The sequence below is a fragment of the Podarcis raffonei genome, chromosome 11 (assembly GCF_027172205.1).
Source record: "Podarcis raffonei isolate rPodRaf1 chromosome 11, rPodRaf1.pri, whole genome shotgun sequence".
In the NCBI taxonomy this organism is placed as follows: domain Eukaryota; kingdom Metazoa; phylum Chordata; class Lepidosauria; order Squamata; family Lacertidae; genus Podarcis; species Podarcis raffonei.
Genome location: NC_070612.1, coordinates 3178480 through 3289237, shown reverse-complemented (window position 1 = coordinate 3289237; position 110758 = coordinate 3178480). Strand labels below are relative to the sequence as shown.

At 45.9% G+C, this 110758-nt stretch overlaps 4 protein-coding genes across 9 annotated transcripts; 2 read left to right on the top strand and 2 right to left on the bottom strand.

Moving 5' to 3' along the window:
• Nucleotides 1-5586: 5586 nt before the first annotated feature.
• UBAP1 (ubiquitin associated protein 1) lies at nt 5587-43154 on the top strand. 2 transcript variants are annotated; one of them, XM_053408986.1, is made up of 7 exons: nt 5587-5766; nt 21022-21062; nt 24298-24422; nt 27458-28378; nt 39459-39659; nt 40403-40504; nt 41967-43154. In XM_053408986.1, exons 2-7 carry the CDS (start codon nt 21029-21031, stop codon nt 42105-42107), a joined length of 1524 nt encoding a protein of 507 aa, XP_053264961.1. In that variant the 5' UTR covers nt 5587-5766; nt 21022-21028; the 3' UTR covers nt 42108-43154. The 2 variants fall into 2 exon arrangements, with proteins under 2 accessions (XP_053264961.1, XP_053264962.1); XM_053408987.1 differs by lacking the exon at nt 40403-40504.
• A 3316-nt stretch (nt 43155-46470) lies between these two features.
• Nucleotides 46471-84038, bottom strand: KIF24 (kinesin family member 24). 3 transcript variants are annotated; one of them, XM_053408958.1, is made up of 14 exons: nt 83434-84038; nt 83138-83328; nt 69313-69934; nt 68893-69082; nt 66313-66410; nt 62847-63062; nt 59996-60083; nt 57432-57553; nt 55870-55975; nt 54486-54557; nt 53622-53731; nt 47492-49798; nt 46872-46965; nt 46471-46616 (listed from the first exon to the last, which is right to left on the bottom strand). In XM_053408958.1, exons 3-14 carry the CDS (start codon nt 69918-69920, stop codon nt 46476-46478), a joined length of 4152 nt encoding a protein of 1383 aa, XP_053264933.1. In that variant the 5' UTR covers nt 69921-69934; nt 83138-83328; nt 83434-84038; the 3' UTR covers nt 46471-46475. The 3 variants fall into 3 exon arrangements, with proteins under 3 accessions (XP_053264933.1, XP_053264934.1, XP_053264935.1); XM_053408959.1 differs by lacking the exon at nt 83138-83328 and having other exon boundaries at nt 69313-69937; XM_053408960.1 differs by lacking the exons at nt 83138-83328; nt 83434-84038 and adding an exon at nt 71555-71696 and having other exon boundaries at nt 69313-69937.
• Nucleotides 84039-84473: 435 nt separating this feature from the next.
• On the top strand, nt 84474-91807 carry NUDT2 (nudix hydrolase 2). 2 transcript variants are annotated; one of them, XM_053408966.1, is made up of 3 exons: nt 84474-84620; nt 88683-88825; nt 90806-91807. In XM_053408966.1, exons 2-3 carry the CDS (start codon nt 88690-88692, stop codon nt 91117-91119), a joined length of 450 nt encoding a protein of 149 aa, XP_053264941.1. In that variant the 5' UTR covers nt 84474-84620; nt 88683-88689; the 3' UTR covers nt 91120-91807. The 2 variants fall into 2 exon arrangements, with proteins under 2 accessions (XP_053264941.1, XP_053264942.1); XM_053408967.1 differs by lacking the exon at nt 84474-84620 and adding an exon at nt 84653-84894.
• A 741-nt stretch (nt 91808-92548) lies between these two features.
• On the bottom strand, nt 92549-107014 carry LOC128423610 (uncharacterized). 2 transcript variants are annotated; one of them, XM_053408964.1, is made up of 6 exons: nt 106155-107014; nt 101096-101569; nt 98451-98585; nt 96245-96301; nt 95471-95561; nt 92549-94161 (listed from the first exon to the last, which is right to left on the bottom strand). In XM_053408964.1, the coding sequence occupies exons 1-6, from the start codon at nt 106207-106209 to the stop codon at nt 93948-93950; spliced, it is 1026 nt and encodes a 341-aa protein (XP_053264939.1). In that variant the 5' UTR covers nt 106210-107014; the 3' UTR covers nt 92549-93947. The 2 variants fall into 2 exon arrangements, with proteins under 2 accessions (XP_053264939.1, XP_053264940.1); XM_053408965.1 differs by lacking the exon at nt 96245-96301 and having other exon boundaries at nt 106155-107005.
• Between the last annotated feature and the right edge of the window lie 3744 nt (nt 107015-110758).

Sequence of the window (110758 nt, the reverse complement as noted above, 5' to 3'; positions counted from 1 at the left end):
CCCCGCGGGAGCTCTTCCGAGGGGCGGTCCCTTCGGGGTGTTGCCGGGCAACTGGAGGGAGGCAGGCAGGCGGGCCAATGTCCTGCGCCGGGGACTCGCGTTGGATCCCACCCCCAGGGGCTCATTGGCCAAAGCGCGCGCTGAGGGTTGCTTATGGAGCCGCCTGGAGGGCAGCAGAGGAACGCGCGCCTGCTGCGTCCTTCCCCAACAATGTCCTTATTTAGTTTAAATTAAATAATAGGTTTAGTCACCTTTTGTTATTTGTGGTTTTATATTTTGATTTTATTCTGTGAACCGTCCTGAGACCTCTGGGTATAGAGCGGAATATAAATAATAATAATAATAATAATAATAATATATACAGTAGCTAGGTATAAGCACAGGCTGGGGTGTTGTTTAGGGGGGAGTTGTTGGGGTGGGTTGTTGATGTTAATTTTTTGTATTGTTATAGGAATTCTAAGGTCATATATATATATATATATATATATATATATATATAAAATAAATGTTCATAAATGTACAAGGCAAACACATACATAAGTATATAAACCACGTGTTTGAAATAGTACAGGAGAACAATCCTGAAGCCATTTTGACTTTCCCAAATTGACCTCAAATATTTCTCTGCAAGGAGGAAGGAAATGGGAAAAGCTTTCCAATGGTCTTTGGACTGTAGGGGCTTACACCTCCTTTTTCAAATACATTCTGGCAATTATCTGTTAAGCTGATCACGCTATCAATATGCATAAGAGATTCAAGAACCAAGTATTTAGCATCTCAAAGGAATGGCCAGAAAAGGCAATCATTATCAGGTATCCTGGCAGACAGGAGAGAAGCTACTCTATAAGGGCTCTTGGATACCCTTGAGGGATAAAGCAGCAGTTTTTTCTTATAACAGTATCTTTATTTTTTATCTTAAGAATGATGTGGAATTTATTCAATTTGTTTGTGTATGTTGTGATACCTTGTTTATTTATTACTACTTTTGATATGTTTGTTATAATCTATACATTGTAAGCCGCCCTATGCATAGTTTTAACTTTGGAAATGTGGCATATAAATAAAATAATTAAGACCATCATGTTGCAGGCCACCCCAATAGCTGCTGAGCTGTGCATGACATTCCAGGGGTCTTGGCCTTCAACCAGGGTCTGTGCTCCATTGGAGAACTGAAGACAAGGCAAAAGCTTTAAAAATATTTATTCACACGTTTAAACCTGAAATTAGATGGAGAGAGTCAGATCCTGCAGTACGGTCATCGCAAGAGGGGCTTGTTCCCCACAGAAGAGTGCAGTACTGGAGTCCAAGGTATCTCTCTCCACCTGCCGCCAGCCAAGATCCTTCTGCCCCTTTCCCAAACTATTCCTCTGACATCACACCCCGTTACCCTGGCAACCTTTCAAATCCCTTGTCTCCATTCATACCTCAGGGCAGGGGCAGAAGCACAGTTCTCTTGTACTGCTAATGTATGTCCCTCAATGGCCCTGTATTGTTTCTTAATGGCCCTTGTTTGGCCAGGTCATTTTGCATAGGCTAGCCCAGGAATTCCTCTGCAGGTGGTATTTTCACTTCCTATCACAAATAATGAAAATCCTACCATTTATTCATTTATAGGGTTTAGGGGGGGACGCGGGTGGCACTGTGGGTTAAACCACAGAGGCTAGGACTTGCCGATCAGAAGGTCGGCGGTTCCCCACCGGCGAATCCCCATGATGGGGCGAGCTCCCGTTGCTCGGTCCCTGCTCCTGCCAACCTAGCAGTTCGAAAGCACATCAAAAGTGCAAGTAGATAAACAGGTACCGCTCCGAAAAGGCCTCCTGAAAATTCACCATTGTTTTTGTGCAAGATCACTCGCCGCCTAGGTGTGGTCATATTGTGGGATGGCGAAGGCTTCCTAGGGACCTGGCAAGGGAGTTTGAGGGATTGGAGTCCTACCTGAGCAGGCAGAGTGGGCATAATGCCCCCTCTATCTATTAGATAGGGATGCGGGTGGTGCTGTGGGTTAAACCACAGAGCCTAGGACTTGCTGGTCAGAAGGTCAGCAGTTCGAATACCTGCGACGGGGTGAGCTCCTGTTGCTCGGTCCCTGCTCCTGCCAACCTAGCAGTTTGAAAGCAAATCAAGTTGCAAGTAGATTAATAGGTACCACTTTAGAAGGAAGGTAAACGGCGTTTCCGTGCACTGCTCTGGTTCGCCAGAAGCGGCTAAGTCATGCTGGCCACATGACCCGGAAGCTGTACACCGGCTCCCTCGGCCAGTAAAGCGAGATGAGTCCTGCAACCCCAGAGTCAGTCATGACTGGACCTAATGGTAAGTGGTCCCTTTACCTTTACCTAGGGTTTAGGGAGATCCCTTCCCCAACCTATAGCAGTAATAAAAACCCTGCTAGATCAAGGTGGTCTAGTCCAGCATCCTGTTTTTGCAGTGGCTGACCAGATGCCCAAAGAGAAGGCCGCAGGCAAGACCAGCATCCTTCATTATATCTTTTATTAACAATGTGCCCTAACCCTGAAGCTATCTTCCCATCCTCCACCCCATCCTTCTAATCCATGACACATGCATTTCCCTTCACATTATTCAGTGACCTACTCCATCAAAGTTTGTTTTCCTGGAACATAAGCCTTAAAAAAAGCTACCACTCTTTTCTTTGTCTTTCTATTCTGTATTTCAAGGAAGCACCAAGCACACTTCAGGCTTTCCCCAAAGGGTGCTGAGAGCAGTTAGGAGACCCCTATTCCACTTCCAGAGCTACAATATTCCCAGGAGTGGGCTTGATCCTTAAACCACCTTGGGAATTGTAGCTTTCTGAGGTAAAGAACTCTCGGCACTTATAAACTACAGTTCCCAGGATTCTTAGGGAGAAGCCATGACTGTTTAAAGTGGTATGATAGAAAGCACTGCTAATAACAAGGCCAGTGGAAGTGATGATATTCCAGCTGAACTATTTAAAATTTTAAAAGATGATGCTGTTAAGGTGCTACACTCAATATGCCAGCAAGTTTGGAAAACTCAGTGGCCAGAGGATTGGAGAAGATCAGTCTACTTCCCAATCCCAAAGAAGCGCAGTACCAAAGAATGCTCCAACTACCACACAATTGCACTCATTTCACACACTAGCAAGGTTATGCTTAAAATTCTACAAGGCAGGCTTAAGCAGTATGCGGACCAAAAACTCCCAGAAGTGCAAGATCGATTTGAAAGGGGCAGAGGAACCAGAGACCAAATTGCAAATGTGTGCTGGATTATGGAGAAAGCTAGAGAGTTCCAGAAAAACATCTACTTCTCCTTCATTGACTACACAAAAGCATTTGACTGTGTCAACCACAGCAAACTATGGCAAGTTCTTAAAGAAATGGGAGTGTCGGATCACCTCATCTGTCTCCTGAGAAATCTCTATGTGGGATAAGAAGCTGCAGCTAGTTCAAAATTGGGAAAGGAGTATGACAAAGCTTTATGTTGTCTCCCTGCTTATTTAACTTATATGCAGAATTCATCACGCAAAAGGCTGGACTGGATGAATTCCAAGCCAGAATTAAGATTGCCGGAAGAAATATCAACAACCTCAGATATGCAGATGGCCACAGAAAGTGAGGAGGAATTAAAGAACCTTTTAATGAGGGTGAAAGAGGAGAGTGCAAAATATGGTCTGAAGCTCAACATCAAAAAAACTAAGATCATGGCCACTGGTCCCATCACCTCCTGTCAAATAGAAGGGGAAGAAATGGAGGCAGTGAGAGATTTTACTTTTTTGGGTTCCAGAATCACTGCAGATGGGGACAGCAGTCATGAAATTAAAAGACGCCTGCATCTTGGGAGAAAAGCAATGACAAACCTAGACAGCATCTTAAAAAGCAGAGACATCACGTTGCCGACAAACGTCCGTATAGTTAAAGCTATGGTTTTCCCAGTAGTGATGTATGGAAGTGAGAGTATGGACCATAAAGAAGGCTGAATGCCAAAGAATTGATGCTTTTGAATTATGGTGCTGGAGGAGACTATTGAGAGTCCCATGGACTGCAAGAAGATCAAACCTCTCCATTCTTAAGGATATCAGCCCTGAGTGCTCACTGGAAGGACAGATCCTGAAGCTGAGGCTCCAAGACTTTGGCCACCTCATGAGAAAAGAAGACTCCCTGGAAAAGACCCTGATGTTGGGAAAGATGGAGGGCACAAGGAGAAGGGGATGACCGAGGACGAGATGGTTGGACAGTGTTCTCGAAGCTACGAACATGAGTTTGACCAAACTGCGGGAGGCAGTGGAAGACAGGAGAGCCTGGCGTGCTCTGGTCCAGGGGGCCTTGAAGAGTCGGACAGGACTAAACAACTAAACAACAACAACCACTTTACGTGTAACATTATTATCATCAGCAATTATATCCCTTCACTCTTAGGTCCCAGGCTGGTTACAAGAATGAAAACACAACTTTAAAAACAACTTAAAATCATGCACAGTCTGGAGCTGGACTAATTCCTCTGAGCCAAACCTCCTACAGACTTCTTCCTCTTTGGCAGTCTTTGCCAGGATCTGATTACCTTACATTATCTTAATATATTGTCACTTGAGACAGTTGGATGCCAACAACTACTGGACATTAGGGACGCCCCCAAGTTGGGTGGGGGGAGGAGTGTACTTTAATAAAAAGACTTGAGATCTCTGTATTGCAGGGGGTTGATGCTCAGGATCAGTTCCAAGTCTACAATTCTATGATTCTAGAACAGAAAAATGGTGGTGGGACGAGTGTGCAGTGGAGTGTAAGGAAGTCTAACAAAGTTCTGTTCCCCGCCCCTTCCATGAGAAGTAGAGTACTTCACAAATATCAAATTATTGCTATTGTTATTTAAAATAAATTAATAAATGGATGCCTGTGCTTTGCTGGTGCTTGATTGGGTAATTATTAATGAATAATAATGATACATAATAATGTATTCATTTCAAAAGAAACATCAAGGAGGTGACACAAGACAATAACCAGAACATAACAATCATAATCCAGCACACACACAACACCCACACCACTGGCAGGGTTGACAACAACTAATGCATATGTATTATGCATATGTTAATATTTAACCTCTTGTTAATTGTGTTGCCTTACATGTCCATTCTATATTGGACTCCATGTAGCCATGTTTTATTTTCAAATCTCTCATTTCCTGTTAATCACATTGCTGTGAACGTGCACTTTATATTTGACTTTCTTTAGGAACATTTTGTTCTGGATTGTTTTATTTGAAGTTTTAATGTGTTGTAAACCGCTCTGAGATTTTTCTCCCTTTACAAATATAAAGCGGCATATCTTGTATTTGTTTAAAAAGCAATAAAAGTGTGTATTTAAAAAGCAGTATAGAAATGAAATAATATTATTATTATTATTATTATTATTATTATTATTATTATTATTATTATTATTATTATTATTTCCTCCCTCCCCGTTTATGGCAACGACAAGCGGCCTCAGCCAGCAAACCGGAAACGCCTCTCCAGCCCCTCGGCTCTCGCTCTCTTCCGCGTCGCGTCATCGGCGCCGTGACGCCACGCGTCGCTGCCGGCCGGAGAGGAGGGGGGGCGCGTGCGTGCGAGCTTGCGCGCGTGCGCGTTGGGCGGGGAGACAAGATGGCGTCGCGCTGTTGCCGAGGCGGGTACGGAGAGGGGAGGCGGCTCGTCGTCGTGGTGGTGGTGGCCGCGGCCGGCGGGGACTTGTAGCTGGCAGAGCCGCGGGCGAGCGTGACGAGTACGAGTAGCAGCCGCAGCAGCCGTCATCCGGGGTGAGTAGGCCGGAGGCGGCGGCGGAGGTCGCCCCTCAGGTAGGGGGCGAGTGTCGGTGGGGCGACGCGCCTCTCTCCCCGCCGCTGAGGGGTGTGCGCGCGCGCGTCCTTCTGCGCAGGCGCGCTTGGGCGGGCGGGGTTGGGGAAGGGGAAGACCCCCGCAGGTGGGGATGAGCCCAGGCTGCCTTGGCTGCGCCCCTCGGGCGAACCTCCATCCCTGACAGGGACTCGGGGGCTTCGCTTCTCCGTCCCCCTGGGAGGGAGGGAGGGATCGGTGGTCGCGGGAGCCCTCCTGGCCTGGAAGGTCCCGAGTTCGAGTTCTGGCCGAAATCAAGATCGCTGCCCCCTCCCCGCCCCTGGGGTCTGAAGGCCTGTGGCCCCAATCCACCCTCGCGGCCCGGTTTGTCATCCTCAGGTGGCCCTCACTGACGCTCAGTGCCTCTAACTAACTAACTAACTATAAAGGTATAGATTTAGAGAATATATATATCTATATATATATATAGATATGCGCATACACACACACACATTATATATATGTATCACACATACACATACACACACACACACACACAGAGTTCTTCCCTGTACTGTGTGTGTGTGTGTATGTATATGGGGTACTCTCATTTTGACTCAAGGAAATCACCATTTTCTAGTTCAGATTGCTAAAAATAAATACAGTACAGTGGTCCCTCGGATTACATACGCTTCAGGTTACACACTCCACTAACCCAGAAGTAGTGCTTCAGGTTAACTTTGCTTCAGGATGAGAACAGAAATCGTGCTCCGGCGGCGCGGTGGTAGTGGGAGGCCGCATTAGCTAAAATGGTACCTTAGGTTAAGAACAGTTTCAGGTTAAGAACGGACCTCCGGAACGAATTAAGTACTTAACCCGAGGTACCACTGTAAATTGAGAAAAGTACAAAGATTCACACAATGTTTAGGGTTATGCGTACCTCTGCGGCCTCCCAGAAAAAAGCACTGTGTGTGTCTGTGTATATGTGTATGTGTATATATATATAGTGTGTGTGTGTTCATGTCCCGCCTTTCTGGCCGTTGTTGCCTCCCGTTGGCTAAAGAGGGAGAGACTGGGTCCTCTCCTGGCAACAGTGGTCGCAGAATTTGGTTTGTTTATTATTGTACTTGTATACTGCTCTTCATTTGTAGGTTTCAGGGCGGTTCACAGCATAGAAATACAAAATGAGGACACAAAAGACATAATAGAAAGAACAACATAACAAACCAACAATTCCCCCCACCCATTCAATAGGAATAGGAAAGAGGCCAGTTAAGGAGTGTGTGGGGAGGGTGGGGTGAAAAGTTGATCACTGGGGAGATTAGTTTTTCAAGGCCAAAGCCAAATGGAGAGTTGTATGCATTTGTGTTCCATTCCGTCCAGGCTGGCATTCCTTCTTGAATAGCAATAGGTGACTCATGCTCCTTTGGCTGGCAAATGGGAATTGTAGGATTCAATCTACTTCACAGGGCTGTTGTAAGGGATGAAATGCTCCTGATTAGTCAGAGGCCTTTATGTTGCACTATCCTGCTGTGATTAGAGCAGTCCTTAAGGTAAGCAGGACCTACCAGCTCTTGGTTGTGTGAGTTGGAACAACTTGAGTGACAGTTGCTTCCCTAAGGTGCCCTTGTGTGTTTGTGGCAGAGGGATAGAAGCAAACTGGTGATTTCCTGATTTGTAGCTCAGACTCATCTTGGTGACTAGCATATTCCAGTTCTGGAAAAGATAGTGTGTTTTGAGTGCTTTGAACAGTGTAAGCTCTGTTTAAATGTGAGTCGTTGGCTGTTGCAATGCAAATAGCAACAGAAGTTCCCTGTTCTGAAATCTCACCCTTGTTGGTTCTTGATAAGTAGTTTAAAGGAAAGAACTCATTGGCCTCTGACTTGCATTTTGAGGGAGATAATGAGGGTGTACTTTGTAAGGATATTGTAGAGATTACTGTTCTCAGAGCAGACCGTAGAACAGGTGACTAAGGCTGCCCAACAGAGGAGATGTTTATTTTATGGAAATATATTTGTCATATATATTCTGCCTTCTTCCAAATAGCTTAGAGCCTTAGACCAGTGTTTTAGCCCAACTACATTTACTTGAGGTAGAGAGTTCAGGTCTCGCTCCTTCCCTTTGTTGAGCTTAATATCTGAATTGACTTGACTGTGTGGAACACAGCACTGTCACTGTTTAATGCAGAGTACCAGTATTTCAAAATATACATTTCTCTTGAAGTGAGGAACTGCATAATTTGACAGGTAATAATTTTTTGGCTGGTTTGTTCAAAGCAAACGTGTGTATTTATTTAGCAGTATATGCTTCTGGCTGCTTGAAAGGGTAGAGGGATATCACTACCTAACTTGATTGGTGTTGGACTTACAGAGCTTGTGTGTCTTGAGAAAAAAATCTCATTTTTGACTGGTAAGATCCCAAAGTATATATAAGCATTCTGTCATTTTAATGTGGAGTCCTCTTCTCAAACATCCCATGTGGAATAGCTTCCCATGTGAAAAATCTCTTGGGTCACATTATTTATTGGAAACCTTTATGAAAGGTTTGAAGAATAGGAGACTTTGTTTTGTATGTGATATTCCCCAACTTTGATCCTCCAATGATCCCCTTATATCTTGAGTAGAGCCTAGCAGCGCAGTTTTATTACGTGCGTGGGAATAAGCCCAGTTTAACATGAGGTCTCCGTGTAAAACATGCATGGGATTGTGCTGTAACTAATACTACTATTTTCCACTCGCTTCAGAATTGGGAACATAGGTCACCACCCTTCTCAATACACTGTTGCAGGCTTTCATCCCGAAAGCCTTCCGTCTTGTCTTTGGAATAGAATAATGCTTTCACTGTTCTCTGTAGGTAGTTTAGTCAGTTGTGTTTACTAGGTATTCTAACTGGGAAGGGCAGCACAGAAAGGCCTTTTTCTGGCCTGGGGTGGATTCCAGTCAACTCAAAACACACACATACTGTGAGGGACATGGATCCCAGCGGAAGTAAATAACTTTTCTAATCAATGTCCATTATCAGTGAAACAGTGTAGTGGTTAAAGTGTTGGGCTAGAACTGGGGAAGGTAAAGGTAAAGGTACCCCTGCCCGTACGGGCCAGTCTTGCCAGACTCTAGGGTTGTGCGCTCATCTCACTCTATAGGCTGGGAGCCAGCGCTGTCCGCAGACACTTCCGGGTCACGTGGCCAGCGTGACGAAGCTGCTCTGGCGAGCCAGTGCAGCACATGGAACGCCGTTTACCTTCCCGCTGGTAAGCGGCCCCTATTTATCTACTTGCACCCGGAGGTGCTTTCGAACTGCTAGGTTGGCAGGCGCTGGGACCGAACGGCTGGAACGCACCCCGCTGCGGGGATTCGAACCGCCAACCATGCGATCGGCAAGTCCTAGGCGCTGAGGTTTTACCCACAGCGCCACCCGCGTCCCATTAGAACTGGGGAAACCCAGTTTCAAATACTTGTTCTGGCCCTGAGCTCATCGAGAGGACCTGAGCAAGTCATACACTCTCAGCCATACCTACCACACACAGTTGTTGTGAGCATAACCTTGGGGGGGGGGCATGTGTGCTATTCTGAGCTCCCTCAAAGAAGAGCAAGATTTAAAATTAAAAGACAAGAGAATTCAGGTGAGGAATGCTGTGTTCTGATTGGCTATAATAGGCTTTGTTCTTTTATTTCAATTTTTGAGTTTGCCTGAGGTGGGGAACTCTGTAGGTGATGACACCGTTAATTAGTGTGCAGTGCAACTTCCTTTTACTGAGTCACAGTTACTTCATTTGGCGTGTTGTCTACTCATGGGTTCCTTGCCAGTCCTCCAGACATAACCTTTTAAAAAATTAGCAGAGGTGATGATGAATGAGACTTTGTTTGGCACAATTAACATACAATCTTAACAGGCTATATATCTACAGTATATTTAATTGATAGATTATTGCTGTTATATTCCATCTCTTACCAGAGGACCTTATGCTGACTTACATGGTACTTGCTCTCTCCATTTTATCCTCCCAACAACTCTGAGGTAGATTAGGCAAAAAGTGACTTGCTTAAGGTCCCACAGTGAGCTGCAAGGCTGAATAGTGTTTTCAACCTTGTGCTCTGAATCCTAGGCCAACACTGTAAACACTAGAACACACTAGCTTTCCAAACTGTGGTTATTTGGAGCATGGTAAAGTCAGTGTTAGAAACTGGAATAGAAAAGGTAGGAGCTAAATGGCTTCTGGGACCTGGGTTGTGGGTACCAAAACAGGATATCTAGTCTCCACTGTGGGGGTCCGCAACACTTTTTATTTATTATTTTGATAAGCATGAGTTAATATGCAATTCACTTTTGCATTGACACAAAAGTGTCACATTGGTAACATACTTCAGTTTTCAAAACACTCTACTCTTTATTGTTAAACCCCTTAACATATTGTCGATCCTTAACATATACTTTGAGGCTTCAAATCTCATACATTTCAGTAATCCTTGAGTCTCAGCTAGGTTCCAAAAATGGCACCCAGACTTTTTGAAGTGTTCACAAATGGAGAATCTTTTGGCGCAAAATGTGCCTGGCTCCCTCCTAATTTCAAGCCCTGAGTAAAGTTGGAGAAATGAATCTTCTCTTAAAACTAAGGTAGCACTTAGACTTGATGATAATGTGTGCAGCAAGAATTAATTCATGGCCTGAATAACTTCTCACTTTACATTTATAGAAGTTAGCCATGCAGCTAAAGGGGGATGAAACACACTTGGTGATTCCAGCTAAGTCACACCTAGAGTAGACAAGTCCGTCGATTTCACTGGGTCTGCTCTGAGTATGACAGAGTTGAACATCACTCAATTTTATGCAAACATAAGATTCTTGCAAACTAAGCAATGTACACTGTTTGCAATGCTGTTGCAATTTGATCTTCTGTAGAAAGTTAGGGGAATGCCGAGTATTTTGGCTTCCATCCTAAGGCTGGCATAATAAATAGCAAGCAAAAAGTAATCTGAATCATGAGTGTTCTTTAACTTCAGATGTTAACATGTGTGCTGTCTTGTGACAGCTTTTAAAAGAAACATTTCGACTGAGGTTTTCAGATAGGGAAAATGCTCTCAGTGTTCTTCTGTGGGATGATACTTTTAAAGACGTTGAGGAGCTTCAAGAATTAAAAGGGCTCTGAACATTTTCAATCTTAACATTGTTTACCTGAAAGTCAGGTCTATTGGTGTTCAGTACAGCTCACTTAATTCAAATGTGTTGAGAGATGGAGGTGTAAATCTCCATGATACCCTGGCAGCTAAGGCCTTTCCAGTTGTCCAGTGGGCAGTATTAAGTTGCATAGACATACAACAGGACATTAGAAGCAGAGATGTAAAAATGTCTTCATGTTGATGTTAAATCCTTGACCTGGTACAGAAAAAAACACATTGATTAAATGATTATTAAATGGCACAAGTCTCGCTCTGAAGTCAGCCGAACACTGGTAAGTACACATAATAGTGCCTGCTATGTGGCAGTGTGGGCCGCAAAAAGGTTCATTTTGCAGCTTGCATTATCTTCTCTAGTAGCAGGCCAGTGATCTTGGATAGTCTGGAGGTTACTGACTCCCTGTGTGGGGGAGGGATCTCTGAAGACCCAGCAAAACCCACCAAGACCAACTAGCTACACGTATTGAGGATGACTTCGGAGGGGCCTTGATTCTTTGCTTGTTGCAGGTCCCGTTGAAGTACCCAGTGCCACTATTGAGAACAGTTTGTGGAATCATTTTCATCTTAGGCCAGGGGTCGGCAAGGCTTACCAGGCATGGACCGGATCACTCCCGCGGAGATCCTCCGTGGGCCAGACCAGTGCAGTGTGGCGCCAGAAATCGGGTCTGCGCATGTCCGCAGTGCTGGAAATTGCTTTTGCGCATGTCTGCAGTGCTGGAAATTGCTTTTGTGCATGCCCAGACGCCCAAAATTGCACCTGCGCAGAAGCAATTTTCAGCATCTGGGCATGTGCAGAAGCGATTTCTGGAGCCGCGGAAGAGAGTCCCTGTGCTGCGCCGCGCCGTGCTAGTTTAGTGCAGCGCGCGGGGATTCGCCAAGCGGGCGGCTTGGGTCAGGGGCAGCTCGTGGGCCGGTTAAACAGCCTCCGTGGGCCTCTTCCCGCGTCACATAAGAGACCCATAAATTTTATTCTTTCTTGAGAAAGAGCATGTCTTTGCAATAATTTTCACCATCAGAAACTTTTGATTCCATCGTGCCCTCACACTGAAAATTTAGGTTTTCTAAACCTCATTTTTCCACCAAAAAACTACATTTATACATTTAATTAGGCATTTATATAATCTTTTGAGTGCTGGTGTATTTTTTCCTGAAATCCTCATCATGTTATTGAGCGCTGTGTAAAATTTCAAAGAGATCTGATCATTGGTTATAGAGAAAAAATATAAAATGCACACCAGGCCAAGGATCTCAAGAGGAACAGAAACACAGATTTCACAAAACTTTGAAGTGCTATAAAATTAAAACGGTTTGAGATAGAGGGGGGAAATTAAAGGGGGTTTCTTTCAACCATAAGGGAAGGGTGTACACCAAGTTTCATCAAAATCCGAGACGGTGGGTGACAAAACCCTTGTTTTTTGCATTGATTTGATGTGGAATGACCCCAGATGTTTAACTGATAATTGATCACAGTCAGTCCTAGTGATGTTAAATTCTCAAGAATAATCTTTTGGAGAATATTAATGAGAATATTAGAGATTTTCATTTAAAATAGGAGAATATTCATTTTAATGCATTGAAAATGATACCATTTTAATGCATTGAAAATGATATAATTAGTTAATATACATGTTTATTCATGGGTAAACTTGTTCAGATGGCAACAAAAAACTGTACAGATACTTTTATTCAAAGGGGCAATGCTGCGAAGGTTTGATACAAGTAAATTCAGTAATAGGCTATCTTGTGCTTCTAATAGCTCTAACACTTAATAACTGTTTTGGTGACTAAAACACAGCTTGATAAACAAAACTATATGCATACATATAAAAAAGAAGCCATTAACATTAAATATATGATCATTATATGATCATATATTTCAGTATGTCAATTTCTGGTAAATGGCACCTTTTACCATTGAATGGCACTGCAAAAACCAGTTACTGGCATTAAATAAAAGTATAGAAACATCAACTGTTTAAATCAAGGCCACCTCACATGCTGCTACACATAATTGTATAGGCCTAGGTAATTTAAGTGTATAAAGCATTAAAGCGACTTTCTGTAAAAAAAAATCACACTGTATGTCCAAGGGTATAGAATTGTTTAGAATAAAATCACACCAAAATAGAAAAAAGGCTGTTACATATAGTTGAAATACATATAAATCCAAATGTTCATCAAATTAAATGAATAGCATTTTTTAAACTAAAAAAAGAAATATGTTTTCTGTAGTTCACATTTCAGAACTGCCACTAGTGAATGAGACAATGCTCAGTAATGTAACTGGATCAAAAAAAAATCATTACTCATTACTTACACTGGCAGTATCACAGCTTGACTTATTATTTACTAGATTTTTTAAATGTGGGTTGTAAAACTGGTTCTTACATTAGAATTTACAGTTTGTGGAGAACATTCTCCGGAGAATTTTCTAGCAGAGAATATTCTCACCTCACATCACTAGTCAGTCCATCAAAATGCCAACTAGACATTCCATTTTGGCGACTGCAACCTTGGTTCAAGGAGCCATAGGGTGCCTAGCTTATATATTTGAGTTTTCAACATTGGTTGTGGGATCAGTTTCAGCTTATGTTGCCAGCTGAGCTTGATTCTTTCCTACATGGATTATTGTTTTGTGGCATTTAGGTCATGACCCTTCGGGTGTAGCCCGTGTGTGGTTGTGTGTGTGTGTTTTCTCAAGGTAATAATCTTGCACATACTTTGAGAATGAGTTACTGAACCCAATGACAGACAGCAGTTACTTATTATGGTAGAAGACTGTTCTACCCTGTAGCTGTGCTGTGCTAAAAATTGGACTTGCTTCAGCTGCCAGAAAATTAGCCTGGATGAAGGCTGCATGGTCTTCTGACCCTTGTCCTCAACAGTGGGGGGGTTTTCGGGGGGGGGGGGAGAGAGAGAAAGGCACAAGTGTTCTTTGTGTACAGAGAGAAGGCAGTGCATTGATATGCGAACATCCTGTCTGTTCAACACCATCCTATGAGTAATTTGTATGAATGGGCAAAACTACCTTTTAATGATCTGGAAAATCTTTGGATGAATGAGAAGACGGATATTATTGCAGACTATCTTGGACGCGGGTGGCGCAGTGGGTTAAACCACAGAGCCTAGGACTTGTCGATCAGAAGGTCGGCAGTTCGAATCCCTGCAATGGAGTGAGCTCCCGTTGCTCGATCCCTGCTCCTGCCAATCTAGCAGTTCGAAAGCATGTCAGAGTGCAAGTAGATAAATAGGTACTGCTCCAGTGGGAAGGTAAATGGTGTTTCCGTGCACTGCTCTGGTTCGCCAGAAGCGGCTTAGTCCTGCTGGCCACATGACCCGGAAGCTGAACGCCGGCTCCCTCGGCTAATGAAGTGAGATGAGCGCCGCAACCCCAGAGTCGTCCATGACTGGACCTAATGGTCAGGGGTCCCTTTACCTTTACTATCTTGGAATAGTCTTAAGTGTGAAGTACCTTTTAATGTAACTTTTTGTTACAAGGGCAACACAAGAAGACTGCGGAAGGGTTCATTATGCCTTTATTCCAGCTGCCTTTAAAAAAACCCCAACCCTTTGCTGTTCTTGCGTGGCCACTTCTCATCCTAAATTTTCTGTTCCACATTTTAGTTGATCTTGATTGGGTATGCTTGCAGTCACTAGTAGACAGCAACAACTTTGACCTGAACTACCTCAAAAAGGTCAATATACCTCCCTAACCTAAGTAAAGCTGACAAACTTTGACCAGAACCCCAAAAAAGGTCAACAACTTCCACCTGAACCCCCCCCGGGGGGTAGATCACTGCCAGTTTTTTATTCTGTGAGTAGATCACAATCTCTTGGGACGTCCCTGTATTGACCATTCCAGTAACCTGTGGATATATCATATTTGTCCAACAGGAGAGCTATTTTTTATTTAACAGATTTATAAACTGCTTCACAGCCAAAGCTATTGAAACAGTGCACAATAAATTAAACTACAAATAATAAATATTTTTAAAACAAAAAAAAAACCATTGTTACAGTTATAGAATTACTGTTTCATTAAATGACTGGGTCACATTTCTGGGAAGGGCTTCTTAAACCAAAATGTCTTCAGTAGCTGCCTAAACATCAAGATGCTAGGTGCTGGTCTAATTTTGGCTGGTAACTGATTCCAGAGGCCTGGAGCTGCAACAATAAAATCCCAGCTTATAGTGCACCCCTGAGGCGTGGTATTCTCAGCAGTGCCCCATCTGACAATATAGGGGCCGAAGTCATTTAGGTAACCTGATGCCAAATTGTTTGCCTTGCACCCTTCATTTATTTAGGAGTAGAAATCCACTTAGCCAAATGTCGTGCTTGGTTACTCAGCCTTAAGGGAAATACTGTTATTATATCACTACTGAGAACTTTGGGGGCTTGCCTACTATGTGAGAGGCAGCTGTGCCGCAGTGTTTTTTCTTATTCTGGTCACAAATTTCCTGTGGAGCAAACTTAAGAGTGGCTGGAACAGCACACCCTTTGGTTCTCCAAGAACTCCAGTTGTCTGCACGTGGCCATGAAGCATGGGATTTATTTTATGAAGTGAGCAGCCTTGGCTATGGCACACTGGGCAATTCAGTCAGATTGGAAATGTTCAGTGGACGGGGATGGGAAGGAGGTGGCATGCAAAAACGGGGAAAGTATTGGCATGCACTCATTGGCATCATTTTGGCTGTCAAAATGACCTTCCGCATGATGCCCACATCTTTTGTTGGGCCCTTTTGAAAAAAAGCTTATGCAAATTACTTTGTATAGCAATAATAAAAGAGCCCTATGTGTTGAGACCCAATGTTTATCTGCTCCTGCATTTATTTATTTTTACAACATGAGTTACCCAGCTGTCATGCCTCTACGAAGCTTACAATTTGGGCATGAAAGCCACAGATCTCCCATAGCATTTGTGTCTCCTGATATCTCCCTCTGGGTGGGTTACTGTTGCTTATTGGTGGATGAAATGTGCCTAGGCCCACTATCGATAGTGTGATATCCAGGATCCTAGCCCTACTCAGCTCCATTTTGTAAATTGTTTGCACCTGATTTGTGTTTCCATTGAAATACTGAGGGAAAGAAGGCTGGTTAATTTAAGGGAACCGTGCATTAGCTTGTGATGATGTGTGTTGTCTGCTTAATTCTTACTGATTTGCAAAAGCTGCTATAGTAGGAAAGATAAAGACTGGCTTATTATATACACCTCATTGAGGCTGAAGGTGAAAGATGGTAATTAGTATGGAATTGCATAGTTGCATGAAGACAATAAAAATGTATGACTTAATGTTCCCTGAACAAAATCCAATTACAGGTTAAACGTATAACAGAGAAGCTGAAAATTAAATGCTCTATTTAATGTGCGAGAGAAATATGAGGCAAACCTATTTGGGCCTGCATGTGAACAGGGAGAGATATAGAGGTGGTACTTAAGGGCAAAATGAGAACTTCAACAACTGCAGGATTCCTCTCCCTGAATTTGCTTCCAGCATACAAAGCGGGGAGGGGGAAAGAGAAGTTGCAGACACATTACAGGTTAAAAGCCACACTCTATCTGCCGTATTTCTCCCAAAGATCTCTTTCAGCCATTTAGGTCCACTTTGACCAGGAAACCAAGTACACTGGTACCCCGGGTTACAGATGCTTCGGGTTACAGACTCCGCTAACCCAGAAATAGTATCTCGGGTTAAGAACTTTGCTTCAGGATGAGAACAGAAATCTTGCTCTGGCGGTGCGGCGGCAGTGGGAGGCCCCATTAGCTAAAGTGGTACCTCAGGTTGAGAACATTTTCAGGTTAAGAACGGACCTCTAGAATGAATTAAGTTCTTAACCCGAGGTAACACTGTATTGGAGCTATGCTAGAAGAATGCAACTGGGAGAAGAGTTACAGAAGGATAGTGACAAGTGAGAAAAGGCTTCTCTCCAAGGACCCCGGGCCTTCTCCTTATTAGGTTTAAATATGCTCTTTTTCATACAATAAAGCTACTTTTGATTTATCTTTGTTGACCCAAGTCTTCAGTAGAAGTACCACCAGGTTGGCCACCCCGATCTATTCATTAAAATTATATGGTTCATTTTCATTAGGTTTATCTTTATGAGATGAAGCCAGTTTACTCCCATGTACAGAACTGGGCTTTCCCATGGTCACGCAATGAGCTCATGGCAGAGGAAGGGCTTTTAAATCAGGGCTTGACCTGCTTTTAAGTCCTAACAAATCTACTTCAGGCATGCTGAAGTCACATTGTAGTCTAAAACGTCTGGAGCAGGGGTAGGCAACCTAAGGCCCGGGGGCCAGATGTGGCCCAATCGCCTTCTCAATCCGGCTTGCAGACAGTCCAGGAATCAGCGTGTTTTTACATGAGTAGAATGTGTGCTTTTATTTAAAATGCATCTCTGGGTTATTTGTGGGGCATAGGAATCCATTCATATTTTTTTCCAAAATATAGTCTGGTCCCCCACAAGGTCTGAGGTTGCTGACCCCTGATCTGGAGAGCTGCAGATTGAGGAAGGCTGCTGTTCTTTCTAGACCATGCTGGCTGTCAAAAAATACTGTTTTGAATCAGGGTCCTAAGAGTAATGGTGAGGGATTTTGCATCATTAGGAAATGCTTCACAAAAGTTGCTTCTCTCCAACAGCATTATGTTCCATGTGACAGAGATAGAAAGATTTGCAAGCACTCCATTTTTATATACATGGATAGTTGCACCACTTGTCACAACAGATATATCAGTGTGTCTCTTCCAAGCTGCTTTTAAGAAACATTTCTCCCCCTCAACCTTCAGGTCAGTGGTCTATGAAGTACAGCAGTTGTGACAATAGTGTGGAATAACAGGTACAGTCAATGAAAGATCAGATCAGAAGAATCTTTATTCGCATCAGCTACTAGCCATAGCAGTAAAATTAAAAAAAATATGTACTGAAATAGTACAGAATATGTATACAAAATACATTTTGGAGGTTTACATCAATAATCAAATAATAGATCTTACTCTAATTGCCCCTGCTAATTTTTTTGCAGTTTTTGCTCTCACTTGAATGACAATCAATGAAAGGTATTCTATAGTCCAAGTCCATGCTAAATTGGATCCAGTTTATAAGCAGTGCAGTTTGGGGAAAATGGGGAAACTTGCTCCCCACCCTGTCCTGATTCATTCAGAACTGCCCAATTTCAGAGGAGTCTCCTGTTGAATCACTGTATAAGAATAGGTGTGGACATACCTCTGTTTCAAACTTGAATCTGTTGAGTCCTTTATACCAGAGAGAGTACTGTGTGTAGATATGTTTGGGATTTATCGGGTTTTTTTTTTTTTGAATAAATATTTATTAAGATTTTACAAAACAAAAGATTCATCATTTCAACATATATCGTTTCCATACATAAAGCTCATATAGAAAACACATACAACAGAAAAACAAAGATATATAGCAAAAAGAAAAAGAAAAATAAGAAAAAAGAAAAAAAGAAACCCACTTTCTTAAGTTTATGAAGTTCCATGCCCCTCTGTCTTGACCTCCTCACATCCCCCTTTTTTGTGTTCCTCTTTATTCCAATCAAATTCAGCAAATTCAAAACCTTATTTTAACCATACTTAATTTTATATTCTTCTAGTTATTATGTCCCAATTTTTCATTATTTTAATCCATACCTCATCTTATATACTATGACATAATAATGTTCTGTTCATAGCCCCCTATCCTTTTTAACATTCTTCTTTTCATTCACATTTGACCGAGTCACGCAAACCCTGTTACCTTCACTTCCCACATCATATTAACACTCAAGAATTTTACAATATTTTTGTAAATAGTCTTTAAACTTTTTCCAATCCTGTTGAATCAAGTCTTCTCCCTGATCACGGATTCTGCCAGTCATTTCAGCCATCTCCATGTAGTCGATCACTTGCATCTGCCATTCCTCCACGGTGGGTAGATCTTGTGTCTTCCAGTACTTAGCTAAAAGTATTCTTGCTGCTGTTGTTGCATACATAAAAAATGTTCTATCTTTCTTTGGCACCCATTGGCCACCTATGCCCAAAAGAAAGGCCTCTGGTTTCTTAGGAAAGGTAAGTTTAAATACCTTCTTCAGTTCATTATATATCATTTCCCAGTAAGCCTTAACCCTTGGGCATGTCCACCAAAGGTGAAAGAATGTTCCCTCAGCTTCTTTACATTTCCAACACTTGTTGTCAGGCAGGTGATAAATTTTTGCAAGCTTAACTGGGGTCATGTACCACCTGTAAATCATTTTCATAATATTCTCCTTTAAGACAATGCATGCCGTGAACTTCATGCCGGTGGTCCACAACTGCTCCCAGTCAGCAAACATAATGTTATGACCTATATCCTGCGCCCATTTAATCATTGCTGATTTAACCGTTTCATCCTGCGTATTCCATTTCAACAGCAAGTTATACATCTTTGACAAAATCTTAGTTTTTGGTTCTAACAGTTCTATTTCCAATTTTGATTTCTCCACCTGGAAGCCAATTTTTTTGTCCAAATTGTAGGCCTCTCTTATTTGATAATAATGAAGCCAATCTCGCACTTTGTCTTTTAATTTCTCAAAACTCTGCAGTTTCAATCTGTCACGGGATTTATCGGGTTTTTAAATCTTCATGTCCACTGTGGATTTATTTTAATTTATATTTATTAAATTTATATACCACCCTTCATCCAAAGATCAGAGGGCAGCTTACAGCATTAAAATTTCTTTGCATAAAAGTGAATGTCTTTTGAGTTTACATTTTTGTCACTCGGGATACCGCAGGATAAAAACTAAAGAGTATATTCTTCTTTGCGATAATACACAGAAAACAAAATGCCCAAAGGAATGCTGTGTCATTGTTCTGACACAGATTTCAATACAGTGATAATTTCACATGACTTCACGTTTTTCTCTTGGCTGAAGCCAAGTGGTTTTGCTTTGTTCAATATCCCCCAAACCTTCATTTTTTTGAGGGAGAGACTCCTTTTTCATAATCCCTGTTCAGTTCTAGCCTGTGTCATGCCCCAGTAATGTCAGGGACTTAACTCATCCTTTGATTTATTTATGCCTCAAGTAATTAGGGCGTGTGTGTTGCCGTGTCCATGTCAAAAAATACTCTTCAGAATACGGTACCTTGGATTGCCTTTAAGTGAAAGTGCCACCACCTCAGGTTTTCTGTTGCTGGTAAAGAATAGAAGCAGTTTTGTTGCAACAGGATCTCCTCCAGGTGAGGCCAGGCCTTGAGTTACACAGATGTGCATGTGTGGAAACACTTTTGGAATACCCAGCACATCTGTAAGATTAGATCAGCAGCATCCAGACTTGCAGATTTTGATCATACTGAAAGCGAAGCCTTTAGGCTTGAAGTTTCCTCCTGTCTGCCTGGTGTAAGCTGTGTTGTGGAACTAGTACGTTTGTATACCCTTGGACGTTAGATTGTTGAAGGGGCAACAGACAGACCCTTGCTTTGCTGATAATTGATACTGACATTTGACAGTTTATGGCATAGAGGCTGTGCAGGGGAAAGGGCTGTTGGGTATAGATGGGGGGGTCTTGATAAACTGACACTTCATGGTTTCTTGCAGTCATTTCTGCTGGAGAAGCTGTGGATTTCCTGATGGCATACTAAGAGTTGTGCTAACATGCATGCACAAATAGCATAATTGGGATCGCAATATTTTTGATGCAGAGTTTGGAGAGGACTGTAGTAAGGAATGGAGTAATAGCAATCTGAGCAGTCACAGTGGCAAGTTGTTTCACAAAACTTAGTGGCCAAAGGAGGCACATTCCCCGCTCCCCGCCCACATAAGGCCCTCTCCTCAGTTTTGTTTCTGATTCTCATAACCCTTCTGCACATTTTTTTAAAAAACAAAAACTATGATAAGTAGGATCTAAATTTTTGTGCCGGATCTCAGGTGTGTAGAACACAGGGAACTCTGTTGATAAAGAAGGTTGTGTTACCTGTCACATTAAAAAAAGCTGCACTAATATTTATGGGATGACTCCACTGGATGGAGAGTATGTGTTGGAGGTGTGATGATGCAAGGTCACTAATGCTGTTTCAAAATGTCTTTCAGATTCTAAATGGCTGCTCCGAAGTCAAGGTCCGACTTTCATGGTAAGTGAAATGTGTGTCTTTTGTTTCAGGTGTGGCAAGGGGAGACTGTCTTTCTAAACATAGGTTAGGGTGTTCCTAAGCAATTGGATAGGGACACGGGTGGCACTGTGGGTTAAACCACAGAGCCTAGGACTTGCTGATCAGAAGGTTGGCGGTTCAAATCCCCGTGACGGGTTGAGCTCCCGTTGCTCGGTCCCTGCTCCTGCCAACCTAGCAGTTTGAAAGCACGAAGTGCAAGTAGATAAATAGGTACCGCTCCGGCGGGGAAGGTAAACAGCGTTTCCATGCTCTGCTCTAGTTCGCCAGAAGCGGCTTAGTCATGCTGGCCACATGACCTGGAAGCTGTATGCCGGCTCCCTTGGCCAATAAAGCGAGATGAGCGCCGCAACCCCAGAGTTGTTAGCGACTGGACCTAATGGTCAGGGGTCCCTTTACCTTTACCTAAGCAGTTGGATAAGAAATATTGTGAAGGTATTCATGGAAGAGCTGGCTTCATTGTTGTTTTTAAGCATTTACACACAACTTTTCAGGTACACGGTGCCCTAAAGTGGTGTACACAAAGTTGAAAATGAAACTGTGCCAACAAATAGATTTATACAGCATTAAACAGAAAAGCAGTGTAAAGCTAAGTAAAGCCATCAGTCAGAATGAAGCATCTTGAAAAGTAAAGTTTAACAGGGCACTGTAATGATAACTGATGGTGACAATGCAGCTTCACAGGCGGTGAGTTCCAGAGGTTTGGCACCACAGCAAACAAGGCCCTTTCCTGGGTCACCCCTACTTATAACAGAGTTGGGATCTGTAACCTGAGATGTGGTGAGGATCTCTGGTCCCAAAATAGTAGTATTGAATGGAAGGTGTTATGTATTGAAGTTCTCACCCTGGGCCAGCAGGGGGATACTGTAGATAGTTTTCACTCAGGTCCACGTCAGTTATTTTAGGCGGGAAACCCTGGGTTGTTGTTGCTACAATATTGACAGCCGGCTGCCTGTAAAAGCAGGCCGGCTGAGCTGTTTGCTGTTCAGTTCTGTCCAGCTTACAAGTAAAGAGCTGCTCTGGAGAAATCGCTGTGTCGTCTGCTATGTTCACCCACAACCTAACAGAAGGCATTCCCTTTTGACTAGTGAGATGACAATAGTAGGTTCCATCTAGTCAGGGATCAACCTAAAAATAAGCCATCTTCAGATAAGCAATTAGGCTAGCCTTTAACGGGCAGCCTTAACCTGGAAGAAGAAAATGCAGTAGGTTGGAAGACAGAGGAGAAAAACATGCCGTGCTCCACTTGGTTGTGCGTAGACACATAGCCCTTGTTGTGGTTTTCTATCCTGTGGCTCTTGCTGCACAGTGCCCTTTCCCCCCGATGTGATTTCAAGTTGACAATACAAAATTTCCACCTAAAGGAAGCTAATTATGACATAAGAGAGCACAGCTCTGGAGAGTTCAAGCTGTGTCTCTGCATACAAAAGGTAGAAGAGACTGCAAGCTGAACAGCACAGATATCTTCTTTCTTTTGTCCTATTTGTACAACGTACTAAGCATTCGCTGACATAAATATTTTCCCCTTCAGTCAAAACACACACCTCTTAACCTCCCTGTCTAATGTCTGTCTAATACCAGGTTTGAGTGGTCGAATCCGCTAGCATTTTAGAACCGCAAACCCATTCACTCTTCTTCCACAATTTGTTTACTGCTTGATTTTAATCTGTTCAGTTACTTGAGACCCTTTTAAATTTCTGAGATTGACCATGGGGTCTTCTTCTGCAAGCAAAGCACATGTTCTACCACTAATCTGTGCAGAAACTGGACTTAGGAGCTGTAGGACTCTTGTGATTGCCATCCCGTATCAGCTCTGCCAAGGGAAAATTCATTGGTGGGGGACGACTGTAACTGGAAACACCCTGGGAAGAAGAAATATGGTGCATGTGCCTTTTATTTCAGGACTTCCTCACCAGTTGTGCATTGTCACCTAGATGCGCAATATTTGTTCAGGACTGTCTCAGGTGGCCTCTTTTGCACATAAAAAGAATCTGTACTAAGGTGATCACTATGTATAAAAGGGGTGTGATGTAATTGACCAAGAAGAAGTAGAAAGGAGGAACTATTATTGTTCGTTGTAGTGAAGTGCCTATAGTGCCAGATAGGTGCTTTGGGAAGTCTTTACGCAAATGTTGCTCCTTTGTCCAAGAAGGTATTTCATTTCTGAAGCGGGTTTTTTCTTCTTTTTCCAGCAATAAGTATTATTAGTTTGCGCCTTTGAGACCTAGCTTTCTCCCTTTTTTGCATTCTCTTTGTTTTCTGAGCCTCCTCTGTTTTCCATAACTGACCAAGGCATACATTGTAAGTGAAGAGTACTGAGCAGTGCACACTGGAGAGACTGAATGGCTGCATGGCTATGGGGAAGGTGACTCTTGTGTTGGTTCTCCAGCATGTGAGTTTATGCAAGGTTACACTGGCCATTTAGATAGCAGCCGGTATGGGAGATTCCAAGATGCTCAGAGCAGTGCCCTCCTTGTTTTTCTTATTTCAGACCTGGACTTTGAATTGGGAAGCAGGTGCTCTCAGAGAGTAGACAGGATGGGGGCCCGGTGGACCAATGGTCTGGCTTGGTGCAAAGCAGCTTATTATATCCAACATGCATGCACCTCACAAGCTGCATAATAAGGCCTGCTGATTCCCTGAATCTTGCTCTCCCCTTTGGTTCCTGTTGGCTCCTCTTACTTGCATAATACTATGAACTGTCCCTCCCCTGCCTGATAATATTGGACAGTGCAGCAATATGAAAAATAGACTTGGGATGCCAGCAGCTTGTTGGAAGCAGGTGTGTGAGCTCAAGGTGCATTAAGCCCATCTCCCATCTATGGAGTCTGTTTAACTGAAGGCATTTGCTGCTGACTATTATATAGGTGCTGCTGACTATTATATAAGTTCATGTTTATATAAAACATGAACTTTCAAGCATAAAAATAGAAGGCGATTTCTAACTAAAACTGCTAGTGTGGTTATTTTTATCAGTGTTCAGGGAAATTGGGATGAAGCAGTTTTTGGAAGGCTTTTGCAGAGCCAGACACCATGTCACATTTGAATTGAATATAAACCCCAACATTCATTTGCTTTTCTGTTGGTTTCAGACTTTTAAAGCCTTGCTGTTACTGGGGATTTGGCCTAGATGGGCGAAATTGGGTTGTATTGACTGACAAATGCAAAGTCACTGACGTGTTTCATTCCCTCTCTTTAGGGACCTTCAGTTACCTCGATGACGTCCCGTTCAAGATAGGAGACAAGTTCAGAGCACCAGCCAAAGTTGGCTTGCCCATTGGCTTTTGTTTGCCTGACTCTCCACAGCTTGTAAGGGAAGCCCAGGTGAGACTTGCTTGTTTTGTACAGGGTTGCAATAGAAAGTCGTCTAACAATTTGTGGAGGCTTCCTTCTGCATAAGCATACTCAGGACTGTGCTTTTAGGTAACAGATTATTCTGCATTAACCTACTGCGCAAGATTAAAAGTGTTTCACTCTGAACAACTAAAGCCAGGCCCCTCTTTTGTTAACTGCACTGGAACGGCTGCTTCTGGTTCCCTTAAAATAGATTTGGGTAGTTTGTCAACACCTGCCTTGTGCGTGCTTTAATCCATCTCAAAGCCACATAAGGAGAAGTAGCTTCTGAAGCAAGCTCAAGTCTTCAATGCAACATCCACCTTTGTTAACCAACAGCAGAAAATTCTTATTGAAGATAAGGAAGAAGAACCTCTTCCCTTTCTTGATTTAGGGGTGTTCTAAAAGTTGCTGGATAAAGGCTTTGCGTGGCGAGTTCCCGCCCCCCCACCAAGGATAAATGAAGACACCAGACACCAGAATTTAAGGTTATATGGGCGAATTAGGCCACAACTTTATTGAATTCAGGAATGAGAGGCATTGGCTTAGGCATTGGTCCTATCGACTATCCGGCTCCAGCCCATTTGCTGGAGACACGGGAAGGGTTAACACCATAGAGGGGGAGTCTCCTGCTGAGGCACGTCAAGTAGGAGCTCCCCCGGGTCACCGCTCGGGGGCGTGCCTTAGGCCCACACCTCCATAGGCTTCGGACAGGGCCACGCCCCCCGGAGTCCTTTACCGGACCACCCTTCGTTCACTGGGGGGAGGTGATGGCGCTCCTCCTCCCCCCCACAACCTCTAAACCCATTCTTACCAATGCCTAACCGCCAATGCCGAGGAGTTGTGACGAGTTGCTACGAGGTAGGCGAAAAACCAAAAGGCTGCAAATTGCCAATTGGGAAAAATTCCTACCATGCCCCTTGCGGCGACAGACCAAAGTCCATAGCAAAGTCAGAAACCTGCTTACCTAAGCCTACCTAAAGGGAGGGAGGGTGGGAAAACGTGGGGGCTAGCCGGCAAAAGAGGGCGAGCCCCGTCCTCGCTGGCCCTAAATAGGGCAGGCCCCGCCCCCCCAGCCACCCGATTGGCTGGCTGGGGGGAACGACGCAGCCGGGATTCCCCTGCTCTCGCGGGGGCTGAAAATCAGCCCCCGCTCACGTGGGGTGGGCGTGAAGCCCGCAACCCCACCTCCTGCTCAGGTTCGGAAGTGGATTTGTCTTCACAGCTGGTTGATATTGGCCTCACTTAACCTTTGCAAACTTTAAGATAATACATTTAAGGGTTTAATCCTGTTCCAGGTGAATGTTATCCACTAACACAGGGGGAGTCTGCCTTATTATTTCTGTATAGTTTTTAAAAATAAATCCTTGCGTGCTCTCAAGAAGCAAACAGCAGTTTCAGGTCATTTGGAACTGACAACTCTGAAAGACCCTCTAGGTTTTAAAAATAAATAAATCATGGAGTAGAAAAAGGTTTTTAAAAAAGGGAATTATTCCTATTTAATAACTTAAATATTCGGTTAATATTTCATAAAAGAGAAGTATACAATATTGAGTATAATTCATGATGATTATAATCAATAAATCATTGCATTTACTGGCAACCAGACTACTGCAAAATGGTCCTGCTTCATCTGGGCCTCACCTTTATCATGTAAATGCACAAAGAAGAAAATCTGTGCTGATATCAGCAGCTCTTATTTTTTCCTTAATATATTTGACCACAAGGTTCCAGTTACTTAGCTCTTCTTTATCACCCTCCTCCTTTTCTCCTAACATTGCTGTAGTTTAATCATTCCCACTTGTCCCCATAATCTCATATTTAATTCTATTTTAGTTTGGCTTTGGCTTTTCTTCCAGTATGTGGCATATAATATTCGGTTTGATTAGATTATTTAATTTCTGTGCTGTTTAATATAATAAAAATATATCTAAGCGGTGAACAAACAGAAGCAACAACAAACAGCTTAACAAAATATTACAGAAATACACAGTTGCATAAAAAACATTACATGAATACAGTTACTAATACACATATAAATCAATATCAGTTCATTTTCCTTCTGACACACTCGTCCTCTCAGCCTCTGGGTTCTCACCCAGGGTCGAAACAAATTCTCAGCTCACCCATAAAAGTCTCACAACCAGAAGAGTTCCTGGAAACAGCAGTCATCACCCTAGTATCTATTTGTTTGTTTGTTTTCCACCCTTCACCCTAAGGCCACAGGGCAGGTTACAACATTAAAAGCACAACATTAAAAACAGCTGAAAACCATGTACAACCATTATTATTAGGCTGTCTGTCAGTATGCCATATATATATATATATATATATATATATATATATATATATATATATATATATATAATTGATGTTTTGAAATTTGTTTTTAATGTACACCCCCATGGGATATTTTGATATTTATTTGGTATATAAATGGAATGATGTAGGTCCTAAGAACATAAACCTCAAGTGTAAAGAGGTGCCCTTTCAGCATTCTCCAAAAGCAGTATAATGAAGGCGCAGAAGCATCTCTGTATCTGGTATACTTTCAGTCTTCTGTGTTTCATGTTGGCTCTTGGTTCTGTGCAACGTATCTTGACATCTCACGGCCCGTAATAGGTACGGGCAACTGTGGTGATTCTTCTCTCCCACCCTGGCCAAGCTGCCATGTTAGCATAGGCTAAATTTTGGGGGGGGACAAACTGGAGTGCTCATCCTCAGTTTGGTACTAGGTCCCAAATTGCTTATACACTTAGCCATGTCATTAAAAGTAGCCCCTCCCCACATTCTTGAGAGAGTGTGACATTGCTAATTCTCCTTAGTGTCTCAGCAGCCTTTGGCATCATTGCTCACAGCATCCTTCTGAAAAGATTCTTGAAATTGGAGGCATTGTTCCTCTGTAGTTCCATTCCTAATTTGGCAGGGGTTGATTTCCAAAGTAAGCTTTGGAGAAGATGTGTTTGCCAGCATAGCTCCTGCAGCTCTTTCTTACCTTGTTGTCTTGCGTTTTCCTCTCCCCCCAGTATGACTTCTCCTTGGAAAAGAGGACTATTGAGTGGGCTGAGAACATTAAACGAATCCAGGCTGCCCAGCAAGAGGCTGAGCAGAGGGTCGAGGAGGCGCTAGCAAGTAAAAAAGCAACCTTTGAGGAGCAGAAGCAAGCAGGCTTCCCGGACAGCGGCTGCCCAGAGAATGCCGTTCCACCTCCCATCAACCCCATCATTGCTAGCCTGCATCACAACTACATCCTCATTCCTACCCCTGCCAACAGCAGCACCGCAAAGCAGAAAGTTCTGAGTCCGCCCCATGCGAAGGCTGATTTCAACCCAGCGGATTTCGAGTGCGAGGAAGACCCCTTTGACAAACTGGAATTAAAAACACTCGACGATAAAGAGGAGCTGAAGAACATTCTGCAGCTCCATGTTGGTACTCCGGGGCCAATCATGGCCCAACTTCTAGACAATAGCTTGCCCAAAGTAGCACCTGAGTCTGTATTACAAGACCAGGAGGTCTTGGCGTCTTTGGAAAGGGCCAGTTTGGACCTCAAGCCCCTTCACAAACCAAACGGTCTTATCGCTTTACCGCAGCTGGGGGGTTGTGAAAAGATGTCCCTGTCTTCCAAAGTGTCCCTCTCACCCGTGACGTCGGTGAGCAATATCAAGTCGCTCTCCTTCCCGAAGCTCGACTCGGACGAGGGCGACTTGCAGGCGGCAAAGCTGGCGAGTACGTTCCCCGGCACAGCCTGCCTTCGCAACGGCACTCTCCTCAGCTCGTTGCAGAGCAAAGCCAGCGAACTGAATGGGCACCACGTGGCTGGGCTCTCTGACCTCAGCGTGGACAGTGGCCCAGAGGCACAGACGTTGCCCCCCACGTCCAGACTGCCTTCCCTGCCCAGCTCAGTAGCATGTACAGATGAAATCCCAGCGCTCACCACAGCCACGGTGGTAAGTTCCTGCGCAACTGAAAATGTTGCTTTGGGAATGGAGACCTTGATGTGGGCAGGGGAGGGAAAGGCTGGGTTGGGCTGCAGCTGGCTAAAATAACCCAAATCACATTTAGATGCCTTGTTGCCATGCTGTTGCTGTTGGGGTGATCGATGCGTTGTATTGCATGGGGGTCGACGACAAGTCTTCCTGCCTGCACCTAATGCCTACAGGTGCCCTTATGTTCTGTATTTTTGTGTTTTTATACTGTAAACTGCCCTGTGATCTCAGGATGAAGGGCGGTACAGTCATATCTCGGGTTACAGATGCTTCAGGTTGCACGTTTTTCGGGTTGTGCACCGCGCGGAACCCAGAAGTACCGGAACGAGTTACTTCTGGGTTTTGGTGCATGCGCAGAAGTGCTAAATCACGCTTTGCGAATGCGCAGAAGCACTGAATCGTGACCTGCGCGTGCGCAGACATGGCGCTGCGGGTTGTGAATGTGCCTCCTGCACGGATCATGTTTGCAACCTGAGTGTCCACTATATAAAAATACAATATACCGTATAATAAATTGATGAAAGCAAGTGTTCGTTCTGCAGGGCATGCAAGTGTACACCCCTTCCCTCCATAGTAGCTATTCTGCCACTAATACTGCCTGGCTAGCTTAGTGTTTTTGCAGAACAAGCTAGTGAGGGTTGCTCTGGTTCAGATTTAGTTGGCAGCGTGGCTGAATGTGCAATCTGGTGCGTTCTATGGCTTTCCCTGGGGATGGCTATGCTATCCAGGGTGTGATTTCTAGGATGCTGGGCACGTTTAAAGCCTTAAATACAGGCGTCCCATGCCCCCCAGTTATGCAGGGGTTACATTCCGGGCCCCCATATGCATAAGTGAAAATCGAGTCAGTGGGTAGCATCCTCATAAAAGCCTCTAAACACCTGTCTGTTCCTGCTCTCTAGCTCTCTAACCGTACAACTGTCTCTTCAACTAGAGTTGAAGCTCTGGGGCTGGTTGGAGGACAGGTGGAAAAGCAGCTGTTGCTCCCATGCATGTGTCAGCTGCTAGGCAGGGAGGCTGAGCAGCCTTTAAATTGCCCCACTGCGGACTTCCGGGGTGGCGCCATCGGCAATGGCGGACTCCCTCTGAACTGGAGGGACCAGCTCCGCGCGAAACGGGTCGTTTCCGCTACGGCGAAGCGGGGACCCTTTAAAAAATCACAGGCGGATGAAGCCTGTGACCATGGGACTCGGCGGGCACCTTTAGCGCCCCCCCAACCCGCAAAGGAACCCATTAACGGGCTCCGAAGCGAAGAGGGGGAAGTGGCGCGGTGCTGTGAGTCAACTGCTTTTTCCGTGGAGCGAAGCCGCATAGCCGTTGCCGGAGAGCGCTGCCTTTTTCCTGGGACAATTTGGCATCTAAAGAATCACCCGTGAGTACTTAAATCTTGAACAACTGGACTTTAAATAAGGACTGGCCAGTAGAGAGGAATTGGACTCAAAATTTATTTCAATTTGGTACTGAAACGGGAAGGTCTAAACAGGAAGTCAGCCTTCCGTTTCTTTGTAGTCAGAATAAAGCAAAGACAACGTAAACTAGAGCTTAGAAAATTACTTTTAAAGGATTGGCTTTCATCATTTAAAATCGTGGAACCCCCATTCGGTAGCAGGAGAAGAAGGGGGATTTCTTTTTGGACTGTTTAAACCTGCAGAAGTGAGTTTAAAGTAAAGTAACTTTCCACCGTCCTGATCCTGGAGCGGAGTGTCAGGACTGACGTTTGAAGCTCATTGACCAGAGACAAATGTTTTTGACAGACAGCTAAAAGAAAAGTAATATAGTGATTCGATTGTTTCCTTTCGCATTTCAAAGGAACAAATATTGACAGAATATCTTAAAAAAGAAACTTTGTCTGCGTGTAATAAAACACCCGGCGTCCAGTCACGCTCCCTGCGTCGCTCTGCTGGAAGCTGACCTGGCCGAAGAGCAGAGTTGCAGCGGTCCTGGGTCCGTGTGAGATAAGGGATAAATCAAGTCCAGAGACAGTTCGGTTCTTATCTCTAGAAGCGTTTATTTACAAGCCATAAAACAGTCACACTCCATCAGAACTCGGTGACATTCTCAGCGGTGCTCCAAAAGCACATCCGCAGCTTCTGCTGCTTAGAGAGAAGTGAAAGCCAGTCTGGAAGCAGAGAGACGCTGTGCGTCACTGCTCTGCGACAAGCTCCTCCTCCTCTTCCCAGACACAGGACACCACGGAGTTCTGACCCTGTCAGTTCCAAACTCCACACCCCCTCTTGTCCTGCGTCTGGAGACAGTAGCCAACAATGCTTTCCCCATACACAGACCCTCACAGAACTCCTCGTGCTTCTGGAAGGTTAATGGTTTTGTGAAACCATCAGCGAGGTTCTTGGTTGAGGGACAGTATTTCAGAGCAACTAGCCCCTCATGAACGCTCTGACATACATTCTGGAAACGTATGTCCAAATGTTTGGTCCTCGCCTTGAATTGCCCTGTCTCAGCTAATTTAAGGCATGGTTGGTTGTCTTCATGCACCACAACGGGCAGACAATTCTCTCCACAGATTTCCTCGACCAAACACACATAGAACTCCAGTTCTCTGCAAACCTCTGATAGCGCACTGAACTCAGCTTCAGTAGATGAAAGCGCTATGAGACTTTGCTTCCGGGACCTCCACCCAATCACTGAGCCCCCAAACTTTACCACTAGGCCTGACACTGATTTGCGGTCCTCAAGGTTAGCCCAATCCGAATCCACCCAGGCGGTCAGCTTAACATCACCCTCAGCTGACATCTTGAGGCAAAAGTCTTTGGTATCTTGCAGGTAACGTAGCACCCGCTTAACACCATTCCAGGCCTGCACACTAGGACTTGAAGCCTCTCTGCTGAGCAGATTGACAGCAAACGCTATGTCTGGTCTGCTCCACTGTGACAGATACAACAGACTACCCAGAGCTGACTGAAAGAGTTCAGTGTTTTCGAACACCACGCGTTCTACTTGCTGACACTCCTTCACGTACCCAGCCTCCATGGGTGATCTGGCACCTGCACAATCAGACATTCTGAACTTCTCAAGCAACTGCTCAATCTTACCTTTCTGGCGAAGCAAAAAGCTTCCATCACTTGCTCTTGTGATCTCTACGCCTAGATAGGACTTGACATCTCCAAGTTGCTTCAGCTTGAACCGCTTACCAAGCTCTTTAGCAAACTTTTCCACCTGTTCACTTGTCCTTGCCATCAACAAGATGTCATCAACAAACACCTGGGCCACTTGCTGTTGCAAGCCTGAATCTCTAATGTAAAGACAACTGTCTGCAAGAGATCTCTTAAAACCTAGCTCTTCTAAGGCTTCATGTAGGCACATATTCCAATTCCTGGCAGATTGGCGCAACCCATAGATGGATTTGTGCAATCGCCACACGACGCCTGGCTCACTGACTTCAAACCCTGGAGGAGGAAGCATGTACAACTCCTCCTGGAGATCTGAGTTCAGGTAGGCGACATCAACATCAAAATGGTTCACCTTCCAACCTCTCTGTGCTGCTATTGCCAAAAGCATTCTCAAAGTCTCCGCCCTTGAGGTCGGCGAATAGACCTCTGTGAAGTGGACACCCCTCCTCTGTGTGAATCCACGAGCCACTAACCTCGCTTTGTACTGTGGCTCTCCAGCTTCTGTGGGTTTAAGTCGGTAAACCCATCTGCAGCCAACAGCTTGCTGGTTAGCCGGCAGCTGTGTGAGTGAGAACACTCCAAGAGACTCCATTGAGTTCATCTCCTTCTGCATCGCCTCATGCCATTTGCTGGCTTCTTCCCGAGGCAACTTCTGAACATCCTCAAAGGATTCAGGTTCACATCTAGCCACACCAACCCAGACACTCGTGGCTTCATACCTTTCAGGTGGTTTCCCTTTGGTTGATCTTGCTGACCTCCTCAGCGTGAACTCTGGAACTGCGCCTGATTCACCTGGATCAACCCTCCTATCCTCTGTGTCAGAATCATCCCCCTCTGACCTGCTGCGCCGTTTAGGGCGAACAGCTGGTTCTGCTGGCGAGGATGGTTCACTCCTTGGCTCAGACTTGACAGAGACTTGTGGAGGGGTCCTGGGACTCCCTTTGGAGAGATACGGAGTCTCTCCCTTGGAGATCCCGGCTCTGGACTCTGTGGCTGTGGACTGTGCACCTCAGCAACAGGTTCAGCCTCACCCTCTTCCTCTTCCTCATCTGAGTCTACCAGAACATCTGGATTTCCGTGAAGACGCTTCCACCCACTCTGCTCGCAAAACTCAGCACTGCCGCTAATAAGCAGCTTGGTCTGGTTGCCAGTAGGGTATGCAAAGCGCCACGCCTTTGAACCCGGCTCATAGCCCACAAAGATCATCTTCCTGGATCTTGGCTCACCTTTTCTGCGCATGGCCTTTGGAATCAGAACCCAAGCTGTAGACCCAAAGGTGCGCAGAAAATGTACTTTGGGCTTTTTCCCATGAAGCAGAAAATACGGTGTGTCTCCTACACTGGAATTGAACACTCTATTCTGCAGGAAGCATGCTGTCCGATAACTCTCGGCCCAAAAGCGCTGTGGCAGACCCGAGTCTGCCAACATAGCATTCGCTGACTCCTGTAGCGTGCGAAACTTTCTCTCTGCAACCCCATTCTGTTGCGGAGAGTGGGGGGCCGTCAGTCGATGACTGATTCCCTTCTGCCTGAAGAACGATTGCAGCGCAGAACCTGTAAACTCCCCCCCACGATCAGACTGAAAGGAAAGTACTTTGGTAGAGAACCGTAGCTCTACTGCTGTGATCCAATCCCTGATCAGTGCAGCTGCCTCTGACTTCTGCTGCAGCGCAAATATCCACGAATGTTTTGTAAAATCGTCAACCAGAAGCAAAACCCACTTAGATCCAGCTAACGAAGGTGTCGGCATGGGGCCCGACAAATCTGCATGGACAAGTTCAAAGGGTTTACTGGTTTTCCTCTCAGACCTGGGGTATGAGCAAGTCGTGACCTTTGACTGCTTACAGGCTTGACAATCTAGGTATTTGTCACATGCTTTGAACCTGCACCCAATGGTGTTGCCTGCGGCCTTCCTCACATATGACCACCCTGCGTGTCCAAACCTCCGATGCCATAAGTGTAAACAATCATGGTGTGGTGGGATATTAGCACACTGCCCTTGGGCTTCTTCAATGGACTCTCCACTAGCCCCATTTTCCACCAGCCCCATTTTCCCACCAGCCCCATCTTCAATGGGCATCTCTACCAGGAAGAGCGTGCCTTTTCTCTGGACACTGTAGACCTTCTTCCCATCCCTGAAAAAGGAACACACATTGTTAGAAAACAAAACATCAAACCCAGCAGCCATAAGGGCTGGCACACTTAAAAGAGAGTGGGCAAGCTCTGGTACCACAAAAGCTTGCACCCAGTGATCTATGAAAGAACAATACAAATCACCAGATTCAGTCAGTGGTCTTTGAGACCCATCAGCTAAAGTAACATAGCGTCCAGTTTTAACTGTCTTGCAGTTCCTCAAAAGCCCAGCAGAGGTCACAAGACAATGCGACGCTCCAGAATCGATCACGAGAGATAAAGAGTGTCTCTGGCTGTTTTCCAAAGATGCCGTGGCGTTTCTCGCACTCCCATCTGTTGCCATGGCCACAGTCTCTCCCGGGCTAGGGCTCTTGCCTTTTCTCAGAGACGCCACCGCAGCTGTGAGGTGATAAGACGCCTTGTCTTTGTTTTTCTCCTGGCCTGCTGCTTTCCCACGTCTCTGCTGGGAACCGGCCCTGGGAACCTGCTTTGTTGACATTCCACGCCGGCCGGTGTCCTTGGCAGCCTGGGCCTCTAGCGGATGCTTCCCAGCGCTGTTGGACGTCGTCTCAAAGCACAAACAACTTTCAGAGCCTTTCGCTTTCTCAGAGCTCTTGGAATGGCCTGTCTGGCCTGCCCCCCCACTGCCTCTTGGGGTGCAGCCTGTGCCCTCTTCCACAGCTCTCAGCCGCTCTCCAGCACCATCACACAGACGTGTCGAAGCATTAAAACAGCTTCCCGGAACAGCCCCCTCTGGTCTGGCTCCCACTTCGGCCTGACATGCCGTCTTCAGTGCCTGCCACGCGACCCAGGGCTTGCTCCCTTGGCCCTCGGCTTCCTCCCGGCCCTTGGCTCCTGCTGAGCTTTCGCACAGGCTCCTCAGCACCTGCCAAGCGGCCTGAGCCGTTTCAACGCCCTCCAGGTGGGGCAACAGCAAAGCGTCCACACTTGCTTTCAGCATGCAGAGCTCTCTCTGCTCTCTCTCATTCAGCATAGCAGTAGCATGCATGGGTGGGGCCGGCTCCTTCTGGACTGGACTCCAGAGCCCTGTGGCCACAAACCACCCCCTTGCTCCTCTTGACCAGGCCTCCCAGTTGGCCCCATTCAGTCTCTCAAAGGGGATATTGAAGCTCTCATTGCCCTGCTGTGCAGCAGCCATCCTCCTCCCCCAGGGGCTTCAGCGTACTCACAAGTTTGCCAGCGCGCCGGACTCTCGAAGCAGCCGTTCCTCCTGGCTCTTGGCTCCGCTCTCCGGCATCTCCCTTCTGGCAGGAGATCACTGCAAATCACCGCTGGCAGCCGTCTCCCTTCTCACACTTGTCAGGAAACACGTAACTCCCATAACCTCTGCGTGTAATAAAACACCCGGCGTCCAGTCACGCTCCCTGCGTCGCTCTGCTGGAAGCTGACCTGGCCGAAGAGCAGAGTTGCAGCGGTCCTGGGTCCGTGTGAGATAAGGGATAAATCAAGTCCAGAGACAGTTCGGTTCTTATCTCTAGAAGCGTTTATTTACAAGCCATAAAACAGTCACACTCCATCAGAACTCGGTGACATTCTCAGCGGTGCTCCAAAAGCACATCCGCAGCTTCTGCTGCTTAGAGAGAAGTGAAAGCCAGTCTGGAAGCAGAGAGACGCTGTGCGTCACTGCTCTGCGACAAGCTCCTCCTCCTCTTCCCAGACACAGGACACCACGGAGTTCTGACCCTGTCAGTTCCAAACTCCACACTTTGTTGCTATTGTTCTTAAAAGAAAGAATAAACAAGTTTTCCCCCTAGAGGGAGACTGTGAAATTGTAACCAATTTCAGGAGCTTGCAGCTGCTACAGATTACAATCGTGGGAAAGGATTTGTGACCTTGTAGGACAATGTTTTCAGAAGCTCTGTTGGGTGCTTTCTGTAAAATAAATGCCCTATTGGATCAGTTAAGCCAGAAGACGGATTTGATGACTAATGCGGCCAGAATTTTTGAACAGGCAGCAGGAAACTACATGGAGCCTACCCAGGAACTAAAACAGGAGTGTGCTATGACAGCACAGATGAGAGAAGAGGATGCTGCTGAATCCTGGGTGCCAGAAATGGAGGGAGTTGCGGCCCTGCAGGAACATGAGCCTTTGGATTTGATAAATGAATTTGGAAAAAACCAGATTTGGAAAGATAAAGTTTGGTTTGGAAATGGGGGGTTGGATTGACCCTCCCATGCAGGGATGTTTGGACTTTCTGAGTCTGGTAATGGGCCGTCAGATGTTTGGAGCTGTGGGGGCTCTTAATTTTGGAGGGAATCTGAAACAGGTGTTTAAATATCACATGGAGTCTAGTCTGGACTATGGAAATGGGGCTGATCTGCTGAAAAGGGTCAAAAACATTACTAAGCTGGAGTTCCCACGAGTGAAAGGAAAATATGAAGAAGAGTCGCGGAAGGGACATGGAAGAGACTTGAGGGCCTCGGATATAAGGATACCAGGTTAATGCGCTAGATTAATGGGACAAAAAGGACTGACAAAATCTGGGACCAGGAGGAAGGGACACTGGATGAAGATTGGATTGTTTTACTTTTTTTTTCTTTTATCATTAGGACTGTATTAAAAAAATTGATGAATGTTAGAAAAATGTTGAAATGGAACTACTTGGTTCTAGTAAAAATGTTTAAAGAATTAGGTTAATGATATGGTTATGAGAAGTTGGTAAAAATAAGATTTAAGTTTTAAGTTTTAAGGCTTGTTATAAGACAAGATGAAAATAGATTAAGGTAATGTAAGGACAAAATATTATGAACTATGGAAAGGATTTGCTGTGATAATTATTAACTAGGATACAAGAAAGGGGAGGAGGAGGAGGTCAAAGAAAGAAGGTAATGAAAGTTGAAAATTTGAGAATGATGGATGTATTTTTTCTTTCTATTTTTTCTTTTTTATAATTTTAAAAAATCTTTAATAAATATTATTTTAAAAAAACAACAATAAATGTGGGAGAAGTGTGATAAATCAATCAATCAATCAATCAATTGCCCCCCTGCTCCTCAGGTCTCCTTGGGGGTTCCTCTGCCCTCACCGAAGTCCTCCTTGTGCTCTGGGGAGGGTGTTCCTCACAAGCCACACGGACTCTCTAGCTCTCTCATGCCATTTCCTGGTTTGAATCTATTTTTTATTCCCTGGCGTCGTACGTATACGTGGTCATGCATGATTCAATCATGCTGTTGTGGACTAGGGCCCTTTTCAATAGGAAGTTGGTTCTAGCATACGAAAACTTATTATACCATAATAAAATTGGTTAGGCCTTAAGGTGCCACAAGACTTCTTTTCATGTAAAAACAAAAACAAAAAAACTCGGCCCCTTGGAGAGAGCGTTGTTAGCATTTGCCCAGCAAGCTGAAATGTTTCAGTGACTTGAGTATATTTCCCAGTAGAGATTATCCTGATTCTTGGCCCGTGTGGATTAAGCATAATCCTATTGCGCATCCTGGAAGTTATTTTTACAAGGCTTCTTCCTATGACAAGGAAATGTGAGTTCTGGCCATGCAGGTATGAGAGTTCATTCGTAACTTTCCCTGCAGCAGAGTCTCTTGTTGGTTCTTGCCTTAGTTGTTACTTCTCCTCTGGGTTTTCTTGTTTTAGGAAATCCCTTTAAAGGGAATCCTCCTTTTTGCAGGACCTGCTTTTTCTCCAGCTGCTTATCTCCAACGTGTAATTGATTCTGCCTGTCTTACTGATCTTGCTGGCATGGCAAAAGCTGGCAGTATGCCTAGCTATACAGGGGCTTTGTCTAGTTTACACTGAACTGTGTTTCCCTTTAGGGAAATCTTGAAACAAGACAGTCAGGTTGGGAGAGTACTTGGTTTCCATAAATGTGTTCCCAGGTTAGTTCTTCTAGCTACGCTTACTACTTTTTTATGGGTTTCCTGGCAGGTAAATGGTAAATAGGCCAGCTCATTGGGTTTTTTGTTTTACATTGGCAGACTAAAGAGGGGTCCCTCTCCTCCCAAATGCTGTCATTCAAGGATGAATTGATTTCAAGAAAGCTGACTTTAATAGCTAAGGATTAAAAAGAGCAATGCAATTTATTGCTGGGTTCCCATTTTGAAAGCTATATATTCCAACCAGTTGCTCTGCAACTAGAACATACTTGGAAATAGGGCTGGGCGATATATCAATATATCGTCCAAAACCGGTTTGAAGTTCACATTGTGATAACCGTTTCATAATATTTCACCTGGCAATATATCGTGAATTGCAATGTGTGTGAGGGCTGTTATCATCAGCTAAACATTGCACTCTACCACAATGTCTGAAATAAGGGTGGAACTATGCAGAGGCGAACAAGACAATGTCCTGGTAATTGCTACTACTTAGGGGTCTAAAACAGATAAATGATGATATTATCAATCACTGCCACTGCAACTGCCGCCGCCTCCCGCCGCTGCCAAGAGGCCTTGCAGGCTGTCTCTCTTACTGCTGACACGTCCCATGGCAAGGCCTGCGAGGTCACCGCTGTTTCTGCCACCACCGCTTCTGCTGCCAAGCTGGCCTGCTGGCAGACCCAGATTACTTGTATTCACTATGACTCGTTGCTGTACTTTGGATTGTCCTGAATATCACAATTTGGTATCCAAGCCCAAAACCATGAGTCCTGTTTGGATGCATTTTACTTGCCTGCTGATGAAGCTGTGTAGCGATTGATACCATCATTTATCCATTTTAGATCCCTAAGTAGTAGCAGTTGCCAGGACATTATCCTGTTCGCCTCTGCGTAGTTCCTTCCTTATTCCAGATATCATGATATAGCGATATATCACAATATTCAACTGGTGATATATTGCGATACTGAAAACCAATATTGCACAGCCCTACTTGGAATTAGATTGTGTCTTAAAGTTAACACAAAGCAGCCTTGTATGCAAGTACTTGCCTGCTAGAGGAATTCCATAGCAGCAAGCGAAGCCAACTCGCTTCGCTTCTGTGCTTGACATGGAAAAAAATGAGCTTCCCTTCTCTGGCCTCCATGGAAATGCAACAGGCTTCTGTAGGGAACGTGGTAGGTGGCTTTATCCTTTATAACAGCATTTATCATTCTGTTTTAGTCACCAACAGGGACTTGCTTGCCATGCATTTGTCATTCTGATTTGGCGAGGGTATGAAATCAAATGTTGCCGGGAGGGGCTGTCTTTCTTGGGCTCACCCCTTTCTGAGGTAATGTGTCTTGCTGTGACTTCCTGTCCAGTTATTAGCCAGGCCAAGATTCGCTTTAGACATGGAGGAACTTCTGGGGCTTTCATGTGGTTCTCGGAGGAGCTGTTCATGGAGCCCAAAAGTACTTACCTGTAACTCTCCACCTCTTGTTCTTGAGCTCTTGGCTATTATTTTACCCACAGAGGAGGAGAGGCTTAACCACAGATCAGTCACATTCTATTACAGTCATACCTTGGGTTACAGATGCTTCAGGTTGTGTGTTTTCGGATTGCGCACTGTGCCGAACCTGGAAGTACTGGAACAGGTTACTTCTGGGTTTTGGCGCATGCACAGAAGCACTAAATCACGCTTTGCGCATGTGCAGAAGCACCAAATTGCAACCTGCGTGTGCGCAGATGTGGCATTGCGGGTTGCGAACACTGCGGGTTGCCTCCCGCACGTGCCTCCCACACGGATCACATTCGCAACCCGAGCATCAACTGTATTGTCCAATGGCTCTTAAGGGTTTATAGGAAGACTTCTGCACTGACTTACATTGAGACTGCAGCATCCCAGTTTCTCTCTCTTCCTGAAAGAGGTTTGTTTCCCTCTTGTTCAACTAGGTAACTCACCAAAGTTTCCTGACGTCTCAAGTGCCCAATACCACCAGCTGTGCAAAACGGCCCGGTGGCTCCACGTATATCAACGTGCTGCAGGCCCTTTCCTCTAGTGAGCGGCAGTGTGTTGAAACTGTTGTCAACATGGGCTATTCCTACGAGGATGTCCTGAAAGCAATGAAGAAGAAGGGCCAGAACATAGAACAGGTAAGAGGAGCCTTTTCCCTGCTTAAGCAAGCCAGGAAAAGGAAGTGAGACTGGATGAAAGCCAACTTTTGCCTTAGTTTGGGTTTTGAATGGTAGATGCTGTACAATGTCTGAAAGGATGTGGGTTGTAGATCCTTGCATCCTACACATCTTGGTAATACTGGGCCCAAGAACTTATGGTGCTCCAGCAGGGGAAGGGGGTACTTGGGGCAACAACTAGCCACAAAATATTTTCAGACCTTAAGACTATGGCCATACTAGTTTGCTTTCATGATGTCTGTGATAAGTGTTCTTTGTAGCCAATTGGACTTAAAACAATCTCTGAATTGTGGAGACTGGGAGGGGGCATTATAACTCAGTGGTAAAGTTCATGTTTTGCTTGTAGAAGGTCCCAGGTTTAGCATTTCAAGCCAAAGGAACGTGGGTGCCAGAGATTGGTAAAAAAACTGTTGTCTAAATCCTTGGGGAGCTGCTGTCAGCCAGAGTAGATTCTCCTGGGCTAGATGGAGCAGTGGTCTGACCTGGTATAGCTTCATCTCTTTGTACTCAAAAAATACCGATTTTGCATGGCCCAAGCAGGTTTGTTTGTGCAGCTTCTCCCTCCTCTTTAGCTTTTCATGTGGATAACCTGTCACTAAGAACCAGTGACAGAAACAGAAATAATTGTTAGAAAAGGGTTGTTAGTGGGATCATGCTTGCAGAGCGACTGCTTCAGTTCCTTCCTGTCCTGTTCCTCCTTGTAGGTCCTTGACTACCTGTTTGTCCATGGGCAGCTCTGCGAGAAGGGCTTTGATCCACTCCTTGTAGAAGCTGCTCTTGAAATGTATCAGTGTTCAGAGGAGAAGGTGAGTTTTCAGTTGCTGGATGCGCAGTGGTGCTGTAGAACCACTCCCGTGATTCAGCTTAATCATGTGTGCTTGGCTTGCTAATCTTACTGGTGCTGCTCTTTAACTGTAGTGACTGTCAGATCCTCTGGCTTGTATTCTGAATATCAGGAGCAGTTGTCTTGCACTTGTGACTCTTTTGTTGTAATCATCCTTCGGCTCCCCGCCAACTTCATCTCAGGCTCAGGGTGGAGCTAGGGTCTGGTGCTCTGCATGACAACATCTGAGGAAAGGAGCACCACAGTAGAAATCTTGTTCCCCATTTCAGAAACAGGTGTACCTTGTGCTCTAGCTGGAACTGATAATAACCACTTTTCACCACCTGGGTCTTAAGTGTGACAGTTCTGGATCCAGGAGTACCTCCTTCGTTCTGCCTGGACACTGAGGTCCAGCGCTGAGGGCCTTCTGGCAGTTCCCTCGCTGCGAGAAGCCAAGTTAGAGGGAACCAGGCAGAGGGCCTTCTCGGTAGTGGCACCCGCCCTGTGGAACGCCCTCCCACCAGATGTCAAAGAGAATAATAACTACCAAACTTTTTGAAGACACCTGAAGGGAAGCGTTTAATGTTTAATAGGTTATTGCATTTTAGTGTTCTTTTGGAAGCCGCCCAGAGTGGCTGGGGAAACACAGCCTGATGGGCAGGGTATGAATGAATGAATGAATAAATAAATAAAATCTCAGACCATAGTTCTGTTCCATATGAGGGAGTAAGACTCCCTCAACAGGCATCACACCCCAATTCTTGGCTATGAGAACTACCCACCAGGAGTTCTTCGGTCTTGTTAGGATGCAGCTTCAGTTTGTCCCCCTCATCCAACCCACTGCTACCTCCAATCACTGGGTCATCTCCAATAGTGGTTTCATTTGGTTCAGATGGTATTCACTGGCTTCATATAAATTTATCTTAGGTGTGAAATGCCCAGTTAAGAACTGTCTAACCTAAGAGATCCGTCTGGCTCTTATTTAATGTAATTGTATTCTTAAGTGTCTTTTAATTGCTTGGATGCAAACTCTTAAATGTCATAACAAAAAATTTTTTTCCTTCCAGTAGCACCTTAAAGACCAACTAAGTTAGTTCTTGGTATGAGCTTTTTGTGTGCATGCACACTTCTTCAGATACAACGTGTGCATGCACACGAAAGCTCATACCAAGAACTAACTTAGTTGGTCTTTAAGGTGCTACTGGAAGGAAAAAAATTTTTTGTTTTGACTATGGCAGACCAACACGGCTACCTTTCTGTATCTTAAATGTCATGTCTTGGAAGTTCTTGCATGGTGCTCTGTGCTTTTCCGTGGCTACTCCTTAAAGATGGAAGACTGACCCAGAGACGCTCAGTAGGATATAAGTAATCTTCTTTCCAGATGGGGGTCTCTTCCTAGCATGCTCTTAAAGGTGTCCTCTTCCTTTTTCCTCCCTTTTTCGTAGACAACAGAACTTCTCCAGCTAATGAGTAAATTTAAAGAAATGGGATTTGAATTGAAAGACATTAAAGAGGTTTTATTATTACACAACAATGACCAGAACAATGCACTGGAAGATCTAATGACCCGAGCAGGAGCCAGTTGAAGAATGCGGGAAGGAGCACAGACATTGCCCTGCTCACCAAACCCTTTGCCGCCACCATCATGTGGCTCTCCCTGCAGGCATTGGAAGGAGGACAACACCGCAAGGATCCTGCCTTTCCCAGATGCTGAGAGAGCTGGGGGAGCAGCTCTGTGGGCACGCATCACTCCAGGGTGCTATTCCCAGCGGAGAGACCCCAGCCCACGTTCTTCGATTAAAGTTTAAGTGTCCTTTCCTAAGTTTCCTTTTTTTGGCTCGGCCACGGAGAATCTTGACTGGAGTTGTACATAGTCAGACCAGGCTAGTTGTATTTCTCCCCATCCCACTCCCACGTCTTGCACTGGACTCAGCCTGGCTCTGAAACGAACCATGCTTTGGCTCCTTGAAGCTGCTTTCATTTGTGCGTCTGCTTCTACTGAAAACATTTGACCCTTGGTCGAGATTAACACAAGTCCACCTTTAGTGCAATGGAATTTTGGTTTTATTTGGTGGAGGGGGGGAGGCTTTGGTTGAAGGTTAGCGTGTAATTTAAGTGTGACACTGGTTCTGAAACTGCCTCTATGCATACAGAGAAGCTGCACTGCTTCCTTTTCTGGTGTTTTGGCCCTGGCCGCCCACACGCTCCAGCCAGTGTGCTTGAACAGATAAGTTCTCAGAACAGGTAAGCTGTGAAACCCCACCTGGACCCCTTGCCCACTGGCTGGTTTCTGAAGTCTGAGGAAGAGGCTTGAACCTCTTGGCTCTACTGTCCTCCCCAGACTGGTAGGTTTTTTTTAATTATTATTATTTAAGCAGAGACCCATCTGGGAACTCGGCTACTCCATTAGTTTAAAATAAATACACAGTGTGAAATTGGAGGTCTGTCTTTCAAGCACTTTCTTTTTAATATTCACTGCATTGGTTCCTTTTTTCCCCACACTGCTATAGTAATCATTAATCTATTAACATCTAGTAATAGAAATCAGACTTTTGGTTTTGATAGTACAATAGTGTATTATGTTGTACATGGTTAAAAGATCTAAATACATAAAAAAATATAAGCAGTCTTGATATTTGGAGTAATTTGCTAAGTATTTTGGTTCTGCAGAAAGAGATACTAATAAAACCTTAAAATGTGGCTGGTGGTCTCCTGCTCTAGAGGTTTAGCGGTAGGGAAAAGAAACGGAATGAATCTGGAATGGTTATAAATCTCCAATAACTCTAGAACATCTTGTGTCTGAGTTTCAGGTTTGGAAAAACATTTTCAACTCTCCAATGAACATTCCTGCAGGAATCTCTCTCCACCCCCCCCCCCCGCAGGTCACTACATAGACTTCAGCAAGTACAGTATGAAAACACTTTCAGCAACCTGGATCTTGGGGCCTGTCCCACACAACTGGGGCGACACCCCACTACCAAACTTTTTCAATACCTGATTTGAGTTCAGTTAGGAGCCACTGATCTCGCTAGAAGCTGCTATTTCCACTACCATAAGGGATAATGGAAACAATAGTAGAATTTATCTGTGGAGCTCATAATTCAAAATGGGGACATGCTGTGTTGTCAGTGACCCAAGCAGCAGTGACTCTGTGATTAGAATGTTGGAATTGGTTTTAGATGTATCAAGTCACTTTGAACAGAAAAGGAACTGTGTCTCATGCATAAACTACCACCCCCAGGTACAGAAGGTGAGATCTGATAGTTTGTCTGAATTTTGACTGTAAACAAGCACTCAATGGATGAATCTGGAGCAAAGCCCTATGGCTGACCATGTTTTTACACCTGAGTTATAATGTAAGCCCTTAACCTATCACTTTCCTAATGACAGCAGCTTGGCTCTGGCTTTTCAAGGGAAGGATCAAATAGCTTTGACAAGAGACACTTCATTACTAAATGAGACACTGAAAGGAAGAATGCTGCAACAGAATCTGAGGTGCAGGTTTTGGCGGCAGAACCAAAGTACGTTGCTGCTGATCAAGTGCTCTGTCTGCATCTGTAAACTGTGTGGATCCTGCAGCCACCAACTGCTGCAATGGTCAGAGCACAGGGAAATGTGATTTGCTGCACTGTGTGTACTGGCAGAAAAGCCTTTCTTCCATTTCCTCCCTTGAGGGAGACCTCTGCTGCTGGACAATTTACTTGAGCTGTGATCAGGATGTTGTCAGCCTCTCATATCTGCAGCCAAAAGCAGCTACTGATCCTGTTGCACATCAGTTTCTCAGCAGCTGCTGCTATTTAGCACTTCTGCCATGCTGTGAATTACCTTTGCATTCAAACCAAATTACATTTTATCAGAATACTGAATTTGACACAATTTAGACCTCTGTGCAAGTTTTGCTCAATTATCTTTTTACTTCAATTAAAAATTCAGTATAAAAGCAACATGCATAATACTCATTCTAAGTGAATTCACTTTAACCTACTGACTCTTAAAACAAAGAACTCTTAGAAACATGTCCATGTATTGTAGTACACAGCTCTCGTGTAATGCCCCTCAGCTAGATCCTCGACCATTTTACTAATTGGTTAAGTTGTACCTGAAAAGCAGGAACTGTGTCCCTGCTGGATTTATACCTGCCAAGGAACGTACCTGCACGAGGACTTAATGTGCACATGATTTCCTTTAGCAGTGGGAAAGGTTAGTCAAAGAGCTGCTTTTGCTGCTCTGAATGTGACTTGGTTAGTTGGTGCTTGGTATGTGGGAAAGGGAATGACCAATGTTGCTGTTAAGGACAGTGCTGTGACCCCTGTTGTGTTGAAGTCACAAAGGTCAAGCCAGAAAGGGGTGAGATTAGGTTGTGGCATCTATTGGCATGTGAATGCTGATGCTACTCTTGTGAAATAAGGGTACGCATGTAGTCTGGAGGCACCACGCAAGTGGAAAATACTGCTGCCTGACTGCTAAGCTTCCAACTTAGATGAACCTTGGGGTAGAACAACCCTGTTAATAGATACAAAGCCCATCTTTCATAAGCGATGGGCTTGACAGAGTAAATCTCAACTCCTGACTATGCTGTCTCCCTGACGCATGGAAAGAAACAAATTAAGAGCAGTTATAGTGATGTGCAACACTGTGTTCTCCAAGGCAGGCAAGGTTTTAAAGGATACTGGCTTTTGCTGCCCTATGCTCTTGTTGGGGGTTTCAAAACTTCCAGTTATCACTTTCTGTGAATCCTTTTAAATTTTGTTTCTCTCCACCATCTTGGAAAAGCCTCATTCACAAGATGGACTAGTATGCTGCAAAGCTATTGTCCATAATGCCTGCATCCTCTTTGGGGCTGCTGCCATAAAGCAAGTATTCACTTATTTTTGTAGAATTTGGATTGAGTTCTGTTCGTTCAGACTAGTGTTGATGGCTTGATAAAAGTGGCTTGGTTCTGTCAAAAGTTCCTGCTTAGAAATCCTGTCTAGTGAGACAAGAGAGCACCAATTTCACAGAGCTGTTAGGCACATTATGTTTACGACAGTCATGTAAAGCCTTCAGGCACCATGTCACCCTGTCTTCCCACTTGCAGTCTGACGGCTTGCTTCTTCTAACCCATCTTCACGAAGCTCTTGAAGGTCATGTGTGGAGCAAAGTGATGCCCACCCAGGCTTGACTGAAATCAGCTGTTGTTATTTAATTTAGTGCCTGCCCTTCACCCTAAGGTCCCAGAATGGGTTACAACAATATAAAATACAACATCAAAAACAGTTTTAAAGCTTACAGTCAAAAAAAGATACAACCGTAAAAGAAAGTGAATCCTGAAAATAAGATGCAATTTTAAAAGAAAGGGCAAATCTGAAAATAAACCTTTTTAGTTAGCGTGGAAGCACCTGATGAGCAGATTGCCAAGGCACAAGTGTAGAATGCTTGGTAAATATGGCTGAGGGGAGAAGAGAGGGATAACTACAAGAATGTGAACTCTGTGTCTGATCTGTAATGCTGATAAACAGGTCCACTGGCTCTCTTGATACTTTAGACACTTCAAACTGCCAAAGCAGCCTAGCCATACGGGGCTTTGGTAGTAGCTAGTACTGCTTTCTCAAAGGCTACACTGCCTGAGAACAGGACTAGTTCTGATGGCCCATCTGGCTGGGTTTTCTATTGTTTTTTGTCAGTACGCAAAACTGCCATAAATGTGAAGTTGCCTGAGTGATGGCAGGAGAAAAGGGATCACTTTATCCCCTTCTCAAAGTCTTGCCACAGTGGTCAAGTATTTAGATGAATGGCAGAGCACACAATCTGGACTTCCGCTGAGTTTATGCTGCTAAAGTTAAGCCTCAAGTCTTCAAGCACATGCCATGTAGGAGACCCAAACTTTTGGAACTCCTAACTGTCTTGAGCTGCTGGTCACTGAAGGTCAAATGCTTCAGCGCAGTCCTCACCCATTGTCAGGGACACCCATGCTGCTATTTCATAGGGAAGTTGTCTGGAGCCGTCCCACTTGCAGGAGCAGCTAGAATAGGCTGCAGCCGGCTTCGCAATCTTTGGATGCAATTGGATTTCAGCGCCAGGATTTCATCTAGCTGCGCCACAAAGTCCTCGAAATCCTAGCAGAGGGAAAATGTAAGGAATAAGGATGGGTGTGTTAAAGATCACGAACTCTACAAGTGAAGGGTATTTCTAGAATCAGAGTTGCAAGTTGCTTGCCCTGTGTTTTTCAATGTTTGCTGAAGGGGCTCACCTTCACAACCCCAGCAGACTGCACACAGTATGCAGCTCATACATCTCCAAACAAGAGATGATCCATGGAGAAATAAGCACGGGGGGGGGGGCACTTTAAAGAATATTCAAACACAACTCACCAGCTCTGACATCTTACTGATCAAGCCCTCTTCCTGGAAACATAGGGCTGCCATTTCATCCAGCTGTTCCTGATGGATTTGGAGCACAAACTGCCTATTGGGCACAATTAAAAATAAAAACCCCGGTAACAAAATCCTCAGTGTTGCCTCGTTGCAACTGTCAACTCTCAGATTTGGCCTGCAAAAGCTAAACCAGCTCGCCAGGCCCATTCTGCAGCCATCCTGACAAACCTTTTTCTGGAAAAGGGGAAAGCTGAGGATAGACAGTATGTAGCCTTTATTTAGTGTTCAAGCATTCAGAGCACGTCACTCCCATTCTCAGTAATTCTGACAGCCACCCAGAGTCTAATTGTCCCTATACTGCAAATGACAGGTTGAGAGACCATGGTTTGCCTAATGCTGCCTGCAAGGTTTGAGGTGGGAGCTTCTCCACAGCTCACTCATATTTTCATAGTTGTTGCACTAGAAACACATGGTTGTTGCTACAGAAATGGTCATGGGTTTTGCTCTCTGTAAAGGACATAGCCCTCTGATCTACCCAGTGGCAAAGATGTTTTTCTACCAGCTGCCAACCAATGTAAATGGGGAGTGGGGTGGAGGATAGAATCCAGAAAACTCACCTTCCTAAAGCTTCCTTATACTGGAGTGAGCTTGGAGATAAATCCTGTGGGCTAGAAGAATTCAGTGTGTTCTTGGAAGACCTGGTGTTCACCTCTTTGGAGACAACCCCTGAATCCTGTTCTGCATCGTTTGAAGGTGTGTGCATAAGCATATTCTGAGAAAATTCGTTCTTAAGAAGCCCCATTTCATCACTACTGAACGTCAATTTGAATGCTTCCTGCAAATGGCCAAGTTCCAGTTTCCCAAATGCCAAGCTGGGCTGCGGTGTGATGCTCTCCCCAGCGAATTCCTTCTTCCCTGAATCATTAGAGATGGAGAGTGCCTTTGAAATGGAGGTTTTCCTCCCTGTATTGAGCTGTGTCATGGACTTGGAGCCATCCTCTTCCCCCAGGCTGAATTGCCCTGAACAGCTCAACGAGGAAATCATGGTTGCTTCGGTGTCTGCATCATACTGTGGGCTGGTCACATACTCACTGACCTGCAGGTTACTAAGGAGCAGGGTGCCCCCGCTGTCTCTGTGTGGGGAGAGGAGATCCACCAGGCCTCCATCTCTGGGCGAGTATCCACAAATACAACCATACCGTTCACTCAAGCCCAAGGGAGAAGAAACCTTTGGGCTCTGACAAGGCTGCGAAAGCCACTCAGTCTTGGCTTGCGGCGAAAGCACCAAGCCAACTTTCCCCCTCCAATTACCCGTTTCATATAGACTGGGCGCAGGGGATGCTTTTTCCCCATGAAGGTGCCTGGTGCCCTCATCCAGTCTCTTTCTGGGGCCAAAGGGTTTCTTTTCAACCATCTCCTCCTCCTGTGGAGCCTTTCCTTGCTGCTGGCGGGAAGGGTTGTCTTCTGGATTGCGTGTTGTCAAAGCGTTGAGAAGGGTTACAGCCAAAGGGGTCATCTCTCTAGCAGCAACATCCACTGAAAAATCCAGAGTCCCACAAAGGCCTGTTCCTGTTTGGAGATGCCCTTTTCCTGCGGTACCTGAAAGAGGACCACCTCTTCCTTTGAAAGAGTCTTCCATCAGGCAGCCCACAGCAGAGTTTGGGGATCCCAAGGTATGGGCCGAAGGTGGGCTTTGCATTGCCTTTTCTGGCCCAGCGAATTGTTCATCAGGGCAGCTTAGAGGTAGATCTGCGCATCCGAGCTCTTTTTGCCCCAGAAGCGATTCTTCGGTGCTTAGCCTGTCGCACACAGTGTTGTCTTGTGAGCAGTAAGGCTTCTCTGGCACGTCATTCTTTGGAGAATTGCCTGCCGAGGTGTCCTCTGTGCTCCAGTCCAGCAGACTGCTGTTGCCTTCCTCGCAGCTCATGCAGGCCTCCTCCGCCCCTGGCAAGGCTGTGCCTTTACTCTCAAGCTCGCATGGTTTGAAAAGCAGGTCTTGCCCACCCTGAACTTCCTGCCCTTCAGCGCATTCTCTCTGATGAAGGAAAAACGAACCCCCCTGGCTGCATTCCCTTCCGGCTTCTGCCTCCGGCTTCCTCCGGCTGGGACTGACGGAGAAGGAATCCTCGCTGAAGTCACTATCCTCCAGGTCCTCCAGCTGCATCGTCTCGTCACGGCACTGGGGAGGAGATGACAGAGCGTGGCAAGGGGGCTCCTGCTTCACCCGGATCTCCTGAGGCATGTACTGGGCCAAGAACTTCTCCAGGGGTTGGTAGTTCAGCTTCTGCTGCAGAATAGGAGGCTGCTGGAACTGCTGGTGGTAAAGGCGGAGGTGTTGCTCCCGGTCTTTCTGGTGGGGCGGGAGCCTTGTCCATGCTGAAGTGCACTGCTCTGCAAACATTCTCCCGCCTTCCTCCGTGCGGAAGGATGGGTGGTCCGTGTCAGCAAGGGGAAAATCAGCTCTGGAAATGAGCTGTTTCTGCACAGGTTGGGCTTTCAGGCACTTGGCTGGAGGTCTGTCTGCTTGGACGCTTTCTCTCCTGGACCCAACGAAACTGTTCCCAGGATGCAGCAGTGAGTCTTCCGTTGTCTTTTTGGCTGCTGGTCCTGCCCTCGGAACGCCTTTAACTGGGCTGGTGCGGCCGAGCCACAGGGCACCAAAATGACCTTTGCGGGCCTGTCCTTTCGGGGTGGAAGAGAAAGGAGGGTGCAGCGGGTGAAACCCCAAAGGTGAAGCCTTTGCCTTGGAAGCTGTAGCTGTTGGGGGCTGCTGCAACCCCAGCTTCACTTTCTTAGGAGAGCTCTTTTCCCCACCTTGCACGCAAAGAGAACTCTGAATGCGTTTGGGAGATACGCTGCCTGGCGTTCGCCGTCGCTGTGCAACAGGTGTACAAAATTTCATCCCTCTCTTCAACTCTTTCACCCTGGGAACGAAAAGATGGACATTAGGGAAAGAAAGGCTTTCAAGCCCAGATTTTATTATCACATAACGCCTAGAATGTCTCTAGTATTTACAAATGTTCAGGGCCCTTCTGATACATTATCTCCTTGCAGGCCTTACAGCAACCATGCAATAAAGATCACAGCCCTCTCAACACAGCCACTTGCTCAGTTCTGAACTGGAGGTTCCCCAATTTGTAGTGGAGCCCATTAGCCACAGTACCAGACGAGCTCTTTCTGTGGGCAGTTTTAAGGAATACTTATCTTGCTGCAGTTTCATCAGAACCAATGGCTCTATACTGGCAGGAGAGATTTCCACAAATCTTTCATATCAAGATACACAAAGGTGGAACCCAAATGCCCTTAGTTTCTGCCCGATTTCTTCATCCACTTATGAAACACATCATCTTCTGAGTTTCTTTCTTAGGAAGCTCTTCACAGGACAGAGAAAGAGTAGCGGGACCCAATATGGGGCAGATGGGGGGATACTTTGCCAGGGCTGGGAGTCTAGTCAGTGGAAGAGGGTCTCTTTAGTGGCAAGTCAGGGGGACAGGAAGAAATGAGACATAAGTTAGCAGTTGTATTTGAGGATATGGATGCAAGCTTTATTCCCTTCATTTGTGTCCATTTCAGGTTTTCAGATCTTGTAAGATCTGAGGCTGAGAATAAACAGCAATCTTAATCTATACTGGTCCAGGCCCTCAAAAGCACATAGGAGAGGATTCCATAGGTTTTGAGGTGAGGTCACCCCTAATTGGACTCCCACACATTGGGGCTTGCAGGGTAAATGGAGATGTTGTCTTTGGTTGGGGCATAGATGCAGAGAGGAGGTAACAAGACTGACTCGCTAGGCACTTTCCATCTTGCTCCTGTCAAAAGTTATATAAGGGAGAATTTGCATATGCTTTGAGAAAATAGGAATCTGGGTGTGTGGTGAAGTTGTTTTAAAAAATAAACGCTGCTTCCCCCTTTGTTCCCAACTCTTCACTTGCCCTGAATATTGCCTCTCTTTGGGTCCTTTTGCTTCCTTCCTTGGTTCCAGTTCCCAGCTTTTGCTACGTGTTCCAAAGCCCTCTTAATTCACCAACCAACTCTTCTCTTTAAAATTCTTCAAGATCTAAGCTGCAGCAAAGCTTTTCCTGAATTCCCCAATTCACCCTGCTGCTCCTCTACTGTCACGAGATCCTCACTGCTGACTGCACCTCATGTAACTACCAGCCCCTTGCTACAGATTGTATCACTTCATTATTTTGTGGGGTTTTTTTGTCTTTCTTTGGTGATCACTTGTAGCTGAGTAAGATGGTTTTCCATGAAAACAGTCTAAGCAGTGAGTCCGTAAGTGACTGTGGAGGCCATAGTTTCTGGGCGGAAGTTGATCACAGTGAGGGTTTGCCAAACATGCCTTCCTCTTAGCACGTTTCTCCTTTTCATCCTGAGTTCGTGCTTCTTCAAAGTCCACAACACCTTTGGTAAAGGCTGTTCTCCAGTTGGAGCACTTGCAGGCCAGTGTTTCCCAGTTATCAGTGCTTATACTACATTTTTAAAAGATTTGCCTTGAGTGCATCTTTAAACTTATTTTGTTGTCCACTGGTATTTCACTTTCCATTCTTAAGTTGGGAATAGAGTAGTTGCTTTGGAAGACAATAATCAGGCATCTGAACAACATGACCAGCCCAACGAAGTTGACGTTGAAGAATCTCTGCTTTGACACTGGTGATCTTTGCTTCTTCCAGTACACTGACATTTGTTCGCCTGTCTTTCCAAGTGATGTGTAAAATTTTTCAGAGACACCGTTGAGGGAATCTTTTGAGGAGTTGGAGACGGCCTTTATAAGTGGTCCATGTTTCTCAAGCGAACAGTAAGGTTGGTAGTACAACAGCTTTGTAAACAAGCATTTTGGTTTCCCTGCGAATGTCCCGGTCCTCAAACACTCTGCACTTCAATCGGGAGAAAGCCGCACTTGCAGAGCTCAGGCAATGCTGAATTTTGGATCAATGTCAGCCGTTGTGGAAAGATAACTGCCCAGGTAGGTAAAGTGGTCGACATTTTCCAACGTTACACCATTAAGTTGGATTTGTGTTTCTTTGTACAGCACCCAGCACACTGTCCTTTGTCAACATAGGATTCTTCAGCTTTGCCCTCGCTGACACCCATTGCCAGTCCTTTGGGGGTGGGGGGAGAGCAGGATGTAGACCCAGACAAGCATCCCCAATAGAATAGTGCCATTCAAGTAGGAACTCTGGAAGATTTCTAATAGTTATAAGCTGGGAGGAATGGTGGGGTACAAATTTAAACAAATGCATATACATTTATAACTATCTGTTAAAATCTCAAGAAATGGCTTTTCACTTGCTTCTTGCAATGGACCAAGCCAGAGTTAAGCAAGTTAATTTGGCTAGAAATATTCACTCCACCAGTCATTTTAATCCACTAGCTAAATATAGATTCTAGCATCTAAAACAGGTTCAAGACACCAATAAATTGGAGCTGCATTTTTGTTTATGTTTCTGGATGGCAGCCCAGCTTTACAGGCGTCTTTATCACTGTGTGATTCTTGGTAATTTCAGTGAAGCTTGCAGTGTAGAAAGTTCCCGATGGAATGTGCCATTCATCTTGTTTCCCATAAAGAAAAGGAGCTGCCAGCATAGCTCAAATCATGAACCAAGGCTGCTCATCAGTTTAAACCATGGATTGATGGTAAGGCCAGCAGCTCATTCCTTGGAACTAGAGGGACGGAAGAGCTCAATCTTCAACCCACTCTTGACAAGAAGTGACAGTTAAAGACAGGAACCAGCAACATATCACCTTATAAGTGAAGCTAGGCAACAAAAGGCAATACAGTGGTGCCTCACAAGACGAAATTAATTTGTTCCGCAAGTTTTTTCTTCTTGCGAGTTTTTCGTCTTGCGAAGCACGGTTTCTCATAGGAATGCATTGAAAATCAATCAATGCGTTCCTATGGAAACCGCCTTCAGACCAGGTCTGGGGACAGTCTGTCCACCGACCTCTTCTGAAGGCTGGGGGGGGGGGGGACAAGGGCTTTTCTTCCCACCGCCAGCCTTCAGAAGGCTGTTCTGAAGGCTGGCGGTGGGAAGAAAAGCCCTTCTCCCCACCTCCCACCCCGCAAGCTCCGGGGACAGGAGGGCTTTCCTCCCGACTGCCAGCATTTTAAAAGCCCCCAGGACAGCGGAGACTTCTCCGCTGTCCCGGGGGCTTTTAAAATGCTGGCGGGCGGCATTTTCAGATCGCAGCCATCCGACGGCTGCCGGTGGGGCGGAGAGACCTCCTCCCGCCGCCAGCCTTCGGAGCAGCCTTCCGAAGGCTGGCGGCGGGAGGAGGTCTCTCCGCCCCCCTGCCTGCCTTCGGAGCAGCCTTCCGAAGGCTGGCGGCGGGAGGAGGTCTCTCCGCCCCCCTGCCTGCCTTCGGAGCAGCCTTCCGAAGGCTGGCGGCGGGAGGAGGTCTCTCTGCCCCCCCACCTGCCTTCGGAGCAGCCTTCCGAAGGCTGGCGGCGGGAGGAGGTCTCTCCGCCGCGCCGCCAGCCTTCGGAGGAGGTCCGAGGACAGTGGGGAAGACGCGCTGCGCTTCCCCGCTGTCCCGGAGATTTCCCTATGGGCTTTCGTCTTGCGAAGGAAGCCCATAGGGAAATTCGTTTTGCGAAGCGCCTCCAAAACGGAAAACCCTTTCGTCTAGCGGGTTTTTCGTCTTGCGGGGCACCACTGTATTTGCATCACAACTGCACAATCTGGAATCTCACTGGGCCCAGGAGTGATTGCAGTGAGTCCATTTTGGTTCAGTGCCACCACTTACCTGTCTGCATAGCGCAAGGTGTTTAAGGTGTGCTCAGTCGCAATGTGGCTGGGGGAGACATTGGCTATCATGCAGGTCTTGGAATTGCCAACAAAAGAATCTTTCAGGACCTTGAAGGAAGAGGAACGGAAGGCACATCTTAAAGCTCTTTAGCCCAAACACATTTTTAAAGATTGTTGTTACCCACTCTGAACTAAATAAAACGGTACTGAATAAACGATGGTAACTGCTTTTCAAAAGTAATAATAATAATAATAATAATAATAATAATAATAATAATAATAATATATTTATACCCCGCCCATCTGGCTGAGCCTCCCCAGCCACTCTGGGCGGCTCCCAATCGAGTGTTAAAAACAATACAGCATTAAATATTAAAAACTTCTCATTTTATCCTTACAGCAACCATGTGAGGTAGGCTAGGCTGAGAGAACGTGCCATGAAGTGTCTTAGCCTGATATGTACACTACTCCTGAGCTCAACAGGATGCCTGGGATGCAAGCCAGCCAATCCAAGGTTTCCTCCCGCCATGGAATTCCGAACTTTCTTGGGAAAACAGTTTAGATGGAATTTATTCCAGATATCCAAGGAGACCACATTGTATTTTGCAACTGTGGGGATCTGGGATTCTGTCAGGCAATGTACAGCATCCTCACAAAACTACAATTCCCAGAGCTCACTGAGGAGGAAAAAGCTATTTGCAAGTTTAAAAACAAAGCAAGTTCAGAGCACAGAATGGTGCTGTTTTCCTGTAACTTGAAGCCATTCGTTAACGTTGCTTTTCTTCCCATCGGCAAACCCTGGAGTAACGCTTGTTTAAAGCAGCCTTTGGGGGAAGTGTTCTGGTGTTGACCTGGGCCTTACCTGAGTGAGTTTGCTTTGCCTGAAGGGAGTGTGAGCATGTTCCTGATCCAGGGCGCGGATGCACTCTTTCAGCTAGAGAAAGACAACAACAGGTGGCCTCACACAGTGAGCGAGTGTAAAAATGGCAGCACACAGGGTTGTTTTTTCACAAGACCACACTTTGCTCTATAGCAGAGGCTCTCAAAGTACAGTCATACCTCGGGTTAAATATGCTTCAGGTTGAGCGTTTTCAGGTTACGCTCCGCGGCGACCCGGAAGTAACGGAGCACGTTACTTCCGGGTTTCACCGCTCACGCATGTGCACTCAAAATGACATCTCGCACATGCACAGAAGTAGCGAAACGCCACACGCACAGACACGTGTTACCTTCTACTCAGGATGCAAACAGGGCTCCAGAATGGATCCCGTTCGCATCCAGAGGTACCACTGTATTGGATGGTCCTTTGCAAGCAGAGGGATATTATCAGTTCCTCCCTGGCTCTACTCAAGATTGCATTGACTGGAGCAGGCATCAGAGTATCAATCTTTAGGTCAGTCACCAGTGCTTGGGACCATGAAGCAACCGTCTGCTGCTTTCCCCAGTGGCTTTTTTTTAGGGGGCGGGCAGCTTATGTTATATGCCCCTTGCCCCTAAAAACCAAGGGCAAGAAGGAAGGTTGCAAACTTCCTTTTTCCGTGTTACATGCCTAGAGAGTCTTCCCTTGGCACAAAAAAGCCCACAAATACAGCATTTCAGGATTTCTGCTCTCTCTGTGTGACCATAGACCTCTGCTGAATGAGGCCACTGCTTCATCTAGCCTAGTTTGGTCTCACTGACAGTGACTCTCCAAGGCAAAGGTTCCCCCCACCCATCTCCTGTTTCAGCAGGTTTATTTGCAGCTTCTAGGACAAGACCCGGTTCATAATCAGGTTCTGAGTCTTCTTAGAAGGTTCAGGATTGGTCCTTTTGACTATGCAATGCAGCCAATGAGATTTGGTAAAGTGATAACATTCTGAAGCCAAATCAGTGTTAGGGCAATGCATTCTGTCCTCATTCTGGAACCATCTGTCTTATAAAAAAGGGAGAGAGAAAGAAAGAAAGAAAGAAAGAAAGATATAGTACCCAGCAGAGGCAAGGAGCATCACTTTATGTCCATGGTGGAGGATTTTTGCAAGCCAAAAACCGGGTGTGAAATTTGTGAGGGCCCACTGTGGCTCAATGTTAAACGTCTCCTATTCTTGCACCAGCATCCAGATCTGGTACTCTACTGAACACAAGCGGCCCTGCACAGAGTTCTCATCCCAGAGACAATGCCATCTTCTAAAAAATCACTGTCAAATATTAGGAACTGTATTGCAGCCCTTCAAATAATCTCAAAAGAAGCACAATTCACACCAACTTACAGCTAGAAGACTTTGATTTATTTCTGCACCTTCCATTTTCGTCTGCCGGTCAGAGTCCCTGGCATCCGCAGCTCTCTCGCTGCCAGCCAGGTCAATGAAGGAGATCCTGGAAAACCAAAATCATTTTAGCACAACCTTATCCATCAAACTGCTAGGTGGGCTGGAGCTGGGACTGAATAACAGGAGCTCACTCCATCTCGGGCAGTTCGAATCCCTGCGACGGGTGAGCTCCCGCCGTTCGGTCCCAGCTCCTGCCCACCTAGCAGTTTGAAAGCACGTCAAAGTGAAAGTAAATAAATACGTATCGCTCTGGTTTGCCAGAAGCGGCTTAGTCATGCTGGCCACATGACCCAGAAGTTGTCTGCGGACAAACACCAGCTCCCTTGACCTATAGAGTGAGATGAGCGCTGCAACCCCAGAGTCGTCTGCAACTGGACCTAACGGTCAGGGGTACCTTTATCTTTATCCATCTTTTAATTAATTAATTCTTCCAGCGGGTCCAGAGCAAGGTTTTATTCTCAACACCTAGATACGGGCTTGCTCGAAGCCATTTAAGCCAGCTTTTCCACCTTCACTGCTGCTGCCTTTGGACCTCCCTCCTATTGTCACTTAGTGACAGCCATTCCATCAGACTACCTGAGCCATTTCCATCCCCAACCAGTCAACATAAGAACGGTAAGCCCTAAGTGGCTTATGTCCAAGAGAGCCTCCAGCACCAATCTGCCCAGTCAGCACGATCTACAGTATGGGACCGAGCCTTTTCCATGTTCCATCTGTAGCTGGAGGGTGACTACTCAGGAGACCAGAGGTCTTCCTGATGGCTGAACTTAAATGATCGAATACCTTGCCTACAGAGCTGCATTTTGCTCCCTCATTGTTCCCCTTTTTTGGCCGGCTGGTTAAAACCTTCCTACTTCGACAAGGAAATTATCTTGCTAGGCTTAGAAGTAGACCCTCACCTCAGAACGTTTATGTTGTTTCATTTCTTTTATGGGATTTTCATTCTTGTTGTAAACCACCTAAGTGATGCAAGTACACTGGAGGGGTTAAAGGGACCCCTGACCATTAGGTCCAGTCGTGACCGACTCTGGGGTTGCGGCGCTCATCTCGCTTTATTGGCCAAGGGAGCCGGCGTACAGCTTCCAGGTCATGTGGCCAGCATGACTAAGCCGCTTCTGGCAAACCAGAGCAGCGCACGGAAATGCCGTTTACCTTCCCGCCGGAGCGGTACCCATTTATCTACTTGCACTTTGACGTGCTTTCGAACTGCTAGGTTGGCAGGAGCTGGGACCGAGCAACGGGAGCTCACCCCGTCACGGGGATTCGAACCACCAACCTTCTGATCGGCAAGCCCTAGGTTCTGTGGTTTAACCCACAGCACCACCCGCGTCCCTACTGGAGGGGTTAGGTGTACATTTTTTAACAACCTCTTCACCAGGAGTTTCCTATGAGCAGAGTACATACACTCTTCACATGGTGGCTGCATTCTGAGAAGAGGACTGCAAGACTCATTGCAAGGTCTTGGAGGCAGAATGGAACATTTCCAGCTCTTTACCACTCACCTCCCAAACACTCTGTTTGCTGGGTCCTTAATCTGAATCTGGATAATGGCATGGGAACGGGAGGAATCCGAGTTGACTCCAGTTGCCCCGGTACTGCGCTCTTTTCCTCCTTTCAGAATTACCTGGAATGAAGGAGGAGCAGAACTAAGACTAGGACTCCCCACATAAACCCCACAGTGAAACTGCATATGTACTAGTACAGTGGCACCTCGAGTTAAGAACTGAATTTGTTCTGGAGGTCCGTTCTCAACCTGAAACTGTTCTTAACCTGAGGTACCACTTTAGCTTATGGGGCCTCCCACTGCTGCCACGCCACCACCGCACAATTTCTGTTCTCATCCTGAAGCAAAGTTCTTAATCCGAGGTAATATTTCTGGGTTAGCGGAGTCTGTAACCTGAAGCGTCTGTAACCTGAGGTACTACTGTACAGTCCAACCAGCCCCAGATGACTCAAGGGAGACCACGCCACTCATTCAGAGAGAGGCAAAACTCCAGCATCATTGGGCATTTGGGAACTTTATAGTCTTCACATTAATTAGTCTTTTTCTTTTTATACTATAGGAACACAACATCTACTTATGCCATCTTTTGTAAATTACTTTATTTTGCTTATTATCTGTTTGATCCTTACTCTTCTTTGTTTTTGTTTTGTTGTTTTGTTATTCCATATTTGAGTTGCTTCATCTAGTGTTTTATGTTTTTACCTTTATATTAAAAAGCCCAATAAAAATTACTTTAAAAAAGAGAAATAGGAAATTCAATGTCCTTGCAATTTAAATGTCTGATGGCAGTTTGATGGCAGGTAATTCCCCCCCCCCCAATATTTCTTTCCATCATCACCAGCATTGCCACAAAACCAGGAGGCAGATATTTAAGCCCAGCAACTTGTGGAGTCCTCATCATGCCACAAGGTCCTTTCATATAGCCCATTTATCACTATTTGAAAAACTCATTGAAAATCCTGCCCATGTGCAACAATCACTCACTGGAAATGAGCAAAGCAAAATGTATTTCGTTAAGGCTGGACATAAGCTGGACAGTTTCTCTTCTCACCCCCCTACCCGAAACTATACATTCCAAGCATGCCAAAGGATTTAGTGAGCCAGAAAGTGAAGAGACACACAATCAGTTCAGTGCACTACAAAAGGCCAGCTTGCTCATCTGTCTCCATAGCCAACAGCAAAGAAAATACTGCCAAAGTAAACAGCTGGGCCACTGGTCCCATCACCTCCTGGCAAATAGAAGGGGAAGAAAGGGAGGCAGCGAGAGATTTTACTTTCTTGGGTTCCATGATCACTGCAGATGGTGACAGCAGTCACGAAATTAATAGATGCCTGCTTCTTGGGAGAAAAGCAATGACAAACCTAGACAGCATCTTAAAAAGCAGAGACATCACGTTGCTGACAAAGGTCCGTATAGTTAAAGCTATGGTTTTCCCAGTAGTGATGTATGGAAGTGAGAGCTGGACCATAAAGAAGGCTGATTGCCGAAGAATTGATGCTTTTGAATTTTGAAGAGGAGACTCTTGAGAGTCCCATGGACTGCAAGAAGATCAAACCTCTCCATTCTGAAGGAAATCAGTCCTGAGTGCTCACTGGAAGGACAGATCGTGAAGCTGAGGCTTCAAGACTTTGGCCACCTCATGAGAAGAGAAGACTCCCTGGAAAAGACCCTGATGTTGGGAAAGATGGAGGGCACAAGGAGAAGGGGACAACGGAGGACGAGATGGTGGGACAGTGTTCTTGAAGCTCCCAGCATGAGTTTGACCAAACTGCAGGAGGCAGTGGAAGAAAGGAGTGCCTGGCGTGCTCTGGTCCAGGGGGTCACTAAGAGGCGGACACGACTAAACAAAACAGCTGGGCAGGCACGGGGGGTGGGGGTGTGCACAGCAATTTCAGTTTCTAGTCAATAGAACCAAAGAAGGAATTGGTGCCAGGGCTGAGACCCCTCAGTGTTAAAATTTTGCAATATCATTTCTACATCTATTGCAGTGCACAAAGTACTTTGAAGCTCCTATCAGCACAAAAATATTGGGGGGTGAGAGGAGGGAGAGAACAACTGCACTGTTTGAAAGCTGAAAGAACCAAGTTGTGGAAGTTGCTCAGCAATGAAAACGGCTTGTTGTAAGTTCAAGGCAGGATGGGAGGCACAGCAGAACAGGATGCCCCAAGTAAGTCAATAAAATCCTCAGAACTCTTAACCCCAAAGTGGGGAAGGAAATTCTTTAACGACATCAACTGGGCTCAGAGGTGATGAGGCCTATTTAAATCATATCTAACTTTTGTTTTGGTTCCTTCTAGTACGCTGTATGTTTTTCAAGGGCAATCCGTTTTTTAAGAAAACCCGTGAGTCTTTAGAATCTAATGAGGAGAGAGAGAAGAAATAATCTAATGAGAGCCCAGGTATGTCCAGTATTTTCCTTAAGAAAACGCTTAATGAGAACAATTGGCCACATGCACATCCTAAAACATCTCATGACCATTACGTGGGGCACAGTGGTTTTTCCATGGTACCTGCACCCTCAAAGCTTAATCAAATGTGTACGTCTGGGTGGTCAGAATTACCTCTAGTAGCAGGCTGACGGTGTTCACTTGGACCTCACGCAGCCCAACTATCTGCACAATATGCTTACTGTCTTCCCTTGCAAAAAGCCTGGGGAGGAAACCACATAGATTAGTTGCAAAAGTGCTTAGGGAAAGGTTCAACAAATGCCCATTTTTAATTTTCAAAACATGAAATTTACTTTTAGCCCCCACTTCCAAATAGAGCCGATTACAATGAGCACCCATTAAATAATTCAATGTAACAACAATCAGAAAAACAACAGAGTCCAAGGAAGGGGCAGCGGAACAAAACTCAAACTACAGAAAACCATCATGCTAATTTTCACCAATTTTAATTTGTCTGGAAGACAAATTATTGAGCTGGCGCCTCAACAGTCACAGGATGGGTGCCATGTGAGTTCTCTTGGAAATCGTGTTTCAGAATCAAGCTGTCATTACAGGAAATGCCCTGTTCTAAAAATCTCTGAAGGGGAGGGGCACAAGGAGCCTTGACTGATGTTTGGACAATCATCTCTGTAAACGGACAGGTTCATATGACAGAAGTCAGTGTTTTTGATTCCCTGGGCACAGGAGATTTGGATCAGGGATGGGGAATCTGTGGCTCTCCAGATGTTGTTGAACCCCAACTCTGTCAGTCTCAGGCACCATGGCCGATTGTCAGAAATTATGGGAGTCATAGTCCAGCAGGCTCCCATCAATAACCTGGCCGTGATACTCCAAACCAGCTCCAATTTCCAAGTAATCTTGAAAAGCGGAACCATGTTACCGAGTCCATCTCTTTCCAAGAAATGTTGCAACCATTGCACCAAAGTTGGTTAAAAGGTGCTTGATGCCACAGGCATCACTATTCTATACACAATCAAAGAGAGCCAGTGTGGTGTAGTGATCAGTGTTGGGCCTGGGAGACCAGGGTTCAAATCTCCACTCAGCCATTAAGCTCCCTGGGTGACCCTGGGCCTGTCACTCACTTGCAGCCTGATCTACCCCACAGGGTTTCCGTGGGGATAAAGCAGGGAGGAGGGGAACATCACCTTGAGCTCACTGAAGGAAAAGTGGGATATAAATGCAATCAGTCAAGGCTGGATCTAACTGCAGGCTTTGAACTTGTCCCTCCATGAGTGCAATGCCACCAGTCACAGGATGAATACTTCCTTCCTGGCCAGTTGAGGCACCCACCAGCAGCACCTCCACCTTGCCTGGGTGGTAAAGGTAAAGGTACCCCTGCCCGTACGGGCCAGTCTTGCCAGACTCTAGGGTTGTGCGCTCATCTCACTCTAGAGGCCGGGAGCCAGCGCTGCCTGCAGACACTTCTGGGTCACGTGGCCAGCGTGACGAAGCTGCTCTGGCGAGCCAGAGCAGCACACGGAAATGCCGTTTACCTTTCTGCTAGTAAGTGGTCCCTATTTATCTACTTGCACTTTGACGTGCTTTCGAACTGCTAGGTTGGCAGGCGCTGGGACCGAGCAACGGGAGCGCACCCCGCCGCGGGGATTCGAACCGCCGACCATGCGATCGGCAAGTCCTAGGTGCTGAGGTTTTACCCACAGCGCCACTGCCTGGGTGGAGCTTCCATTTATTAGCTCTCACCCAACCCCTGACCAACTCCAGAAACTTGGGGCATCCCCTAACATACTCAAATTAGACGAACACAAGAGCTGAGCATCATCAGCATGCTGATAATTAAGATCCCAGCAAGATCGGACCAAAAGACTATCTAGAGCAACATCCTGCTTCCTCAAGTGGCCTCAGCCAAAATTTATTGATGACCTCACTCACTGGTTGAAATGCATGACCAAAGAACAGGAAGACACACAGCACCTGATCGAGCAACCCTTATGTAGATATGGATCCCACCATGAACAAGGGAAGGTAAGGCTCCACAATTTCACATCCGCATCCTCACCCAACCCTGCCAACAGTGGGATAGCACCAGCTGCCCTTGAAAGACACAGCCATTCACGGGAAATTGGTTTTATTTCAATGCACAGTCCACCCCATTCTGAAGCAGAATTGATAGCTGAAACTTCCCAGCGGGAGCTCCTCATTTCATTTCACACTTGAAATCGCAGGGGCAGCAGACACTGCTGTGTGTATCAGCTAGAACAATCAGGAGTGGGGGAATTAATTTATGTTGATATTTAAATTGTCATCTGCCTGTTGCAGAATTAATAACCCAGAGAGATGATTAAGTGTTTGCAGTCCTCCATCCCCACAGAGCCCCCACAAAATAGCGCTCTCGCCACCTCTCCACTGGAAAGTACTCCCTGTGCCATGCAAACATCAACACATCCCTCAGGTCACCCTGTCAAAGGAAGGACAAAAGCTGACATGACTGAGCCACACGGGAGATGTCTCCATTCTGGAATGTACTGAAAAGATAAGATCGAGTTACAGCAGTTGCTAGAATGGTCACACACAAAAAAGGGGGTGGGATTTTAATGCTTTTTACTGAACCAACTATATCAGCAACTAATTTTATGGGAAGGAGGGGCCAGGCTCCATTGCCCCCTTCCCTCAGTATGGACTGACAGCAAGCCCTGCTGTGTAGCCCTGGCAACAGAAGGAGCAGTAGATACTTCTCTGGGGGCAGATTTGGCTCTGGGCATCTAGCTACCAACTCCTAAACTGCACACTTATGAAACTACAAAATCAAAGCCTCTCTCCTCTTTTAGGCAGACTGAGCAAGCTGCACAGCTCTTGGGACAGGACTTTATCATGCATTCCTTCACTAAAAAAACAACAATAACCCACTTGTCCCCATATTTCGCTGTCCCAAGCAACTCTAATTCTGTTCAGCTATATCTGATTAATGGCCTTGGTTTCAAAAGCTGTACTCTTGGATTTTAAGCACCTCTTCCTTCCATTTAGCAGGTCATAAAGCTGTCCACAGTAGATCTCATAAAAGCTGATCCAGACGTGGAGGTCTTTTCTAGTCTGAGATGCTTCCAATTGCCTGAAGATATCATTAGCAGCCAGGGCGTAGAGTCCTGGGTTTTGGTGAGTGCCAATCATAGTATAGGTCTTGCCAGCACCCGTCTGCCCATATGCAAAGCAGGTGGCGTTGCCGCTGTAACAAAAGAAAGAGAAGCACCTTTTAATATAACAGCGTCTATTAGCGTGTAAAAGACTATGGTAAAACACAGACGCTGAATGCTTGCCCCAAACTACTTCTGTGGGATAATCAAATGTGGAGATATGGAAGCAGCCTCCAAGAGATCTCCTGATGTCCTCTCACATCCTGTTTAGATCTGTTGCACATAAGACATTCTCAAAAGGCTTGACTGTAGAAAAGGCAACAAAGCATATGGAAGAGCCATCAGGGGGGAACATCATGTACAGAGCTGCTATGTGAAGTTCAGTGGCTATACAAGAGAACCACCATAAGCTACAAGAGTGAAACTTTTCTGCCTTCAATACTAATGCCGTCCTCCCCCTGGTGGGCTAACCGGGGCAAGGATGGCATCCTTTAAAACAGTCCCCTGGACCTGCTTGCCCTCCTTTTCATTCCTATCTTGCAAGTTCCACAACACAATGGCTCCGTTAGGAGCGGCTGTCACTCCAATAACAACCTTCCCAGCTGCCTCAAAAAGAACTCCTGCGTGATGCCTTTGTGGCTTGGGCACAGCATGGGGCACTCTCCATTAAGCTGGCACCATAATTGATTATGTTCACATTATAATGGTGACAAAAATGTGGAGTTTAGTCTTTTGTGATATTCAGCTTGGCCAATTAGTCAGTCTAACTAATCACAATAGCCAGATTGAAAGATGGAGAGAAGGTATTTGGTCTTTTTGCTTCCTTAAATATGAAAGCGTCTTGTGTCCGTGTGTATGTACAGTTGAATGGTAAAGATAAAAATATTGATATAGAAGTTGTGAGCAGAATTATACCTGACCTTTCTCAAGTTACACTCTGATTTAATATGGTTGCATCCTAAAAGTACCTTCATCTAGTTGACTTTGTCCCAAAAGTCATAAGGCTGAAAACAAAATGTAATTATACTGGTGGGTTTTCCTTATGTAGCTGAATACCAGTTGTTTTAAGTAGCAACATCAAAGATGCGAGGGGAGTGGACTACACTAAATTGATATAGTTAAAGAAGCAGAGACCAGTGGTACAAGACAATGACCTTGCAATAAATATTTCTTCTACTTACACCAAAGAAGATTGTATCTGAAGTACCTTTATTTTATTTTGCAGTGCGATGCAGAGCAGCAGAAATCCAGATTTGAATCCCTGCTTAGTCATAATGGAGCCTTGCAAATCGGCACCATCAGTAGGGCACCATTTTTAATGTCCCTGGCCCAGCTTATCTATTGTAATCCACCATGAACATTTAGGTTATGGCAGGAAAGAAATTTTAGGTGTGGCCAAGGTACAATCCACAAAATGCTTATAACCCAGGTAGTATTACTCAAATCTCTGCCAGCTTCTCTGGCATCAAAAATTAGTGGGCAGCGCCTCCAGCAGATGACACTCAAGTCTGACACTCCATACTGAGCCTTATTTTGAAACAGCATCTGAAATCCTGAATGGCCACAAGAGGCTGCTCTTTTTCTAGCTGAGTGAGATGGCATTAAAAGAAGCAAGCCTTAGTTTAACAAACAAATTGGGACCATCAGCACTGGTTTTCCAGCCCATGAGCTGATTTGATTCACAATAAAGCAGCAGTAACAACAACCACAAGTAGCTACTGCAATCTCTCAAAAGCAGAGTGGGTATAGCCCATGAAAGTTCATGCCATGATACAGAAAGGTAAAGGTACCCCCTGACCGCTAGGTCCAGTTGCGGACGACTCTGATGTTGCACGCTCATCTTGGCCAAGGGAGCCGGCGTTTGTTCGCAGACAGCTTCCGGGTCATGAGGCCAGCATGACTAAGCCGCTTCTGGCGAAACCAAAGCAGCGCACGGAAACGCCGTTTACCTTCCCGCCGGAGCGGTACCTATTTATCTACTTGCACTTTGGTGTGCTTTCGAACTGCTAGGTGGGCAGGACCTGGGACTGAGCAACGGGAACTCACCCCGTCGCGGGGATTCGAACCGCCAACCTTCTGATCGGCAAGTCCTAGGCTCTGTGGTTTAGATCTCAGCATCACCCGTGTCCCTTGACACATACATTAGTGTTTAAAGCACCTTGGGACTGCTTTTTTTTTTTAACTATTAAAAAAAAAAATTCTGATCGTTCATTGTTACAGAAGTAAATACAAGTCACCATTACTTTTCAAAAGCTACACATTTCCCTAGTGTGGTTGAGAACACTGGTGGGGAGGTGACACTGCTCCTAAGTCATGTGCCTGCTGCAGTGCTCCAAGATTTCTATACCGCCCTTCATCCAAGGAGCACAGCGTGGTTTACAATATAAAAACACAAAAATATGTAACATGGTAATGCAGAAGATCTGCACTGCCAGCCTGAAAGTCAACCACCAACCCCATTATACTTTTGTGCGCTTATGCAGTTCCCCTTCATTCTGTGGGGCTTTGGCATGATGCCATTTTGGGTTTTATTATTATTTAAGGTACATTGTTAAGGAGATTTCTATCCTCCCCCACGTGAAATACTTCATATGGGACTATCCTTGAAAGGGTGTTAAGAAGCAGCACCTGGACTAGAATTGGTGCATAGCTACTGGCTGCAAACAGTCACAGAATGCAAGAACATTCATACTGAAGAAGCGCGGCTGGTTGCTGGTTGGTTTCCAGGCTTCATTCAAAGTACCACTTTTGACCTTTAAAGTCCTAAGTGGTCCAGCAGAAAGCTTGCTTCTGCAGCTGCCAATGCAAACCCTACGCCAGACCCCCTTTACCACTGAATAGCTGCTAGAATGGCATTCCTTAGGAAACACTTCCTTAAGTGGGTGCACATCACATCAATTCCATGGAAGCCTTCAAGACACCCATGAAAATGTCTTGGGGTTACGATGGTGGGAACAACTGAGTTATGCTACGCCTGTTACTGATTTTATACCGGATGCCCTTTTTTTACTACACGTTTTGTTTTTCTTGTTTGTTTTATGATTATTCTATTTGATGATTCACCTTTTAAATTGTGAGCTACCTTGTCAAGTGGCAGGATATAAATCTAAATAAATAAAATGGAAAACAATTTTTACTTTCCTTCTCTTATCTGCTCATTTATTTTAAAATGACACATAATTCAGATATAGGACAGTGTGTGTGTGTGTGTGTGTGTGTGTGGACCACCACCAAAAGAAAAACAGAGGAAGAAAGGTGAGCACCATGAAAACATCAATAAACATATATAAACAATGAAAATGTTCATAGGCACAGATAGGGAAAGGATACACAACACCCTACCCATTGAAAATGTGTTGAATGAGGGGGTGGGCAGTCTTCATGTACACATCCTGGTTGGAACAGGCCTCCCCAAAGACTTCATCAAAGTAAAACACATGCTGCAAAAATAAAAGGGATATTTACACAAAAAGGAATTCTACTCCTTTCACCCACCCATGATGATAAGTTACACAGCTGTGGGTGTGAATCCCATTCAAAGTGAAACCAGGAAGCTGAGACCCCGCATAGCCAAATTCAGACATCATGCAATCACCATCAGCCAGAGCAAACTAATGGATTCAGCAACTGTACCAAGCAAGTGTCTCTGGAAACAAAGCTGTAAGCAGAGCTAAAATAAGAAAGGGAGGAGGGAGGGAGGCAGAAGAGAATACTTCATCTTGCCTTAAGCGAACAGGTATGCAATGATAACATGGAATGATGCAAAATAAAAGTTAAGTTCCAAAATCAAGCCGTGGATTCTTGCTGCTGAAAAGGAACTTCCACTACCAAATTCTGATGTATTTTTGAGGCAAAGGAAACTAGAAACCTAGAAAGACATTTCTAGGAAATCCTCATTTCAGAAGTAAAACTTCCTGTACTTAAGGCTTCTTCCTCTTAAGCTGTTTGTGTCAGTAGGCACAATCTATGAGGACTTTATTTATTATTTGGCAAGAGCTCCACTGAACTGAAGCACCAGCAAGAGGAGGGGCATGTGTGTACATAACATGCTGCTCTGCAGACTGGTTACCTTCCTGCTGCTGTCAATCGGAATGAGAATTTGATCTAGGCAGCAGAAGGTACCTGGGACCAAGAGAGAAAAAAGATGCAAGACTATTAGCGGAAAAATCATTAACCACAGAGGGGAAGGAGGGCAGAGGAAGAGAGAGCATAGATCATTCAGCGAGAACTGGAGCACTGAAGGCCTGTGAGAACCTTGCTCTCTAGTACAATGGAAACTGGGGGGAAAAGGGAATTCACTAGGCTGGCAGCCCAGTTCTGTTGCCTTTGTTAAGCACAGGCGCCTCGGGCAGTAATTACAATATGCTCACTTTCCAACAGAAAAGAGAGAAGACAATGCAAGGGAGAACATTTAATCTTTAGAAGTACCCATTTCTCTTTTTTGAGGAGGGTGTAAATCAGAGGCAAGTCCAACAGAATTACAGAAAAGTTTCAAGTAATAGAAATTGCATGTTTATCACAGTCTAGATAAGTCAAAGTTTGGATCATGTCATCCTTATAGCACCATTTGTAATGTTATTTGGGGAGTGTTCCAGTACTGGCCTGAGATGCCTCCCCTCGCCACCTGCCAATCACAGGTTGTGGCTCATATGTGGCAGGAATATCTCCCTTGAGCACAATATGGCATCTGGAATATTGTATCCCCAAGAAAGTGACCTCTTCTACTGTACCATAGGCATTCACACCAGAATGATTCGTGAAACACTGTCGTGTAATATCAGAATATAATACAGCAGCGCTTAATTATTATGCAATCATTTTCTGGTAATGTCAAATTCCCTGCTGCTATAAATGTAACAGATATCTAAAAGGTAAAGGTAAAGTACCCCTGGATGGGTAAGTCCAGTCAAAGGCGACTATGGGGTGCGGCGCTTTTCAGGCCGAGGGAGATAGCGTTTGTCCACGAGCAGCTTTCCGGGTCATGTGGCCTGCATTACTAAACTGCTACTGGTGCACAGAGGACCATGACAAGTGCCAGAGTGCACAGAAATACCATTTACCTTCTTGTTGTGGCGGTACCTATTTATCTACTTGCACTGGTATGCTTTCAAACTGCTAGGTTGGCAGAAGCTGGGACAGAGCAATGGGAGCTCACTCCATAGTGCAGATTTGAACTACTGACCTTCCGATCAGCAAGTCCAAGAAGCTCAGTGGTTTAGACCACAGTGCCACCCACGTCCCAAAATATCTAAAATAAACAAAGAGTATAGGGGTCCATGGACCTTGGAGGACACCTGCCTTTTGTTGGCCTACAATACACTATAGCATTCTCCTACAGACTGCAGTACTGTTGCAATGCTCCTTGCTTGCTATCACTGCTGCAACTATGCTTGCTCCCTTTTAGCTTCCAGAAGCAAATCAAGGTGTTGGCTTCAACTTTCAAATTCTAATTTCCTAGGCCCAAGAACAGTGTCATCCATTAAGATAAGACCCCAGGGACTAAAGCAGTCATTCAGATTTCTGGAGGAGATCCTTCTCCACCTGTTGGCAAGCCATCGCAAAAGCACAAAGATGCCCTCTCTCACAGGCAGCCTCCTCTCTCACCTTTCCTGTCTCTAAAGCCTTATCCACTAGGCCTATGAAAGTCCATGCAAAAGTTCTCATTTTCAAAAAAGGGCTTAATATTCAGTGGATAGGGTGTTGATGAATATTCTGGATTTAACCGTTTTTTCTGTTTTGTATGCTCAGATTTATTTTATTTTTTACAAAAGGTAATTTTTTAGAATACAGATTAGTACTCCATGTTCTGCTGTGGGAAGTTGTTGTTTTATCTCCTCTTTGGTTGTAAAAAGATCAGTTTGATACCATTACTTGAACACTTTAAGACATGATACAAGATGTAAGGAGCCAAAATACTGCAACCTGCAAAATGTACTGGCTGAGGTCAACAGCCTCCTTCTTCTCATGGAGCAGGAGGGTTTCTTTATCTTCTACTGTGATGATATTCACTTCCCCACGCCTCTCTTCTCTTAAGCCAAGGGGACGCTTTCGAACGCACACACGGATCTTGTCAGTCTCAGTCCACGGAGTCTCCTTCTCAGAAGCGTTAGGTCTGCGAAACACAGGATGTCAAAAATGCTAAATTTGCAGTTTCAAAGTCAGCCCACACTATAGAAATTTATACGTGCAAATCAAATGTATGCACAATGCATTCCTAAAACAGTATGTAGGATAATTGATTGCAGAATTCTATTTTATTTTGTAGCTTTAACTTCCCCCACATGTATGAAGGAGAGAATTACATTGTTCCATGTAAAGGAATACAGATAAAAGGTTTATTACCTGGTACAAGAATGAGGCACTCCATAATTATAACCTGAAATATGAGCTACTCTTTGTACAATGGGGGCTTCAGCATCCCCTAGGAGAGGAGCAATATCGTTAGATGAACTGATAGCTGGAATGCCCAGTTTATGTTCTGTCCATGTTGCAGCAGCATTCAAAGAGTCTTTCCTAGGTCTTTTGTATTCAGCTTCGTGGCTCAACACTGCAGCTAAATCATCTTTATCTTCGTTTACAGAGCAATTGGATAAGGCACACAATTCAGGCTCAAGCTGCTTTCTCCCTCCATCTCTTTCCTCCGAGAGGGAATCAAAGTGCAGTTGTCTTCGAGGGCCACATCTAGTTGCCTGAGGCCGGAGGTAGAGAGCACCTGTCTGCAAATGCTGTTTTTTCCTCATTGCTTCCTCTTCTGCCTGCAACATTTTGATTATTCGAATGAGCTGGAAGAGGCGCTTGCGGTCCTTCATGTTATGGACCCCCAGCTTGGTGTAATCTTTCATGGAGACCTTGGCAAGTTCATCTATCCTCTGAAAGCCAAGGGCACTAAAATGGGGAAAGTATTTCTCAAGCTCTGCTTCACAAAGGCAATCGTATAGACAGGAGGCCATCTTCTATTCAAGGTCTGCTAAATAAAGCAAAAAAGACAAAGTGAAACATGTCTGTATGAAACAGTGACTTTTTTAAAACATGGAAACTATCCATTAAGGGCAGCTGCAACAGAGCATCTGCTTCATGCTAAAGGCTCACTGGGAATAGGGCAAAGATCCTGCAAAAAATGAATCAGGGTCTTGCAGCAGCAGCAGTGCTTACATGGCAGAGTTTATTGGTGGATAGTACCTCACCATTCAAAGTTTTATTCATATTTAAATTATTTCTAGACATGAAAAATAACACTGCCATTAGTACCAGCGGAGAAGGAAAACCCAAGTTCAGATCCCCATTCATCTGTGAAGCTGCCATTTCATTAATCCTTACATCAACTCTGTCAAGTAGGTCGGTAATATTACCATCCTATTACAGGCAGGGAGCTGAAGAACAGTGGCTTAGTGAAACTCCCCAGTGAGCGAACAGCTGACGAGATTGGAAACAGAAGCCTTCTGGCTTGCATCTCATTTCCCTTTAGAAATGTGCACCTGCCAACGGGACAACAATTTGTGGTTCCAACAAAGTGGCCTCTACTCCACAAAAGCCGACACCACTGAAATCTAGGAATCAGCCTTATTCCAAGTGAGACTGCTAGTTCTAGTTCAGTATTGTCTGTACACTGGGAGCAGGAGACATTCCGAGCCCTAACTGGAGGTGCCAGTAGTTCTGCTACTAAGCTACTGACACTTCCCATAAAAATTAGTGTTTAAGGTCCCACAAGACTCTTTGCCATCTTGCTCCAGCCCACTAAACATCAGCAGACACTCTGGAAATGGCACTGCACTGGCTACTTCAGTACATTTAACACATTAGGAATTACTAGGTTCGTTTCTGTTTGTTGTAAATGAGTTTGGTTCCCCTTTTTATTCTGATTGCTTATTAATTTTTAGATTTTTAATTGTTTTGTTGTTATAGCTGGATTACTGTTTTACCATATTATGATTTTTGTGTGTGCTTTGAGTAATTTAAGAAAAGTGGGAAATGCATTTTTTAAAAAATAAATCAAATAAATCAAATAAAATAAATCATTTTCTGCTTCAAAATTTAATTACCTAATTTTGATCCTGTTTAACCTGCCCTTCATCATCATTCCTCCCAGAGCAGCTTATGGCGAAGGAATATAGAGAGCAGAGAAAGGAAACTCTGGATATCCAGGGTATATCAGTGCTTTCATCAAAAGGTATTCAGCAATGCTTCTCATTGTGAATGAGCTGTGCTCCCCTTGTCACTCTGACAAAATTAACAAACAAGTGACTTTAAAATCACAGCTGTAGAATACGAGTTTATGAGGAGAATTGAATCCTGAAGCCCCAAATCTACCCATTAAACTCATGAACCTAAGGCAGAAAGGTGCCTACTTCAAACACAAATTGTATCATAATGAATATTGCTTCTTTTTCTCCAATGAACTGATAAGTAGATCTTCTTAAATGGTGACCCTCATTCAGGAGCCTTAAAAAGCACCTCTAATGAAGTATTGTAGTGTGTAAATGGAATCAGTCAATCAATCAAGTCAGACAGTTAGTCATACACAAATATTCACAGTATACGATAACACTACACTGAGAAGCACATACTAGAACGTGCAATCACTTACTTGTGTCTCCCGGCTTCTTACACTTGAAAAGTATCTACAACTAATGCCACAAGCTGCAGAGATTGACTCTACCAGCTACAGAAAGCGATGTGCCTAAATTTAGATGTGCCTCTTCCAGGCCAACCATGTGTCCCAAAGGCTCCCCACAGCTAATGATCAAAAGGCAGTGAAATGGATATGGACAAATTCAAAAGGTCATCATGTCACAAAGACAAAGGGGTGCCTGCATGTATTAATATATAAAAGAGGTTCTGCTCTAATCTTAAGTGTGCTACTGCTGCTCTGGAAATCAAATAGTTTCACTCCAACCTAAGTGTATTTAAGATGAGCAACTATACACAATTTCAAGTTTATATTTCCTTTTTTATTGTGCACCATTTGAATATTATTATTGAGAAAATCTTACAATCATGATGCACTAAATAGGATTTTATTCATATTCATATTCATACTCACATTCAAGCTAATGACACTTCCTTCTACCTACATCCAGGATGCATTCTTATAAAATTATTTGATAGCAACTCACAAATCCCCAAACAAAACTTCCATTTGTTTCTTGGTGGAATTTCCCTTTTGATCAAACAAATGCTGAAAGCTTCATACATGCTTTGTCAACCGATTATGACTTCAGTCACCAGCAATTCAGTGTTAAAGAAAGAAGACTTGCTGGAAGGAAAGCAAATTGTTAGCTGAATCTACTGAAATCAAATGCTCTATTGTTTATTCACAATATTTTCAGGTCACCTTTCAGAGCAATCATTTTGAGGGCTTTTGCGGGGGTGATTTTTACAATCAAGTGGTATATAAATTTCGTGCAATAAATAAAAAAATAATAAAAGCCTCCTCAAGGTGGATTTCAAGACAAAACAGAATACAGCAAAACATAATAAAAACAGAAACAAAAAACAAAACAACTAGCCCCAAAATGTCAAAATCCAATAACCAAGTAAGACTGAAGCAATCAATCCAACAAGTGCACCTGAAAAGGTGCTTCTAATACAGTGGTACCTCAGGTTAAGTACTTAATTCGTTCCGTAGGTCTGTTCTTAACCTGAAGCACCACTTTAGCTAATGGGGCCTCCTGCTGCCGCCGCGCCGCCAGAGCACGATTTCTGTTCTCATCCTGAAGCAAAGTTCTGAGGTACTATTTCTGGGTTAGCGGAGTCTGTAACCTGAAGTGTATGTAACCCGAGGTACCACTGTAATATCCTGTGCACTTGGGAGGCCAGAAACATGGGCAGAAGGATGATTAAACATTACTGGGGTGGTGGAACAAGTTATGAAGAATGAGGCTAAAACAACCACTAGCTCAACAACGTGTTTTAACTAACCAGAAGGCAGAACCACTTGCTACATGATGAGATGCAGAGAGCACTAGCCACATAAATTTTAGTTTGCATTTAGGAGAAATAAAAAATGATAAGTAAGAAAATTCACCTGATCTACAAGAATACCAATTTTCGACGCACACACTGTGGTTTTAAGACCTAGTACTAGGCGTACAGAAATCAATGGGATCTGCTTCAAACAAAGCATAAGAACAGGTTGTAAAAAAGGCTGTAAAAAAACCCACATTTCCCCATTCTCTACATGTTTATTTCACTTATCTTGCTTATGCCCCGGTGCCTCGTGAAATAGATGTTTAAAATGTTATGCTACATCTAGAAATTCAGCAGTTGAGTTTGAATGATCACGCCACCACCTACCAGGGACAGAGAGAATCAATTCTGAGCTACAAGCAGAATCAGGTCCATTTATTATGCAAAAAGCAGGTTTAAGAAGCATTCTGCCCTGAAGCCAATGGCAGGATTCCCATTGTTCACAATTCAGCTGGACTGCAGCCACTGGATTTTGTATTCGAGAGCAGCTAGCCATCATGGGTCAGGTTTACTCCAGCCTCTTAATCCAACGTGTTGCATTTTTATCCCACCCATCCTCCAGGGGCCCCAGAGCGTTATAGAGGGGTCTCCTTCTCCCTCTATTCTATTCTATCTCCCATCTGTTCTAACCTCCACCCTGTAAGGTAGGCTAGGCACCAGGGCCATTCAGCAAATTTCATGGCAGAAAAGAAGTACAATTTTATGCCCAAACACTATCTGTTATACAACAGTAGTTTGAAAACATGGCCTGTGGCCTCATCTGTTTCCTAACTGTTGTGACCCCCACTTACAAACACAAAAAGCGTTTCTCAAAAGCAAATATTTATTTCCAGCTACACTGAGGAAAGAACAGGAGTTCTTTAAAATAATAATTTTAAAAAGCTACATTCTTATCTTCAGTGCCACCTGCTGGTACAGAAGTGGAAAGCCACTTATCACAACACGTAAATACAGTATTTGGCTATAGACCAGGGGTCAGCAAAGTTTTTCAGCAAGGGGCCGGTCCACTGTCCCGCAGACCTTGTGGGGGACCGGACTATATTTTGAAGGGAAAAAATGAACAAATTCCTATGCCCCACAAATAATCCAGAGATACATTTTAAATAAAAGGGCACATTCTACTCATGTAAAAACACACTGATTCCCGGACCGTCTATGGGCCGGATTTAGAAGGCGATTGGGCCGCATCCAGCCCCCAGGTCTTAGTTTGCCTACCCATGCTATAGACCCATGAGGCAATGATATCCATGTAAGTACAAAAGAGAGAAAACCCTGGCCTCCAGAAAAAATCACTTTAAATTTAATAATGCATGCTGAATATCATTTACACCTCCTGCGCTCATACATTTCCCACAGGAAATTCATTCACAGGAATAAATGGCACCAGGGTGAGGATCTGGGTTAGGGTGTGGGGAGGAATTTGCTGCTCAGATATAAATTTCAGCTTCACAAGGGGCAGCTGTTGCTTTCTATTCTGCTCTATTTTACTCTAGTGCAAAGTGGCCACAGGGCACATAGTGGAACAACAAAGGCAAGCAGAATATTCTTTCCTTGTTCAGACACAGTGAAATAGCTCCACCACATCCCCTTCACAAAGGAACTATATTTTGAATCTTCTGGTACTCTGTCTAAATGACAGATTTGTAGACTGGGGGAGGGGGGAGGGAGAAATGCCTGTGTGCAAGTGGTATGCATGTGTGTGGACACCACTGGGGACAACCCTGGTTGACAGAAGCAGCCGAGAAGCTCTCCCTATACAGTGGTACCTCAGGTTAAGTACTTAATTCGTTCCGGAGGTCCGTTCTTAACCTGAAGCACCACTTTAGCTAATAGGGCCTCTTGCTGCCGCCGCGCTGCCAGAGCCCGATTTCTGTTCTTATCCTGAAGCAAAGTTCTTAACCTGAAGCACTATTTTTGGGTTAGCGGAGTGTGTAGCCTGAAGCGTATGTAACCTGAAGCGTATGTAACCTGAGGTACCACTAATAATAATATAATAATAATAATATTTTTTTATTTATACCCCGCCCTCCCCAGCCAAGGCTCAGAGCGGCTTACAAGCAATAATAAAAACAAGATGAATGATTACAACTTAAAAACAAAAATAAAATACAACATTAAAATAATGGAACATTAAAATGTAGCCTCATTGCAGGAGAAGGAAAAGAAAAAAGAAAGAGAAGGAGGGAGGGAATCAAATTGGCTCCAAGCCAAAGGCCAGGCAGAACAACTCTGTCTTACAGGCCCTGCGGAAAGAAATCAGATCCTGCAGGGCCCTGGTCTCATGAGGCAGAGCGTTCCACCAGGCCGGAGCCAGAGTTGAAAAGGCCCTGGCTCTGGTTGAGGCCAATCTAACTTCCTTAGGGCCCAGGACCTCTAGGGTGTTGTTATTTATGGACCTTGAGGCTCTCAGTGGGGCATACCAGGAGAGGCGGTCCCGTAGGTACGAGGGTCCTAGGCCGTGAAGGGCTTTAAAGGTCAAAAGCAGCACCTTAAATCTGACCCTGTACTCCATCGGGAGCCAGTGCAGCTTGAAAAGCACTGGGTGAATATGCTCCCATGGCAAAGACCCCGTGAGGAGCCTCGCTGCAGCAATTCTGTACCCGCTTGAGTTTCTGGGACAGCTTCAAGGGCAGCCCCGCGTAGAGCGAATTACAGTAGTCAAGCCTGGAGATGACCGTCGCATTGATCACTGTGGCCAGGTCGGGGCGGGAAAGGTAAGGGACCAACTGCTTGATGCGACGAAGGTGGAAAAATGTCGCCTTGGCTGTTGCTGTAACTTGCGCTTCCATGGAAAGGGAGGCGTCAAAGATTACACCCAAACTCTTAACGGAAGGCAATGGCACTAATTGGGCCCCCGCAAGAGAAGGGAGTTGGTCCCTCATCCCCATGCCATCCCGACCTAGCCATAGGACCTCTGTCTTCGAAGGATTTAGTTTCAATCGGCTCCCACGAAACCATCCAGCCATAGCTTCCAAGCATCTGGTCAGTGTGTTCGGGGCCGAGTCGGTGTGGCCATCCATCAGCAGATAGAGCTGAGTGTCATCAGCATATTGGTGACAGCCCAGCCCAAAGCTCCGGATAATCTGGGCAAGGGTTAAAGATGTTAAAAAGCATTGGGGAGAGAATTGCGCCCTGCGGCACTCCACACACCAAGGAGTGGCGCGACGACATTTCCCTCCCTAGTCCCACCCTCTGTCCACGACCAGAGATAAAAGAGCACAGCCAGTTACGGGCTATGCCCTGTATCCCCACGTCTGCGAGGCGGTGGTCCAGAAGATCATGATCGACCATGTCAAAGGCTGCTGACAAATCTAAAAGGATCAGCAGTCCTGACCCGCCTCGATCCAGTTGTCTACGGATATCATCTGTTAGGGCAACCAGAGTCGTCTCCGTCCCAAAACCAGGACGGAAACTGGACTGAAATGGATCTAATGCCGATGTTTCCTCCAGAAACCTACCAAGCTGTTCAGCAACCGCTCTCTCAATTACCTTACCCAGGTATGGAAGATTTGAAACTGGGCGGTAATTGGATAGGTCTAAGGGATCTAATGAAGTTTTCTTTAAGAGTGGACACACCACTGCTTCCTTCAGTTCCCCTGGGAATGTCCCCGTGTCAAGGGACAAATTGATAATTTCAACCAGGGGGGTCCGCGCAACATCTGGACCCTCTCTAATCAGCCAAGACGGGCACGGATCAAGGAGGCAGGTGGTGGGCCTACCAACTTGGAGGAATCTATCCACATCAGTAGGGAGTATCCGATCAAAATGGTCCAACACTGGACCTGAAGTCAGTCGAGGGGCCTCCAGTTCAGTCACTGTATCTAAATTGGCAGGGAGGTCACGGCGGAGCAACAGGACTTTCTCCGCAAAAAAGCTCGCGAATGCCTCACAGCTGTGGGTCAAATTTGTGCTTAAATTTGGTTGTCCTCCTAAGGACGTTATTGACCTAATTATTCTAAAAAGTTGTGCCGGGCGAGAGCTAGCGGATGCAATGGAAGCTGCAAAGTAAGATTTCTTAGCAGCTTTCATAGCCATCTCATAGGCTTTCATAAGCGTCCTATAAGATGTTCTTGAGGCTCCGTCACGAGTCCGTCGCCATACTCGCTCTAGCCGTCTGAGATCCCGCTTCATTTTCCGGAGCTCCTCAGTAAACCAAGGGGCCCGGTTTCGGCGGGGTTGCAGAGGGCGCTTAGGCGCGATCTCATCAATGGCTGCCAAGAGCCGGTTATTCCAGTCCTCAACAAGGTCATCTAATGAGTCGCCAGGAGGAGCAGGGTTCCGCAAGGCTTGTTGGAATCTATCAGGATGCATCAGTTTTCACGGACGAGCCCAAATAGGTTCGCCACCTGAGCCGGGGAGGAGCGGGAAGTCAATCTTGGCTTTCAAAGCGTAGCGATCAGACCATGGCACTTCCATAGTGGGGAGCATGATCACATCTATGCCAGCCCCAAAGATCAGATCCAGCGTGTGGCCTGCTTGATGAGTGGGGCCCAAAACAAACTGGGAGAGCCCTAGTGTTGCCATGGAAGTCACTAGGTCCAGAGCCTGTGAGGAGGGAGCGGCATCAGCATGGACGTTGAAGTCTCCCCAAACCAGTAGGTTTGGGAACTCCAAGGCCCAGCCCTCCACCACCTCTAGCAGGTCTGAAAGGGTGGCTGCAGTTGTGCTGGGTGGTCGGTACACCAGCCAGACAGCCAAGCTCTCCTTGGTGCCCCACACGAGACCAACACATTCAATGCCGGAGATGGCAGAGCTCTGAAAGAGCAATCCTCCCAGAATAACAACGCTACTCCTCCCCCCCGACCCACAGTCCGCGATTGGTGGAGGACAGAGAAACCTGGGGGTGTTATCTCATGTAGGGAGGTACTTCGCCTTCCTGTACCCAGGTCTCCGTCACGCAAGCCAGGTCAATCCCCTGCGAGACAAAAAAGTCACGCATAGTGGCGGTTTTGTTGCTTATGGACCTGGCATTGCACAGCACCAATGACGGAGGTGTGTAATCCTTGCTCTCCCTACCCTCATCCCTTGGGATGGGGCGTAGATTGGAAGGGGTTCGAGGATCACTGCATCTCGAAACCCTTCGCCGATAGAGATATCTAGCCCCACCGCCATTCCTCCCTAGCCCTTCAATTGTGGAAATCCCAGATCCCATACTAGCCTCCCCAATAGATGGGTAACATCCCCTCAATAACAAGTCATCCTTGGGCCAGGACTCCTGGGACAAAATGGTATGGGAAAGAGGTGGAGGTCTGATAGGGTAAGTATCCCTAGAAGATAAAACCCAACCAACCGCATCCCAAGCGGGGGGGACAGTCCCATGGTGTTTCATTAACTGTCAATCCCCCTCTCCCTCCTGGGTTAATTGGAGGATTGTTGGTTCTATCTGTGGCTGTGGAAGTATTAATGAGGTATGTGTTATAAAATGTGGATCACTGGCCAACAAAGAGCCAGATTCGAATTCGGAAGATCTGTCCATCCTGTCTCGCCAGGAGTACAGTAGAGAAGGCTGATCATTCTGATAAGTTTTTGGAACATTAGGCAAAGGTCCAGATGTAGAGTTGGTGCTGGATATCTCCAGATTGTCAGCAACATAGAGTTCTTTAGGTGTTGTTGCCATAGAAATGTCGGAGGCGCCAAATTCCTCATCTAATTTGGTGTCGTTTGAAAAGGGAACAGGGAGTTGCACTGATGTCTTTCTATGGGATAAAGAGCTGTTGGACGTCTTTAAATATTGTGCTCTAGGCTCTACTGTCCTTATATTTTGGGTTGAAATCTCAGTCTTTATACTCATTAGTCTCTTCTTCAGGTCTTGTAATTCTAGGCTTACAGAGTTCTTTTCTTCCTTCGGGCAATTAGTATTTCTAGTGTTGAGCTTGGTTTCCTTTATCCGCATTAGCTTTGACTCTATGCAAGGGACCAATTGCCTCCTAGTTTCGTCCTTAAATACCCTCACTGGGCGGAGAGAATGGAACCACCATAGGGTATCCTTTATCTCCATGAGTCGAGATGGGAGGGTTGATGACCTAAAGGTCATAAATAGGCGCATGGTGTTTCTCAAGGTAGGCAGGAAGTGGAAATTTTCTAGATCTACATTTCGGTAATGGTAATTCAGGAGCTGAGACAAGGACATAGTAATTTGTCTGCGGTTCATCCACCTATGAGTGTATCGGTGAATCTCAAGCATTATCTGGTTCGTTTGCAAGACTTGACAGGACCTCACTTCATCCATAGTTTGAGTTGATGAGTTGTTAACAGAGTCATTTCTTATCATCCTTTTAAGCCCTTGGGCATTTAAAGGGGAGGAACTAGTATCCAATTGTTTCTCAATGTTAACTATTCTGGTGAGGATTTCATCCAGTCTTTGGAGAACCAGAACCATAGTTTCTGCAGACAACATGCAAATCTCTTGGTAGGGGTGCGTATCCCGAATTGGTTGAAAGCAGGCTCCTCTGATATCTTGTTCTAGAGGCATGGGTGGGTCAGCGTTAGGAGTGGAAGGAATCCCTCCTGCTCCTGCTCTTGCCCTCTTGGATGGATTAGCTTTCCCTGGGAGGAGGGGGGTCGGGTCATTGACATCCTCCTTAAGGGGGGGGTGAGTTTCCCCCAATGTTGTTACTCTACAACGTTGTTGGTTCTATTTGCTCCGTTTTTCTCGGTTTCCTCAACCCGCTCTGTTTCTGAGCCAGGGCAGATGGCGTTGGCTCTCTGCCGATTCTTTGTTTTAGAGGAATTGTGATTCTCAATAATGGTCTTCTGGCTCTTTGCACCGAGTTTTCTCCTTCCGGCAGGCATTCTCAATAAGGAAGTCTGGATCACTGTATGATCCTTCCAGCTCTAACCTAGCACCCAACCGATGAACCCAAGAGGGCATTCCCAACATTAGGGAGCATGACCAGCATTACATTGAAAGGGGTAGCGGGGATATATATTCTGCCTCACCTAATGGTACCCTGATGTACTCGGAGATGGAAGTGGGAAGAGAAGAGCTTATTACCAATACAGTATCATTGCCCATCTTCAACTGCACAGATGATCATAAACTGTTGCCCCTTGAAAGCTGCCAATGGAATCCACAAAGTAATATTGTTTGCTTACCCTTCCCTTAGCATATAAAATATTTTACACCCTTGGTGTGTGTGTGTGTATGTGTCTGCCTGTGCAAATCATAGCAATCCAGGATCTCTCTAATCCATTCATTTTTCATTTATTTTTAATCTCACAAACTCTAGCCTGTGCTTTTAAGTTCTTCATACTGCCTACATAAATAGTTCTGTAAAACTGACAATGCTAATAAAAGTTTTATCAAATAAAAATGAAATCACAACCTACTTTGTAACTGTGGCTAAAAGCTAGCCAGTCAGCATTACTCTTTCTCATCACTAATTTCAAATACTGCAGCCTGATCCATTTTCTGATCATTCTTTCACATTAATTTTAGCCTGATGACCTCAGTGAAAAAGCCTCTGCTCCACAGCCGATGTAGGACAACTGCTGTAGACAACAGCTGTTGTGGTTCCTGGAAACTTCTCATTTTCCTGGTACATGAATAAAACAAGTCTGAGTTATAGTGGGCAGCTAATCATTTAAAAATTGCACGCGATTCTTTCCTGCAAGGAAAGCTTTCAGAAATCCAAGAATGCTTTCTTCATTATGTTTCTATATAAAAGGAAATCTGTCTTTACACAGTTGAAGCTATTATTGCTTCATTCCCTGTGCTTCAGTTGCCATGTTAATGGTTTCTGTTACATAGCAACCAGCTTCTTCCTTTCGAGTTATAGAAATGATACGAGGGAGGAAAGCTGCCTATACTTTACCAAGTTCTTGTTCCAGCTCAGGGGAGAAAGACATTCCAAAGCTCTAACGGGGCTTTTAAGCTATGCTGCAATTTGTTGCTCATAACAAACGAACAACAGAGAGGGTACAAGGAACATTCTGCCTTTTACTGAGTTTGCCCACAGACAAAGACAGCACCGATTATTCAGTCTGTTGGGCAAGAGGTATCAAGGGAAAGCAAAATCCCCTCAGTGCACAAGTCTCACACAACATCCACTGGGATGAAAGGATTCATCTTATGGTCACCAAGTCCAAATCTCAGCACTGAAGCAGGATCCTCTCAAAGTCTGGCATATTTGTTGGCCTACTGCCACTCGCTAGGATCGATGTGGGTCTTCCCGACAATCTAGTGGAGGTGGAGAGAGGCCTGAATGCTTCAGGACAGAGAACGAGTCTTTTTGGCATACAAAGAAACATCCACTAAAGTAAATCTACTTGGGAGGATGTGTAGCAGTATACTGCTTGGAAGACTGGAGTGATATGTTACTGTAATGCCAAAAGAAATTTAAAGGCACACCGGGACACAATATGAATCCCAACAAGATAAACCAATAAACAAACAGAATGGGGAATTCATTCACCACATACTGACCTTTCCTATTTCATAGAAAACACTGATGGAGAAGCAGGGCACACTCTGAAGTAGCACGGGGTGGAGAGATCATTCCCTATCTTTCTCTGGCTTTCCATCAAGGGTGCTACGACCCCACAGCTTTACCATGGCCCTCAAAATGTGAACCAAGGAGCTGGGACATTGTTGGAGGTGCCAGATCCTGAGCCCTGGATCTTTTGCAGCAGGTCCCAAATCTCCTGCTGCTCCCCTCCCATAACACCTTCTCTCCCTCTTATAGGGCAGCTCAGCACACTGCAAAGCCTAGCGCTGGCGAGACTCCCCGCAAGAAGCAGGAATAGGCTTAGTATGGTATGCCAATATAGCCAACTGTGCCACACAAAGAATTTGGCACTACAAAGCTTAAAGCACATGTGCTTACAGCACTGCTTCAAGTATCTGCAAGGCCCCTCCCCAAAGGCAGCTGTGTTTCAGTAATTCCTGGGCATGTATAAGCACACAGAACCATAAACAGAATGACCCCAGCATAGAATCCACTCTCTATCTTTAGGCTGCAACACAGTACATAAGACTGCAGCCTAGAAGATGCTGAGGAGAAAGACTCAGCCTGTTTGCTTTTCCAAATAGAAATGCATTATCCGATACAAGCTGAGGTTACAAGAAACAATGCCCCAACCCTGTTCATTTCCAATTGTTGCACAAAGATTGCGTGCTCAAAATGAGGTCAGTCTCATAGAAGCAATGTCCCATCTACGACAAGGCAACACCTGTTTACCCAGAATTCACACATCTCCCCCCCAGCCCAATTTGCATAGTTGCAGCTGGTGCTAAGCAGCTGATGCTAGCAGAGCTTTCCCCATGCTAGAACCTTGCTCAGTGTTGAGAAATTCTGGAGGAGCAATGAATTGGGAAGAGACAAGGCAGTTATATCCTGCCGTTTCTCTTAAAGGGTTGGTGAACCTATTGGCCAAGCCACACCCACCACATATGACATCAGGTGTAGGGCAGGTAAAGATGAAGAGTTTGGATTTGATATCCCGCTTTATCACTATCCGAAGGAGTCTCAAAGCGGCTAACATTCTCCTTTCCCTTCCTCCCCCACAACAAACACTCTGTGAGGTGAGTGGGGCTGAGAGACTTCAAAGAAGTGTGACTAGCCCAAGGTCACCCAGCAGCTGCATGTGGAAGAGCGGAGACGCGAACCTGGTTCCCCAGATTGCGAGTCCACTGCTCTTACCCACTACACCACACCAAGCTGGGCTAAAGGGAATTTGCAGACCTGCGGGCACAGTGCTTTGCAAGCACCAACAACCAGCTGATCAGCAGAGCATGGTGCTTTACAAGCTCTGGTAATCAACTGATTATCTGCACAAGTGGAAACAGATTACCTGACATCATGGTGACTTTGCCCTGCCGGCCATATTCAGCTCCCTATCCCTGCTCAGGGTGGCAAAAGTGTTTTTCCCATGACTCAATTCTTGCTCTCAACAATGCTGTGTTAGGTTAGAGAGGGAGTTGACCAGCTACAAAGTATACTTCATGGGGATCTGAACCTGGGTCTCTGTGACCCCTCTAACCACTCCCCACCACCACCACAAGGCAGATAATAGCTAAAGACCCAGGCATCATAAGGAGTGCTTTCTCCCACATGAACTTGCCCATGAATATAGGTTCTTTAAGACCTTATTTGTATCCAGTAGAAGCAGAGGTAATAAAGACAATAATAATGGCAGAGCCTTCTTTGTGGTGATGCCACCAGCTCTGCAATTCTTTCCCCAGGGAGATCTGCCAAACAACAAGTTTGATACCTTTTTCTTCTTATATTCCCAGGTCTTTCAGAACTGCTGATTTTCATTCTCTTCCGAATTTTGTATTTTTCATACCATCCAGGCCAGACTCCACTTTCATCGTTATTTCGGATTTTCTGAGTTTATCGCTTTAGGCAAGCTCGGATTTTGCACAAACGGCTGCACAAAATCCTTCCTGGACTGCCAGACACTAGGAATACAAGGAGACAAAAAACAAACAAACCTGCAATCAGGCTTTCACTGAAGATAAACGGCAGCACCAGAGATACGTGCAAGGAGCATTACCTGCTGAAAATTGATGCCTCCAAAATCTTGCCAAACGTTATGTGAGGGGGAGAGCAAGGCGGCCTGTCAGTCTGTTCAGATCCGAGGTCGGTTCCTCCATGCCCCCACTTTAAAAATTTTAAACTGGTTTTAAAACAAGGCCTGGCTGCACATTTAAATAATGGCTCAAGGGCCAACGAAATCCGAAAAGTGTATTATCCTAACGGGGTTGCACGAATATGCGGGATCCGGCAGGTGCAGCGCAAAACCAGCGCCGGCCTCTCCTGACTTTCCTCAGAAACTTCTCACAAGCGGAGGCCCTGAACCGCCGCTAGGCCTCGTGGAGGACGCTCCCGCTTCTACGAGCCCGTCGCCATGGCAACAGGGCAGAGGTCGGAGCTAGCCGAGTGTGGGGCGGGGAACCGCTGCGGCAACTGGGCCTCTTTCTCCTCTGCCAGGGGTCTCCAGCCGCGTGTCTCCCCCCTCCTCCTCAGATTTGTCCGACCCCCGCTAAGGACTCCCTCAGGGTGCGCGGGGAACGCTCCGTCCGCCCAGCTAGGCCGCGTCTCCATGGCGACGCCGCCAAGCCTACGTTCAAAGACTCGCGCCTATATGTCGCGCCGCAAGACGTCACCTCAATCCGCCCAATAAGACGTTGAGAAAGGGGGGGAGTCCCGCTCTTCGCCAATTGGAGAGGCGACCAAAAAAAGGCGGGAAGCGGGTATCCTAGAGGCGGCACTCTTCCCGCGCGTCAGCATCTATTGGCTGTTCACGCAGCATGAGACGGAAGCGGATGCTTCTTTGCTATTCGTCCGGCGCACGTCAATTGCGATAAAAAAGTCCAATAGTGCTTCGACTTTGACGTATTGCCCGCCTCCCGGTTTCTGATTGGATTCCGTAGTCACGGCGGCGGGCGCTGTTGCCAAGGGTCAGCCACGTGACTTCCCCTCTGCCGCTACCCGCGGGTTGTGATTGGGCTGAGGCCGGCGGTGACTGAAAGATTGGCAGGCCTGTCGCCCAATGGGGAAGCCCCTTTGAGCGCGCGCTCTGGTGAGGGAAATTTTCTTCCCATTCGGGCTGCCTCGAGGTGAGAGAAGCGGTCGCGGTTGGGGAAGTTGGAGAAGCTCCAGTCAGCGCTCGCTAGGCCGGCCTGGAAGAGGCCGCGCGCCTGTCCCCGCTCCCCTGAGCTGCTCCTTTTCCTGCTTCACGTAATCAGAACATTCCTTCAATACCTTAAGAAATAATAATAACCTGATTTTTTAAGAATAAACAGTCCTAATAATTCTCCTCACAATCTGGTGAATTAATAGCAATAACTCATCAAGATCTCGTGCTTCCTATCTCAATAACAGCAGCACTGCATTCTCGTGTTTCATTAATTTGCAGTGATTCACCTAAAAGTTTATTTGCTCAATATCTTAATAATAATCCTGTAAGGAGATAATAGAAATCGCTGGGTTAAAGTTGACCGAAAGTCCAGAGGTAACATTATTATCAATTTACGATGGGGTGGAAGGTTCGCAGCCTATGAAGGACTTGCTCACAAATTTATTTCTAGCTAAGAAGAGGAAGGCGCAAGCAGAATATAAAATGGAAGAATGGTATAAAGAGGTGGGGGATATAGCTATTAATGATAAATTAACATGTGTCATTAAGATAGGGAATATGCAGGGGAAATGATTTTGAGGAGATACAGAATTTGTTTGTAGAATTTGTACTGTTAAAACAAAAAGGGGTCAAACCATCGCAAGAGGTGTTGCAATTTTGGGAGGCTGGATAGTTACAATGGAATGGTTTTGGGGGTGGGTTTGTACATTTTTATTCTTATTTATTTATGATTATCAGAATAATAATTCTGGTGCTCTACATAATTTGTTTACTTAACTAGTATTTCCTTCATGTCTTAATGACTGCTTTTTTTGCACCACACAATTTAGTTATATACTCAAATAATAGCAATGCTATTGTTAATCATGACAGCAATGTTGTTAATTGATATCTTAATTATGGTAATATTGTTGATCGTAGAATTATAGGGTTGGAAGGGACCACAAGGCCCTGGTCTTGGGAATAGTAATCAGTGATATCAGAGGTAAATGAAAATGCAGACCACTGAAAAGTCAGTAAACAAATTAACAGTGAATGTCCAAGGTTAATAGTGCAATTATAATCCCCTGTACTTCTCTGGTTTTCATTTCCTTTTGACCCCACTTTGTAATTGCACATACACAACCCTTCCAACAATGTAGGTATGCATGCTTTCAACTCAGTATACCGTATTTTTCGCACCATAGGACGCACCGGACAATAGGACGCACCTTGTTTTAGAGGGGGGAGAACAAGGGAAAAAAATTCTTCCGCTCTCTGCCCAGCGCCCCTTCAGTGAAGCGGCAGGAGGCGCTGCGCAGAGAGTGGGAGAATTTCCCCCCTCTTGTTTTCCCGCTCTAAAACAAGGTGCGTTCAGGCGGCTACCTTGGAAGCCTGGAGAGCGAGAGGGGTCGGTGCGCACCGACCCCTCTCGCTCTCCAGGCTTCAGGTTCCTTTCGACCTGCTCTTTGGGGCTGGCGGGGGGGGAAGCCCACCACCAGCCCCAAAGAGCAGGTCAGGGAGCAGCGGAAAGGCGCAGCAGAGAGGCTGCTGCCATAGTCACGCGTCACTTCTCCAGCTGGGAGAGGGTCCCGGGCTATGGCTTCTTTAGCCCCGCGCGCGCTCTCCCGGCTGGAGAGGTGATGCGTGCCTATGGAGGCTCCTGCCATAGGCGCGCGTCACCTGGGAGAGGGTCGCGGGGGGCTTCTTTAGCCCCGCGCGCGCTCTCCCGGCTGGAGAGGTGACACGCGCCTATGGAGGCTCCTGCCATAGGCGCGCGTCACCTCTCCAGCCAGGAGAGGGTCGCGGGGGGCTAAAGCAGCCCCCCGCGACCCTCTTCCAGGTGAAGAGGTAACGCGCGCCTATGGAGGCTCCTGCCATAGGCGCGCGTCACCTCTCCAGCCGGGAGAGGGTTGCGGGGGGCTTCTTTAGCCCCACGCGCGCTCTCCCGGCTGGAGAGGTGATGCGCGCCTATGGAGGCTCCTGCCATAGCCCCGCTTTACCTCTCCAGCCGGGAGAGGGTCGCAGGGCTATGGCGTCTTCGCTCCATAGGACGCACACACATTTCCCCTTCATTTTTGAAGGGGAAAAAGTGCGTCCTATAGAGCGAAAAATACGGTAACACTTCCTGGATCGGATTAAGTGATCTGTTTATGCCATGTTAAAAGTTATTAATGTCTTCAAAGTGTCGCAAGACTGATGTTCTGGCTGCAGCAGACTCACTCGTCTACCCGTCTGATCTAAAATTGTTCAGTAATCATGATTTGCCATCATAGTTTTAATGCAACTTGAGGTGGAAGCAGCATCTTTTGATTGCGACCAAGGCAATTTAAAGCAGCAAAATGAAGGAGAGGGACCTACTTAAAATACATAAAAATAAAGACTTTATCTTTCCATTAGTACTGCGCCAGCCTGGTGCCCAGAGAATGGTGCATGATATGCTAACTCACATGCTTGTTAAGGATAATAACCTAAAAAACATTAATTGCAACTTTAAGACTGCCAATCTTGTCTAACATCTTATTTGCAGTTGGTATCTGTTCGTTGTTACTAATGAAGCCCAATCAAAATAAGACTGAGGCACTGTAACTGGGTGGTTCCCTAGATTGGATTGATGAGAAATGGCCTGCTCTTGAAGTAGTGGGTATGTAGCTTGGGGATGCTTCTGGATCCATTGCTGTCGCTTGAAGCTCAAGTGGCCTCAGTGGCAAGGAGTGCCTTCCATTAGCTTTGGCTAGTAGCCCAGCTGTGCCCCTACATGGACAGGGACAGCCTGTTATTTTTGCTCTGGTAATCTCTAGTTTGCAAGGGACGCTTGTGGCGCTGTGGGTTAAACCACTGAGCCTAGGACTTGCTGATCAGAAGGTCAGTGGTTCGAATCCCCGCGACGGGGTGAGCTCCCGTTGCTCGGTCCCTGCTACTGCCAACCTAGCAATTGGAAAGCACGTCAAAGTGCAAGTAGATAAATAGGTATTGCTCCAACGGGAAGGTAAACAGCGTTTCTGTGTGCTGCTCTGGTTCGCCAGAAGTGGCTTAGTCATTCTAGCCACATGACCTGGAAGTTGTACGCTGGCTCCCTCGGCCAGTAAAGTGAGATGAGCGCCGCAACCCCAGAGTCGGCCACGTCTGGACCTAATGGTCAGAGGTCCCTTGACCTTTACCTAATCTCTAGTTTAGATTACTGCAGCGCATTATAAGTGGGGCTGCCTCTGAAGATGGTTTGAAAATTTCAACTTGTGCAGATTTTGGCAACCAGACTGTTCACTGGGACAAGATGGGTTTTTTTTTGCAATGATCCTGGCTCGGCTGCACTAGCTACCAATTAGCTGGTTTTGACACAGCCTTAAAACAGTTCAGGATTGTCTCGAGGACCGCCTCTCCCCATATGAACTGACCCAGACCCTGTGATCATCATCTGAGGCACTTCTGTCTGTGCCTTCTCCAAGAGAGGTGGAGGATGGCAACACTAGACGGGGGCTTTTCTGCAGTGGCTCCCCATTTGTGGAATGCTCTCCCCAGCGATGCTTACCTGGCACCTTCATTATATATATTTATGCTCCTAGCAAAAACATTTCTCTATAACCAGCCCTTTGGCTGATTAACATTCTATGGCCTTTTAAATATGTTTGCGAGAGGAGTGTTACTGGTTTGTTTTTCTTTTATAATGTATTTTGTGTTCTCATTTTGTAATTTTATGTTGTGAACTGCCTCTGCTCTTTGGATGGTATGCAAATTTAATAAATAAAAACCTTCCATGGAAAAATAAAGCACTGGAAGTGTTTCCACCCCAGTGGAATAAATTATGTTGGATTTGTGGGGCACAACTGCCAACCCCAGTGTCCCTGAATATGCCAGATCCTCCTGCTCCAATCAGGGCATTTCTGCATTTGAGTAGGAAGTTCTTTAGGAGGATTGTTAGAAGAACTTAGAAGCCCCTGCCCCAAAATCAGGAACCCTGTGAAATTAGGAAGATTCTTAAGAACGATAAGCTAAACACTCAAAAGCAGACTTCCCCAACCTTGTGCTCTCCAGACGTTTTGGACTACAACTCACATGGCTAATGGTCAGATACGGAGTTTTGCAGTGACCCACAGGTGTAGCCTCTCTAGTCCCACCCAACCTTACTTTGGCCCACCACGAGTTTGTACTTACTAATACCTCTCATTTGTACTTGTTCTGGACAGGACAATCATGTCATTGAGAGCATGTGGCTTGATTATCTTCAGGAAACTGCGTGAGACATTGCCTGCTTCTGCTGCTGGGAACAACATTGAGTACCTTCTCCTGCAGACATCCTATGGGTCTCATCACTGGACCCCTCCGAAAGGTGGGTCATAAGTTTTTATTGCATCTAGCAACTTCAGAGAGATTCTCAACAGGGCTGTCAACTGACCAAGGAATTAAATCAGGCACTGGCAAACTCGGCCGTCCAGATGTTTTGGGATTACAACTCCCATGATCCCCAGCTAACAGGACCAGTGGTCAGAGATGATGGGAATTGTAGTCCCAAAACATCTGGAGGGCCGAGTTTGCCTATGCCTGAATTAAATCATCTGTATTTTAAGACAAGTACATGTTTTTCTTGTATTTTGCAAGTGAATAATAATAATGTTGACATAGTGTGATACATGCTGTTCTGCTGTGACTTCAGAAGTCCTTTCCCCTTGACTCTTGAGTCTTCTTTGGACTGTTGCTTCCTGGAAACTGCTCTTGGAGTCGCTGTGTTACAGATAAGACTCCTTGGCTGGCTGTTTATGATATTTCAGGGCAGGAGCTCTGGCCGAGGCATTATTTATGTTGCCTTTGTTTTTCTTAGACCCCATGTGGATTGCTGTGTTTATATTTCTGTCCGTAATATATCTGTGTGAAAGCAAAGGCTGACTTTTCTCAGGGAATGCTAGAGCTAGCTTGAAAACAGGCTATATTTATACCTGACTGAAAATGGGATCTTTGTGTTAGAAATAATGGTGTAGTTGGCAAGGATAGCCTCCTTCCCCAGATGTGCTTTTCCCCATGTTCAACTCACTTTAGGGGCCAGGCAATACTTAGTTTTCAACATCACGATATATCACAAGCTAAACATCACGACACCCTGATATATAACAGTGTTTGAAATATGCATAGAGCTGTGCAGAGGCACTGGCTGACTTTACAGTTTCCCCCCATACAGTATTGTGATTTTTGCATAGCAATTCCACACATTCATTATATATCGCTAGGTAAAAAGTTAATATCATGATACGGACTTCAAACCGGTTTTGGATATATCGATATATTGCCCAGCCCTACTCACTTCCCTCAAAATAACAAGTGTAGCATTTTCCTTAATTTTATCGCAGTGTTACTCCTGTTTTTGCACTAGTGACCATTGCAAAAATTAAACTCAGGGGTGACTAATATGTAGCCCTTCAGATGTTGCCAAACTACAACTCTCATCTTTCCTGACTCTTAGTCATCCTGGCTGGGGCTTTTAAGAGTTGGAGTCCAAGATGGTTGCAGGTTGACCATCACTGCCTTACTATCTATCTAATCCATCGATCTATCTATCTATCTGTTAGTTGCTTTATCTTGCTCACGGCAACCCAAAGTGACTTACAACCAAACAAACAGACAAAACATCCCACGTAAATACATTAAAACCAAGAGGAAAAAGAAATATATTAAAAACATCTTGCCCACTTCTAAAAGGCCACAGCTTATGTGCTGCTAGTTAATGTTTCAGTGAATAAATGGCTTAGATCTGACACACCTTAAGTATTGTCTCTTTACTTGTGACCCATTAGGCCTTTGCTGCGTCAGTTGCAGACAGCAAGTGTGTCAAAAGGAAATAGTGGGCCTGCAGAAAGCTCCTGTTCATCCTAGCCTCAATCCCAGAATCTCCCATTTCAAAAAAGCATCAGGTGGCAAGTGCTGAGAAGGAGCCTGGAGAGCCATTTCTGACTATCAGGGTAGAAAAGAATTGAGCTGGATTTGCAGATAGTCTGGTTTGGCGCAAGGCAGCTTCCTCTGTTTAGACTGGCCTTTGGTGCTCAGATTTAAATCTGGAAAGTGTTGATTTAGAATGGTTCTGACTTTGCTTGCTACCTGTCCAAAGCCCTGAGGATAAGGTGGTCTGTAAATATTTTGGAGACACATTAAATGCAGGCAGCTCTGCAGTAAAGCATGGTGATGTTTGGAGCCAACCACAAAACACTTCCTTTTTCTGTGACAACATAAAAAGTATTCTAGAACCAAGTGTCAGGAGGAGATAAAAAACATAGCCCCTTGTTTTTGCTTTCCTGAAAATTCTTTCCTTTCGTCATGTCAGGCCATGTTGATCCTGGGGAAGATGACTTGCAGACCGCCCTCCGGGAGACGCAGGAAGAGGCTGGACTGGACTCCACTCAGTTCACCATCATTGACGGGTTTAAAAAGGAGCTGAACTACAGTGTCAACGGCAAAGCCAAAACCGTCATCTACTGGCTGGCTGAAATGAAGGACAACAACACAGAGGTCAAGCTCTCATCGGAGCACCAGGCCTTTTGCTGGCTGACCCTCAATGAGGCTTGCAGGCTTGCAGAGTTCAAGGACATGCAAGGCGCCTTTAGGGAAGCACACAACTTTCTCTGCTCCAAGGGCTGAATGCTCCAGGGCAGTGTTACCCAACCTTGGGCCTCCAGCTGTTTTTGGACTACAGCTCCCATCATCCCTTGCTAGCAAGACCAGTGGTCAAAGATGATGGGAATTGTAGTCCAAAAACAGCTGGAGGCCCAAGGTTGGGGAACACTGCTCCAGGGGATGCAGGAATGGGGTTTTGTTTTCAGCTAAAAAGCTGAAAGTTTAACTGATGATTCATAAAAATAAAAGCAGAGAATACTAGGGGGGAAATGCAAAAATCTTAAAGATGCACTTTAATTATGTCAAGCTACTTAAAGCATGGATGTTTCCATCCCCCCGAATTCTTAGAGAGGGATGTTTAGCGCGAGCAGAATTCAAAACAGCCTCTATAAGTTATATGCTGAGCCTTTATACTGGGCTTTGACAATTGGCGAAACAGGGTCTGGATGCAACCTACAGTTTGTGGCGCTCAGTGATGTTCATGGAGGAGAGTTTTATCAAGAACTGCTAGCCATGCTAACTAAGTGGCAGGTTCAGAGGCAGGCAGCAAATAGTAGAGAGAGACACACTTGTCGACATTGTGACTGCTTGTGAGCTTCCTAGAGGCATTTGTGTGTCGTTGTTGGAAACAGAATGCTGGTCTAGATGGACCTCTGGTCTGATCCAGCAAGGCAGTGTCTTATGCATTTGTATAAACTTGTAGCAGCGGCAGCAGGGACAAATTAGTCACATATGAGAAACCCACCCTCGCAGACTGAAGTCCTGCAAGGGCCACAAGCAGTTTGCCCATATGTGAGATAGAGAGTTTTCACGTAGGCAAACCTAGCCATTTTCCTGACCCCAAAATCCTTGTTTAACGCCTTTGTGGGTTTTCATCGTTGCCTTTGAGCCAGGACTGGTATCGTGGCTGGAGTTTCAGGCTAGGGCCAGGGTTCAAATCCTCACTCAGGCATAAAGCTTGCTGGGTGTGACATTGGGCCACTCGCTGCGTCTCAGCCTAACCTACCCCACAGGGATGTGGTGAGGATAAAATGGGAAAGGAGAGAACCACGTACGCCACCTTGAGCTCCTTGGAGGGAAGAAGGCGGGATATAAAAATAATAAAATACGTGTCAACATGATCGCGCTGCTACACACACACCCCTTTCTGACAAAGCACAGAAGCTCAAGAGCTTGCTAACGTTCCTGTGTGTGGCACAGATGTCTTCTCTGCACCAATGCTGTCCCCAGTGCTACTGCAGTACTGCAATTTGGGCAGAAGTCCATCCATTCATCCCACAGGTCAAGTCAGGTCTTGCCTGTAGGCTACTGGACTCCGCTTAGTTTACAGCGAGTTGAGGGAAATCCATGTCAGGAACAGGAAAGCCCTTGTACAGTGATCGCACAAAACTCATGATCAATTCTCTGTGTGTGGATGTGTGCTTTTTGTTTAAAAATAAATAAAGAATCCCCATTCAGGTTTAGTCCTTTATTTTGAGCCTGGTTTAAAACAAGCCGCTTGAATGAAGGCGGAGGGTGCCAGGCTGGAGTTAGTGACATCCGGAACAATCAAGCTGGGAGCAGCAGCATGCTCCAGTTAATATCTGCCGAGAGTGATTGGAATGCGTGTCATGCACAGTAGAATTCAATTGCTTTTTTTTTTAAACGATATAATTGTATCACTATGGTTTTAATACTGCACACTGCTTCCGGGAGCCACAGCTTGCCTTTGAAAACCAGACATGAGTAAAGCAAGCTACAGAGTCCTTAAGAACAGCTCACTCTCCCTTGTGCTTCCTCTTGCCCAAGGGGCTGCTCATCACTCAGCTTTCCCTCAAACCTCTTTTTTCCTGAGCAGCCTTCTCCAACTTGGTGCCCTCCCATAGGTTTGGGGCACTATCTCCCAGCAGCCGTGGCCAATAGTGAGTGATAATGGGAGGTGTGGCTCTAAGCATCAGGAAGGCACTGGGTTAGAGAAGACCTGGAGAGTGAAAACCTTCCAGACAAGGAACTAACAACCCTGCATCATTCTGTAATGTCTGGTACATCCTTATTAGAAGCTAAGCCTTAGCCAAGGAGACCGTATTTGTTAGCCTCCCAGAAAGGGCCGTGTTAGCTGAATGCAAAGTTCTATATACAGCTGCATTCTAATGCTCCTTCGCTGCTTGCAAACAAGCTGCTCGCCCGGGGTGAGCAAAGATTGCCCCAAGGTGACCTTGCACAAAAAGCTGGTTCTTCTTTGTTGCTGCTGTCCTCCTCTTTTAGGTCCAACATGGGCACAGGTATCCCAACCCTTTTCTCCGGTCTTGTCTCAGGCTCGCCACACCCAGTGTGGACTGGAAAAAGCCCTTTGCAGTCAGACAGTAAGAAGCACAAGGACCTGAAGTGTGACGCAAACAATCACCATCGGGGTGGTCCTTTCAGAGGCCGATTTCATACTTGCATTTCTGAGGTTGACTGGTTCTAGTGGGAGGAATGTACCACAGTAGCGTGAGATGGGAAGATGCCATCTTGACCTACCTGCCACCCGCATGGGGGTGGCAGATATGCTTGACAACTAACCTGCCTGATCCAGATTTAGATTTCATGCAAATACATCCCCTGTGCGAGGACCGTACCATCTCAGAGCAGCAACCTAGCCTAGCCCCTCGGCCGTTTCTTAATGCAGGCAACCCAGTTGTACATTTTGAGACAAAGCGAAGCTCTGTGCCTAGCTGTGCAGTGCAGATGTGATTGTTAAGGAAATTATCTCAAGGTGACCTGCTTTCTTATCGGGACTGTTAGTCTAATGAAAGAGGCTGCATGGATCTCGGTCAAACAAGCCCTGCCAGAAACGCTTGCTTTGAGAGCAACAGAGTCAGCGCCCATCACGTTCAGCATATTTGATAGTTCATGTTGTCGAAGAGCGGTGTGATGGTCCCATCTTTCCATTCGATCAAGATTTCGCCATGCTTCAGCGAAGGAGTGGGGGACGCTGGGATGATCTGCCCCTTGGGGCTGGGGCTAGGTGCCCTAGGTAAGGGTGGCCGCTCCTCGTGAACCACGCGGCAGGTCTTCAGAGGAGACAGCTTCTGCTTCCGCTTCTTCCTAAATCAGGAAGCAGCAGCAGGTTATGCTTTGAAATTACTGAGAGACCCAGAATGGTATTTGCACAGTACCTGTGAGGCCTATTAGGCAAGTGAACATGGCAAGTGGCGTCTTGAATATTCTGTGGGGCCAATTTAAGGCAGCCATGAACTTAAAACTGATTAATCAGCTTTGATCCATTTGAAATATAACAATAATTTAATTATTTGTACCCTGACCATCTGACTAGGTTTCCCCAATCCTGATTATCAGGGCAGCAGGCTTGGTTATTTTCAAAGCAAAAAATTACTAAAAAATGAGAGCTCCTCTTAAAACTCTTAAGAAATGCCAGTAGAGAAGTGTCTCCACTGCAGTTACCACCAAACTCTCCACTCTTTGCAACCTAGTGGTTTTGGTCACTGCATAATTTAAATTTTATTCTATTTTATAAAATGCATACCACCGCTCGGCTGTTTTTAAAAGAAAAGCCCTCACAGCAGTTTGCAAAAAAAGAAAGAAAATTATCAAGAAGAATTAATAACAATTTAAGATTGTGAAATTCTTAAAAGAACAATAGTGTTAACTCGCATCTTACACAAGGGTTCAGTTTCGGGGGTCCAAATATATATGCAAAAACGTGTAGAGTAAGGAACCCTTGGAACTGGCCCCCGTGCGAGACTTTGGGGAGGCAGCGTGAGGGCTCTGGGGTGAAACAAATAACGAGAGTGGGTTTCCTCCACTCTCCATTTATTTATTTATTCCCCCCACCTGTGCAAAACTGTGATCATGCAAGTAAAACAGGTGAAAGATGTGAGTTACCTGTAGACTAAAAGCATTAAAACTCGCATCAACTTTCTGGGTAGTTTTGTCTAAACCATGTTTTTAGTAGGTGCTGGAAAGAGTGCAGTGAAGGCGCCTGCCTGATATCAAGAGGCAAGGAGTTCCAAAGTCCAACACTAAGCAATCGAGTTCCTACAAATGCGGAACAGGTAATATGTGGCACGTGTAATAGTGCCAGTTCTGCAGATCAAAGTGGTCAAGCGGGCGCACCTAGAGTAAGGTAGAGCTTGGTATTCTTATGGCGCTTTGGAGAGCTCAAGCACTCAACAGATAATATCTTCTTGCAATCTATGCAACAGCCATGGGGGGGTGGGGGTCAGCGTTATTTGCTCCCATATTGTAGCCTGAGACCCCGGAGGAAGGGAGGGAACTTACAGCAGAGGAGGCAGAATCTGAAGCCAGGGCCTTTGTGATGCAGAGGAGAGAAAGCAGAGCAACCAGAGACTTTGCTGGTGAGACAGCAACACTGTGGGATAAATGGTCCTCTTACCTGTTGTACCGGATATTGAGAATGAGGATTGTCACTCCCAGGATAAAGGCCAGCGGGCTCAGGACAAGTATGACCGTCTTCCAGTTGGTCCCTGAAAGTGCATTGCACCCTGTATGTTTAATTACATCATTCCTGTGCTCTTCCTACGTCTCCTGTATTACCATCTTAAGGTGGTTTCCTCAAAAACATGGGCGGGTGGGGAATCTTTGGGGAAATGGCCTGCCTCTCCTTCGTCGGAGGTTCTTAAAAAGAGGTTGGATTAGCCATCTTTAGCTGCGATTCCTGCATTGCAGGGGGTTGGACTAGATGACCGCCGGGATCCCTTCCAACAATTCTATGATTCTGTGAAATTGCAGCAGGGGTTGGGTAGCAGGGCTCCCAGACTGTTTCCCCTGCAAGCTGGATTGCTGGGATATGGGGAGGCGGGAGCAGAGAGTCAATGAATGGATGTGCATTACGGAGGAGAATGGGTGTATCTGAATGTGTGCGTAATTGAGACCCCACCCACCACTGACATACAGACCCCGGAAAGTCAGCTACAAGGGCATGTGGCTCTTGCCACTGAACTCCCTTGGTATTTCAGGGTACAATGCCTCTGTCCAGGGAGGCTCCACTAAGCTCCCTGTTGAGTTCAGTTAATCCTAGCGCCATCCAGGCCAGTGGCTAATACCACATTTTGTGTTTGTGAATTTAATACGGGCTTTTATTTTTATTTGTTTCAAAAGAATAATAATTATGGTGAATATTCCATTTTCCACTCGCTATCCATCATACCTGTAGATCGGGAAGCTGCACCCTTCCTCTGATGTTTCTTATGAGGCATGTGCCTTTCTGGCAAGGAGAGAAAGAGGGAGAATGAAACTAAAGGATTCGGAGCAAGAAGAGAAAATCTTGCATTCTTCGCTCGCCTCTGCACTTCTGTTTCCAGGCCAGCTACACTCAGGATTTGTTGTCACTGCAAAGGTCAACCTCTGGGTGGGCTACGTACCTGGCTTCTTCAGGGTGCTGCCAAAGGCATGCCCTCCTCCATAAAAAAATAAGAATATCCATGCACATAGAAAAACAGTGTGTCAAGGAAAAGTGTCCCTGGCATGCTAGTCTTCCGTGTGCAGGGATTTTTGTTTTGTTGTTTTGTATCGAGGAGTGTTCTCTCCTGTGAGATGCCGCATGCAATTCACCTGGTGTAGATTGGCTATTTCAGCAAGAACAAGCCCGGGGAGCCCAGGCAGGTACTGTGAGGAGGAGGGCAAGAAATCACACTAGGGGAACCAGGACTCCTGCTGCTATAATAGTCTACCTGAAGGAGGTTCAACTTTAATCGGCCCTGCAGTGAAAATAACCTACAAAAATACATTATGTTAGGGGAAATCGCTTGCAGAAATATGTATGTCACTCAAAACTGCGTACAAAAATGTGTTTACTTGGAGACCTTTGCACTAAAACGCTGGTGAATTTTCACGAGGGTTTTTAAAATCGCAGTTTGCTCCAGAAATGGGGAGAACTGAAATTAAAATTGGAAAGATAAGAAATGGAGAGAAATGCAAAGGGAAGTTCTTCCATCCCTACTGCCTGCAAATGGCAATAATGCAGTAACTCGGAAGAAGCATTGCAGAGTAATGGAGAGAGCGAAATTATGTGTGGAAGGTCCAGTATACCTGTAAATCCACCACGAATGCACTATTTACGTGTTGGAGGTAAAGGTAAAGGGACCCCTGACCGTTAGGTCCAGTCGTGACCGACTCTGGGGTTGTGGCGCTCATCTCACTTTATTGGCCGAGGGAGCCGGCGTACAGCTTCCGGGTCATGTGGCCAGCAGGACTGAGCCGCTTCTGGCGAACCAGAGCAGCACACGGAAACGCCGTTTTCCTTCCCTCTGGAGCGGTACCTATTTATCTACTTGCACTTTGACGTGCTTTCGAACTGCTAGGTTGGCAGGAGCAGGGACCAAGCAACGGGAGCTCACCCCATCGCGGGGATTCGAACCACCGACCTTCTGATCGGCAAGCCCTAGGCTCTGTGGTTTAACCCACAGCGCCCCCCGCGTCCCTACGTGTTGGAGGACGCCCCTGTTAAAAAACATGATAGTCTACGGTAGCCTACAGAACCCTACCTCCTGGTGAGCCAGGTTTTTCACAAGCACCTTACATGCATGCAGCTTGCACAATTCCAACCATACGTGTGTGAAGGCAGGCTGGTTGAAATTGCACAAGTTAAATCCAAGCAAGGAGGACAGCTTAGTATCTCTTTTTCTGCCAGATTTTGTGCTGTGTACCTGAAGGAGCATCTCTACTCCCATCATTTAGTCCGGAGACTGAGGTCCAGCTCTGAGGGCCTTCTGGCAGTTCCCTCACTGCAAGCAGTGAAGTTACAGAGAACCAGGCACAGGGCCTTCTCAGTGGTGGCGCCCTCCCTGTGGAATGCCCTCCTGTCAGATGTCAAGGAGATGAATATTCGATAGACATCTGAAGGCAGCCCTGTTTCAGGAAGCTTTTAATGTGTGGTGTTCTGCTGTATTCTGTTGGAAGGCGCCCAGAATTAAAGCTTAATTCAGAAACATCTAATTCAGTGCTGGCCACTGGCTTGCATGGCTTTGAAAGGATTACACAAACCCATAGAAGAGCACGCGTCTATCCCTGACTATTAACTGTGGTCGCTAAATAGAACCTCCAGGTTCAGAGACAGTCTACCTCCGAATACCAGTTGCTGAGGAGAGCTGTTTCCTGCAAGCCCTGGAGGAGAGTCCCCTGAGCTCTGCTGGAAACGGGAAGCTCTGGCTTGCTTGGGACCATTTGCTTTATCCCGCATGCGTAGCTCAGCTGACTAGAGCATGGTGCTGATGCCAAGGTTGCAGGTTCGACAGCTGCATATTCCTGCATTGCAGGGGGTTGGACTAGATGATCGTCAGGTTCCCTCCCAACTCTGCAGTCCTACCGTCCTTTGTTCTTCAAGCTGAAGTCCCAACCCTGCTTGTTGTACTCACCGTCATCTGCTTCCAGGATGACATCTTCGTTCTTTGGAAGTTTGCTGGTGATATTAGGTTCCTCAACGATGGCTGGAGATGTGGGTCTGGTGTCTATAAAGGAGGTGCCGATCTCTGACAACGCAGTAGTTTTATCTGGAAGGTGGGGGGGGGGAGAGGGATATGAGGGCAATCCATGTTCTTGGGGGACAGCAGGCGGGCGGGTGTGGAGGACTCCCTGGTTCTGAATGGGGTCACTGTGCCTCTGAAGGACCAGGTGCGCAGCCTGGGAGTCATTTTGGACTCACAGCTGTCCACGGAGGCGCAGGTCAATTCTGTGTCCAGGGCAGCAGTGTACCAGCTCCATCTGGTATGCAGGATGAGACCCTCCCTGCCCGCAGACTGTCTCGCCAGAGTGGTGCATGCTCTGGTTATCTCCCGCTTGGACTACTGCAATGCGCTCTATATGGGGCTACCTTTGAAGGTGACCCGGAAACTACAACTAATCCAGAACGCGGCAGCTAGACTGGTGACTGGGAGCGGCCACCGGTCTTGAAAGACCTACACAGGCTCCCAGTACGTTTCCGAGCACAATTCAAAGTGTTGGTGCTGACCTTTAAAGCCCTAAATGGCCTCGGTCCAGTATACCTGAAGGAGCGTCTCCACCCCCCATCGTTCTACCTGGACACTGAGGTTCAGCGCCAAGGGCCTTCTGGCGGTTCCCTCCCTGTGAGAAGCCAAGTTACAGGGAACCAGGCAGAGGGCCTTCTCGGTGGTGGCGCCCGCCCTGTGGAACACCCTTCCATCAGATGTCAAAGAGATAAACAACTACCTGACATTTAGAAGACATCTGAAGGCAGCCCTCTTCAGGGAAGTTTTAAATGTGTGACATTTTAGTGTATTTGTAATCTTTGTTGGAAGCTACCCAGAGTGGCTGGTGAAACCCAGCCAGATGGGCGGGGTACAAATATATTATTATTATTATTATTATTATTATTATTATTATTATTAATTAGGTGCAGCTGTCATATCACAAAACAATGAGCGTGCTTCCAACCCCTCCAGAGTTCTTTTTCAGGCCAGATACTAGGCAAAGCCAGGGGTGGGGGTTTCACGTGATATCCAAGGTTGTGCAAATGTGTCTCCCCTTCCTCTCCCCCCCCCCATGTAGACCCCCTCAAATCTGCTCCAGGGGGTCCCCAAACCTCTGGAGCAAATTTGGTGGGTTTGCTGGCATTGGCGAGAGAGGAGGGTAATTTCATCCTCCTGCGAGGATTCTAACTGTGGAAATTTAATTACCTAATTAAGTAAGTAAGTAAGTAATAATCATTGCCCTCAGGCCACCTGCTTTAGAGATTAACAATCCTCTCCTCAGGGCCTGGACTTGGTCGGATCCTGCCTTCAGGTTTCCCACAGGCCTCTGCTTGGCTACTGTGGGAACGAGATGCTGGACTAGATGGGCCATGGGCCTGATCCTGCAGGCTCTTCTGATGTCCATATGTGTTCCTCTACATGAAGCCGCTGGGAGAGATCATCAGGGGGTTTTGGCTGGGTGTTCATCAATATGCGGATGATACCCAGCTCTACCTCTCTTTCAAATCAGAACCAGTGAAGGCGGTGAAGGTCCTGTGTGACTGTCTGGAGGCGGTTGGAGGATGGATGGCGGCTAACAGATTGAGGCTGAATCCTGACAAGACAGAAGTACTGTTTCTGGGGGACAGGAGGCAGGCGGGGGTGGAGGACTCCCTGGCCCTGAATGGGGCAACTGTGCCCCTGAAGGACCAGGTGCGCAGCCTGGGAGTCATTCTGGACTCACAGCTGTCCATGGAGGCGCAGGTCAATTCTGTGTCCAGGGCAGCTGTTTATCAGCTCCATCTGGTACGCAGGCTAAGACCCTCTCTGCCCACAGTCTGTCTTGCCAGAGTGGTGCATGCTCTGGTTATCTCCCACTTGGACTACTGTAATGCGCTCTACATGGGGCTACCTTTGAAGGTGACCCGGAAACTACAACTAATCCAGAATGCGGCAGCTAGACTGCTGAGACCATATAACACCAGTCTTGAAAGACCTACACTGGCTCCCAGTACATTTCTGAGCACAATTCAAAGTGTTGGTGCCGACCTTTAAAGCCCCAAATGGCCTCAGCCAAGTATACCCGAAGGAACATCTCTACCCCATCGTCCAGTCTGGACACTGAGGTCCAGCTCCGAGTGCCTTCTGGCGGTTCCCTCACTGCGAGAAGCGAAGTTACAGAGAACCAGGCAGAGGGCCTTATCGGTAGTGGCGCTCGCCCTGTGGACGCCCTCCCATCAGATGTCAAGGAAATAAACAACTAACGGACTTTTAGAAGACATCCTAAGGCAGCCCTGTTTAGGGAAGCTTTTAACACTTGATGAACCATTGTTTTTTAATATTCCGCTGGAAGCTGCCCATAGTGGCTAAGGAAACCCAGCCAGATGGGCAGGGAAAGAATGAATGAATGAATTATTATTATTATTATAATTCCTCACGATGCAGTTTCCCACCTCATGCATTGGTGGGTTTAGCCAGCTGCAGCAATTCAGCACCAGTTCTAAGTGCAATAACCACATTCAGCGGCGAGGGAGAAGCGAGTTCTTGGTTACGGATGGGAGCGGTTTTCTGCTGGCGAATCCCTCTTGCCTTACCTTCAGGGACCCACACCTGGGGTTCTACAAATTCCTCCACCGGGATGCTGAGCACAGGGGCCGCTGCCAGGTCTGCAGCGCAGACGATCTCCTCCGTCGCCGTCTTCCACCTGCTGAACTTGTCCTTCTCTTGGGCCAGGAAGGCCTTGTGCCCCTCCTGCTTGGTGCTGAGGTGAAGCCCCAGGCCTTGCAAAGTGAGGTGGCCTTTCCTGCTGCACACCCAGGCTTGGCGCGCCCTGTCTCCTCCGCAGGACTCCAGCTGAGCGGGTGCAAATTCCTGCGCTTTGGAGACCGTCAGGCACAGCCCGGTCTTCCAGTGGACGATGGCCCGGGTGGCGGCATCCCAGGTCCAGTGATATTGCGCAGACTGGGGCTTGCAGTCGGCCAGACCAACCCTTCCGACTTCGTGGGACGAGGCGTGGATGCACTTTTGCAAACGGGCGTTCCTGATGAGGAAGCCATCGCCTCCCGGCACTGGGGAAGAATACGATACGATAATCTGTATTGTCATTGTCCCATACAGAACAACGAAATTAAAAAAAATCTACATCAGACATTCAAGACCCCACAAACCTGCTATCCCAGCCTGGTTAGCCCCCTAAAAACTGATACCCCATAATTGAATACAATATACTCACATAAAGACTACCTTAATGTAAAGGGTAAAGGGACCCCTGACCATTAGGTCCAGTCGTGACCGACTGTAGGGTTGTGGCATTCATCTCGCTTTATTGGCCGAGGGAGCCGGCGTACAGCTTCCGGGTCATGTGGCCAGCATGACTAAGCCGCTTCTGGCGAACCAGAGCAGCGCACGGAAACGCTGTTTACCTTCCCGCCGGAACGGTACCTATTTATCTACTTGCACTTTGACATGCTTTCGAACTGCTAGGTTGGCAGGAGCAGGGACCGAGCAACAGGAGCTCACCCCGTTGCGGGGATTCGAACTGCTGACCTTCTGATCAGTAAGCCCTAGCCTCTGTGGTTTAACCCACAGTGCCACCCGTGTCCCAAAGACTACCTTACACTGCGTTTAAAACTAAAATTGCATTTGGATAGAAACTCTCAGGCAGCTAGTCCTTGTCTTTATAACCCTGTACCTTCTTCCAGAAGGCAGAAGCTGAAAGAGATCCTTTCCGGGGTGCGCACTATCCTGCGCTATCTCTGCGGCTTTCTTATGGCACCTGGAAGCATAGATTTGATCCAAGGTGTGAAGAGTGCACCCAGTTATTCTCTCCGCAGTCTTTACAACCCTGGACAGCATTGTTTTTCCCCTGACCGTGCAGCTCCCAAACCAAACACACAGACCATAAGTGAATACACTCTCCACAGTACAATGGTAAAATGCCGTAAACAAGGTCCTTTGAGAGATTATTTTTCCGGAGGATTCTCAGAAAATCTAACCTCTGCTGTGCTCTCTTCATCAGGTTTTCTCCCCAGGTTAGGTCATCTCTCAACTCCATTCCCAGAAATCGAAACACCGAGACCTGTTCCACACACTTCTCCTCAATAATGAGCGGCTGAATATTCAATTTACATTTCCTAAAATCCACAATAATCTCTTTTGTTTTCTTTAAGTTAAGGAGTAAGTTGTTTTTCCTGCACCACTCCCCCAACTGCTCAACTTCCTTCCTATAGGCCTCCTCTCCATCTCCAGCCGTGATTAAACCAACCACCATTGTATCACCTGCAAACTTAATGATCTTATTACTGGGGCATTTGGGGGTACAGTCAGCTGTATAGAGCGTATATAAAAGTGGGCTCAACATGCACCCCTGCGACATCCCCGTATTCATGATGAGATCCGCAGAGACGTGAGAACCCATCCTGACCCGTTGGGAACGGTTTGATAGAAAATCTGATATCCACCCGCACAAACACAGTGGAAGTCCCAGGTCTAATAGTTTGGGCACCAATCTATGCGGAAGAACAGTATTAAATGCAGAACTAAAGTCTACAAATAACAATCTCGCATAGTTCCCTTGTTTCTCCAAATGAGTCAGGACAGCATGTAAAATCATAGAATCATTGAGTTGGAAGGGACTCCCAAAGGTCATCCTGCCGAACCCCCTGCAATGCAGGAATCTCAACTAAAGCATCCATGACAGATGGCCACCCAACCTCTGCTTAAAAACCTCCAGGGAAGCAAGAGCCCGGAGGGAGCCCGTTCCAAGCAACTGCATTGCATTTATACCCATTGCCACAGAATCACAGAATCGGAAGGGGTTCCCCAGGGGTCATCTAGTCCAACCCCCTGCCATGCGAGTCTGCTGTATGTATTGGACTACAACTCCCATCAGCACAGCCATGTTTGTTGGGGCTGATGGGAGATGTACTCCAAAGCACCCAGAGGGCAGCAGGTTGGGAAAACCTATGGTGTTTCTCAAACTTGGGTCGTTGTCCCCCCAGCTGTAGTTGGACTACAACTCCCAACTTCCCCTGCTAGCTAGGGATGATGGGAGTTGTAGTCCAACAACAGCTAGGGACCCAAGTTTGAGAAATCCTGTAGGCATATTGCATCAGTTGGACGGGTATATTATTTAGCACAGCATCTTAGAAAGCAGAGACATCACCTTGCCGACAAAGGTCCGTATAGTTAAAGCTATGGTTTTCCCAGTAGTGATGTATGGAAGTGAGAGCTGGACCATAAAGAAGGCTGATCGCCGAAGAATTTATGCTTTTGAATTCTGGTGCTGGAGGAGACTCTTGAGAGTCCCATGGACTGCAAGAAGATCAAACCGATCCATTCTTAAGGAAATCAGCCCTGAGTGCTCACTGGAAGGACAGATCCTGAAGATGAGGCTCCAATACTTTGGCCACCTCTTGAGAAGACTCCCTGGAAAAGACCCTGATGTTGGGAAAGATGGAGGGCACAAGGAGAAGGGGACGACAGAGGATGAGATGGTCGGACAGTGTTCTCGAAGCTACCAGCATGAGTTTGACCAAACTGCAGGAGGCAGTGGAAGACAGGAGGGCCTGGCATGCTCTGGTCCATGGGGTCACGAAGAGTCGGACACGACTAAATGACTAAACAACAAGAAATTATTTGGCACCCTGCCCACTACCTCCAGGGGGGCACCCAGTGGGGACAGGGCTGGGGTGGGGAGAAGTTTGCTACAGAGCAAACAGCAAGCCCTGCAGAATTTCCTGTCCTTTGCAAGAACAATCCCTTACGTGGAGGTACCAGGGCAGGCCAAAACAACGGATCTGCACTATAAACAGAATCCAGGTTGGGGAACAGCACACAATAGATTAAAGGATTGTTTTCTTAAAGGAAACCTGATGCGCCTGATATGCATTCCTCCCAGTTTTTGGATTTAGAAGGAAAAGAGGAGCTTTTTTTTTGTTGAGGGTTGACTGAGGTGATGTCTCAACCAGCCACTGAAAACAGAAGACCAGGCAGAGAAAGTGGTCCCATTTCATCTTCTAAAAATGTTTCCATACATCAGTGCCAGGAGCCTCTCCTGTTGGCCATCTTGCGAGGGCATGTCTAAGGCAGCCTTCCCCAAGCTTGTGCCCTCCAGATGTTCAGAATACACCTCCCCTCAGCCCCAGCCAGCAGCAGAGTTGTGGTCCAAAACAACTGGAAGATGCCAGGGTTGGGAAGGTTGCCCTTAGGGATTTACAGCTGCTGATAGACAGCCCTGATAGACTCAAACTGATTGCTGGCTAATATTTTGCTAATATTTCCTTGCCGAAGTATGTGCTTGCTAAAACGAGGGAAAGTAACCAAATGTAGGGCCAAACTGTTTAATGAGATTTGGGAGCGACAGGGGCATTAGTAAAAAACTGGTTGCCTTGATGACACAATTCACAAAAAATATTGCACAAGGAAATGGGATCTAGCAGTGAGGTGTGTGATGAGAAAGTTGAGATCAGATAGCACAGAGAGACGCTGGGATACTATTGACACATTGGAAGAAAATGAACATCTGCATCATCTGGCATGAAGATATATATATATATATATATATATATATATATATATATATATATGGTATATTTGTTTATGAGTGTGTTTTGTATGTTCTTAAATTAATTTTTGAATGATGTTTGAACAGAACAAAATAAATAAATACATAAATTGCAGAAAAAAGAGGGAGGATACTCCAGAGACATCCAAAGGGCTCCATCCATTGCAGATTCTGCTACATATTATGCCAACCTGGTATGCTCCAGATGTTTTGGATGACAACTTTCTCCAGCACCTTGTAGTTCAAAACATCTGGAGAACAGACTGCATCGCTGACTACTGTGCAGGATTGAAGCTGACGCTAAGAATAAGCCAGCGCTCTCCTTGCCACCCAGAAGGCACCCAACATTTGTGCAATGCTTAAAACAGTTAAATATCCCAGCTTCCCCCTTCCAAATTAGTAGAGCTAAAATATATGTTGGAGACAACCCAAAAGATGAGTGCTTATTTATTATTTTATCACCTTCCTGCAAGGTCCTTGAGACTGAACACAGTGGGAGATCCCATTTTGGCCTCACAACTTTCTTTTGAGGTAGGCTTATAGCTGTCAACGTTTCCCTTTTTTAAAGGGGAAATTCCCTTATTCCAAATAGGATTCCTCGCAAGAAAAGGGAAAAGTTGACAGCTATGGGGAGGCTACACTGAGAGCTCGTGATTTCCCTAAGGCCACCCAGTGTTTCATGGAGGCTGAACTCACACAGATTTTAGGTGACCGCTCCCTGGTCCAACTGCAACCTCCTATTGATTTTGTTGCGCAGGATCTCAAAAATTTAGGATGTGCGGTTTGCATATTCATGACTTGCCTAACAACATTTGTAGGTCCCAGAATTCCTGGAACAGTTTCGTTGCTCCTTTTCAAATAGCCTTCAATGGTCACCTAGCTGCACACACACAGAGAAGGGTACATTAAAAAAAACCACCTCTCGTTGCCAGGAGAATCCGTTTCACAATCAAAACAAACACAGATCAGCCAGCGAAGGGGAACTGAAACACTGTCCATGCAGGGGAAGTATTTGTATGCAAAAGTAATAATCTTACGGACAAGGAGAAAAACGGGGTGCAAAGAAGAAGCAGCGAAAGCAAACTTACCCTGCAGCCAAGAAAGGAAAAAAGTCCAACTCAAGCTCAGCTTGAAAAGCTTCATTGTCTCCCAGGCGAAAGAAACTGAGAGGGGTTATAGATAGGGAGAAGAGCCTTTGCAAAGGGCAAAGTGAACTGCGAGGTGGAAGTTGATTTGCCTGCCTTTCATCCAAAGCGAGGAACAAGATGCGACAAAAGACGAAGATACAATTTAAGGAAGCAAGTTCTGTCTCTCCCGGCCAGCACCCTTTAGCACCCAAGATAGCAGCAGGGTTTTGATCCCAGGGGAAGTGCTGTGAAAAAGCCCATGTCCGAGGAAAATCACATCCTGGCTTTCCCAGCAAAAATTGCAAAAAGTGCTGGCTAGCTCCTGCTGATGGAAGAGAAGGGAAACTTTTGAGAAGCGCAGAGTTCTTCTTCTTCAGGCAGGGTGATGGTAGGTTTGGGGAAGAAGACCACCTTCCCGCCCGGGTGGCAAGTGGTGCCCTAAAAGGATATAAAAAACTATAGCGCAGTAATTGCAGCAGCAACTGTGGGGAGTGGGAAGGGAGAAGCAACAGAGCTGCTGGGCTCCGCTCTTTACAAGTTGTGATTCCTGAATAGGGACAGAGAATTCTAAAGAACTCTGAAGAGCTGTTGCTGGTGAGGTCGCTGCTGGGAGCTGGAGAGGAGCCAAAACAGGCACTTCAGGCCACAAAGGAGAAGGGGAGGCCCCATGGCTCCCAGATTAGGATGTTCCCTTTTGCTGCGGATCCTCTTTTCACACTTAGAAAGCCTGTGGCGTTTGCACGAGAACTTACGAAGCTGCCCGTATTGAAGTGTGGTGTGCTGGTCCCGGGGGGAGGTTACCGTGAGGCGTGGTCAGAGTCCGGTCCTGGGTCGAGGGTCTGGAGACTGTCCACAAAGGGCAAAGTGGGGTCCAAAGCGAGGAGCCAGACAAGGTCGGGAACTCTGGAAGAAAAGGTCTGGGTGCTGGCAGAAACAGGTTTCCAGTGATGTTGCTCCCGCAATCTGGGACTGGGCTGACTGGCCTTTATCTCCTCTGGGGCCTAGGGTGGTCCTGGCCCACAGGTGACTCGCCTCTCCTGGCCTTAAGGCGAACACTCCTCCTGAGAGAACTTAGTTCCCTCCGCCTCTCTGCCCTGAGCAGCTCAGGAGAGGCTGGAGGGTTACTGGACCCAGAGGCAGCCTCACCTTCCCCTGACAGGGCTGGGAGAGGAGCACCTGCAGGCAATGGGTCCTCCATCACCTCAGGAGCCAGAGCAGACTCAGCTGATGCCTGCACCTAAGGACTCAGCACAGGTGTGGACCCTTCAGGCTCATGCCCCAGCCCCAGCTCAGCTGGCTCTGGAGGCGGGGACTCCTGTGCAGGCTGGGATTCCTCCGGTTCAGCCTCTGAATCAGATTCCCAGGCCATCACATGTGGGTTCCCACGAGGCAAGACACAGTGATAACAGCAAGAACCTTTATTGAACTACAGTGGTACCTCTGGATGCAAACGGGATCCATTCCAGAGCCCCATTCACATCCAGAAGCGAACGCAACCCACGTCCGCGTGTCTGCGCATGCGTGGGTCCCTATTCACCGCTTCCACGCATGCGCGTGATGTCATTTTGACTATCTGCGCATGCACGAGCGGCGAAACCCAGAAGTAACGCACTCCGTTACTTCCAGGTCGCCGCAGCACGCAACCCGAAAATACTTATCCTGAAGCTACTTCAACCCGATGTATGACTGTACATAACTGGGAAACAGGGGCAAAGCAACTGCTTATATACATTTCTGAAAGCCTGGGCCACTCCCACTCCCAGCATGATTGGTTAGCTAAACTTCCAAGCTGCGAATCACTACTCACGAGTTCAAGGGCCAATGGCAGAGGCCCGAATCCTGAAGTGTTCTGTGATTGGACACCCTGTATCGAATCAGAACAAAGGAGCTCCATACTCAAGCTCAGGCAAACACAGACTACTGAATACATAACACTTATTCCAGGGGCCCATCCAGTCTGGTCCTTAGGGCCATCGCTCAGCGGTAGAGAGCACCTGCTTTGCTGCAGAAGATCCTGGGATCAATCCTTGGTGGCAGGGCTGGGAAGTTCACCCTGCCTGAAACCTCTTCTGCCGGCCAGTGTAGACAATACAGAGCAAGATGGCTTCCTCCCCATGTTCCTGTTGGAATCAGACCTGTATTCAGAACAATGAGGACTAGAATCTTAGCTCGTTTTTAAAGGAAAGGGCCATGGCGCAGGGGAAGAGCATAGCATAAATATGTACACACTTTCCACTTACAAATGCCTTTTCACGTGTATCTTTTGGTTCGCAAAACTCCGAGAAGTGCCACATTTAAAGTTTGCATGTTGCAAATTAAGTAGGTTCACATTAAACCTCGAACCGAATATATCCTCCATCGCTAGCTGCAGCTCTAGGAAAATAGGAAATATACTGAGAAACTCTTCCCCCAATGCAGAAAACAAGACTTTTGAAAGATCCTTTGCTTTATTCCTCAGCGTCCTTGTACTGATCTCCCCGCACCTCCCTTTGGCTAGCTGTGCTCTTTTTGCTGCAGAATGAAAGACGTTCTTTCCATTTATTAACCTTTTATATTAATATTCTGGTGGTGAATAGTGTAAATTAGATCAGAGCTGTGGCACCATGAAACCACAAGTGAGGATTCCAGGAGGAAACTTTGGGTGCTTCAAAACAGGCCATTATCATGAGATCTGCCCTCCCCATGCATGCAAGGTTTTGGGGTTTTTTCCCCCAGCTTTCACACACTATTATTTTCATCATTAATGTATTTTTACCTCCCTCACTTAATCTAGATTAAGTGTAGAAATCCAGTAAGTTAAAACAACAACAACTGTGTTGCCAACAACCCATTTGCAATATCTCAGCAACTGGCTTCCAGCAAGTATTCAACACCTGTCTGGAAGCACCCTTTATCGAGGAAGATGTTTTTATGCTCCTCAAATGTCTTCAGACCATTTCCCCCCTCTGCAGTTTTTATTGGGAACCATCAAAATGTCTCTCAGAATAAAGAGTTTCCTCGAAATTCAGTGGGAGCCACAGACACTTGCAAACATGTCCTTTGCCCCAGGTTGGGGGGGGGGGCAGGACGCAGCGGCATTTTCTGCAACCAGCGTTCCTTCTCTCTTTTGTAGCCAAATTCCAGAAAGAAGGGCAAGAAGATACCCCAGAAGTTTAAAAAGCACAAGGGGGGGGGGGAGGAATCATCCTTCTCACAGGGGCTAATTAATTTGTACAGTGGTACCTTGGTTCTCATGGGACGTGGGTGGTGCTGTGGGTTAAACCACAGAGCCTAGGACTTGCCGATCAGAAGGTCGGCAGTTCGAATCCCCGCGACGGGGTGAGCTCCCGTTGCTTGGTCCCTGCTCCTGCCAACCTAGCAGTTCAAAAGCACGTCAAAGTGCAAGTAGATAAATAGGTACCAATCCGGCGGGAAGGTAAATGGCGTTTCCGTGCGCAGCTCTGGTTTGCCAGAAGCGACTTAGTCATGTTTGTCACATGACCCAGAAGCTGTATGCCGGCTCCCTAGGCCAGTAAAGCGAGATGAGCGCCGCAACCCCAGAGTCGGCCACGGCGGGATCTAATGGTCAGGGGTCCCTCTTTACCTTGGTTCTCAAACTTAATCCAAAACCAAAGCGTTCCAAACCCAAGGTGCACTTTCCAATAGAAAGTAATGCAAAACGAATGGAACCTCTACTCATGAGCACAATCCGTTCCAGAGGCCTGTCCTTATGGTGAAACAGGTCGCTGGGAGAGGTGCCATTGTGCGCATGCGCGGGCGGCAATTGGCCGCTTCTGTGCATGCGCGAACAGGGCAAACCTGCCAGTTACTTCTGGGTTTGCCATGGTCGCAACTTGGAACGTCTGCGAGTGGAGGCAGTTGTAAGTAGAGGTTCTACTGCAATCCATTCCAGACATTTAAAAACAACCCCTAAAACAGCAATTTAACATGAATTTTACTCTCTAATGAGACCATTGATCCATAAAATGAAAGCAATAATCAATGTACTGTACTATAAAATAAATAAGACGGTATTGTAGATGATAAAGATTAAAATTATTTCCCCCCTCTTACCTGCACTGATGATAGTCATTGTTTGGAAGGGGAGCTTTTATCCATTTCCGCAGTCGCACAATCAACCAATCAGTAGCTGAACTCGGTTCCACACAGTCACAAAAACAAATTAACCGAAAAATCTCAAAAACAAAAACGCTAAATAAATAGCAAAAGCAAAAGCGCCAAACTTAATCCATTCCGGAAATCTGTTTGACTTCCGAAATGTTCAAAAACCAAGGTGCAGCTTCTGATTGGTGCAGGAAACAATAGCTGACAGTCACTTCGGACATTCAGCTTCCGAAAAACGTTCGAAAACTGGAACACTTTCTTCCGGGTTTTTGGCGTTTGAGAACCAAGGCATTTGAGAACCAAGGTACCACTGTATAGGTTTCTTAAAACACAGTGGAGTCACAGAGCAGAGTTAAAAAGCAAGGGAGGACCTCTCCTCTCAAAAAGCTATCAAATAAAAGAATGGGGGAAATTAAACTGGATACAAATGAAAAAACTAAAGATTAACCTTTCTGGATCAG

Excerpts from the sequence above, each read along its gene's own strand:
- UBAP1 (XM_053408986.1), top strand. The coding sequence starts at position 21,029 with ATGGCTGCTCCGAAGTCAAGGTCCGACTTTCATG. Across the intron at positions 21,063-24,297 it reads GTCAAGGTCCGACTTTCATG|GGACCTTCAGTTACCTCGAT; the intron begins GTAAGTGAAATG and ends CCCTCTCTTTAG. Across the intron at positions 40,505-41,966 it reads ATCAGTGTTCAGAGGAGAAG|ACAACAGAACTTCTCCAGCT; the intron begins GTGAGTTTTCAG and ends CCTTTTTCGTAG.
- KIF24 (XM_053408958.1), bottom strand. The coding sequence starts at position 69,920 with ATGGCCTCCTGTCTATACGATTGCCTTTGTGAAGCAGAGCTTGAGAAA. Across the intron at positions 69,083-69,312 it reads GTGCCTCATTCTTGTACCAG|ACCTAACGCTTCTGAGAAGG; the intron begins GTAATAAACCTT and ends TGTGTTTCGCAG. Across the intron at positions 55,976-57,431 it reads GCAAACAGAGTGTTTGGGAG|GATCTCCTTCATTGACCTGG; the intron begins GTGAGTGGTAAA and ends TTGGTTTTCCAG.
- NUDT2 (XM_053408966.1), top strand. The coding sequence starts at position 88,690 with ATGTCATTGAGAGCATGTGGCTTGATTATCTTCAGGAAACTGCGTGAG. Across the intron at positions 88,826-90,805 it reads TCACTGGACCCCTCCGAAAG|GCCATGTTGATCCTGGGGAA; the intron begins GTGGGTCATAAG and ends TCGTCATGTCAG.
- LOC128423610 (XM_053408964.1), bottom strand. The coding sequence starts at position 106,209 with ATGAAGCTTTTCAAGCTGAGCTTGAGTTGGACTTTTTTCCTTTCTTGG. Across the intron at positions 98,586-101,095 it reads CCAGGTGTGGGTCCCTGAAG|ATAAAACTACTGCGTTGTCA; the intron begins GTAAGGCAAGAG and ends CCCACCTTCCAG. Across the intron at positions 94,162-95,470 it reads CTCAATATCCGGTACAACAG|GAAGAAGCGGAAGCAGAAGC; the intron begins GTAAGAGGACCA and ends TTCCTGATTTAG.